At 41.7% G+C, this 108,457-nt stretch overlaps 3 protein-coding genes across 4 annotated transcripts; 2 read left to right on the forward strand and 1 right to left on the reverse strand.

Moving 5' to 3' along the window:
- Positions 1-10,510: 10,510 nt before the first annotated feature.
- NDUFAF7 (NADH:ubiquinone oxidoreductase complex assembly factor 7) lies at positions 10,511-34,425 on the reverse strand. The gene is made up of 10 exons (XM_075267797.1): positions 34,342-34,425; positions 28,801-28,958; positions 28,168-28,248; positions 23,682-23,792; positions 22,470-22,683; positions 19,690-19,748; positions 17,807-17,920; positions 16,080-16,223; positions 13,247-13,420; positions 10,511-10,992 (listed from the first exon to the last, which is right to left on the reverse strand). The coding sequence occupies exons 1-10, from the start codon at positions 34,397-34,399 to the stop codon at positions 10,900-10,902; spliced, it is 1,206 nt and encodes a 401-aa protein (XP_075123898.1). The 5' UTR covers positions 34,400-34,425; the 3' UTR covers positions 10,511-10,899.
- Positions 34,426-34,452: 27 nt separating this feature from the next.
- CEBPZ (CCAAT enhancer binding protein zeta) lies at positions 34,453-74,469 on the forward strand. Of its 2 annotated transcripts, XM_075267770.1 has the most exons (16): positions 34,453-34,540; positions 34,643-34,802; positions 39,472-40,976; positions 49,629-49,860; positions 50,739-50,901; positions 53,472-53,560; positions 57,016-57,069; positions 58,700-58,802; positions 59,013-59,078; positions 61,789-61,855; positions 68,810-68,910; positions 69,164-69,221; positions 69,445-69,638; positions 70,371-70,432; positions 71,678-71,759; positions 74,324-74,469. In XM_075267770.1, the coding sequence occupies exons 2-16, from the start codon at positions 34,689-34,691 to the stop codon at positions 74,455-74,457; spliced, it is 3,024 nt and encodes a 1,007-aa protein (XP_075123871.1). In that variant the 5' UTR covers positions 34,453-34,540; positions 34,643-34,688; the 3' UTR covers positions 74,458-74,469. The 2 variants fall into 2 exon arrangements, with proteins under 2 accessions (XP_075123871.1, XP_075123869.1); XM_075267768.1 differs by having other exon boundaries at positions 34,460-34,802.
- A 14,399-nt stretch (positions 74,470-88,868) lies between these two features.
- On the forward strand, positions 88,869-94,240 carry AGT (angiotensinogen). The gene is made up of 4 exons (XM_075267738.1): positions 88,869-89,646; positions 90,413-90,680; positions 90,765-90,915; positions 93,714-94,240. The coding sequence occupies exons 1-4, from the start codon at positions 88,875-88,877 to the stop codon at positions 93,903-93,905; spliced, it is 1,383 nt and encodes a 460-aa protein (XP_075123839.1). The 5' UTR covers positions 88,869-88,874; the 3' UTR covers positions 93,906-94,240.
- The last annotated feature ends 14,217 nt before the right edge of the window (positions 94,241-108,457 follow it).

A 108,457-nucleotide genomic window follows, 5' to 3' on the forward strand; every position in this document is an offset into this window, starting at 1 on the left:
ACATGAGCTTACAATCTATGAGGTACAGGGGGTGACACAAGAGGTAGCAGGGGCGGCATTGCTTACGCAGAGGTCAGACACTTTTGTAATAGAGGTGACTGTCATTACATAAACATAAGACTTTATGAGCCGTCGACAGTCGTGTCCTTTAACATGTGGATGGAGCTTGGACCTATAAAGTTAGCATGAGATGACATCATATCATGTGGGGAAATGTGGGAGCGGGGACAGAGGAAGGTTAAGGGTTTACGTTAGATATTGTGATAGGCTTGTCTGAAAAGATGCGTCTTTAGTTTGCGTTTGAAACTGTAGAAATTGGGAGTTAATCTGATTGTCCGGGGTAGAGCATTCCAGAGAAGTGGTGTAACTCGGGAGAAGTCTTGTATACGAGCGTGGGAGGTTCTGATAATAGAGGATGTAAGTGTTAGGTCATTGAGTGAACGGAGAACATGGGTTGGGCGGTAGACAGAGATGAGGGAGGAAATGTATGGAGGTGCGGCATTATGGAGAGCCTTGTGAATGAGGGTGATAACTTTATATTTTATTCTATAATGAATAGGCATCCAATGTAGCGACTGGCACAGACCCGAGGCTGCATAGACCAGCCTGCAAAAGAGAGAATTTGCAGACAAGCCTGGGAGCCTTTAACAAGGCTCCCGGCTGTCATGGCAACGTGACGTCGGCACTGGAGCATGCTCCAGGAGCCGGTGATCACCGGCAAAATGGCGGCGCCCATGCACCGCCGGGAAAATGGCGCCTCCTGCGCCTTTGACCGTGGCGTCGGAGGGGTTAATGCCCCGGACCGATCGGAGGCATTAGAGCCGGTTGTCTACTGCTTAAAGCAGTAGACACCCGGCGGCCGCCCGGCTCCCGGGCGATCGCCATAGTTACAGACCCGACATGCGCCGTAATAGTTGGGAAGGGGTTAACATGTTAATAATAATAATCTTAACGTCACACCTACCTCCTGATTCCAATATCCAGTCTGTAGTTGGTCACAAAAAGCAATCCATTCCCTCCATGTGGCTGAATAATCAGCCCATGTTCTTGGCGCAAACGATTTTTTAAATTATCACAAATCAATCCCAAATCAGCGTCCATAAGTGGGGTGGACATGGAATTCCTTGTGGCTCCGCTCCTGGCACTAAGTCTTTGAACCTCTGAAAATTGCGGCGAGACAAAGCATCCGCTATCACATTTTTCTTACCTTCCAAATAACTTGTTTTCAACCAAATGTTAAATTTTAAACAACACAAAGTCAGATGACTTAACAATTTCACCACAAGATCACACTTTGATGAAAGCGTATTAACTTCAAATACAACCGCTTTGCTGTCTGTGTATAATACAATCCTTTTATCCTTAAATACTCTCCCCCAGATTACTATAGCAACTACTACCAGGAACAATTCCAACAAAACAATGTTCCTAATCACCTTATTAACAATCCAGCTATGAGGCCATTCCTCCGCTGACCACTGACCTCTAAGATAACACACATAACCCACACTTCCTGCAGCATCAGTAAATAACTGTAAATGATGAGAGTCGATAATTGCACTTTGACATAGATTTTGCCCGTTAAATTTAGACAAGAATTCCAGCCAAAAAGCTAGATCCTCTTTTAACGGCTTAGTAATTCTGATATGTGCTCTGAGCGATTTTAAACCCCTAGTAGAAAAATATAAGCATTTTGCAAAAACTCTTCCCATCGGAATAATTCTAGTGGCGAAGTTAAGCAAACCCAATATAGATTGCATTTCTTTCAAAGTACATTTATCCCTTGACAATAAATTAATTACAAGACATTTTATTTTAATCAACTTCTCATCTGGCAAACTAAACTGCATCACACTAGAATCAATCATAATACCTAAATATTCTAAAGAAGTACAAGGTTGAACTGTCTTATCATTTGCTAACGGAACTCCAAAATTATCTGTAATCTCAAAAAAAACATTCAATAACCTGCTGCAAAAATTTGATTCAGCTGGACCGACAAACAAAAAATCATCTAAGTAATGAACTATACCCCCTTCAGGAACTAAACTCTGAACAACCCAATGTAAGAACGTTGAAAAAGCTTCAAAATAAAAACAGGAAAGCGAAAAACCCATAGGTAAACACTTGTCAAAGAAGTATTGATCATCAAATTGTAAGCCTAATGAACTAAAGCCTTCTGGATCAATTGGCAAGAGTCTAAAAGCTGACTTAATGTCTGCTTTTGCCAGTAAAGCGTTGGAACCGAAACGTTGAAGCAGCAAATTCGCACTTTCAAAAGATGCATAATGAACCGACACTTTTGACTCATCAAACTCATCATTAAGAGACCCATTAATTGGGAACGATAAGTGATGGATAAGTCTAAAAGCACTAGGTTCTTTTTTAGGTACAATTCCTAAAGAAGATAGTCTGAAGTTTTGAAAAGGAGGAGAAGGGAAAGTACCCTCCATCCTACCAGCCAAAACCTCTTTAACCCCTTCCCGACATCCGCCGTACTAGTACGGCGCATGTCGGGTGTGTAACTGTGGCGACTGCCTGGGAGCCGGGCGGCCACCATAGCCGCCGGGTGTCTACTGCTTTAAGCAGTAGACAACCGGCTCTAATGTCTCTGATCGGTCCCCGGACCGATCGGAGGCATTAACCCCTCCGGCGCCACGGTCAAAGGCGCCGGAGGCGCCATTTTCCCGGCGGTGCATGGGCGCCGCCATTTTGCCGGTGACCGCCGGCTGCTGGAGCATGCTCCAGGGCTGACGTCACGTTGCCATGACAGCCCGGAGCCTTGTTAAAGGCTCCCGGCCGGACTGCAAACTCTTTCTTTTGCAGGCTGGTCTATGGCTGCAAAAGAAAGTACGATTTTTTGCAATGCATTGGCATTGTAATGCATTGCATTAGTGATCAGACCCCCTGGGGTTCAAGACCCCTAGGGGGTCTAATAAATGCAAAAAAAAAAAATTAAAAAAAAAGGAAAAAATAATATAAAAAAATATAAAAAGTATTAAAAATTCAAATCACCCCCTTTCCCTAGAACACATATAAAAGTAGTTAAAAACTGTTAAACACATACATGTTAGGTATTCCCGTGTCCGAAATCGCCCGCTCTGTTCGGTAAACACCGTAGCGGGAAAAATAGTCAAAAGTGCCAAACCGCCGTTTTTTTTACTGTTTTTATTCTGATAAAAATTTGAATAAAAAGTGATCAAAGCAATAGCATTTCCTGAAAATGGTAGAACTAAAAAGTACACCCGGCCCGCAAAAAAGCTGCCCTAAGCATCCCCGTACACTGACGTATAAAAAAGTTACGGCTGTCAGAATATGGTGACTTTTAGAAAAAAAATTTTTTAACACAGTTTTGGATTTTTTTTAAGGGGTCAAAATGTAAATAAAACCATATAAATTTGGTATCCCTGGAATCGTACCGAAACACAGAACACAGGGGACATGTCATTTTGGCTGCACAGTGAACGCCATAAAACCAAAGCCCATAAGAAAGTCGCAGAAATGCATTTTTTCTTCAAATCCACCCCATTCAGAATTTTTTCCAGCTTCCCAGTACATTCTACAGAATAATTAATGGTGGCATCATGAAGAAAAATTTGTCCCACAAAAATTAAGACCTCATATGGCTCTGGGAACGGAGAAATAAAAAAGTTATGGGGTTTAGAAGGAGGGGAGTCAAAAATGAAAAACGAAAATCAAAAAATGCCATCGGCGGGAAAGGGTTAAACAATTTGCCTCTTACTACATCCTTAAAATTATCTACCGATTTTAAATTATTAACCCAAACACAACCAGAACCTTTAAAACTGGGGATCTCAAAACCAGGGTCAAAACCCTATAATTACAAACTAGCTTTCACTTTATCGGGATACCGCTTTAACCAAGGTAGTAGATTTTCCAGTTTCACTGGCGTCCAAGCTCTTGGATAATTGAATTGCGCTTTTGTGCTAGAGGTTTGCAACTTATTAGCTCTTTTATAACAGTGGCACATGGGATGCGTCCCACCACAAAATGAGCATTCATGTTTGTATCTACAATTAGACATCCATTTACACTGTGACTCGTTATACGCAAAGCATACTACTTTGCGCATTGAATTCAGGGACTGATTGGCATTAACATGATTAACATTAATTGGACGAAAAGACATAGACTTTTGAGGCAACATCAGAGTTAACCATAAACCAATATCCTTTGATCCCCATTTTAATGAGCGAAACACAGCCAATTTCTGCCTGAACATTTCATTATACTGAAACCACGCCATACCGCCAAACTGGCGGTAAGCTTCCAGCACAATGTCTAGATGTTGAAATAAACCGCAACACTTAGGGAGCGTTCACACTACCGTCATTGTCCGACAGGTAGTGTCCGCTGCTAATGTCCGTTCAAAATCTTGCACGGACATTAGCAGCGGAAACTAACTGTGCCCGTGACATTTTTCATTCATTTAAAAGGTCGATCGGGAGCGTTGTTTTACACTCCGTGCCTGTCCTTAACTGTCCGTTCCTAAAGATGTCCGACTTTTCAAGCGGACAGCAAAAACCTACATGCCCACCGCGGTCCTTCAATAACTGGCTCCAAGCTTTCTGTATTTATGCTTCTGTTTATGGCAAAAAAGATCTGTCTAAGGGGGCGTTCACACTACCATCAGTGTCCAACAGGTAGTGTCCACTGCTAATGTCCGTTCAAAATCTTGCACGGACATTAGCAGCGGACACTAGCTGTGTCCGTGACATTTTTCATTCATTTAAATGGCGATCGGGTGCGTTGTTTTACACTCCGTGCCTGTCCTTAAGCGTCCGTTCGTAAAGATGTCCGACTTTTCAAGTTGTCCAACTTTTAGTAACTAAATTCAAGACAACTTTCATAAAATCTGACATTAACCCTAAACTAGCACTATCAGCTACATTCTGCATGTCACATACATTACTAGGGATAGATTGTGTCTCACCCCTTAGGTCCGCTTCATCAGCTGCCGGGCTCCTATTGCTAGCAGATGATCCTTCCCTCTGGCATCTTCTGGCTTGGGATCGTTGTCTGCCCGTGGAACTTCTCCCTCTGGACGCGGTGACTGGTGGTGAATAGGCGATTCTGCTCCTCCTGGCCCTCTTCTCCCATCTCTGGCTCTCTTCAGGCGCCGCTTCTAATCCCAATGTAGACAGCGCCGCTAATGTCCGCTCCCTGCTGTGGTCTTGTAGCACAGCCCCTTCCCTCACATGAGGGGCCGCTGCAGCTACTGAAGTCGGCACCTCTCTCCAAGCGGCAGGCGTCGACAAAGTCCCGGAGCGCGCCAGCACCTCAGCTTGACGTGCCGGCGATGCAGCTGCTGAGGCCTCCTCCGCTTGTGAGGCCGCTGACGTCAGCGCCCCTCTCCAGTCCTCGGGCACTGATGAAGATCCTGCATATGCCGATGAAGACCTGGAGCGCGCTGGAACCTCTGCTTGACAGAGACCCGGAGCTGCTGAGGCCTCCTCCGCTTGTGAGGCCGCTGACGTCAGTGCCCCTCTCCAGTCCTCGGGCGCTGACGAAGATCCTGCATATGCCGACGAAGACCCGGAGTGCGCTGGCACCTACACTTGACGTACCGGCGCTGCAGCTGCTGAGGCCTCCTCCGCTTGTGAGGCCGCTGACGTCAGCGCCCCTCTCCAGTCCTCGGGCGCTGTTGAAGATCCTGCAGGAGGCGGTGCCGGTGCCAGCCTCTGACTTCTTCCAGCAGCCGACGCCCCTTCCTCTCTGGACGCCGATGCCCACCTCTTCCTGCTGCTGCCTTCCGGATCCACTGCTTGGCAGCTTTCTTCTCCTCTTCCTGCCGCTGCCGATGCTGACCACGATTGACAATGGCGTCTGATTTCCCTCTTTTTATATTCAAATTTCCCGCCTTTTAGCCAGCTTTGACCAATTAACAGCTGCCTTGAAATAACCTCTGCCCGGTGATAGAAGCTTCTGGATCTTCCGGAGAAACCATCAGTGACCAACTTCAGAGCGGACCTTTCAGTAAGTACCAATTTCATCCTCAGGAGAAAAGAGGGGGGGGGGGGGGCAGAAAACGCACGAAAAACAACCAAACTACCTCAAAATTTTGAAATAAAAATTTGAATACTACCTAACTAAATGTGTGCCATTACACCATGTGTCCCCCAGGCGAAAACCTGGGGGGCCCTTATTCAATCTATGAGGGAAGGGGGATAGAGACAGAAGGAGAGGGGGAGACAGTTTAGATGGCGGTGTGGTAATAGTGTTATTGGAGGTTGTAGGCCTTCCTGAATAGGTGAGTCTTCAGGGCCTTCTTGAAGCCTGTGATTGTGGGGGTCAGTCTTATGTGTCGTGGTAAGGAGTTCCAGAGTATGGGGGATGCACGGGAGAAATCTTGGAGACTGTTGTGTGAGGAGTGGATGAGAGCAGAGCGGAGCAGGAGGTCATTGGAGGATCTGAGGTTACGTGTGGGCCGGTAGCGGGAGATTAGTTCTGAGACATACTGAGAAAGGACCGCTGGGACCACCGAAGCATCCATTATGTGAAGACAGTGATGACCTTATTCTGAGTTCAATATTGAACATAATCAATGACCTTGTCATGTCTGAGCACCAGGTAATGTGATTGTGGACTTATCTGATGTACTGTAGATATTGGCCTGTATGGGCCACACACCTCTATTTCCATATAAAGCACCGGTTCCACATGGAGGCCATTGGAACGTCACAGCTGTATTACCACGGCAGAGAAGAAATGCAAGCTGTCTTGTTTTCTTTTATACTTTTGGCGCCCACGTTGATTGAGCCTGACCTTGCAGCTTTATAGGCCTGACTAGGAGGGGACTGCTAGTAGTATAGTTGTCTAGGATGGATTCTAGGAGTCCCTGCCTCGCAGCAACATAATGTCCCATATCGGTACAGGACAGTATGTTGCTGGGAGTATAGATAACTATGATGCTAAAAGTCTGGCTCCTGGCACAAAGGTCAGGCTGGTAAATCTAACAAACACCCAGACACAGCTTCACAGATGAAACTCGTTTGTGTGAATGTGGTCTTAATAATGCGAAACACAATGGTGGAAATTTATCAGGCTTTGTACAATAGTTTTCTGGAATATAAAGGCATGAAAATATCACAATTTCTTTTGCAAGTCGGGGTTTTACAAGTATACTTGTGACTTTTTCCTTTTACGCACTCTCAGCACCTTCCTGGCGTGCATTAAGACTAAGGCCCAGTTCAGACCTGCTTTCGGGTTTCCATTTGGGGAGTCTGCTTGGGGACCCCCAAATGGAAACCTATACGCATAAAAAAACGGTTACCTAAGGAAACCCGCGGACCCCATAGACCAGGGGTCAGCAACCTTCGGCTCTCCAGCTGATGTGAACTCCCAACATGCTCCATTCACTTACATGGGAGTTCCAAGAACAGCAGAGCAAGTATGCATTCTGGGAGTTGTAGTTTTACAACAGCTGGAGAGCCATAGACTATAATGGGGTCTGTAAGAGTTCTGCTCGGTTTCTGCACAAAACATGTGGAGTGCTGCTTGCAGGACTTTTCTCTCCGCATGTTTTGTGCGGAAACCACACGAAACCCATTATAGTCTATGAAGTCCGCGGGTTTCCCAGGTAACCGCCCAAGTGGACTACCTAAACGGAAACCCAAATGCAGATGTGAACTGGGCCTGAGGCAGAAAACACCAGCGTTGGTAATTCTCACCCATTGATCTCAATGTGACATCTTATTTCTGCTCTGGACGGAGCTTGTCTACCTGTTAACCCAACCAGTAAACTAGAAGCTTCACTAAAGGTAAGAAAACAGAAATCACTGCAGGTATACAAACAGTGATTTCAGTCTGACTGACCTAAACGGACACTTGAAGAAGGAGCTGATATAGCTCCGAAACGCGTTGTGTATATGGTTTTACTTTGATGGACTGAATAAATTACATTTGAGGGTAAGCGCGGATCCATTTGCTTATTTTTTCATCTATTGTATATATGGATGATCGGTCTTCTACTTGTCTACTGTTACGGTGATTCATTGCTGCTCACAAAGACCCTCCTAGAGGTGATATTTGTTTGGCATTTAACATTTATCATAAGGTGATTTTCCACTTGGCCTTGTATCTAAAAAAAAAAATTTTTGGTATAAAGGATAATGCGCTAGGTACGGTGCGGTGCTGTTTGTGTTCTTTTTCCAAAGTAGCTCAGACACGCTCCTATAAGCTACTGAGGGTTTGCATCCGACAAGTGCCATCTTCTCACTTGTCTGTATGACTTAGAAGATGTCTGGAGCTGGACTGGAAGGTTCCTATTGGGATTATTCATCATGGACTCTTCCAAACTCACTACATAAGGATTGGACATGACCATGTGCTCTGTGTCCCTTCTACATTCTCTACATAAATACATTGCAGTGTGTGCTGTGGCATACACTGGGATGTGATAGCTATAACAGTATCCACATATTTCCTGTCTGGTTTTATGTACTGACATGGTAAATGTCACCCAGTTGATATCCAGGCTGCGTGTATTAGAGATACGCGGCTGTGCAAACTTGTGGATAACACATATGCCGACTATCCAACTCATATTTATACATAGACAAATGGGGGTGAATAAAATAAATATTTACTGATTTTACCCATTGAGGTCTGTTTGGCAGAGAATAGAAAAGCTGCAGCACAGCCATCATAGATAGCTCCGTGTCATTCTACAAGTCTCATATGGCTGGGCTTCAATGAAATTTAACATTGGCAAAGTTGTATTATGGACCTGTAGATACTTTGTATGCACCGTATGGTGCCTAAATGATGAAAAGCTCCAAAAGGTTGGGGACACACACTGTATACTCACAGAAGATAGCCTGATACAAAAAATATATCCAAGGAAAAAGGCAGCACTCCGTTGTTTTCAAAAAGACAATGGTGAAGTTTATTCCATGTGTACAGGGTATGCGGAAAGTAAGTACACAACATGAAAGGGTGGACTTTAGCCGGTATATGGAGCGTTTTTTTTAAATTAATGTACATGTGACCTGAAATACACCGTTATGGCGCTGCAGGTAGACCGAGATGTCTGTTTCCTATCCCTCGCTGCGCCATGTGAAAGGAGAAACGAAGAAGAGAAAGCGCTTTAATGGGAAATCAGTTTAATCACTGTTACTTATTTACAAGAATTGCTCGAGGTGCTGGCCGTGTGAAATAAAATAAGAATAATATCAATAATCCAATTACTATACAACATGTACAACAAATCAATAAATAAAGGTTACCGCCTCCCACGTCTAAGGGCTAGTTCACACGTGAACAAAGGGGCGGATTTTGACAGCGGATTTCGCTTCAAAATCCACCCCTTTACAATGGTGGTCTATGTAGACCACCGAGCTTTTTTTTTCTGCTAGCGGCGGGCTGCCGCTAGCGGAGTAAAGAAAGGACATGCCCTTTCTTCAGGCGGAAGCCGCGCGGGCTCAGCCGCGCGGCTTCCGCCCCCGGCAGCTCCCTCCTATGTCGGCTCACCGCGTCTCTCTCGGTGTCAAAACCCGCGCGGGCAGTTCACGTGTGAACTGACCCTAAACAGACTTGTAACTCCATGTATCATAAACATGCTAAACTGCATGTGCTTCTGCTAGACTGGGCAATCCAGGAAGTATAGACTCGCACACGTGCAGTAAAGGCAGGAACCAAGTGCCACCATCTTGAAAGAGGGCGCTCAACATACTGAGCATGCCCAAGGAATGTAGGTCCATTAAAACTGCACCATATGGGAGTAGATGTATAAAAAACAAACAAAAAAACAACAACTTCATAATACTTGGGGGAGGACACCCCAATCATAAAGAAATATATATGTAAATCTACTATTACTTGGAGATACACCATAACCAATATGTGCCATTTAGGATAAAATAATCCAATGTTTACACAGTTAAAAAGTTATGTTTAAAGATGTGAGGGTAAATTATGCCTCAGCTTATGATAGGCGCCCTCCAAAGGTAAAACACCTTGTACAAGGCTAAGCGGTCACAACTTTGAGGGACACCCTTTAATGGTCATTGAAGGTACAGCGCCTTATATCATGTTCAAATACCACAGCTTATGAGGGGCGCCCTCTAGAGGTCAATAAAGGCAAAACACCTTATACCAGGCTCAGATACTTTATATATACACTCAGTGGCCAAAAGTCATGGGAAGGCATGTCCCAGTGCCACTTGTGTCAGATATGATGCTCAAACAGGATATCTGAGCAGTCTGATGCAGACAGGTGTCTCGTGAACATGGCAGCAAGTCGCGATTTAAGAGACTCTGACCGCCCCTATTGCTGCGAGAGAACTCATTTGCATACAGAAGAAAACTGGGCTTTCTACCGAACGGCGGCGCGGAGAAGACTTCTAAAGGTAGGAGAAGAATAGCCTTTCTTAAGGCTATTTCTACGTGTTAGTCAGAAAAAAAATTGCATTTTAATGATAGGATCCTTTTAATAAAGTAGAAAATTAGAAGCATGTTGAAGAGGAAATAAACTGAATCCCAACAATTTTATTCAAATATATAAACAATGTTCCTTCATACGGCTATATATGTACACTGAAATGTTGTTATTAAAAAATACAGCTCAGCCCGCGAAAGACAAGCCAAGCCCTCATATGGTTGTGTTAAAGGAAAAATAAATGCTACGACTCTCAGAAGGCATGAATTAAAAAAAAAAAAAAAAAAAAAGATTACGTCATAAAGACACTAACTGACTGTACTGGTATGTGGTTAAAAATGACAGTATTCAAACAGATCACAAATAAAGTTTCATGTAGTGAAGACACCAAGTCAGCGGAGTTGTAGTTGGGTAAATCCAGCCACCGGGTGATTATCTACTTTTGAACTTCCATTTATTCTTTCCATCCTACTATGTGGAAACATGGAGAAAAATTTAAATCAAGATCCCATTTTACTTGGATTCATTAGAAAGTCATAGCTTTGTAGTAAATGCTGTTGAGTAGATTCATCTTTGTTGTTATCCAGAAGTACCTGAAACAATATGTAATCAATTATAAACTTTGGTATCTACCATATAATCTAAACATTAAAACAAAAAGCATGAGAGGGTTTTGCATTGTAAATTTAGTTGCAAGGCAATCCTCGGTGAGCTATTCACCAGCAGCATAAATCTCTATGTATGCAATAACTGACAGCTTGTAGCAACATACGTTGTAACTAGAGATGAGCGAGTACTGTTCGGATCAGCCGATCCGAACAGCACACTCGCATAGAAATGAATGGACGTAGCCGGCACGCGGGGGGTTAAGAGGCCAGCTGCCGTCAAAGCGGAAGTACCAGGTGCATCCATTCATTTCTATGGAGCGTGCTGTTCGGATCGGCTGAACCGAACAGTACTCGCTCATCTCTAGTTGTAACCAACTCTTTGAATCCAACAACATTTTCCTTTCTCCGAAGGAGAATATACTCCTCCAGTTGGCGACTTTGGGCTGTCCTTCACATGCTCGAGATTGGGAAGACAACCTACAGACACACCTTTCCCATGCCAAAAAGGATGGGGCTTTTCTGTTTGCTCACAAGTTACCAATGCTTTGCAGAACATAGGAAAATAATATTAACCACTTAACGACCCCAGGTGTAATAATACATCCTGGTCTTCTGGGCCTAAATGTATATGGACATACTATTACGCTCCTGTCCGGCCACATCGGGAGCAGGTGTTGGCTGTAATTAATAGCTAACATCTGCTCCATTAACCTCCGGTTGGAGCTAAGCTCCGATTGGGGTTTTTAACCCCTTGGCTGATGTGGTCAAACATGATGTACTTCATGTTTACCACTAACATGAAGTATAATGTGTCACAAAATAATCTCAAAATCACTTGTGTAAGCTAAAGTGTCTCAAAGTTCTTACCATATAAACTGACATGCCAGTATTGAAAAATGAGACTTGGTCCTTAATGCACTTTTGAACTGCGTCTTTAAGGGGTTAAGATCCTGACTCATTAGTATCGTTGTCCAAACCTCCTTCACCGATTTTACCCTGGTGCCTTTGATCATTGTTGGTGCTGTAGCATGGAGAGAGGTACTCTGTTTCATATTTGGTAGGACTATGGTGCTCTTGAACCCTTCTGGGACTTTGCATTTGAAGTTTACACCATGGTTAGTGGCTCTTCATTAGCGCCCTCCCCACAACTAGACCTTTTTTCAGTTATTCCTGACCAGATCTGCTAATTTCCTTGCGGCCGCTAGATCTGTCATTCCCAGGCATTGGAGTAGCACTGTTGCCCATACACCTGTGGAACTTCTCCGTATTCCTAGTAGCAGAGGAATCCGCCGACTCCTCCAAATTTGAAACTGTCCACGATTCCACCATGTTCCTTCTTTTCTTTTTTACCTTTCATCTCTCTTTCCCCCACCCCCTTATTTTTCTGTTACGTCTTCATGTTGTCTGCTCCCCTGGTTTATTTTGTCTTATTTTTTGTCTTTCTCCTGGTGTTGCAGATGGCGTTTACTTCTGCAGGCCTGTGTCTGTGGGTACCTGTCCCTGTAGTGTTTTGGGAGTTTTCAGATTTTTTTGGCCATTATTGCTGCTTGGAAGATTGAGTGCCATTCGTTGCTGCATTTTTCTCCATACTCTTTGGTACTTGTGTATGGATTCTGTCTGTATGTATGGGCTATGCTAGGACAGTGCATCTATGTTTTTTCTTATAATCATGTTATTTTTATTATTTAAAAATTTCAATAAACTCAGATTACACAAAAATTCAATCAGACAATTTGAATTAGTGTAATAATTCTGTTTCAATTAACTCTCCAAAACCACGGTGGCCATGGTAATACTAAAAACACAGAAATTTAAAGGAAAACTACCTCTACCAGTTTTCAACCAGGGCTGCCACTATTAAAGATTGATATGTCTTTTGTGCATTCCTGTTTGTCCTTTTTCTTTTATTTTCTTGAAAATCAATAAACTTTGAATTGAAAAAAAAAAAGATTGACAGGTCTCAATGTGTTATGACTACAGGCAAAAACAGTGCTCCATCATAGTCAGCGATGTGCTGGGTGCACCAAATAGCTAATTTACATACAGATCAAAAGCCAATGTTCTCAACAGCATTATTGCACTGACACAAAAAGATATGTGTAGTATTAGGAGTAACGGTTTCTATAACAGAACTTAACTAGTTTATAAGGGATTTTGATAACGGTGATAGCCATTGATACTAACCCACAAAGCCAAAGCTGAACTTTTACTGGCGAACCCAGCATTAGATCACACTTACCTTCATTCTTAAATCAATTCCCATGTTCTTCAAAAATTCTTGTTGTGTAATAGGGCCTAGCGTGGCCACGTCATTTCCAACTATTCTTTTCAGAAAGCCGAAATCAACATCTGCCGTAAGATCCGCTGTTCCAGGATCTATTAACACATTATGTAGCTGATGAGCCCGAAATCCCTAAAACACATAATAAACCAATTTACTGTAGTAATTTATTATACAACTGCTTTATTTTTACGTCTTTAGTTTTACAAGACTTTTACTATAGAGATACATTTCAGGTAGTTTTAGCATTTTTTTTAGCTGAAGAAAGCTGTACAGTTTTTTTTTCATGCATTGTTTTTCCTTACTTCTTATAACATTTCATTTGCATGTGACATCTACATATACACCCCTGTGATTAAATAAAATTTATACTTACTTTGCACATTATAAAAATATGCAAATCATCCCACAGAGTGTATTCAGCTGAAGAGGCATTTCCCTTGTGATAACAAGGGCAGGGGTTAACTGACCACTGACTCTTCCAACAGACAACTTGCTTGACCGATCAGGTCATGATGTCATGCACAACCACCATCAGTCCAGGTATAAAGTTCCCTCTGATCAGCCCTAAGGAACCTCTGTTAACAGCACCATGTACAAATATTAGCTGGACTTATTTTAGCCTATATTCACACTATGCCTTGCCTTGTCTGTGTTTGTGGTCAGTCACCACCATAGTTCTGACCTGTCTATTCAAGGTTCACACCTGCGTTCGAATTTCCATTTCTGGGGTCCACTTGAGGACCTCACGAACGGAAACCTAGTCCACTTAAAGAAAGCTGTTACCCACAGAAACCCATGGACCTCATAGACTATAATGGTGTTCTTCGTTCCTGGACCTCATAGACTATAATGGGGTTCACCAGGTTTCTGCCTGAAATATGTAAAGAAAAAAGACCTGCTTGCTTAACCACTTCCGGACCGCCCATAGACTATATACGTCCGGGAAGTGGTTGCCTTGTTCTGACAGGACGTACCTGTACGTCCAGTCAGAACACAGCAGCTGCACGGAGATCGTGCTGCTGCTTTCACTAGGAGCCGGCTGTAACTTCAGCCGGAGCTCCCAGAGAGAAGACAGGGAAGATTTATTCCCTTCCCTGCCATCTCGATCGCTGTGTATACAGTGCTCAATGAGCGCTGTATACACGGCTATGGACGCTGCCATAATTCAGCTGCCCTCTGACCCGGCGGACACGTGATCCGCTGGGAGCAGAGTCTTGCAAAAGCTGCTGGGTCCTACAGGACTCAGTTCAGCTCAGTAAGCTGTATATACAGCATGCAGGAGGCTGGATTTCTCCTGCAACTGGGGTTAAATGTAGCAGCCCCAGTTATAGGGGAAATCAGCCTCAAGTACAAAAAAATAAGTGATCAGATGTCCCCAAAGGTCTCTTATCACCTTATGGGGAGACAATCTGGAAAAAAAATAAAATAAAAATATAATAAAAAAGTTCAAAAAAATGGTAAATAAAATAATAATAAAAAATAAATAAATAATACGCTAATAAAACGCTGTTATTAAAGGTTATAGCCCCACCCCCGACGACACCATACAAAATAAAAATTACCGTAACGGAGAGGAAAAACTATTTTAGAAAGTTTTTCAGTGACACTTTGTGTTACTAAATAAAAATAAATAAATAAATTGAAAACCAGACACAATTTCTCTCCTATTATGTTTATATTTTCCTGGATATAAAAAAAATTAAAACACATTCGAAAATAAAAATAACATAAAAATAAAGCTGTATGTGTCCCCGAAAAAAGACGCAAAAATTAGTTGACTGAGACATACGAAATTTTTTTTACAGACCTCAAAACCGCACATACAAAATAAACCTAAAATGTGTCTGGTCCTGGACCACAAATTGGCCCGGTACTGAAGTGGTTAAAGCGGAAAAGGAAACAATTCCTGAGTGGAGATCAGGCACAGGTGTAAACCTAGTCTTAGTTGTATCTTGAAGTAAAACAAAAATATGCTGCAGTAGTGTAAAAATCAAATATACTGCAGTAGTATAAAAAGTTAGGCAGTGATTTAATACTATTGGCAACAGACAGACTGTGTTTTGTTTTGTTTTTTTAACCCATAAATCTTAATGTCCTTTGTGGCGTCATGCATGGTAAAACATATATATAAATGTAATGAACCATACAGTTACTAGTGGAAACAGAGACAACCATGCTCAAGGACAATAAGAGTTAAAAAACAGAGGCGAAGGGCAAAGAGCATAATTACAGCAAGTGATGCAATGGGGGAGTTTCCCGGCATCTTTTGTAAAAGTACTTATCACCAGCAAATAATATACACCATTAAAGTTGATAGGAAATATCATCAAAAATGCCCCCAGGCCTAAGAAAAACCCTATAACCGGCGTCTACCACTTCTCCCAAGTATATTGAACTGTCACCACTACCATATATCTTTGTTATGTATACTACTTTATTCTAGAAAAAATATTTTAAAGTGTTATGCCAATGAGGCAGATGGTGTACTGGGGGCAGGCCATCAGCTCCCTGAAGCACTACTATTGCCCCTCAGATTGCTACCATCGCCTGCACCACCTGATGTTCTCATCGCTTTGTTATCACCAATCTTATTTGAGAAGAAACAACAGTGCTTCCAGGGTAAAAGGCCCGCCCCCAGTGCACAAACTGTTTAATTTGCATTTAAAGTTCTCCAAATCTACAAACATTTAACAAAGGTATGTTGTTTATCAGAGTAATGTGACCTATAACATGATTGAGGCAGCTGAATATGCTTTGGCGAGGCTGTAGACTCTCTTTGTTAACTTACCCTGAATGTGTCTGTCTTGTCTCCTGAATGTCCATAATCTGCTATCAGAGCAGCTCCTCCACAATGATTTATTTGCCTAGCAAGCTTTTGAATAATAACTGCAGATTGAGGTGATACCTCTATATGATCCCGCTTTTCATCTGCCTAAAATAAAACAAAGGGAAGGTAATACAGATATAATTATTTACTAGTCATATGAGATAGATGTGGTCCACAATCCCTAGTTCTGATAAAGCCACAACAAAATTTTAAAAATGAACAATATCTGCTTAGCTATTGGGATCGCTAGGGAGACAGGGAGGTGGTGTTAGAGAGGAATGGGAGAGGAGTGAGAGGGAGATAGTGTGAGAGCCTACAACTACCATAATGCATTAGCTAAGGCAGCCGAAGCACACTACTAGCCCTTCTCAACAAACTCAGCCCACCCCCCTATCCCATTAAACTTACAGGTCTTCTTCCTGTCTAGACTTCCGTCTGCGGGTAATGGCTCTTCCTCTTCTTTGATTCTGCCAGCAACTGCGCAGCAGTCCTGTCACTGTGCTATAGACTGCACTCCATCTCTACTGCCCAGGCGTGGGCGGCAAATTCAAGTTTCCACACTTGCGCAATAGAGATGGACTGTCGGCTACGGCAAAGCTGGGACTCCAACTCTTTTGCGCACGCAGGCAGACATCACAGAAGGAGGAGGAGCTACTCCCAAAAGGAGAAAGACTGGAAGGTAGAGAGGTAAGTATGATGGAGTGTGTGTGTGTGGGGGGGTGTAGTAGTAACATTTCATTTACAGAAATGGGGAAACGGATTGTTACCAGATAATCATAAAATGGCCCTGAGGCTTTCATATATGGGTAAATTATGTAATTATTTGATAAATTATGTAATTTAGAAAGTAGGTGGGGGGAGGGTGTTTAGATTAGTGTAGGAATTTCTAATTATCCTGGATAACCCTTCTAATGTTCATTTTACTTTTTTTCCGCAGGAAGCAATTTTAACATATATTCTTCTCTTTTTAAGAGCAGGCAGACAGTAATATGGTCACAGCAGCCGCACTGGAATTCCAGCCTTTTATGTTCCAAGCTACCGCCACCTTGTGTGACATAATACATTCAGGACCCAATCAACGTATGGGACATTGACACAATACACCCCCTGGCTGGTTCAACGCCTCTCTAGTATATCAACATAGGACCTATACCGCAATCACTTAAAGTGAATTAATGGGAAGGATTAAATACGGTTTAAACAGTCCAAATCTTTAAGAGGAATGTTATAACTTGAGCAAGTAAATCAGGAAAATGATAAGGCAAAACATTATGAGGTAAGATAGATCATGTCTATACAATCTGGGAATCTTATAATTCCAAAGGCTTGCATGATCCTATATATAACCAGAAAGAAATGCATAAGGGGACCTCCAAGCAGTGATCTCATTATTTGCAATTATCCCTTGATGAAACTAACAAAATGATGGTGATAGTGGAAACATGGATACAATATTTGACAGCTTCAGACTTTGATGTAGAAATGTAGCAACTTAGTAGTGGTTCTGGTTAAAAATACTTACTAGGGCCTGAGCTTGTACTTCTTAGGCTGGGTTCACACTAGAGTCGGTGTCCAACAGCTGGTGTCCTTAGCTAACGTCTGGTGAAGTCTAGTTCTGATGTATAGTGTCCAGCTGGTCTCAATATAGGTACCACATTTCATTTTTGCATTAAGACTGAAAAACTCACCTGAATAAATGTTTGTGCAAGTGGAGAAGTGCTAGAACCAAGAACAAATCTTAATTTGTGTGGGATGTCTGGATCAACATCAATTAGCATTTCTCGCCATCGGTCTGAAGTTTTCTATTTATAAAACACAAAACCTTAAAATTAGATCTAGACAATGGTACAGCCTACTAAACACGAGACAGAACAATGTTTATGTAAAAACTGAAAATGCCTCCCCAAACTATCCTATGCCTTTATAGCACTTCTTATCAGCACAGGCTCATAGAGAAAAGGTGCAGTCAGCGCATAATGGTTTTAGAATCGTGTATAATAATTTTGTTAGATTTAAAAAAAAAAAAACCCAATAATACCAACTGTAAAACCACTCCACAGATCAATACACCATATAACGTCTATTTATATAAAAAAAAAAAATGTGTGTGATTGAATGATGTAATACTCAGGCTAGTGAAGTCACAATTGTGCAACTGGAGTCAGCCTTGGTTTGAATCAGAACACACGTTCCTACTCCAACTTCAAATCAAAAACCTTTGTAAATACTGCAACCATTTGTAGTGCTACTGATTGATTTTAGCTATTGAGCTACAGCCGAAGTACAAGTGAATGTACTCTTGAGGACTGCAGCTGTCACATAATAGTTAAAAAGAAAATAGCGCTACAAAACATTGACCCTAGCCCAGGTCTTTTCTTGGAAGTTAAAAATTGGCAGTAGTGGTCTCAGAGTAAGTTAAGAATATAAAGTAACGCTCACCTACAGATCCTGCGCTGTTCCCATTCCAATGCTGTCTTGTACTCAGGAAAAGTGTACTATTCACCATTATAGTCAGTGTTTGGCTGAGCATTTCCAGCCAGTAACATGATGAAATGCTGTCACTGAACTCTGGACTGATCAATCACATTTCATCATACGGCAGTCTGATGAATGAATATTGTTGTGGAGCGTACAATGAGAGGACCACTTATTGGAGAGCAGAGTTCCTATGTCTAAAATTTGGTGAATGAGACAAAACGGTATAGGATTTTTTTTTTTTTTTTTTACTACTCAGACCTCTTTTCCAGTAATAGGTAATGTTAAAGAGGTTTTATGAGATAAAAATATCCTATGATCTATGATTCACAAAAAACATATCTCAGGTCAGACACCACCATCAATTAGCTGTTCTCAGAAGATGGTGAGAACGGAGCAGGAAGTGACAATTGTGTTCTCTGTGTATTGGCAGAATGGAGTCACGGCAGCTTTTCCCCCAATCAAATAAATGAGAGATGATCTATGGTGCATGGTCTGGCCACTACACAGGGAACAGAGCTGTCTGCTGATTATCTGTGAATCATCTACAAAGTAAAGCTAATTGGTGATGATGGTGAGGGGAGGTGTCTATCTGACTCTTCTCCCCCTCCACCATTTTTAGCCTAGAAAACTAATGTAACGCTACAGCAGACATACTATCTTACAGCTGTATGCTTTCAGTTTTTCAATACTTTTGGAAAGATAATTTCCTGTTCTAGCAGGATTGTACCCCATGCACATGGTGAAGTCCATAAAAAACACAAACTGAAGAGTTTGATATGGAGTAGCCTGCACAGAGCTGAACTGACTTCAACCCCATAAAACACCGTGGGACTGAATTGGAGCAAATACCTACTGTGTATAAAAATATATGAAATACATTAAAAAAATTTAATTTTTTTACGTAAATTGGATTTTACAACTCTTTCTGGTTTGAGTCAACTACACCACTTTCATGGACGAGAGAGTGGTGTGAGCAGTATACTAGATTTATCATCATATATTCCAGGTTATTGGCGTAAATTATGTCAAAAACTACACCTGCTACATGGCTTGGCGGGTGCACTAGCCATTAAGTATTATAATACATTATTACCTGTAGTTTATGTATCGGCAATGCATCAAAAAATTCATGCGCTATGAAGAATGTATAACCTAAAAGAAAAAAAAAAAAAAAACATTCATCAAACATCTGCTAGCTTCCTGGTTCTCAAAATTTTGCAGTAACAAAATGTTTGCTTCAAATGGGTATTGCAGGACTTATAAATTGATGATCTATCCTTAGTAATGACCACTACAAAGTTACTTAGTGAACATCTATTTATAGGCTTATGTAAAAAATGACTTTGTAATTTGCAGCTTGTAGAAGCTCATTCACTAGAAGTTCCATAGACTGGCTGGTCTACTGCTACAGAATTGAAACACACTTTTTAAGTGAGTAGTTAGAGAAGTATTATCCTTAAATGTGTCAAGCCTTTCATAGATTAGTATAGAATACAAAGGGATTTGTGAACTACTATGGGCTGGATAAATTGGGGTTTGGTGCCATATTTACCTGCTGGCTTAACAACCAATGGGTCAGTGTCAGGCTGGTTTTCAATGGCTAAGGGGATGCAGCATGGAGGCCGTCTTTCACCCTGCTGTTATCCCTAGCAGTGCAGACACTGGCCTGCATCATAAAACCTCATCTATGGATTAAGGGGTTTTGTTACAGAGAGTTAGATGAACTTAACACTCTGTGACGTTTTATTATTTTTAATGCAGTATCTGATTCCATGATTTCAGTGCTAATGTTCATTAATTAGAGAGCGTTCTGGTTGTTAGAACCAAAACTGACAGGCGATATATCTACATAACAATAAGTAAGGTCTCTGATCATATCTCTCTGAACTTATAACCCCTGTTGAGTAGAATTACAGTGAAGATTCAAATAAAAATCCCATAAAGAAAGTTACCATTGACGACGCTGAGTTGGACTAATTTATTTATACTGATGCCCAAATTCTGTATTTGGTACACAAAACACCTTTGTGGATTCCTAAATATCAGGAGAATCCATGCATTGTTTCGAGGTGTGTGGAAAAGGAGCATATAAAAAAATAATTTGGAAAAGCTACAATTGTTGAAAGAGGCTTAGCATTTATTACTTAAAGCGTAGCTATATGAACTGGCTGCGCAGTGGCAACACTTTGGAGGCTAGACAGTAACAGACAGGTGGAACTTGAGGGCTCATTTGTTTCACTTAGGGAGGGGAATGTCACCAATAGGGGCCCCTGCAGAGCAGTCTGTACAGATAGAGAGCAGGGTGGCTACTGGTACTACAACAGTACTGGAGATCTGCAGGGGTCCTGGGTATTGGACCCCACGCAGCTCTAATATTGATGGCTTATCCCAAACTTCAAAACTAGATAACTCCTATTGCCCATGCACAAGGTATGGTGGGGGTGCAAAAAATTAATCTTGAGTGAATGGTCTAAAGATACTTCTTTATGAAATAGACACTATCTTTTGGAACTATACCAGTTGGAGGGGATGGAGAGTAGGATGGGACAGTGACTTTATACCAGATGTATAATAGGAAATGATTCCAACAGTTGAGAGAAGAGTTTGAGCTTGATAATTGGGTGTTCCATCAATACTTTCAACTTTGGCATGCACTACAGGCACAGGCCCACACAGTTAACCTAGCTTTAGAGTCTTTGGGGATTCTAGAGAACGGTATTAGGCCTGATACAGCCAGGGGACTTGCATCCATGGCTGACAGTAACTTGTTACATAAAATGTGGGCAATCCTCTTGGATAAATTAGGTTAAAATAGGTCTATTACCTAAGGAAGATAAGAAGCCAGGTGAGGCATTCACCTTTCTCTATCTATAATATAATCTAGCACCACTATTTCTCCTACATAGGGTTAATAGGACCTCATTGATACTATGAAATATTTGGTTAGAGCGGACATTCAATGCCCCCCGATGTACAAGAAAGTGGCAGAGATTATGCAGATATTCTGGATATGTGGCTAACTATTAGATACATAATTTGTAGGATGAACATCCTGAAGACCCACAGGTGAAAAAACTTGTGATGTTGGAGGGTTGAAGAAAGACTGCATAGTGACGTTGAAGAAAAAAATGGAGCACTTAGCTTTTGGTACAATACTATTATCAGGTTCAGAAGGAAATAAAGTAGCGATTTCTTCCCCAAATTGGGGAGATTGAGGGAACAACACTGAGGTAACAGAAAATATATCTGATTAATAACGGGTTAAAACACTGAAAAACCCAGGTTTATAATGAGCTAAATTGCTCATAATAGCTAAAAACATTTTATTTGAAGAGTGACAAAATCCTTGGTTTCCAAAAGGGTGTATTTTCCTAGTATATTTTCAGTACCAATTTCTTAGTTTTCTAAATTTCCGCTTGCTGTCATTCATTCTGCTTACTACCAGTGCACAAAAATCAGTCCATGGTCATGTGATATACAGTTTATGGTCATGTGATGCACATAGGCGCATAGATCGTTACCAGGCAGATGTCTGATTACTGTGTTGTGACTATACATGTACATCACATGACCGCGGACTGTTTATCACATGACCATAGACTGATTTTTACCTACTGTGAGCACAATTAATGACAGTAAGGAAACAGCTAGAAAATCAAGAGAAATATACACAGTATTGTGGAAAACTGTATAACTTCTCATCATACAAAAATAACAGTTGTCTCTCTGTATTGGTCTGAAACTGCACAACCCCTTTAACAGGGACGTCACAAGCGGGAAGGAAGTCTTAAAACGAGAAAAAGTGATTTCAGAGATAACAGGTGTCATATGACTGTCCGTGACTTATTTTGTGAATAAAACAGTAACAATTACCTGCTGGTACATCATTGATATCACTGTACCAGTAAATCTTAAATCCAGATTTTGTTATGCCTTTCTTATAAGCTGAAGTATCTTCATCGTATTTTGTTTCAATATTGTTTCCAGTTAGTTTCATTGCTTGGATTTCGCTTAGTTTAGGGCTCACTTCTACCAAGTGTATAGAAATATCACAAGAATTCAGTAGATGCTGAAACTGGCTGAAAACCTGTCAATAAATCATGAAATACATTGTAGTAACTGTGTGAAAAATGTTAATCCTATGGATTTTGTTATTTGTCCATATCATAGTTGAATTATACTATTCTCTTTGTCCAATTCAAGAGCATAAAGGGTATCATTTTCACATACATCTCATGTTCCATAGTGACATATCTGTTGTGACATGTCAAAATGATATATCATAAGTTTTAATGAATAAGGGTCTCAGCATAGTGATAAAGCGAGGAGGCAAAACCACTCAATGTTGTCTTCCTTCTTTTTAGTTTGACTCTGTTTGGTTCTACTTTCAGAACAAGCAATGTGAAGATTCATATAAAATCTCCAATCTTTCCGTGAAAACATACTTCGATTGCACGGAAAGGACTTCGGGCCCCTGTTTCAGTAATTGTCGACTCCACCAATCAAAATATCTAACCTGTCACTTTGGCATTCAGAACAGTTTCCAACATATATGCAGGTCCTTGGGGCCAGATCGCAGTAAAGTATTGCCTTGGCTCTCTGTAATGTCACCAATTCTGCGCCAGGTTTATAAAGTACAGCACAGTAAGTCATTTGATCAAGAGTCAATGTGTCAGCAGGAAAGGCAGAGGAGTGGGACTTCTGGTCTCCAGGGCACCAGTTCTGCAAAGGTAATCATCTGGCCTCCAGGGGACCAGTAAATATATTAGGGTATAGCAATCCGCTCCTGATTAGGCTCAAATGAATGGGCCTAATCAGGAGTGAGTCCTGCGCCATGGACGCTGCGGCTGACTCAGCCACGGAATCCATGGGAAGATAGGGCATGTCGCTTCTTTTTCCCGCTAGCTGAAAAAAAACAGCAGGAAAAAAGCGAAGGACAAATGGGAGACATTTTTGCAGGTGGATTTTGAGGCGGATTCCGTGTCAAAATCCACCTGCAAAAAATTATGTGTGAACATACCCTTACTAACCACTTTAATGCAAATATTCATACAAATAATAAATCTGCTATACAGCTACACTTACCCTCAAAATGTCATCCATTAGACTCCCTTTTCCAGGACCTAGTTCCACTAATTTCAGAGATTTTGATTTTCCACCAGACATCCATTCACTAATACACCAAATTCCAATTAGCTATATAAAACACATAAATACATTAATGTAAAATACAGAAATCATAAATAGTGCCATTAAAATAGATTAATGGTTATTTTAAATATAGATATAGTTAATGATGGGTCAGATTACTAAACTGAATATGTCAGAACTGTGGCTCAATTTGCATGTAGGTGTATCTGCATTATGCCACATATATTTTGATTTTATTTATTTATTTTTTACTTATTCCAAGAGCCAATGATCCACCCTAAAATAGCGTATTCGCCGAGGAACTAGGCAGGGTTAATGCCCGCAATCTGTATTAAAACTGTGGATGTTGGGAGGGGGTATAGGGAACCTATGAAAACTGCAGGGAACATGTTACATAAGAGGAGCTGACGAGCAGATTGATGTATAATTTTGTGGGAAAGGATTCAGTATAACATGCCACTGGAAGTCGAGGAAGCAATCCTATCAGTGATCGATAGCCCTCCCACTGATAGGATCGCTACCTTGGCCTCTAAGCATAGAAGAGATGACAAAAAAAAATTCTACTTATCTAAAGTTATCAGAGCAAAATCTAATTGGACCACACTCTGGTCATATAGTTATTCACTGAAACTGAGGAACTACAGCTGAGATCCTGGGCAAGCACACAGAAGTCAATGTCTATTCCTCCAGCTTCAGCGTAGGCAATACAGAAGCCAAGATTAGTTTGTTTGTTTTTAATGCATTTTTATTTTATTATTTTTAAATTGAGGGCACTGGTAGAGTTAGGATTAGGATTTAAATAATCACATCCTTGCATAGCCTTTAGAAAGGCTATTCCACACCTACTTTTAGTATGTAAATTGCCTCAGTGGTTTTTGAATAAGTCCGTGTTTATTCATATGCTAATTAGACTATTGTTGATTAAAGAAGTATTCTTTAACCCCTTAAGGACCAGGCCATTTTTTGGTTTCGCATTTTCGTTTTTCCCTCCTCACATTTCAAGAGCCATAACTTTTTCATTTTTCAGTTCACAGAGTCACATGATGGCTTATTGTTTGCGAGACAAATTGTACTTTGTAATGGCATCATTCAATATGCTGTGCAATGTACTGGGAAGCTGGAAAAAAATTCAGAATGAGGTGCAATTGGAGAAAAAATGCATTTGCGCCATTTTCTTATGGGTTTAATTTTTACAGCGTTCACTGTTTGGTACAAATGACATGTTACCTGTGTTCTACGTGTCAGTACGAACGCGGTGATACCAAATTTATATAGTATTTGAAATGTTTTGATACTTTTAAAAAAATGATAAACTTTGCAAAATAGAAAAAATTTTTTGTGTCATCATGTTCTAACACCTGTAACTTTTTCATATTTCCATGTATGGAGCTGGTTGTGGTGTCTTTTTATGCGGGACAAGATGACGTTTCTATTGATACCATTTGGGGAAAGATCTGATGGTTTGATCACTTTTTATTCAATTTTTTATAGGAGGCAAAGTGTTGAAAAAAACGCTTTTTGGCTGTTTTTATTTTTTTTGCCGCTACGCCGTTCGCAGTACGGGATAAATGTTTTAATATTCTAATAGTTCGGGCATTTTGGAGCGCGGGGATACCTAATATGTTTATGTTTAATGTTCTTTAATTACTTTTATAGCTAATCTAGGGAAAGGGGAGTGATTTGAACTTTTATATTTTTTTTATTTTTTTAATACTTTTAAAAACTTTTTTTTTTCTTCTGTTACATTTATGATCAGACCCCTTAGGTACCTTGAAACCTAGGGGGTCTGATCGCTCATACTATTCACTGCAATACTACAGTACTGCAGTGAATAGCAGAATCCCAGCACTTCTATTAGACGATGCCTCTGGCATCGTCTAATAGATCTCGGGCAGAGACAAGCCTGGAAGCCTTCAATAGGCTTCCGGCTGTCATAGCAACCGATCACCGCCCTCATGTGACGTTCAGGAGGGCGGCGATCGGCGAAACATGGCGGCGCCCATGCCGCCTGCGCTGTTTACACGCTGTGGTCGCGTTTGACCGCAGTGTGTAAAGGGTTAACAGCAGCGATCGGCTCGGGCACCGACCGCTGCTGTTATTGGCAGGTCCTGGCTGTATTATACAGCCGGCATCTGCCGTGTATGGAGCGAGCTCAGCGTGTGAGCTCGCTCCATACATCCCCATGCGACCCATGACGTACAGTTACGTCAAGGGTCGCTAAGGGGTTAATGAAAAATTAAAGAATTGTTAAATGATATTTGATCTAGCAGGAAAGTGTATTTGTCCGACTTCCACTTATCTACTTTGGTAGAATTATTTAAAGGGGCTCTATCATTGGGAAAAGTCATTTGTAAAGGGGTTGTCCCATCACAAGGCTCCTCTCTATACTGCTTGTTAATGTGGATGTAAGACTTTTCCTAAATACATTGCTTCAGCAAAACTGCTTTGTTTGTCCACTATTTTACTTTATTCAATTATTGTTTACACATCCCTTGACTTATCTGGTCAAAAGTCCAGTGACGTAGCTGCCTGCTGTGAGGAGGGGGGGGAGGGAGGAGGGGCTAAGTTCTCGGGGAGCGTGCCTGTGTCTCTCTATTTTATTAGTCCCCCCCAGGGGGCTTGAACCTGCAGTCATTTGATTGCAGTTCCCATAGACGTCAATACAACTGTATTGTAGTCTATGGGACTTTCTGTATATTACTATTACGGCTGGTCATAGACCCAGCCGCAATACTAATATAGCCGTGACAGGCCTGGGAGCCTTCAGTAGGCTCCCGGCTGTCACCGGAACAGGTCGGCTCCTGCGATATCGCTGCAATTGTACAGGTATGCATGTGCATGAAGCCAGCAGGGGCAGGAGCGATGCTGCTATTCCGGGGGGGGGGGGCGGAGGAGCGGAATAGCAGCATCGCTCCTGCCGCTGCTGGCTTCATGCAGGGCAGGAGCGTAGCGATGTGCCGGCGTCTAACCCTCCCCGGCATCCGCCTTTCTATTACAGCGGATGTCAGGTCTGTATTGGCATTGTGAAGGCTGGGGAACTGACTGGTCTTCACAATGCTGCATCGGGAGCGCGCACGCAGAGCCAGCGGCATAGAAAGCCGCTGGCTTTGCATACGTAACCCCGCCCACCAATGACGCAACAAAGCAGGAAGAAAGAAGATTTTCCAGCAGCGAAGAGTGGTGAGTATACGACGTGGGAATACCCCTTTAACTAATCACATCCTTGCATAGGCTTTAGAAATGCTATTCCACACCTACCTTTGGTATGTAAATTGCCTGAGTGGTTTCTGAATAAATCAGTTTTTGTTTTTTCTTTTTTTTAAATGTAGATTGTGAGCCCCACATAGAGCTCACAATGTACATTTTTCCCTATCAGTATGTCTTTTTGGAATATGGGATGGAAATCCATGCAAACACGGGGAGAACATACAAACTCCTTGCAGATGGTTTAATGCCCTTGGTGGGATTTGAACACCAGGACTCCAGCGCTGCAAGGCTGCAGTGCTAACCACTGAGCCACCGTGTGGCCCCCCTGAATAAATCAGTTTTTATTAATTTGCTAATGAGCTTCCAGCCAGCACAGGAAGTTCCCAGCAGCACTCGTCCCTGCTATTATTTCCTATATGTGTGTGCAAACAGGAAGCTGAGTCATCATCAGCAGCAGCCAGTGCATATACTCCCATAGGAAACAATAGCAAACAGGGTGCATGATGCATCGTGCACCAGTCTAATTAGCATATGAATAAAAACTGACTTATTCAGACACCACTGACGCAATTTACACACTAAAGGTAGGTGTGAAGTAGCCTTTCTAAAGCCTATGCAAGGATGTAATTAGTTAAAAATGACTTTTCCCAGTGATAGAGCCCCTTTAACAAAACAGTAAGGCTATATTTACAAGAGGCAGTTCAATAACTTCTGTTTTCAGGTAGAGAAACTACTTTAGAAGTACTATACAACCATAGGTCTAGTTAATGGAACTTTTGTCTATTTGAGTATGTTTAAATTTTGCAGATTTTTGTCCTGTAATTTCTGCAACTGTCCCACTTATCCGCAATTGATGCACATAAATATAGAAACTCCATTCAGATGATTTTTCCATACAAACTGTAGGAGACCACACATATTGTGCCTGTGCGTATAAATATAAGACAGATCACATCCCATCTGGTCTCCATAATGACACTCAGTGCAGTACCATGGTTTGACTGTGAACTAAAGGAGTTAAACAACAGGATCTTATACAAGGTTCCCTGTCAGGAGGCCACAGTGGCACTGCCCACATGTTCACCTTGTTTGCAGTTTCTTGCTCTAGAAATATTTCATCCCCTTTATGTACTATTATGTTATGTTATGGTGAGGGTAGGGGTTACAGCATACATTGTAAATTGTTAAACATATCAACAAAAAATACAAATACCTCTCCAAATACTTGGCTTATTTCAGGTGATGTAACAAAATCTCCATGTTCACCCAGCATGTCATGATGCATGTAGTAGCCCTGGATAACATTAGGGAAAAAAAAATGAAGATATAATCACATACTGGGATTTTAGCTGGCATACATTTACCATGAATTTTATATGTATCATGCTTACAACTAGAGATGGCATACAGGAATTTCTCATAATGGATAAGTGTCCTTAAAGGCACAACCCCTTTAAACATCACTGAGTATGGGGGTACTGTGGAGGCCATTATATTATATATGTGGTAGTCATATATTACATATGGAGCTCTGTGGGGTCATTATATTATATGTAAAGGTACTGCAGATATCATGTGATATACAGTCCCTGGTCATGTGATGGACACAGGTGTCCAGCTTGTTCTAGTCACAGCACAGTAAGCAGACCTCTGTCTTATAAGTTTTGCAACATTTTTTATGCCACTAACATGTCGTAAATTGATAATACATATGCTCCTATATGCTTATTACACTGTTACGGAATTCTTGTTCTCCAGTAAACTAACCACCACCAAAATATGAAAAAAATTCTAGTATTCAACTAAACACCTGCCACATATAAAACCAGGTGACAAGCACATGTACCTTTATAGGATTTGTTAAAACCTCTTTCATGTATTCAGCTACAGTTATAGGACCTGTTGCCTTTATTTTCATAACAAGGTGTTTGAGCAGTTGGTTGTCATCCTTTGAGTCTCCAGGTTGGTTACTTCGGTACCTGCCAAGGCGACTTGCATCAAATGCTAAAATGAGTAAAAGAAATTTTAAAAAATAAATATATGAATTTAAAAGAGGAACAGTAAGTAAAAAATTTGACCATACATAAATAAATGTACAGTAAATATATCAGATACCATCTGTTTAACAGCTGCTGCGTTCATTTGTCAGTACCAGATTCTGAGTTACATATCCACAAAACGGCGGTTAGAATCTCTGAAACAGCAACGTGCAGGGTAGGGGGGAAGGGTCTTTAAAGAGGACTTTTCATGGGTTTGGGAACAAGCAGTTTCATATACTGCTGGAAAGCTGACAGTGCGCTGAATTCAGCGCACTGTCGGCTTTCATGATCTCTGCCCCGGGTAAAGAGCTATCGGTACTGGTACCGTAGCTCTTCAAAGTCAGAAGGGTGTTTCTGACAGTCTGTCAGGAACGTCCTTCTCCACAGCAGCGCCTACAGAGCTGTTCTCTCCTCCAGCCCCAGACCTGCCATATTCCATGAGTCATCCTATTAGTATCTGTAAATGTGAAATAGGTTAAAGGGGCTCTATCACTGGAAAAAGTCATTTTTAACTAATCACATCCTTATGTAGTCTTTAGAAAGGCTATTCCACACCAACCTTTTGTATGTAAATCGCCTTAGTAGTGTTTGAATAAGTCAGTTTTTATGAATGCTAATTAGGTTCTCGCGCACAGGAAGTTGTCAGCCAGCTCTCCTCTCCCTGCTGTGTGTGAGAGCAGGGAGGAGGAGTCAGCAGCAGCCTGTGCTGTATACACAGGAGACAGTGCACGAAGAGACTTCCGGGGTGCACTGAGAACTTAATTAGCATATGAATAAAAACAGACTTATTCAAAATCTACTGAGGCAATTTACATACAAAAGGTAGGTGTGGAATAGCCTTTCTAAAGGTTATGCAAAGATGTGATTAAAAATTACTTTTTCCAATGATAGAGCCTCTTTAAATGGCTTCTACAACAAATGCTCTAGGGACAGTTTGAGATGATGCTCTTAAAATGTGGATGCCTTTAAAAGCCTGATAAGATGGAAAAAGTTTTCAAACACTTAACCCAATTAGGTCCTAAACTAATTTTACTCCTTGAAACACAACATTGGGTAAAATATAAACACCCTTCCTTACAGAATCAATATTTCTATAGCTGCTATGAATCCTCATTTATACAAAAAAAAAAAAAAAAAGAAAAAAAAAAAGGGGCCACACGGTGGCTCAGTGGTTAGTCCTGCAGTGCTGGAGTCCTGGTGTTCAAATCCCGCCAAGGGCAAAAAAAACCCATCTGCAAGGAGTTTGTATGTTCTCCCTGTGTTCGCATGGATTTCCATCCCATATTCCAAGAAAAAGACATACTGATAGGGAAAAAATGTACATTGTGAGCTCTATGTGGTGCTCACAATCTACATTAAAAGAAAAACGGAGTCTATTCTCTTAAAATCTCATTAAAGGGGTTGTCCCATCACAAGGATCCTATCTATACTGCTTGTTAATGTGGTTGTAAGACTTTTCCTAAATACATTGCTTCAGCACAACTGCTTTGTTTGTCCACTATCATACTTTATTCAATTCTTTGTGGCCAGAGCCCTGACTTAGCTGCTCATGAGTCAAGTGATGTATCTGCTGCTCTCAGGGGGGAGGGAGGAGGGGCTAAGTGCAGGGAGCGAGCCTGTGTTTCTAGCTATTCCTGTGTCTACGCCACGTGACCTAGCTTCCTGTTAGCAGATAGGGGAGAGGAGCTGCTTTCATTTCTTCTGTTCTCCCAGTTATCAGGCTAGCTAATTCAATTGTGTTCATTATGGCAGAGACAGGTAGTCTCTGTATGTAACACAGAATGGAGTTGCTGCTGCATGTACTTCATAGTCCAATATGGGTGGGCGGAGCTACACACAAATTTGGGGGCGGAGCTAACCGGTAGGTTGCATGTGAAACCCCGCCCACCAAATGATGCAAGAAACCAGGAAGAAAGAAGATTTTACAGCAGTAAAGACTGATGAGTATGTGAGGTGGGAATACCCCTTTAAAATCACATTTTTTCTCTATCACATGTAGGAATAGTCTTAAGAAAGGCTATTCTTCTCCTCCCTTTAGATGTCTTCTCCGCGCCACCGTTTGGTAGAAATCACAGTTTTCGTCTGTGTGCAAATGAGTTCTCTTGCAGCACTGGGGGTGGTCCCCAGCACTCAAACAGCACTGGGGACATCCCCAATGCTGCAAGAGAAATCTCCAGCGACGCCTTCATCTTCTTCAGGAATGGCCTCTTTGCGCGTCTTCTTCTGGAGCTGGTTTTCAAACTTCTAGGCCTCGGGCAGAGCAGACTGTGAATGCCCGCGGCCACAAGAAAAATGGTTGCTAACAGAGTAAGCTACACAGTCTTAGGGAGAAAAAATTCAATTTTAATGGTAGAATCCCTTTAAAGGGGCTCTATCAGCAAAATCATGCTGCTAGAGCCCCACATATGCGTGCATAGCCTTTAAAAAGGCTATTCAGGCATCGGGCGGGCATTCTGGGTGTATCTTCATCTTCTTCCCCGCCTCTTCTTCCTCCGATGTCCTCCGGTCCCGTCTTCTTCCAGCGCTCGCGGACACTGATATGAAAAAACGGCCTGGGCGCATGCGCAGTAGCATGCGGCTTCTACTACGGCTACTGCGCATGCGCCCCGGCTATTACTGGCCGTTCGCGAGCGCTGGAGGAAGACAGGACCGGAGGACATCGGAGGAAGAAGAGGCGGGGAAGAAGATGAAGACACACCCTGAATGCCCGCCCAGGGTGCATGTTCGGTAAGTAGAGCACATTCTTTTTTAGGTTATCATTTTAAAACAGGGGGGGAGGTAGTTTAATATAACTTTTACGGTGCCTGAATTGCCTTTTTAAAGGCTATGCACGCATATGTGGGGCTCTAGCAGCATGATTTTGCTGATAGAGCCCCTTTAAATCGAGACCTGGTGCACTCCTCACTGATCAAGAAGGGATCCATGATTAAATTCCACATATTTTATATCGGGAAATTTGCCTATTCCCGTAAAATGTCAGCACATTCCCAAACTAATGAAAAAATTTTGCAGGCCATTAAAGGGGTATTCCCACCTCACATACTCAGCAGTCTTTACTGCTGTAAAATCTTCTTTCTTCCTGGTTTCTTGCATCATTTGGTGGGCGGGGTTTCACATGCAACCTCCCGTTTAGCTCCGCCCCCAAAATTGTGTGTAGCTCCGCCCACCCATATTGGACTATGACAGGGGTGCCCAATACGTCGATCGCGATCTACTGGTAGATCGCAAAGGACGTATGGGTCGATCGCGGGATGCAGGGATCCCCGGTGTCTGCTTTTTCACAGTGCAGGCTGAGAGTCATCTCCGGACACTGACAGGCGGGGCTGCCGCTGTCCCAGCCTGCCAGTGTCCAGAGATAACTCTCAGCCTGCGCTGTGAAGAAGCAGACAGCGGGGATCCCTGGGCAGCCACAGAACTCCGCTGTCTCCTGCTTGTCACGATCCGCCTGGCCCCGCCCACTTACCCTTTCACACCCACAGACACGCCCACAAGCCCACCCGGTCCCGCCAACAGGCCCGCCCCGGTCCCACCCGGTAGATCTTCTGCCTTGGTCAGCTAAAAAGTAGCTCACACGCTGAAAAGTGTGAGCACCCCTGGACTATGAAGTACAGGCAGCAGCAACTCCATTCTGTGTTACATACACAGACTGCCTGTCTCTGCCATAATGAACACAATTGAATTAGCTAGCCTGATAACTGGGAGAACAGAAGACATGAAAGCAGCTCCTCTCCCCTATCTGATAGCAGGAAGCTAGGTCACATGGTGTAGACACAGGAATAGCTAGATACACAGGCTCGCTCCTGTGCACTTAGCCCCTCCTCCCTCCCCCCTGAGAGCAGCAGATACATCACTTGACTCATGAACAGATAAGTCAAGGGCTGTGGCCACAAAGAATTGAATAAAGTAAGATAGTGGACAAAGCAGTTTTGCTGAAGCAATGTATTTAGGAAAAGTCTTACATCCACATTAACAAGCAGTATAGATAGGATCCTTGTGATGGGACAACCCCTTTAAAGCTTTAAAATAATCCAAATCCCCAAGGCCTGAGTGGTTTTCTAATAAATACTATAGGATATTTTTTTTTATTTCTTTTAATTTATTTCAAATCTGGGAAAAGGGAGTGATTTGATTTTTTTTTTTATATGCCTAAAAACTTTTTACTTGAATCTGCAATCTTACACAACTGTATTGTAGTTACAGCACTATTGCTACATAGCTATTGATCATAGCCTCAATAGCTATATTGCTATGGCAGGCCTAGGAGCTTTTGCTGAATGCAATGCCAGGGTCCTTGCGCCTGATCACATGCATTAGCTCTATGTCACAGCCCAAGTAGCTATGGCAGAGCTCTGGTTCATGTGCGAGATTTTAATTACGCTGTACATGATTAGCAGCTCTGAAGGAAGCAGTGAAGAACTGTAGGAGAGATCATCTGTAAATAAGGGGGTGGTGAGAACCGGGGAAGGCTCATGATGCAAGCGGGGCTCAGGGAACATTGAGCAGGCTTCCAGTACTGCATGTAGGGTAATTAGCATATCCAGAAATCCAGGCTAATTAAAAAATGGCGACGCCAATCAATGAATGAAAGGTCTGCTTAGAATAGCCTTTCTAAAGGCTATGCAAAGATACACTTATTTAAAAATCGGTATAGCCCAATGATAGACTCCCAATCCACTCCAGCCTCCATGAGTAACCTTTACAGAACCATTTGGGCTAGTTCACACGGGGTTGTGAAATGAATGGGCCTAGTCCGGAGGGTGGTGTCGCAAGGCGGACACTGCGGCTGAATCAACCGCGAAATCCACCTGAAGAAAGGGCAGCTCACTTCTTTTTTCCGTGAGCGGTTTGTTCCTGCTCACGGGAAAAAGAACGTTAGCGGTCTACATAGACCTCTATTGTGAGCGGGCGGAATCTGAGATGGATTCGACATCAAAATCCGCCCCCTCTTGCCCTATGTGAACTAGCACTTTGACAATGTATTTGGACAAATGTTACCATGTACTGGAAGCTGGGGGAAAAAAATTCAGAATTGTGTGGAAGCGGGAACAAAAAAACTGCGTTTGGGCAACCATTTTTATGGGTTGTTTTTACGGTTTTCACTGTGCAGCCAAAGGGACATGTTGTTTTGGGAAGTGAAAAGTGTAAACCAGGTCCTAAAATAGCCAAAAACAAGGGGATAGTATGATGGCGCCATCTAGAGGTGAAGGGTCTATAGGTGCGCGGGCTAAATGTACTGCCCAGGGCAATGCTCGCTTTCTTTCGTTTCTTTTTCTTCCTTATGAAGGTGCCAGGTTCTCTTCATACTCCAGGCACACACCATGTCGCCCCCCGGCCAATGAGAGGCTTACCAGCCCGTGCATGCAGCACTCTCCGCCCGCACCGCTGTAACGTGACGAGCGCACTCATGTCCCGCAGCTCCTGCGCCGCCTCCTCCTACCAACACAACCGGAAGTAGCGGAGACCCACGTGGCTGGAGCGCCTGTGAGTGGCAGCAGGTCCCGGCAGATCCGGTGGTAACGTGCGCTGCTTTCTGGTACCTTATCGCAGGTAGCTTGCTGCTATTTTCTCCTACTACGAGACGATACGTTACGTTCTCGTCTTGTCTAAACTTCGTGACTTGTTCTACCATCATTTCTATCTACAACTCAGACGGGACGCCAGGACTTCCGGTGTTGGGAACTGCTCGGTCCACGCTATGGCAGAGATGGAGGACGGCATGGACGTGGACGGTGATTGTGGGGCAGAGAATGCAGACTCTGGCGGCGATAGCTTCACACTGGAGGAGGTGCTGCGGTTAGGTGGCACTAAGGTAAGCCAAGAACGTGTCTGCTCCCTCAGAAACCACTAAGAAACCTCTAGTATCTCACTGCTGTCCATGGCGTTTATTTCACCTTGTTTTCCCTTTAAAGGGGTTCTACCATTAAAACTTTTTTTGTGGATAAGACATCGGAATAGCCTTTAGATAGGCTATTCGTCTCTTACCTTTGGACGTGGTCTCCACCGCGCCGTTCCTCAGAAATACCGTATTTTACCGGTATGCAAATGAGTTCTCTCGCAGCGGTGAGGGCGTCCCAACCGCTGCCAGAGAAGTGTCTCCAAGCGCTACCACCTTCTTCGTCCGCCACGTCATGTTCAATGTCTTCTTCCGGCGCAGGGGCTCGTAACCGAGCAGAGCAGGCGCACAGGCCACGGGAAAATGGCCGCTAACAATACTGTGCAAGCAGCCATTTTCCTGTGACCTGTGCACCTGCGCAGTCTGCTCTGCTAGAAGTTACGAGCCTGCACCGGAAGACATTGAAGATGACAAGGCGGACAAAGAAGGATGCGGCGCTTGGAGACACTTCTCTGACAGCAGTTGGAACGCCCTCATCACTGTTTGAGCGCTGGGGCCCGCCCCCATCGCTGCTGGCGAACTGATTTGCATACCGGTAAAAAACGGTATTTCTAAGGAACGGCGCGGCGGAGACCACGTCTAAAGGCTATTCCGAAGTCTTATCCACAAAAAAAAAATGTTTTAATGGTAGAATCCCTTTAACGTGGCTGAAGAGCCTCACACACGATGGAAACACAGAAGGATCAAAATTGTAGAAACTGCAGTGCAGATAGGAAACGGAATCCCGTCATAGCAGAATCCATTCCAACTGATAGATAGGTTAGGGTCACCTGAATCAAATGTTTTTCACTTGCGAAACGACACAACCTCTGCTACTGAGATATCGCTTCTATGGTCACTATACAAATACTTATATACATATAAGCTATGACAATATTGCCGTGTTACTAGGTTCACATTAGCGTTGTAGTCTCTGTTGTTGGGGTCTGCCAAGACTTGAATAACATAAGATAAGATAATACATTTAATAGTCCCACCAGGAATGACAGAGAACCGGACCACTAAAACAGTGGTCACACACACAGATACTTGTGGACCCCATTTAGTATAATGAACAGTGTGCACCATGTCAGAACTGAAAACGACAGTCAAAGAAAAATCCACCCAAGACCTTTATCTCCTATAATTTTCAGCAGCTTATGCAACAGAGATACGAACCCAGACTTTGGGGCAACAGCAGTATTCTAAGGCCTGGTTCAGATCTTCATTTGGTATTCCGTTTAGGGATTCCACTTGGGGACCTCCTCAACAGAATATCAAATGCGTTAAAGGGATTCAATCATTAAAATGGAATTTTTTCTCTCCCTAACACGTAGGAATAGTCTTAAGAAAGGCTATTCTTCTCCTACCTTAAGATGTCTTCTCCACGCCGCTGTTCCGTAGATATCCTGGTTTTCATCGGTATGCAAATAAGTTTTCTCGCAGCACTGGGCTTGGTCCCCAACGCTGAAACAGCACTGGGGGTGTCCAAAACTCTCCAGCAACGGCCTCTGTCTTCTTCTGGCACGCCCTCCCTGCAGCGTCTTCTTCCGGGTTTAAATGGCATGCATGCACAGTTGGCTCTGTCATCAGGCAGAGCCGACCGCGGATGTCTGCTGCCATTTTCTTGTGGCCACTTACGAGTGTACTGTGTAAGCGGCCACAAGAAAATTGCCTCAGATATCTGCAGTCGGCTCTCCCAGAAGAAGCCATTGGAAGAAGATGTTGCGGAGAGGGCATGCCGAAAGAAGCCGTCATTGGAGAGTTTTTTTCGCAGCACTGGGGACGCTCCCAGTGCTTTTTGAGCGGTGGGGTCCACCAACAGTGCTGTGAGAAAACTCATTAGCATACCGAAAAAAACTGGGATTTCTATGGAACGGGGTTGCAGAGACTTGTAAAGGTAGGCTATTCCTACATGTTAGGGAGAAAAAAAATTCCATTTTAATGATTGAATCCCTTTAAAAAGCAGTGAGCAATGAAAGCACATAGACTATAATGGGGTCCGTGTGTTTTCTGCACAGTGTTCACAAGAGGAAAGTAGTTCTTGAAGTACTTTTCTCTCCGCATGACTCATGCAGACACCACACGGCAAACTCACGGACCCCATTATAGTCTATGGGGTCTGTGTGTTTTCATTGCACACTGCTTTTTAATGCGTTCACCCAACAGAAAATCTCAACACTAGAATGACCACCACAACTGATACCACCGACAACAACATAAACCTATCTGGTATCAATGTAAAAATAAAGAAAATATATATCACACCATGATATTAAGTTAATCAGAAATTCATTTATTAAATACAACTTGAGCAGAAAAAGACATATAAAAACAATTAAAACTTCACATCTTACTAGAGTGGAGGTCACAGTGTGATGAGCAAGTCATAAGGATATATCATATAGCCTATACAATATAATATAGCATTTGTGCATAGGCCTAGTGCTTATCCAATATAGTCCTACACCACATTGGGGATGAATGGTGTATATATACACAGCCAGCATAGAGCAATATTTTCAACATGACATAATTTACAATAATTTTAAAACATGATAGTTCATCCCACAAAGAATTACTTGGTAATGTATAAATAGCCTATATTGAGGCATGCAGGAAATAGATTATATAAAAAAGGGATATATAGCCAGTGTGACCAGGGTAGCCCCCTGATGAGGCAAGGTGCGAAACACGCGTCGGGCTCAGAGTGGAGGTTGCAGTGGTGAGCTTTAGATAGGTTTATATTTTAATGGGTTCAGTATTCCATTCGGGGGGGTCTCCAAGTGGACTCGCTGAACGGAATACCGAACACAGATGTGAACCAGGCCTTACCAAATTACAGTGAGTTATGATGCTTTGAGATCTCAAACATCCACATCACTAATGTACCGAACTGTCAGCATTATGTCAGTTCAGGAACTCATATCATAACACGCTATGATTCAGGGAGTTCCATTCACATGTCTGAAGTCCGTCCTGGAAATACACCACACGGACTGTATGTCATGAATGGAACCTGGAAATGTGAGTAAGAGCTTAGATCATGCAGCCCAAATCTTGCACATCTGCAGTACCCACTACATGATTTGGAAGGCAGTTACTTGTAATATTGTATGATCATTGGCCGCTCGAGTTAAGCAAGTGACCGCACACGATAATCTGTTTGGTAATGGCCAAAAAGGATGTATATGATGCTGATTTTCTTAAGGAAAATGTTTGTTCTCGTACCGTGTTAGCCAGTGGGTAGGAAATATAAAAAAAAAAAAACAAAAAAAAAACTTGATAGTCTTCAGTAGTTGATACCTTTTTAATGGCTAACTAATAATGATGACAGATTACAATGACAGATTACTCTCAGCTCCTTTCTCAAGTAAATTTAAAAACCATTTCTGAAGGGTGCATATTTATGTACAAAAGGACACACAGGGATAGAATTCCAGGAGGAAGGGGTGGGGGAGTAGAGGGTTATTAGTTATTGGTAGAAACAATGTAAACAATTCCAGGTACTTATCAGTTCTCAGGGTCTCAGGTCAGTGATTTCTGTAAGATGCCATAAACCCATGTGACAGATTTAACCCCTTCTCCAGTGTTTGAAGCAGGGTCATAAGTTTATACTCATAAATCTGTCGCTCTTTCCTTGATTTAAAATTCCCTCTTAAAACCAAAATTTTCATGTGATTTGTGATATTATGATCCTCATTGCAGAAATGTTTTGACACAGAAAGGTCCATTCTTTGTTCTTTAATTGTATGGCGATGTGAGTTCATCTGCATTCTAAGCTGCTGTCCGGTCTCTTCAACATACAAATTTTCAGTGGGACATTTGGTGCACATTATTAAATACACTACATTAGGTGTGTTACAGGTGAACGTAACTGGGATTTTATATTCCCTGTTAGAGTTTGGTATCTCTATCCTGTCTGGTCAGTATGTGAGGGCAGCACCTTTTCTGTCCGCATGGAAATGTTCCTGTGGTAGTTGGAGGTGACAGTGAGCTGCTAACAACGATATTCCTGGGGTTTGGTGGCTGTCTGTAGCACAGGAGAGGGGGGTCAGTAACTCATTGCAACCACTACATAGAGAGCAGAGCTATCTACTTCTTGCTCAGTTCTCTGTATTCTGTTGCTGAGAAAAGCTTATCCTCTGGGCTCTTGGGTGTAGAATCCCTACCGATCCATTGTTGGCCTATCCTAAAGATAGGTAATGAATATTGTTCACCTGTAAAACCATTTTAAGGTATGCATTAGAGGTCATTCTACACTGCAAATTATTTTTTCACGTACCATGCATGAGAATTGTTTCATTCTTTTTCACTTGCAATTCAAAAGTGCAATATCACATATTACCATATTTGTTTCATTTTATGACATATCTTAAAGGTTATATTGTCACACTCCTCTATTAGTATGTTGGTGTAACCTTGGTGGTGTTAAGAACAAAATGTAGTCCTGTGCATAGACTATCTTCAGTTACCTTATAAATTTAAAGTACAAGTGTCTTCCATAAAATCTATCGCAAAACACATATTAATATTGCGTAAATTTTCATTTCTTGCTTATCCTAAACACTTCAAATGACTTCCCATTTTTTTCTCCCTATTTTAGCATGATTATATGATGCTTGCTGGCCTGGACGAGACAATTGAAGTATTGGACGGTGGCAAGAAAGGTGAAATTGATGATTTAGAGGATGGAGAATTGAAGAATTTCATAGAAAAGCTGGGCTTCGAAAAAATTAACAAAGAGATAATAGAGCAAGATGAAGGAGGTGTTTCTACGAAACAAGAAAAGACAGAAACTAAAATCTCTACTAAAGGTAAAACTGAGGAAGATAAAGTGAAAAAGAAAACAACTGAAACACAACCTGGAAAAACTAAAGAGAAAAAGGAGAAATCGAAATTCCCAGCAAAAGACAGCAACGTGACAAGCGGAGCATCAAAGAGCAAGGGAAAACCTATTTTTGAATTCACTGAACGATCGACTCTGCTTCTTAAACCAGGTGGAAAATGGTATGACCATGAGTATACTAAAGAATACACAATGCAACCACAAGATGAAGACAGTGTCAAAAAATACAAAGCCTTGGCTGAGAAACTTTATGAACATGAGATAAACCTTTATAAAAATAAGAAGGAGCTCCAGAAAGGGGCTAACACGGTATGGATGAAAACCGTTGTCTCTACAGGCACATTAGCAGACAGAATGGCTGCCATGACCGTTCTTATCCAGGATGCCGCTGTTCATACTTTACAGTTTGTAGAAAACCTTGTAAATTTGGTTAGGAAAAAGGGCAGCAAACGTCAAAACATCATGGCATTAGATACCTTCAAGGATCTGCTTCAGTCTGATCTTTTGCCTGACGATCGCAAACTGCACACATTTGTTCAGCACCCCTTCGATAAACTTGAGGAGCTTTCCAGTGGTAATAGAGATGCAAGAGACCGCCGACTGATATTGTGGTATTTTGAAGAACAACTAAAACTGCATGTGGCAGAGTTTGTCAAGGTGTTAGAATCCTTGACTCATGATACTTTGGTTGCTACAAAGGCAAAATCTCTCAATGTGATTTACGAGCTTCTCTGTAATAAACCTGAAGAGGAGAAGACCCTTCTGGTCTTGTTGGTCAATAAAATCGGAGACCCTCAGTATAAAGTTGCCACCAAAGCCTCCTACTTACTGGAGATGTTACTGAATAAGCATCCAAACATGAAAGTCGTCGTGTGTCTAGAAATGGAAAGACTCTTGTATCGGCCAAATATCAGTGAAAAGGCGCAGTACTATGGCATTTGTTTTTTGAATCAAATCATTTTCTCCCATGAGGAATCCGATTTAGCTAACCAACTCATTACAGTTTATTTTTGCTTTTTTCGGGCTTGTATAAAGAAAAAAGAAATTGACACCAAAATTTTAAGGGCTTTGTTGACCGGAGTGAACAGAGCGTATCCCTATGCTGAAATAGGAAGTGAAAAAGTCAAGGAACAACTGGACACCCTGTTCAGAATTCTGCATGTTGTGAACTTCAACACAGGGGTCCAGATCCTGATGCTTCTATTTCAGGTCATGGATTCACAACAGACTGTGTCTAATAGATACTTTGCAGCTTTGTATAGGTAAGAGTTATGCTTCCTGGTAGCAACTTTATTTTTAGTATTTCCTTAAAGAGGACCTATCGCCACCTCCTCTATCTCCAACCTTTTACATTGTTTTATAGGTTCTGCTCCACTGTTTCCGGAGCAGTTGATATTGCAAGTTTCAGCATCCGATATGGTAAACTGGCTCTCTTCTGTAAGGTAGGCGGTCCTGGTTCTGAAACAGAAAATCTGGGACTACCCACCTGGCAAGAGAGCCGGATTAATATACTCAATGCCGAAACTGACAGAAGTTATTTCTCAAGGAAAGTTGTGGCTAGAGAAAAAATTCCAACTGTGCCAGAAATGAGGGGAACAGAGTCTACTAAAATACAAAGTGTGTGGAGTGTGTATGTAGTATGTAATTGAAAGATAATGTAGAGTATGTAGTTTGTGAGAGTACTTTTAGATTCTCTTTAAAGGGATTTTGCCATCTTGGCTGACATGGGAATACGGGTACTAGTTCTCACAAGGACAGAAGTTATGATCACAGCTGTTTCCACAACTCCCATAGAGGTTAATAGGACTTAAGGGAGCAATATAGCAGAGCAAGCTTTGCTGTTTCCATTCCATTTGCTGGAGTAGCAGAAATAGCGTAGTTCACTGTGTTATGCAGTTTATAAAACTCTTGTTTACGTTTATGAGAGTTATGGAAACCACTTAGAACAGCTTTGTTTAGTGGTTTCTATTTCTTCAGACCACCTTAGGGACATGTTGACATAGTTATAGCTCAGCAAAGAAAGCCTCAAGCGTTTCTCTCCTGTTCAGTGACTGTTGCGTTTTGGATATCCACAAACAACTTTGAGGGGTGGGGTGCTCCCGAGTCTTGAGATTAGTGGCGGTCCAAGCAGTTGGACGTCGCCTGATCTAGCATTTATCACTTAGATGATAAATGCATTAGGCTTTTAAACATTTACTTGATGGCAAGCATCACTTCCTCAAATACGTAAATGTTCTTCAGCGGTTGAATTGTATACACAATATCTGGAAAAAAAAATCACATATTTATACACAAAAGGACAAAGGAGCACGGTAGTGATATAAGACAAGTGATATAACACAGAGCTATTGATATAAGTAGGGGAGTGAACAGGGATGAAGGTGTTTCATTGACTTGTCATTCTACAACACGGGCTATTACAACCAGTGACCAGATATTAATCAGGGGCAGTAGAACTTTTTATTCCTTTTCTAGGAACTGCTCCAATATTTACTGCGTTGGCTGTTTACTTTCCTCCTTATATTGATAGCTTTGTTTTACATCACTTGTCTCATTTACCGCTATGTTCCTATGTCCTTTTGTGTATAAATATGTGATTCTTCATATATTGTGTACTAGCAGTACCTGTGACTTCGTCCGCGAAAACCTGACCCCCTGCGCGACCCACCTGTAGCGCCGCACAGGCTTCTTCCTTTGCCTTGTGTCCACAGCGGCTCCTTTTTCCTCCTCTCCCCCCTGGTGCCCGCCAATCCCCTTTTTTCCTAGAATATAAGGAAAGATTTTAGCTCACCGCTTCTGTTGGTTTGTAAGTATAATCCACTGGGTGCACGGCCAAATGACTCCAGACTCCTGGAGCACAGTAAGTCCAATCACATGTAAAAAGATTAGGTCCGCACTTCTGTATTCCTTAAAATTTCATCTTTATTCCATTCCTTTAACCCCTTCCCGACCCATGTGGTACTATTACCACATGGATGTCTAGTGCTTCACGACCGATGTGGTAATAGTACCACATGGATGTAAACAATCCCCGCAGCGCAGTGCGGGTGTTCTTGGAGCAGGTGTTAGTTGTATCTGACACCTAACATCCTGCTCCATCCCCCTCCATCAGACATGAGTGCTGATTTTGGGTTTTAACCCGTTGATTGCCATGATCAAACATGATCACGGCAAACAACGGGTTGCCCGATCTTGTAGGGATCCCCGGCACCCCCCGCTGCGAGATCGGGGGGTGCTGGTATCCCTACCATGTAGCCAGGGGTCTGATTAGTCACCCCTGGCAGTCCTGAGTCCCACTTACCTTTGTATCCTGGCCGGCGTCTTCTGGAGCTGTACTGTCCCGTCCGTCTGCACGAGCCGAGCTTCACTTCCTGTTTACAGAGTGATAACGTGCAGGCTCTTACTGAAGCCTGTGACTCACTCTGTAAACAGGATCAGTGATGCAAGCTTCACTCATGCAAGTGTCCCATAGGGACACATGAAAAAGTTAAAAAAAAAAAAGTGGAAAAAAAAAAAAAGTGTTTTGAAACAATTAATAAAGTTATCAAGCCCCAAAAACCCTTTTTTTCTATAGAAAATGAATTATAAAAAAAAAAAACTAAAAATTAATAAAAACAATACATATTTGGTATCGCCGTGTCCGTAACAATCTGTACAATAAAACTGAAACAATATTTAATGTACACGGTGAATGACGGAAAAAAAAAACGGAAAAAACACGCCGGAAGTAGTGATTTTTCGCCATCTCACCTTACAGAATGTGCTATAAAAAGTGATCAAAAAGTCAAATGCACCTCACAACAGTACCAATAAAAAGCACACATTGTCCCGCAAAAAATAAGCCCCCAACCAACACTGTCAACCAAAAAATAAAAATGTTACGCCTCTCAGAAGATGGCGATGCAAAAAACATTGATTTATGTCTCCAAATGTGTTTTTGTTCTGCAGAATTAGTTACGCATAAAAAAATAATATAAATGAGGTATCGCCGTAACCGTACCGACCCACAGAATAAAGATAATATGTTACTTAAACTGTACGCTGCATGGCGAAAAATTTACAAGGTAAAACGAAATACCGGAATTGATTTTTTTTATTTAAATCCAGCAAAAAAAGAGTTAATAAAATGTATTCAGTAAGTTGTAGGCACCCAAAAATGGTGTCATTACAAAATACATCTCATCCCGCAAACAACAAGCCCTTATATGGCTGCGTCACCAGAAAAGTAAAGAAAATATATCATCTAGTAATGCAAGAATAAAAACCCGCAAAAATCGCCAAATCATTAGAATACAACTGGCGGCGTCAGGAAGGGAATATATAAGCTGTGCGAGCGAATATCAGGGGACACCCCAGATTTAGAGCTTACGAGGGAAAATATACCAGAAGTGACCCCAAAGTGACCCCCAGAGTGACTCCCCCAATTATAGGAGCTACTGGGACCTAGTAGGAAATTTGGTGTTTGCAATGTCCTCCGCACAGCTTATATATTCACTCTTCGCCATCCGCTGTGCAGTCACGTCTGGGATACTAATACTCACTACACTCCCTGATAAATTCTTTGAGGGGTGCAGTTTTCAAACTGGGGTCACACCTTTGGGGAATCCACTTTTCTGGTACCCTACAGGCTCTACAAACATGACATGGCGTCCAGATACCAAACATCTGAATCTGCGCTCCAAAAGCCGCATCGCGCTCCTTCCCTTCTGCGCCCTGCTGTGTGCCCAAACTGCATTTTATGCCACATATATGACACATGTATGATACTGGTGTACCCCGGATAATGCACGTAATGTCATATGTGGGTATAAATTGATATTAGGGCACAGCCAGACACAGAAGGGAAGAAGGGTTATTGGGTTTTTGTAGCACAGACTTAGACGGTTTGTTTGGTTTTTTTTGGATGCCATGACACTTTTGCAGAGACCCTAAAATTGCCCTTACAGAATGGGGTCACTTCTTGGGGAATTCCAGTTCACTGGCACCTCCAGGGCTCTGCAAAAACATCATGGCACCCAGAAAGTCCCTCTAAATCTGTACCCCAAAAGCTAAAAAGCGCAGTGCTCCTTCCCTTCTGAGCCCTGCTATGTGCCCAAGCAGCAGTTTATACCTACATATATAATTTTTTGCCCCTCAGGATGGCCCACTTAATAGTTTTAGGAGTGCAGGTCTCTGACAACACGAAGTGGGTGCAACGTATTGGGCACCGAAATGGCAGATTTCTTTAAAAATTAAAATTTTCATTTTGTACATTAATTTTTGGGAAGCATTTTTAGGCTCAAAATGATAATACCCCTTTATTCATTCCTTGACAGGTGTAGTTTCTAAAATGGGGTCACTTTTGAGGGGTTTCCATTGTATTGGTACTTTAGGGGCTCTGCAAATGCGACATGGCACCAGAAAACTGCCCTCAAAAGCCAAATAGCCCTCTTTCCATTCTGAGCCCCGCCATGTTCCCATACAGCAGATTATGGCCACATATGGGGTATTGCCGTGTTCAGGAGACATTGTGTGACAAACTGGGGGGCTTTTAATTCTCTAACTACTTGTAAAAATTAAAAATATGGCGCTAAATGGACGATTTATTGGAAAAAAGTAATTTTTCATTTTCACATCTCAATGGTAAAAAAAAATCTGTGAAACACCTGTAGGGTCCAAGTGCTCACTAAACCCCTTGATAAATTCCTTGAGGGGTCTAGTTTTCAAAATGGGGTCATTTGGGGAGGGGGGTTTCCACTGTTCTAGCACTTCAGGGGCTCTCCAAATGCAACATGGTGCCTGAAACAGATTTCAGCTAAATTTGCCCTCTAAAATCCCAATAGCGATCCTTCAGCTCTGGACCTTACAGTGTGCCCATACATCACTTTACATCCACATAAGGGGCATTTCTGTAGTTGGGAGAAAATGCTTGACAATTTTTGGGGTGCATTTTCTCTTTTAACCCCTTGTGGAAATGCAAAATTTGGGGTTAAAGCAACATTTTATAGCAAAAAATGTCACTTTTCCTTTTGTTGGGCCAATTCTGTTACACTCCTGTAGGGTCAAAGTGCTCACTATACCCCTTAGTAAATTCTTTGAGGGGTATAGTTTCCAAAATGGGGTCACATTTGGGGGTTTCCACTGTTTTGGCACCTTGGGAGCTCTGCAAACGGGACATGGTGCCTGAAAAGTATTGTTCCAAAATCTGGCCTACGAAATCCAATTAGCGCTCCATCCGCTCTGAGAGCGACCGTGTGCCCGTACATTAGGGTACCAGCACATATTGGGTATTGTCGTGTTCGGGAGAAATTTTGTAACAAAATGTGGGGTGCAATTTTTCCTTTAACCCCTTGTGAAGATGAAAAATTTGGGGCTACAGTGACATTTTATTATAAAAAAAAGTAATTTTTCATTTTCACATCTCAATGGTAAAAAAATCTGTGAAACACCTGTAGGGTCCAAGGGCTCACTATACCCCTTGATAAATTCCTTGAGGGGTCTAGTTTCCAAAATGGGGTGACATTTTGGGGGTTTCCACTGTTTTGGCACCTTGGGGGCTTTGCAAACGGGACATGGCGCCTGAAAAGTATTGTAGCAAAATCTGGCCTACAAAATCCAATTAGCGCTCCATCCGTTCTGAGAGCGATCGTGTGCCCGTACATTAGGGTACCAGCACATATGGGGTATTATCGTGTTCGGGAGAAATTGTGTAACAAAATGTGGGGTGCAGTTTCTCCTTTAACCCTTAGTAAATGTGTAAATTCTAGGGCTAAATTAATATATTAGTGACAGAAATTGAAAAATGTAAATTTGACCTCCATTTTGTTGTAATTGTTGTGAAATGCTGAAAGGGTTAAGAAACTTTCTAACTGCTGTTTTGGATTCTTTCAAGAGTGCAGTTTTTAGAATGGAGTGATTTTCGGGGGGTTTTATTAGAGAGGCCTTTCAAGTACCCTTCAGAACTGAACTGGTCCCTTGAAAAATGTGTTTTGGAAATTTTCTTGAAAATTTGGAAAATTACTGCTTGACTTGTAAGCCTTATAATATCTGAAAAAAATGAAAGGGTGATTAAAATTTGATTGCTACATAAATCAGAGACATGGTTAATTATATTTATGAAAAAATTTGGGTAGTATGGATTTCTATTTGAAAGGCTTGCAATTTCAAAGTTTGAAAACTGCATTTTTTTCAAAATTTTCACCAAATTTCCTATTTTTTCATAATGAAAGACAAAACATATTGACAAAAATTTACTACTGACATGAAGTGCAATGTGTTACGAAAAAACAATCTCAGAATCACTTGTGTAAGTTAAAGCGTCTCAAAGTTATTGCCATTTAAAGTGACACATGTCAGTTTTGAAAAAAGAGGCCTGGTCCTCAAGTCACTTTTGAGCTGTGTCTCTATAGGGTTAAAAGGTCATCTGCTTACAAATATAAAGTGTGCAAAAACTCCCCAAAGTGACTTAAAAAATCATCACTAGCTCTAGCTGACGCGTTTCTGGGCGTACTCGCTACGACTAAGGGGCAAGTACGCCCAGAAACGCGTCAGATAGAGCTAGTGATGATTTTTTTAAGTTACTTTGGGGAGTTTTTGCACACTTTATATTTGTAAGAAGATGAACTTTTAAAGGAATGAAATAAAGATGAAATTTTAAGGAATACAGGAGTGCGGACCTAATCCCCTTTTTTCCTACCCACTCCCTCATGTGCTCGCTTCTTTCTCCTACCCCGTGCCCCTTTTCCCCCCTAGCCCTGTGTCCCCTTCCCCCCCCCCAACCCCATGCCCCCTTCCCCATGCCCCCTTCCCCCATGTTACCTACCCCGTGTCCCCTTTTTCCCACCACCCCATGCCCCGTTCCCTGTCTTACCTACCCAGTGTCCCTTTCCTCCCCCCCCCGACCCTGTGTCACCTTTCCCCCCACCAACCTGTGCCCACGGCCTCACCAAACCCCGGGCTCCCTGTGCACCGATGTTACAGGGGTGCCTATGAGGGCCCCCCTCCCGCGGCAAGCCATCTGCCCCCATTCCATCTGTGGGCGCTGTGGCGACCCTGTCCCCGTCCCCCTTTCAGGGGCCCCCGGGTTTACCTGCCCAGGCCCCCCCATTCCCACGTCCCCCACTGGACCGGCAACCTCCTCACTCCCAACACCCCACCCCTCTTCCTTCTCAAAGTCCCCTAACTCGCCTGTCGTCACAACCCTTCTCCTGCGGCCGAATGACACTGTAGATAGCGCTGAGCAGACATCGGCGACATCCCTGACGGACATGCAGAGACCGCAGCCGCCACGGGACAGCAGGCCGAACCGGCATTCCAGACCGCGGTGCAGGCGACCCCCTGTCCGGCCACGGCAGAGCACTGCGGTCCTGTGGTAAGCCCACACAGGCGGGGAAGCGTACGCACTTCTCGCTGCCCCAGAGTACGGGCGCTGGTTTCTGGACCTCTGAGAAGCGCCATGTTCTTATGGATGCTGGCCGATGGCTCCGCCCACATAGAGAAGCGGCACCCATCCAGGTGAGCTGCTGACGGGGCTGGGATGACGTCATCCCAGGTCCTACAGCGAATTCAAAAGTGAAAAGCATCGGTCACGGGAGTGAATTTCGGTGGTGTACGGGAATTCCATGTAGCTTATCGTTCAATCCGGGACCCAAGGTATGTATGTGCGCAATTTCAGCCAAATCTGTTCGCCCGTCTAGGTATCATTGCGTCACCTTTCCAACCCCCTTCCCCCCGACCCCTTTGCACCCACCCCCGCAACCCCGGCCTCGGCCTCCTCCCCTGCCTGGGGTTAGGAGCTAGGCCCGAGAGGGCAATAGGGAGTTTGTGGCTTGCTATGCTAAAAAATTGAGGAACAAACATCCAAACACACAAGTAGGATACCATACGTGATTAAGATATCCATGTAGCTTGCTTTTTATCATCATATTTTCAGTTGGTCTTTAAAATAACTTGTGAAGACTTTCTTGATCTTTTTTATCTGCTGGCTAATACTATACAAAGATATTTTTTCCTTAAAGAGGACCTTTCACCATCACTATCAAGTCCAGTTCTTTACTCCATTTAATAGTCTCTGCTACACTGATTCTTGTACAGTTGGATTGTTTCTCTAGCCCCCACCATTCTCATGCAATCAGTGCTGTTAGTTTTGGTGTCTGACATGCTATTTGAACTCTGTACTATCAGGAGGGCGGTGTCAGGCAGGAAGGGGTGTGATTCTGAGCTCTGACACTGGCTGCCTCTGATCAAAGCTCTGAATCACATCGCCTCCATCTGATTCTGCCCTCTGACATTACAGAGTTTAACCAGCACATTAGACACCAAAAATAACTGCGTTGCTGCTTGGGAGTGGTGGGAGGTAGAAAGAAACTCCAACTGCACCAGAACTAGTGAAGCAAACTTATTAACAGTTGCTAAGAACTTGACTTGGTGGAGGTGGTGAATTGTCCTCTTTAAGCAGAAATGCTTGTAAGGCTGTGTTCACATCTGCGTTAGAAGTTCTGACAGGAGTCTCCTGCAAAGATTTTATCAAAAATGCCAGTCAAAAAAGTCCTTCACTCTTCACTTTTTGTTTCGGGAAAACTATGAACATCTTAACTGAATCCTCATGGAACCCATTATCATTAGTGGGATTTGTAATGGCCCCTTCACACGGCGTAAGCGCTCGGCTCATTCCGGCTTTACTAGCGCTCCCATTGAAGGGATTGGGAAATGTTTAGAAGCGCTCGCGAGTACAGCTCGGAATGAGCCCAGCGCTTACGCCGTGTGAAGGGGCCCTAAGGCTCCATTAGACTGTTCTGATCCATCTACAGTCCTTTTATTCTGTCTAGTCAGAAAATCTGACTTAATGCTGAAGTTGACGACAAGCTCATTTCTATATTTTCTGAGTAATAGCTGTACAATATGTATATATTTAACTGTATTTTCTCTACTAACAGAAAGCTTCTAGATCCTGGATTATCTCAAGGCTCCAAGCAAACAATGTTCCTCAATCTTCTCTTCAAATCCATGAAAGCGGATGTTGTGTTGAGACGGGTCAAAGCATTTGTGAAGAGATTGCTGCAGGTCACAAGTTGCCAAAAGCCATCATTTATCTGTGGAGCGTTATACCTCATATCAGAGATTTTTAGATTAAAACCTGGATTGAAAGTTTTATTAAATGAAAATGCGGTACGTATTGTAGGCATGAGAACAAGTATGTTTTTGTAATATTTATTTTTACTTAACTCCTTAGTGACCAGGCTATTTTAGGCCATTTCCAACTATTTTGGGGTACATATGCACTGATTTAAAGGGGTTTTTCTACAAAAGCAATTTATCTCCTATCCATAGCATGAGGGATAACGTGCAGATAAATGAGGTCTGATCGCTTAAACCCACTGATCAGGAAAACTTTTGTCATTCTGAAGGTCAGACTGATTTCCTTATCTGTGATCTGCAAGTTATTGTCTATCTTCTTGGAAAAATGACCTTATGGCCCCACATAGTGGACTGCGGGAAAACCCAGGGCGGGAACACATCACAGTTTTCCCACAGCGCTTTTCACAGAAAGTCTGCAGAGGTTTCTGCTTTCACTATACCTATAACTGCTGGCATTTTTGTATTGCTTTTGGATATTGCAGCATGTCTGCTGGGGATATTTTTCTGCAGAGTGTGGATGGGATTCGCTATGTCCATTTCCCAGAAGCACAGTGAACGATGAAAACTACAAGTGTTTTAGTCTAATATGAGCTAATACAAGTGGCAACCAATTGCTTTTCTCACCCTTGCAAAGTCCTGCTTCTTCAGTCTCGTGGCCCAATGTTAGTATTTCAGGTTAATGTGCAGTGACTGCACAATCCAGAATGGAAATCATAAGTGAAAATTCTGTGCAGACACTGAACAAGCGCATTATTTTAGATATGAAATTTATGTCCAAACTTCATAGGTGTTGAGATGTAACAGGTAATAAAATGTGCAGGATATGCCTTTGTTTCATGTACTTTGACAGTTTTTTCATGAATTCAGAAGTTAAAAAAAAAATTATTTCTATTGGAAATCTGTTGTAGGAAAATGATGAAGAGGAACATTTTCATGACTTGCCTGATGATGATGATGATAATGATGCTTCTGATGATGATGGCACCACTAACATGGATAAAGCTAATACTAATTTGCAAGCCTCAGAAAATCTTACACCTGGTTCATGGATACATCAGCAGTCTCTCCAAGGTTAGCTACTTCTATACCACTATTGGGGTGCTTTTACGTCATGTTTTGTTCCATCCATTTAGCAGATCCATGAAACAGATGCAAAATAAAAATAAGATACAAACAAATGGCCATTCTTTTACATAGAATTCGTTATTGAATGTAGTATACAGTACGCTTTGTGTCTGTCAAAAAAAAAACAAAAAAAAAACTTTTTTTTTTTTTTTAATACAATGACTGTATGTAAATGGATATACATCTTTCTGCATCCATTTTATTCATCTGCTCTTATCTTCCATTGTAAAAAAAAAACAACAAAAAGTGTTCTTACAAAATGTAGACTAACTGATGACGTTGTCCTTAAAGAGGTTGTCCTGGATAGATAGAACGATATATAGAGATATAATATGTGTGTGTGTTATGCCTGGGAAAGTGGAAAAAAAATTCAAACGAAAAAAAACAAACAAACCATACCTGCCCCGATGGTCTGGTGTCTCCCCGTGTGGTCCGGCCCTGCCCCTGCTGCACTGTGACATTTTGTGTCAGCTGAGGCTGCTGATTGGAATAAAACATTGGAGAGCAGGACTGGACCCTGCTGGGATGCCACCTAGAAAAATTATTCTGATATCACGAGAAAGCTGACATCCTCAGCTTTCATATGCTGCCAATAATGAAGTACTAGCTATAACAGAACATGAGAGATCTACCGTATTTTTCGGACTATGAGACGCACTTTTTTCCCAAAAAATTTGGAGGGAAAAGAAGGGTGCGTCTTATAATCCGAATGTGGCCGGCCGGCATCCGCTGTAATAGAGTGTCAGATGCTGCACAAGTGCCGGGGCCTGAGACATCACTACGCTCCTGCCCTGCAGCAAGCCAGCAGCGTCAGGAGCGATGCTGCTATTCCGCTCCTCCGTCCCTCCCCTCCGGTATAGCAGCATCGCTCCTGCCGCTGCTGGCTTCCTGCAGGGCAGGAGCATAGTGATGTCTCAGGCCCCGGCACTTGTGCCGGCATCTAACCCTCCCCAGCACCCGCCTCTCTATTACAGCAGATGCCGGGTCTGTATTGGTGGTCCCTTCCCCCCAAAGTGTAAACTACCGGCCTCATACATGTAAAGTTGCAGGTTGGCTCCTGCGTGGCGATATCGCAGGAGCCGACCTGTTCTGGTGACAGTCGGGAGCTTACTGAAGGCTCCCAGGCCTGTCGTTGCTATATTACTATTGCGGCTAGTCTATGACCAGCCGCAATAGTAATGTACAGCATGTCCCATAGACGGCAATACAGTTGTATTGCTGTCTATGGGACTTGCAATCAAATGACTGCAGGTTCAAGGAAGGGGGGGCAATAAAATATTTTAAAAAAAAAAAAAAAAAAAGCTTAAAAAATATGTAATAAAAAAAATGAAATAAATCAGTTCTAAATCACCTCCTTTCCCTAGAATGCATATAAAAGTAGAAAATCATATGTCAAACACATACACATTAGGCATCCCTGTGTCGGAAAATGCCCGGTCTACTAATAGTGTTCCTGTACGGTGAATGTCAAAATCAAAAGTGGTATAAATAAAAAGTACATCTGGCCCCGCAAAAAAAAAGCTCTATGCGTCCCCGTACAGCTGCAGGGTCACCTGTCAATGTGGCCTTGCAGCTGTTGCAAAACTACAACTCCCATATATCAAATATTTTACCATTTTTTGCTTCAAAATTTTTTTCCCCTATTTTCCTCCTCTAAAAAGTAGGTGCGTCTTATAGTCCGAAAAATACGGTAGTTAAATACAGAATCAGGAATTTAAATTTACTATGCAGCAGCTGCATATAAAATCTCATTCCCTACCGACTTTTTAACTAGTGATATTTCATGTTCTGTTATTCATAGCACTTTTAGCTAGTATCTTAAAATGAGATTGTACACTTTCTTGTGATACCAGAACCATTTTTCTAGGTGGTATAAAACCAGAGATACAGTTATCTGAATTGAGACTGCAACCCTTCCCCCCCATCTTGGTAAATGTTTTAGCTGTTTGTACTACATTGAGTACATGTGTATAGATTCTCGCTGGTCTGGTTGTTTGGAGCATTGCTAATGGAAATTTTACAGTTTGTTTTCTGTTAGGCTATGTTCACATGGCGGAAAATGGATTCCGCGTGTGAACATACCATGCAGTTAGCCGCGTTGGAATGCCGAATCAGTGCATCGGCATCCCATTTGCAGCATTCCGCTCCCGATTAGGCCTGAATGAATGGGCCTAATCGGGAGGGAGTGTCATGCCGCGGCTGAGTCAGCTGCGGAATCCGCGGCAAGATGGGTCATCTCGATTCTTTTTTCCCGCTACTAGCTAGCGGAAAAAAGAAGCGAGCAGCTCCCATTGAAGTCAATGGGATCCATTTTGTCAGGCGCATTTGGCGTCAAAATCCACTGCCAAAAGACTCAGTGTGAACTAGCCCTTAAAAAGGAAGTTTGATAGGTTAACAAAGTATAAATAATGATAATGTTCACCAAACACCCCCTGACACAATAGCAAATAAATTAAATAAACCCCTCTTAGGGTTTTTTTATGATTTATGGAATTCTTTCCTTTTTTTATTTAAAGGTTTAAAAAAATCAAGCCAATATGATCCAATGAGTAGAAACCCATTATTCTGTGGAGCTGATAATACAAGCCTTTGGGAAATTAAAAAGGTAAAGTCAATTAAAACTGTTTTATTTTCTAAAATGTCACGTTCAGTTTTATTATTTGCTATATACACGTTTTATTTTGTTATTGGCTGAAAATGTCATTTGTTGTATTCTCAGATTTTTTCTCGCAGAGAATATTAAAGGGGTTGGCCACTTTCAGACCAATATTGACAAACAAATGTACAATAGAAAGATATACAATTTTCCAATATACTTTCTGTATCAATTCCTCACAATTTTCGGTTTTCTAGATCTCTGCTTGCTGTCACTCACTCTGTTACTTCTAGTGGATAAAGGTCTGACCATGGTCATGTGATGAGCACACAGGTGCACAGCTGATTACCAGGCAGATGTCGGATTACTGGGCTGTGACTCTGACCGGCACCTGTGTACTCATCACATGACCATGGACCGTAAATCACATGACCATGGTCAGAGTTTTATCCACTAGAAGTAACAGAATGAATGACAGCAAGCTAGAAAACCGTGAGGAATTGATACAGAAAGTATATTGGAAAATCGTATAACTTTTTATTGTACGTTTGTTTGTCAATATTGGTCTGAAAGTGGCCAACCCCTTTAAGGTTTCTCACTTATTTCATTGGGGAAGACAGCACCATGGATATAGACCTGGCCACTAGGAGGCTAACTCTAGGAAAAGCAAAAGATGTCGGCTCTGCCTCTGGGCTGTACCCTCTCCACAAACACTACTAACCACTTTTAGCCTAGTTTCCATAGGTCGTATCCCCCTGCATGTGCAATGCTTTTCAACAGCACCTTACTGGTCACCCTCATTAGACCTTTCTCCTCCAAGGGAATCCCGTTATAGTCCAGACTGACAACTCCACCGTAATAATCTACTTGAACCACCAAGGTGGCACCAGAAGCTATGAGGCCTTTCAAGAAGCCTCTTGTCCCCTTCTTTGTGTGGAGCCTCACGGTCCTTCTCTGTGGCAGTCCACGTTCCAGACGTGGACAATTGGGGGTCAGACTTCCTACACTAAGTAACACCTGACCTGGGTGAATGGTTGCTTCAACAGAAGATCTTTCTACAGTTGTGCTCCTAGTGGGTCATGCCCAATGTCGTCCTCTTTGACTCTTATCTGAACTACAAGCGCCCCCTCCCACAAGACCAGATGCCAGGACTTGCCAACACTTTCGTGAGTCCCTGGTCGGACTTCCACCTTCTGTATGTATTTCCTCCTCTTCCTTTTATCCCTTGGGTTCTCAAAAAAACTCAAAACCAAGAAGATTCCAGCCATCCTGGTGGCTCCAGATTGAACCTGCCGGGCCTGGTACACGGGTCTCATGTTGGCGGATGCTCCTTGACCTCTTGCTCTGCAAGTCGACCTTCTATCTAAAGGTCTGCTGTTCCTCCCCACCTTACCTCTGCTGCGTTTAACGGTGTGGCTGCTAAAGCTGAGGTCCTGAGGCGTTGCAAATTTTCAGAACCTGGTTTCCAGACCATTCTCAAGGCCCTGAAACCGCAGTCAAAAAATATCTATCATCACACGTCCAATGGTGTGAGAGTAATGCCCTCTCCTTTTTTCTTCCCAGGATCCTGGCTTTTCCCATGGTCTGTCTGGACCAAGGACTTGGTCTTTCTTCTCTTAAGGGACAGATTTCTGTCCTTTCCATCCTTTTCCAGAAGTACCTAACCTTCTGGCCTCAGATGGAGACTTTCTTGCAGGGAGTGGCAGACTGTGCTCCTCCCATACTGTCCTCCTGTGGAACCTTGAGAACTTAATCTCGTCCTTAAGGTGCCTCAGAATCCCCCTTCTGCGTGAGACCTCTCCTCTCCTTCTGTCCTAAAAGGTTGCCTTCCTGGCAGCCATTTCTACAATCAACAGGGTTTCCGAATTGGCTGCCCTGTCCCGGAAGCTTCCTTTCCTTGTTTTCCGCCTTTTCTTTTTTCCTTCATCCACCACCACCTTTTCTACCTAAGTTGGTCTCTTCATTCCACATCAATGAGGATATTGTCTTACCCTCTTTCTTCAGCTCTCTTGGTCTCTCACTGACCCCTTCCATCGTATGTACACCTTGTTTATTCTCCCTGAGGGCCATTGTAAGGGCCTGGCTGCTTCCAAGGGTTCCATTTCCAGGTGGGTTTCTTTCGGTCTGCTATCAGGGAGGCTTATCTGCTCAAGGACCAGCAGCCATCTCTCTGTGTGACTTCTCATTCCATAAGAGCTGTCAGAGCCTCCTGAGCTGTTCCGCCCAGGTCTGGGAGGCTGCCACCTGGGCCTCTGTTAACACTTGCACCAGGTTCTACAAGATCCATTCGGGGGCCTCTGCCAATGCCAGCTTGGTTTGTAAGGTTCTGCGAGCGGCTGTGCACTATGTTGCTAGTATGGGCGGGTAATTCCCACCCCCTAGGACTGCTTTTTGACATCCCATGGTGCTGTGTCCCCCAATGAAATAAATGAGAAAATCCTTTTGTACTCACCGTAAAATCCTTTTCTTGTTCTACTCATTGGGGGACAGAGAGCCCACCTTTGTTTTCTTGTCCTGTCTGGGCTATTTTGGTTCTTTTTCAGGTTCAGGACATGTTGGTGCGGTTGGTTCCGTGTTTTTTTTTTTTTTTTGGTTTGTTTTTGTGTGTGTGTCTCTCTCTCAACTGGTTAGCATAGTGTTTGTGGAGAGGGTATGACACAGAAGTAGAGCCAACATCTGTTTTTTTTGGTCATACTCGTAGTGGTCAGGCCTATACTGGTGCTGCGTCCCCCAATGACTAAAAAGGAATTTACAGCGAGTACAACAATCCATTCTTTTGTGAATCATTATACATTGGGGGGACTTATTATTCTTTATCAGTTTTCTGGCACAAAAGTGCTTAGCACAAATGTTTCACTTTCTCTGTTTTACAACTTTCTTGCCACTGTAAAAAAAATGTGATCAGATCAGGACAAGGATCAAGGCAGGCTCAAATGAGTTTTACAGACTTTTTTCAGCCTGTCTGAAAAAGTGGTGTGAGTTAGAGCTGAAATTTACACAAGTTACTTACTCGTGTACATTTATTTTCTGCAATTCAGGACCTCTCATGGTCAGAATTATCAAGGGGCTAGAGCTTCTTAATTCTGGCACGTGTATGTCCAAAGGTCTCAATATTGAAACCAGTGTAAGAAGTTCCTTCAGTTTTTTCTTTACCCACACTTGCCACCTTTTACAAAAAAGAGTGGGATGGAGACCAAGGCACGATAGGGAAGGATTTGACTATAATACTGGCAGATTTCTATTCCTGTGTGCAGGAGTGCACTGAATTAATGAGTGAATCTTTGCAGTTTGTTCCAGCAGGTGAATAGATTCATTGGTGTTCAGAATGCCAGTCTTAATAAATCCTCCCACTATTCTTTACCTTTTTTGTTTTTTTACAATCCAGTTCTATTTACATCAAAATGAGTTGAAGCAGCCTCAATGTATATGCACATATGTTAATTTTACCTCTGTCTCTAACACAGCTTTCTGAACACTTTCATCCATCTGTTGCATTGTTTGCAAAGACCATACTGGAGGTATGTAATAATTTATAAAGTATTTTTAATTGTCAGAAACTCTCAAAGTACTATACATCAGTTGTCTTCCCTGGTGCAGTTTCTTGGGCCAATTGAATTAAATGTATACAGACAATGATTGGGATTTATGGCCACAGTCATGATCATGATTGTAGGGAGTGAGTATTTTTTCTGTAGGGGAAGTCAGCCTGTAATATACTGCTCCCTCTTCTTTCGATATTGAGAATTTATATACAGCTTACGGTGTGATACACCTTCATTTTAACGTTTTGGATGTTTTAACTGATAGCTAATAAAAGTGACGTTTTATGAATTCCTATGGGTTGATGGTGTCAATCTCCATTCTGTGAATTAATTAATGGTAGGAATTTATATTTATTGTTTTTGAGCAGTGAATTATTACCACATCACAATCCTGCTGGTGATAATCCTGTCCCTAGGAAGGAACAGCAGAGGGAAACTTAGAAAACCACACCTGGACCCAAATTATACAACAGAAAATGAATAGCATTATGTATATACACACACTGATTGCAAATAGCTTCCATCTCCTGGCATACAAAAGTTTGCATCACATGGTGTAAACAGAGTGCAGGGGATTACACCAAGAATAGTACCATAGAAGGAACTAGCATTACCCGCGACTTCTTCCACGATCCACCTCCAACGCACCCGCGAGCCCACCCTCCTCAACGCATTTGGCCCCTTTCCCCCCGCAGGCGCTCCCGCGCCCATGTCCTTCCCCGGCCGTGGCGCTCCTGCCACTGGCTGCTTGTGCGCCTCACCGGCCCTCCTCCGTGTCATGCGACAACGGCCCCTGTTGGTCCAACACACACAAACGCCCCCACCGGTGCCCCCCTACCACAGTTCCCTCATGGGCCCAACCCTGATTTTCCTCCCCTCCGGGGGGGGAGAACCGCCAGCCCCTCTCCTCCCCAACCCCACGCACTGTTAAAGCCCCCAACCTCTGTAGCAGACAACTCGTACCCGGAGCCCGCTTCAGGGCGTCTCGGCCAGGCCCGGGACAAACAGCCCGCTGTACTTACCGAACAGGTGGTGCCGAGGTACGTGTGTCGCGGCCTCTCCAGCGTGTTGACCTCCGGACAGCAAGTTCGCAGGCAGGTGCGCCTGTCTGCCGAATGTGTGGTTGCGCCCCTGTGGCCTGCCCCCAGACTACAGCCAACCAATAGGAGCTCTACTGAAAGACCTGCAATGATGTCAACTCAGGTCCTGCAGCGGAGCTGGCGACAACTTTCGCCGGCTGCGGCCGGGATTCCGGTGGAGTGTAGGACCTAACATGTAGCCTATGTTTCCTTCCTCATGAATATCTAGGTATGTGTGATATCTCTCCTAAATCCGTTCAGCCGTTTCGCTGTGATTGAGGAACAAACATCCAAACACACAAACTTTCACATTTATAATATTAGTAGGATTAGTAGGATAGGGTTTATAATATTAGTAGGCTTAGTAGAATAGGATTAAGCATGTTAAATAGCTAAAAAGTGCACATGAGAAAAAGTTTAATTTTACAAAGACCTAGTTACAAAGTTTGATGTTGACAAGGGCTAACACTCAGAACGTGATAGTTTTGTAAACTTTTTTTTTTTTTTTTTTTTTTAACCCCCTTCAGGGTAATTCAGTCCAGTACACAGGTGATCCTCTGCAAGATTTCACACTCATGAGGTTTTTGGACCGATTTGTATATCGTAATCCGAAACCACAGAAGCTAAAAGGTAAGACTAGGAATCTTCTTTTCGGATTCCTTCAAAGTTATCCAGCCAATGTAATATTGAGGGGGTTGCTGACTTGTTATACAAAGTGTGTTCAGGTTCTGCAGTGCTGCCCTGTGGAAGTCTATGGGTTAGAACTAAAGTACCTAAAACCACTACTACATTTTGTACAGTGAATGAGCAGTGCTCTTTTAATATTTGTATCTTTCACAGAAAACAACAGAGGCTATTTAATGCACCAGAAGAAGAAGATGTACATGAACCAAGAAAGGCAACCAGGTACACTTGCTGACTTTTCCTTTATTTGTTGGTATCGTCTCTTTCTCCCCACATATTGTTCTGGCTGGTAAATCCAGCCGGCATACAGACCTAGCTTCACAGCTGATGCTTTGTAGTATGAATAAGGCCTTCAGTATTTATTGAAGCATAGACAGAAGCACGTGCCATGAATGAGTAACATTCTTTTGGCTGATGGCTGTTTCACACACATTCAGCCTATAGAAAAGTTTCAGACATAGAATTTTGATTACAACATTGTTACCAAAGTAGAGTTGGTATCCTTGAACCATCATTTTTATATTCCCTATACTGTATGTTAAAGGAGTCTGTCACCAGAAAATTCCCTGTGTGACAGAAAGCTGGGGTTCATGTGCAGAAGAAGACTTTTTTTTCTGCTTCCAGTTGATGGCTCTGTATGTAAGATAATTAGGAACAAAAACCGAACAACATATACCAAAAACCAAGTAGAGGCTTAAGTGTAATACACAATTGCCTCTGGTAGCATTCAATAGCCCTATCCACATCTGTGTCCTTACCATATTAAATATTAAACTCAACAACAACACAAACAAGGTAAGTATGACACTTCACTATGATGTAAACCACAAGAGTATATAATCCTATTAATATTATAAATGTGAAAGTTTGTGGGTTTGTGTGTTTGGATGTTTGCATGTTCGGATGTTTGTTCCTCAATCACGGAAAAACCGCTCCACCGATTTGGCTGAAATTTTCCACAAACATAGTTAATACACCCGATTAAACAATAGGCTACTTTTTGTCACAATAGCGCACATACGTTTTTCCCAGGACCCCCACAAAACCCAAACTCACACCACCATCTCTGCAATCTCACACACTTTGGACCATAGCAAGCCACAAAATTCATATTGCCCCCTACAGCCTCGCCCCTAACCCCACACAATCACATTCACATATACTTTACCACTTTGCCCCTCACCTTAACGATACTCCAGGAGGTTCTCTTTAATGCTCCGCAGCCGCCATGTTTGCTGACCCCCACCGCTCTGACAATCCGCGACACCGCCCACCCATGTCAATACCCCTAGGCAGTCTAATAAATGCAAAAAAAAAAGTTTAAAAAAGTAAAAAAAAAATATAAAAAAATAAATAAAAAGGATTAAAAATTCAAATCACCCCCCCTTTCCCTAGAACACATATAAAAGTAGTTAAAAACTGTGAAACACATACATGTTAGGTATCCCCACGTCTGAAATCGCCCGCTCTACAAAGATATACAAATATTTTTCCTGTTCAGTAAACGCCGTAGCGGGAAAAATGGTCAAAAGTGCCAAACCGCCATTTTTTCACTGTTTTGAATCTGATAAAAATTTTAATAAAAAGTGATCAAAGCAATAACATTTCCCGAAAATGGTAGAAATACAAAGTACACCCGGTCACGCAAAAAAAGACGCCCTATACATCCCCGTACACGCACGTATAAAAAAGTTACGGCTGTCGGAATATGGCGACTTTTCAAAAAATAATTTTTTAACAGTTTTGGATTTTTTTTAAGGGGTCAAAATGTAAATAAAACCATATAAATTTGGTATCCCCGGAATCGTAACGAAACACAGAATACAGGGGACATGTCATTTTGGTTGCACAGTGAACGCCGTAAAACCAAAGCCCGTAAGAAAGTCGCAGAAATGCATTTTTTCTTCAAATCCACCCCATTCTGAATTTTTTCCCTGCTTCCCAGTACATTATATAGAATAATTAATGGCGGCATCATGAAGAAAAATTTGTCCCAGGAAAAATTAAGACCTCATATGGCTCTGGGAGCGGAGAAATAAAAAAGTTATGGGGTTTAGAAGGAGGGGAGTCAAAAACGAAAATCAAAAAATGCCATCGGCGGGAAAGGGTTAACTTCAAATACTTCTGTCCCAAAGTCACTATGTAAAGTTTCTCACAACACCGTATATATAGCAGCTCAAATACAAAGTAACTTCAACACAAAAGTCTCACATATTCTCTGAATTACAGAAACAACAAGATACAAAGTTACATTTCATATCCCGTACCTTATACACACTACGAAAACCTTACCCACACCTGTATATACCCACTTCTACAACCACCGCAGACGAAGTCGCGGGTACCAGCTAGTTCCATATAAAAGAGAATTTTATTAAATATCAAAGAAGTAAAAATTACATGGACATACATATAAAAAGAAAGAACTACAAGTACAAGGAAAACGAATTGAAGTATGGGGTACCAGGTGAAATTAGGCCCCCAAAGGTTGCTGCACAAAATATGGAGGTATAGTATAGTCATAAGTAGCAATGATACAACAGTAAAAGGTCAATACCTGTATATATAAACAGGGTAACTCCAATACATGAAATGACCTTAAATAGCTGAATAAAAATCAGGAAGTGTCTCCCACATAGAGTATGAACCATACTCCAAGATGGCCATATTAGTACGAGTAAATATCCATACTAGGATGTAAGTATTTAACGGAAAGAATGGTTAAGAGCTTACCCATGTGGTAGTGCAGACAGCCAGGGGACCGGACCCTATGCTTCAATGCCCAACGCGTTTCGGCGCAGAGGCCTTCGTCAGGGGAATATGTATTATTGCTGTGTCAGGGGGAAGAAGGGTTGTCTTTTTTTTCTTTTATGGGTTCTATGTAAACTTTTTATTTCATTGTTGTTGTTTTTTTGTGTTTTCTTGTTTTTAGTGAACAGTGCTACATTCCTTGCAAAAGAAGAGAGTGAAATCCCAGTAGATGAAATTTTCTTCCACAGGTAAATTATATTTAATGGACTACTAAACATAAGATGCAAACTAAGAGATAAGAACAAGAAAAATCTTTCCATTGTTGTTTCTGGTCACTCTTTGGGTTATAAAATATTTAAGACCCAGGAATGGATACTGTAATATAGTGCTATATAGCTATAGTGCCTGTTGCATCAGAATGATACACACACAGTGGCACCAGCTGTACCTTACTGACTCTCAGTGGCAGAAGCAATCTGACTGCTTGCTTATTGAGGGACTTCAGCGCATACATATACCATTGTCTCATCAGAGCAGCATTTACACAGTCAATAGAGAGACTCCATTACAACTAAAGTTACTAAAGCAATTTTTCTAAACTGCTAAATCCAGAATCTGCCTACTTTTGTGGTGATAGTTCCTCCTTTATGAGCTTTCAAAAGCTGGATAATAACCAAATTAAATATGTAGTATATACAGTATTCACAGATGTCTTGTGTTTATCAAGTACTAGCTTCAGCCCTCGACTTCTTCTGCGTGTTGTTGGCATTGATGATCTGCCTATATTCAAAAAATTGCTGCTGTCGATGGTTCGCCTGCTCCGGTGTTAAGACAGCTCTCAAGCTGGCCTGCCACTGAACTTGTTCCTCGCACCGTGCCTGTGATTGTTCCAACAGCTCGCTGGGATGCCATATAATGAACGTGTTATTGACGTCGATGATCTGCCTGCCTAGTTTGTTCAATCCTCCTCAGCTCCACTTGAGGAGAAGTCTGTTCGCTACTGGTTACCTTCATAGCTCTTGTTTGAGAATTTTGCGACAAATTGGATTTTCTTTTTTCCGGCATGTTTAAAATTGGCAAACTGCCAATTCGGATTAAAGGGGTTTTCCCATCTCATTGTGTCAGCACACTGCCTGTCAGCAATCAGAGTGCAACCATTCCAATCTCTCCACCACAGGCTGGTTAAACCTGGCAAGGTTGACTATAGCCTGGGTATGCAAATGAGTTCTTTTGCAGCACTGGGGGTGGGCCCCAGCGCTCAAACAGCACTGGGGGTGTCTCCAATGCTGTCAGAGAACTCTCCAGTGCCGCCTCCATCTTCTTCAGGAACATCCTCTTCCTGTGTCTTTTTCCGACGCAGGCTTTGAAACTTGTAGGCCTCAGGCAGAACCTACTGCGCAAGCCCATAGGCCACAAGAAAATGACCGCTTACTTACTGTGTAAGCAGCTATTTTTCTTGTGGTCGCAGGTATGCGTAGTAGATGCCCCCATTGCTGCGAGAGAACTCATTTGCATAGCGGCGAAAAACGGGATTTCGGGTGAATTGCAGCATGGAGAAGACAATGAAAGGTAGGAGACGAATAACCTTTCTTAAGGCTATTCCGATGTGTTAGGGACAAAAAATTACTTCTGAATGATAGGATCCCTTTAACAAACATTGCCAATGTGTCAAAAACCAAACAAACATGGCATATGTGGCCGGAGTGCCAGCGACCCCACTCTTATTTACGTGTGAGGTCCACCAAAGTGCTGACCCCACGGCACCTGAAGACTTCGGATCCTGGCGAATATTAAAGGTTTCCCCCATACCAAACCCAGGCTATAATCAACCTTACCAGACTTAACCAGCCTGTGGTGGAGAGATTGGAATGGTTGCCCTCTGATTGCTGCTCAGTCGGAGTCTCACCAGCCCCCTCTTGAGCAAGGGCTTTGCTCCCGTTTTAGCTCCAGGAGTCCTCCTGGTCGACATCCTACTCCCCTTCTGGGTATTGCCCGGACAGGGATGTGGTCCACTGCTCTACCCCAACAGGGGGAACCACGTCTCCCCCTGCTCGGTCAGCGTCTTGTGGAGACTCTAACTGTGAGTCTCAGCTAGGCACTTTATCAGCCACTATGCTGAATGGTTTGGGATAGTCTTCACCTATCCAAAGACCCGACCCTGTCGTCCTTTTCTCCTTCCCAGGCCAGTGTGTCTCCAGATGGTCCATACCACTTGCTGTGGATCCTGTCATAGCCTGCATGGTTGAGGCTACTACACTGCCATTAGCGGACTCTGCCTCCCTCAGTGACCCTTGGACTAAAGGGTGGACTCCCTCTCCAAGATGGCCAGCTCTGCTCTTTGGCCTTGTTTTGTAGTCTCCTGGGTTAGCAAGGCATGCTTTTCCTGGGCCAAGCAACTCCAAAGGGGCCTTATATCAGGAGATTTCTCCCATGGGAACCAGCTTCTGGTTTCCCAGATACTACGTGCTTGAAGTATCTCTGCTGGTCTTAAAGTGGGAAGAATATGCAAATAGGTCTCCCAAGATTTAAATTAATGGAAGAACAAAAGGACGGCGCTCTCAGGTCCAAAGGAATTTATTCAAAAAGAAGATTGCACAACGCAAAAACAGTTGCCGCGTTTCGGGTCGGAACCCTTTATCAAGTGCGTAACTAGTTAAAAACAATAAATATAGTATATGTATAAAAAACATGAATATACAAAGACATAATTTAAAAAACAGATTAGCTTGTCAAAGAAAAAAAACAACAGACCACGACATTATTAGGCAAGAAAATCATTTACCTATAAACCCAGAACCTATAAACAAATCCAAGGTATATTATATGAATTCTGAATTAAACTCAGGTGATGTATTACACATCATTAGTCATAGACAAACTATTATATATTGATCATATTATTCATACTCGAGATAACTATAGATCCTTAACATCCCATATGTTCAGTGACTATTATTATATTTCATTAGAACAAGATTCCAGCAATAATATTGTCTTACCTTCACTAATCGAGCTTCACTCAAGCTAGGAAGAAATAAACTCTATCCGGAGCGCTACTCGGCCTATTTAACCGTACCGCTCCATGTGCCACTTCCGGGTTAAATTCACACTTCCGGAGGAAAAAGATGCGGTCCAAGCTGGAACGCATGCTCATTAGCTAGATGTTACGCACCTCTGTGCAAATTTTTTCGGCGGAATATTCTATCACCACAAGAGCACGGGTACTCCGCCCGCACCAGAGAAACCAACAGTACGGGCTAAGAAAAAACGGTGGTACGACCTATAATTATCAAGAGTCGTATAGCTAAGTATGCAAATGTGAATAAAAAATAAAATAAAATGAAGTCATGCGGTTCAACCTGGAACGCATGAACTTCTGCGCATGCGTAAAAGGACAATCTGCTATACGAGTCATCTAAAAGAATTCATAGTGATGATATTTGCCTAGGACGTAACATAAAAGTTTAGAAAATGATTCTATAATTAGAAAACATAAAAATCTATATGATTACATTCCTAAAAATATATATATATATAAATATAGCCCACCATGTTCATGATATACTCGATATTGGTACATTAAATTTCTATCTGACTATTATACAAATTAAAAATGAAAAATAAATTGAATAATTTAAATAGTTTAAAACATGCATTTCAACCAATTATATAGGCCCTTCCCTAAAAATACACCTTTTAGTTAACAGTATACATTTAGAATGACCAAAAGGATTATACAAGGTAACTCATCTGTTTACATCCTCAGTTGCTATATTTAGGCCCGCTGGATGTAATGTATTAAATTTAAACATCCAGAACATCTCTTTTTTATTTAGCTTACTCAGTCTATCACTATTACCCGGGGGAACCCAGTCAATTGGTGTTACCAAAAACCCACTGAAGCTTTTGTTGTGATGTTCAGCTGCATGTCGTGACACACTATGTTTCATGTATCCGTTTGTGACATTCGAGCGATGCTTGTTGATACGCTCGCTTAATTGTCTAGATGTTCTGCCTATATATTGGAGGCCACACGGGCATTCCAATAAATATATTACAAATGACGAAGTACAATCAAGATGGTATTTTAATCTAAAAATTTCGTTGGTAGTGAAGCTACTAATCTCACATACTTTATTTCTAATTGATCTGCAGCACTTGCATCTATTACGGTTACAACGGAAACTCCCTCCGGAGGATGTATTAGTTGTTACGGAGGTTGTATTGGATGACCGTAATTTACTGGGCGCTAGAATACTTTTGAGCGTTCGTGCCCTTCTAAAGGTGAATTTGGGTCTTATAGGAAGAACCTTTTTAAGAAAAGGGTCATTCTGTAGGACTGGCCAATGTCTCATAATAATATCTTTGATCTGTTGATGAGATGAACTAAAGGCTGTTATGAAATTCAGTTCATACTCATTAGTTTTCACGGATTGTCTTGGAGCAAGACATTCCTGTTGGTTGAGTCCGCTTGCTCTATGGTATGCAGCTTCAATCATTTTAACAGGGTACCCTTTTTCTCGGAATCTCCCTGTGAGAATGTTGCTTTGAAGTTGGAAATCTGTATCCCTTGTACAGTTTCGCCGTATACGGCAAAACTGTCCATAGGGAACATTTTGCTTCCACTTTCTATAGTGAAGACTATGGAAGTCTAGCAGACTATTACAATCCACAGTCTTAAAAAATGTTTTTGTATAGATCTTACCCTCTTCACCTGTTAGTACTAGATCCAAAAATTCAATTGATTTTGAGTCCGATTTCCCTGATAGATGGATGCCATAGGTATTAGAATTCAAATGTTGGGTAAATAAATCGAAGGATACTGCCGGGCCATCCCAAATAAAGATAAGATCGTCAATATATCTTTTAAAATAAACTAGATTGTTAGACCAACGATGGCTACCATATATCCATTCTTTTTCAAAAATGCCCATGAAAAGGTTAGCGTAACTGGGGGCCATCCTTGTCCCCATCGCAGTACCTTTGTTTTGTATAAAGAGTTTTCCGTTGAATTCAAAAACATTCCGTTTCAAGATAAATTCAATGCTGTTTAGTATGAATTCTCTTTGTATAGGTGGGAGCAAATCATCAGATTTCAGAATGGTATCAAAATTCAAAGATTTAAATTGGGAGACAATGCGTCAGTTATGCTGTCCAATAGGGGAAGCTCCCTTTAACATCATGCCCGACCTTAAATCTTGAGAGACAGATTTGCATATTCTTCCCATGATCCCTCACAGTGGAGCAACAATGGCTTAGTAAGACACCACACACCTACATGGTGGTCTCTCCCCATAATCTGCTCTTAAAGTGGTCAGCAAAGGAAGCGGCCAGTGCTATGGCCATCTGCCATACTGTCTGGATTTGTTCATGGAATGCAGAATCTGCCTCTTAATAGGCTGAAGTCCTAGGCTGAGGGCCTTGAGAAGCTAATCTCAGAGGCTACCAAAGGAAAGAGTTCTGTCCTCCCTCAGCACCATTTGAAGCTCCAGACACCTTGTGGCCATTCTCTGCTATGTCGCTTTTTTCGTGGCTCCACTCTCTGCTGTGTTGGACAGTCCATCTATGATTTCCGCTCAGGCCAGAACTGCATGGCAGTCATGTGCTAAGTCTGGCTTTCCGGCATAGGTCTGGGAGGTGTCAACCAGCTACTACAACGAGTTCTCTTCCCTTCCTCCTAGAAGATTTTTTTCTTTTTCCGTCAGCTTTGCCTTCTTTCCCCGCTTGAGCGGCAGCATTCCTCTTGGCCGTCTCCTCCCTTCTAAACCACGACAATGTCATTCCTGTGCCCATTTCAGAGTGTTTCTATGGTTATGACTCCAGCTTCTTTACTGTCCCCAAGAGGGTTGGCTCCTTTCGTCCCATCCTGGACTTGAAGGGGTTCACCAGAAGAAAAGAAGTATTGAGTGCGCTGGTCCAAACCTATATTCTTTTATTGACACAACGTGTTTCGGGAACAGATCCCTTTTTCAAGTGTGTATATAAAAAGGACCTTTTCCCATCTTGTGTCAATAAAAGAATGCACATTTGGACCAGCGCGCTCATTGCCTCTTTTCTTCTACACATTGAGGTTTCTGACGTGTAAACTTTGTTTACGGCATTCCTGAGGCCAGCTGCTGCTTACTGGAGTCCGCTACAGGAGTTCTCTCTACATGCATGCATAGCGGTTGTGAGCTTTTGTCACAACCCTTAAATGTGAGCCTTCAATCATGTGTTTATAACATTGTAATCAAGTTTGTCATACAGTATCACGCTATTAGCGCTTTTTTGTTTTTTTTTCTGTTGTAATTGAAGGGGTTAACTTCATTTGTCCGCATCTGGTGGTTCCGCATGTAGCCCCTGCGGTTGGAGCTGGGCAAATTTCTATCCTCTATAGCAGGGGTAGGGAACGTATGGCTCTCCAGCTGTTGCAAAACTACAACTCCCAGCATGCTTACTGGCTCTGCTGTTCTGGGAACTCCCATGGAAGTGAATGGAGCATGATGGGAGTTGTAGTTTCACAGCAGCTGGAGAGCCGAAGGTTCCCTACCCCTGCTCTATAGTCTTTTGTGATGCCTAACTTCACATTGTCATTGCCGTATCACATGGGTCCTGTAGCTTGAAGAATACCTGGTGAAGTCTCCCTCCAAGATTTTCAGATCTCCTTCGTGTGCCCAGTTGGCTCATCAACAAGGGGAAGTTCTGGTTTAGGACTGCCAGATTCTTCTTCCTTCCCAGGTCCACCAGCAGGTTTTTTTGTTTTTTTTACACTCCTCCCCTCAGGGGAAATCCTGCTCACTCTCATTCCCTTGTTGGGTTTCCAACTTCTGTATCTGTTCCCTCCTCTTCCACTTCTCCCTTGTGTTCTCAAGAAATAATCTAGAAGTGTCCTGGGTACAAGGGAGACATTACAGTGCCTAATTTCAGATTTGGTTGTGTTGAGTGTAAGACCAGAGAGCTGCATATAGCGAGAGAGGGTGTTGAACAAATTTCAAGGTTTCAAAAGGGGTTTGGTAAGGGTTATTAACATGTCATCTGCAAAAAGGAATATAAATACAGGATTTCAGAGGATCCTACTTGAGCCAAAAAGACACCTTGTCACACACAGTTTTTTCCCTGGCTTACATAGGGTCATTTATTAGGGGTGCTTACACATAATTTGCCTTGTGTATTCTGTAGAATTTCCATGAACTCTATATATGTATTTTTCATTCAAACATTAGATACTTCAAGAAGTTGTCTTCTGACAAACAGAAGTATGAGCGCAATACAGATGAAGAATGTTTAGAAGATGTAGATGATGACGAGTTTGAACAGATTCTTGGTAAGTAAACAGTTTGTTAATGCAGAAAACTCCCATGAAAGATTGGTTATTCTTTGAGCACACCAACAAATGTTCCCTAAATCCATTTCTAGTCCATTTCCCATTTGTAGTCCATTTTAGTATTTCAGCATATTGGGGATCTCATTGTTTTTACCTTTATACCTCAGAAGCAGAGATTCTCTGTCCTGTGGAGAAGGCTACTTACATCTGTCAACTGGCTTTACATAAGATTGTATGTTTCCTTGTATTCTAGACTCATTTGAAGGCGACAGCTTTTACACTGGGGTGAACAACGATCTTGATTTTGCTGGGTAAGTTTGTGGACTGTTTTCTTAATGTAATATCAGCAAATCTGTAGTGGCAAAGACAAAGGTATAAATCTTTGCAATCACAGGACCTGCCTCTATCAGACACAAAAGGCATATCCCATAGATGTCCAAGATGGAAATACCCCTCAAAAATGAAATTTCAGCCTAAGACTTGCAGTTATCGCTGCCCTCTGTTTACAGTAACATGTTTTTCTGTACTTGTTAGGAACATAAAGCCAAATGATAAATCTTCAAAGAAGAAGTCAGACATTGATTCTGATTCTGATTCCGATTGGGGTGACGATGCTGCCGATGATGATGAAGAAGTTTCTTTGGGTAGTATGTGTGAAGAAGATTTTGAAGGGGATGAAACTGGGGGAGTTTTTATGGACTCTCCAGACGCTTCTGACGACGAAAAAGGTATGTGATATATTGTGAATTGGTTTATTATGACTTGCTGTCTAAATATCTCCTGCACCGGCGGAGGGTGCTTTTAACCCCTTCCCGCTGCAGGCATTTTTCGATTTTCATTTTCCATTTTTGAGTCCCCTACCAACCCCTCCCCCTTACAAAGCCCATAACTTTTAAATTTTTCCACACTCAGAGCCATATGAGGTCTTAATGTTTGCAGGACAAATTTTTCTTCATGATGCTACCATTAATTATTCTGTACAATGTACTGGAAAGCTGGAAAAAATTCAGAATGGGGTAGATTTGAAAAAAAAAAAAAAAAAAAAAGTGCATTTGTGCGACTTTCTTACAGACTTTGGTTTTATGGCATTCACTGTACTAGTACGGCGGATGTCGGGAAGGGGTTAGTTCATGATGAGGCTTTCCGTCAGCACCTCGAGCTTCCATTTTACTATTTACTGACATCTTGCGCCACTTTTTGCGGCAATATTTTAGTCACAAGTGGCATTAAAAAGTCTCAAACAACTATTCAAGTCCCATAGTAGCACTGAAATTATTTTTTTTCTATCTATCTTTCTATAATCTTGTACTATAAAAAGTTATTTATCATGAATAGTAAACAATCTCAAAGTCTTCATTCACTGTGAAAAATTTTTTCCCTGTAGAACATGATTCTTCCTTAAATGTTACCCTTAGAGGTAAAAAATTATATATTGTTTTTGTTTTTTGTTTTTTACACAGAAGTGAAAAAAGGAAAGAAGAGACATTTAAAAGAAGATACTTTGTTAGCAGCTGCAGAAGAGGTATAATTTATTTATTTTCTAAAATTTTGCCTCTATAGTACAGCAGTAAATGCAAACTGTACTAATGTTCCAGACAGGTTTGTAAAGTTGTTAGGTCCGACTCTGACTACTTCAAAAATGGGTGCGAGCCTTTCTCAGATAGTAGCCTTAGGCTTCTTTAATTCATCCCCACCCCTTCCGTAAAAAAAAAGTGATTTATTTATTTTCTCTGTGAAAATAAATTTGCAACCATTGATTGTTGTTATGGCCATAATTTACCAGCAATAAAACCACCCAATTACACTCATCTAGAAGTAACCTTAGTTATCACAGCACTGCAACTTGCTAATTTATATTTATTGATTTAGGATTAGACTTTGTATAGAGGAAGGTAAAACAATATACTTAAATAATCTGTAATACAAAAATCGGTGTAACATTGCTGGAAGTGCACATTACCTTTGTATCAGCTTGGAAAGTGAGAGGTGCTAAACACTTAATTACTACTTACTGCTCACAGATTCACAGAATCACTGTCCCTTCCTTACTTTGTGCCACTGCTGAGAAAAGAGATAAGGAAGTCCAGGGATCTGTGAGCCATTAAATAATGATGAAGTCTGCAGCACTGCTTAATCCTTAAAGGGGCTCTATCATTGGAAAAAGTCATTTTTATCTAAGAACATGCTTGAATAGCCTTTAGAAAGGCTATTCCACATGTACCTTTTGTATGCTAATTGCCTCAGTAGTTTTTGAATGAGCTCATTTTTATTCATATGCTAATTAGCCTCCAGAGTGCTCCCTTAAAGTCTCAGTGAGCACTCCTCTCTCTGCTATGTGTGTGAAAGGGAGATGAGTCAGCAGCCTGTGTTGTACATACAGAGAAAGTGCTCGCTGAGACTTCCTGTGCTCACTGGAGCCTAATTAGCATATGAATAAAAGCGGGCTTATTCAACTATTGAGGTAATTTACATACAAAAGGTAGGTGTGGAATAGCCTTTCTAAAAGCTATGCAAGTATATGCTTAGTTAAAAATGACTTTTCCCAATGTTAGAGCCCCTTTAAGCCCAGTCAACAAAGATGGCACATGAAACGGAGAACCATATACTGTGTAAAGGACAAAGCAGTTTTTAAAACTGGGAGGGGGTCTAGGTGCAAAAGATTACTATTCTACTGTTTTGTGGGGGAAAAAGAGGCATTTATGCTTGTAAAACATCAGTGAATAGCATTGTGGGACTTGATAAGAACTTAATTTGTATTTTGTTTCAGTTTGGAGACATTCTGGATGATAACACTGGTTCTAAATTTGACAACATTGGAATAAATGCTGTGTCGAATAAGGAAAATGCAAGTGAGTTTACCAAGATATATTTATACAAATGATAAAAATGTTCAAACATATGTAAGTTTGTTTTTAATAAGGATTTATACACTATAGAAAACAGTGCTATGCAGCCGATGGGCCAGACTTCCACTCCTGCTCCTAATCCTTCATAAATGGCTGACAACCATGGTCAGGCAGAAACTGTAACAATTCTTTAAATCATTAAAAAGCTAGTGATTGAATCACTATGCAACAAAGTATGTATACAATATTAAAAAGTTTATAATATAATTAAAAATAATCAGATTTTGTTTTGGAGTTGGAGTAATTTTTTGTTACTCTTACTCCACCCAAAATTACTCCCAATTCTACAGCTCTATTAACAAAAAAAATACACAAGTATAGATTGCAATGTACAATAAAGAATGTGCAAGGGATTAAGTCACAATTGGCCGTAATGGTGGTTTCTTATTGAGTTCAGATATATATATATATATATATATATATATATATATATATATATATATATATATATATATATACACACACTCACCGGCCACTTTATTAGGTACACCTGTCCAACTGCTCGTTAACACTTAATTTCTAATCAGCCAATCACATGGCGGCAACTCAGTGCATTTAGGCATGTAGACATGGTCAAGACGATCTCCTGCAGTTCAAACCGAGCATCAGTATGGGGAAGAAAGGTGATTTGAGTGCCTTTGAACGTGGCATGGTTGTTGGTGCCAGAAGGGCTGGTCTGAGTATTTCAGAAACTTCTGATCTACTGGGATTTTCACGCACAACCATCTCTAGGGTTTACAGAGAATGGTCCGAAAAAGAAAAAACATCCAGTGAGCGGCAGTTCTGTGGGCGGAAATGCGTTGTTGATGCCAGAGGTCAGAGGAGAATGGCCAGACTGGTTCGAGCTGATAGAAAGGCAACAGTGACTCAAAAAGCCACCCGTTACAACCAAGGTAGCCAGAAGAGCATCTCTGAACGCACAGTACGTCGAACTTTGAGGCAGATGGGCTACAGCAGCAGAAGACCACACCGGGTGCCACTCCTTTCAGCTAAGAACAGGAAACTGAGGCTACAATTTGCACAAGCTCATCGAAATTGGACAATTGAAGATTGGAAAAACGTTGCCTGGTCTGATGAGTCTCGATTTCTGCTGCGACATTCGGATGGTAGGGTCAGAATTTGGCGTCAACAACATGAAAGAATGGATCCATCCTGCCTTGTATCAACGGTTCAGGCTGGTGGTGGTGGTGTCATGGTGTGGGGAATATTTTCTTTGGCACTCTTTGGGCCCCTTGGTACCAATTGAGCATCGTTGCAACGCCAAAGCCTACCTGAGTATTGTTGCTGACCATGTCCATCCCTTTATGACCACAATGTACCCAACATCTGATGGCTACTTTCAGCAGGATAATGCGCCATGTCATAAAGCTGGAATCATCTCAGACTGGTTTCTTGAACATGACAATGAGTTCACTGTACTCCAATGGCCTCCACAGTCACCAGATCTCAATCCAATAGAGCATCTTTGGGATGTGGTGGAACGGGAGATTCGCATCATGGATGTGCAGCCGACAAATCTGCGGCAACTGTGTGATGCCATCATGTCAATATGGACCAAAATCTCTGAGGAATGCTTCCAGCACCTTGTTGAATCTATGCCACGAAGAATTGAGGCAGTTCTGAAGGCAAAAGGGGGTCCAACCCGTGACTAGCATGGTGTACCTAATAAAGTGGCCGGTGAGTGTGTGTGTGTATATATATATATATATATATATATATATATATATATATTATATATAATCTATAGAAACCTTGCTCTAGACAACTGATGGAAAGGTATCCCTCTATATATACTTTAGGCCAGGGGTCAGCAACCTTTGTCACTCCAGCTGCTGTGAAACTACAACTTCCAACGTGCTCCATTCACTTCTATGGGAGGTCCAAGAACAGCAGAGCAAGTATGCCTGCTGGGAGTTGTAGTTTTACAACTGCTGTAGAGCCGAAGGTTGCTGACCTCTGCTTTTAGGCAGTTGTGTGTATACTGCTAGCAGATATTTTATGCGTGAAAAGAGATGGGAATGCATTTTTAAGTACTAGCTAACAGACATCCATAGAAACTGAAAACGCTTAAAGCAAGTTTACAACTTGTAGTTGACTAGTAGATAGGCTTTATACACCCCACCAGTCATAAGATCAAAGGCTATGTGTACCTCATCTAAAAAGAGCAGTGGTCTTGTAATTGAACTTCCCGTCTATCCATGGAAATAAAGCAAAGTGCAGCACAAGACTGTTTCCAGCAGTCTCATAGACATAAATGGAGCCACAAGATGCTCCATTCATATAGGGGGGTACAAGCGAAGTCACCACAGTTGGACCCCTACAATTTTCAATTTATTCTTTACCCTGCGGATAAAGTTGTAAAGTTGGCACAAAATTGCCATTCATTAATAAAGTTTCCCTATTAGTTATTCCTCTGCAGGTAGGTACCGTCTGACGTAAAAGTATTTGTCTCTCTTTTAAAAGAAATGCACTGTTTATTTATTCATGAATTTCTTCTCTTTTCCTAGGTGTCAAGCAGCTCAAATGGGAAGAACATCGAGACAACTGGGTTCACAACAGAGATGCTAAAACTATCATCAAGAAAAAAAGAAAATTTATCAAAAAACCAAAAATTCATCAGAAAGGGAGAAATAAAAAATAATTTTTGTGTTCCCAGCGGTTTTTGTGTATTCCTATACCCTTTTCACTGTATTAAATTATTTATGAAAAGGATTATTATAACAGTCTTCTGTTCCATGTGAAATGTAAATCAGTGTAGTCGCTGCTTGTTTTTCATTTTCTACTTTTGATAAGGTAATTAATCTTGTATTGCAGTTAATGTTTCAGAATTGTTAAGGTATGTTCACACGGCAGAACTTGGAACATACCTTGACCAATCAGTGCAAAATTACACTCAGAATTTGTCTCCTATTGTTTTCAGAAATTGAAGAAGGATGCTGAAAAAAAAAAAGCGTTCTACTTGGTCTTGCTGTAGAACCCATGGCACAAGCTACTCCTCTGATTGGGTTCATTCATCTGTCTAATTAGGGGGGGATATGGTACCCAGCACTGTTGTAAATCACATTAGGCTCAAAACTGGGTTAAGCCATACACTCATCATGTACCATTTGTTGATAGATCTGTGGTTATACAGCAGGTATTCACGTGACAGATGCAGCTTAAGAAAAGTAACTTGCTTATCTGGGCTTACAAGTCCAGTGATTATCATTAATAAACTCCTAATCGAATAAGACCATTAAATATTCTGTTTCCAATGCAGAGGTGAATAAAACCCAAAGGGATCCTGTACATTTTTAAAGAGAATGTGTAATCAAAATTGAGATATTGTTTAAGTGAATAGGTCGACTGTAGTTTTCGGTCAATTTTCATTGTTGTGCAGTGTTATTAGAATCCTCACCTTATCCGTAAGGGAGAGGTTACAATGACAGAGGAAAGCTCTAATGTACTACTAAGGATTCTATTCATACCATGTCCAGGCTGTACAACTGGTGTAGACTTTAAGTACGCACAGTGAAAGAAAAAAAAAAGGCATTTTATGGACTCCGCTCTATTTTGTTCGTTTAGTTGACAAGTCCAAAATACAATGTTTCTACTGCTAGGCATAACCCCCATAAATGCAGCTCCCCCCTCCCATAATGGGCAGCATATTTTCATAGTTAATAGCTAGACAGTCCTCCCCAGCTCCACCACATAATAGCCAACTACAGCCTCTGCCATCTCACAGCTTCATTGTAGCTATGGTAAGTTGTGGATGGTGTACCTCACATATTTAAGAGGGGAATTAAAAACTGAAAAATGCAATGCAAGTACCATCTGTTATTGGAACACCGTAATTTTGTGTTTTAATATGCTAAGCAACGTACAATATGTCCTCTTTCGCAGTTGAGTTATCCAGCTTTCCTTGCAACAGAAGTAACAAAGGATATTCCATACCATCTACAGTATAAACCATACCACAACCACCATGTCAAAAGTTCGCCACAGGGCCCTGCCATTCCTAGTTACACCACTGAACCTATTGAATCTCTAGCAGAACCTTCTGTTCAATTCACTCCTTCCTGAGAGTCTCGCTAACTTTATATATGTAAATATTATATAGGTCAGTAGCTACCTGCCTTGGTTACCTGCTGCATTTGATGGTCTATTTATCACCTGTTGGTCTCTTGTTTTCTAGAGGCCTCCGGGTTCCTTGGTACTGTGGGCTGTTGACTACCAGCTACCTGTTAAGTTCAATGTTGCTACTTTTCAGGGAAAACAGGGAAACAGCGCGCAACAAAGAGGAGCCTTCTACCCGTGATGTGGTAGTCTGGGTTAAGGAGTTCTTGGTGAGTCCGGACTTCAATGTCCATTGGTGAGATGGCAGGCCGACTGGCTGCTTATCTGAGGTAAGTGTCCTCTCTCTTCTAGGAGGGTTTGTTAAAGGACATCCGTGACTCCAAAAAAAAATAAAAGCACTCTCGTTACCTTCCATTGAAGGCTGCAGGTATTGGATGAGACGATCTTATGGAGATGAAGACTATGGCCCTCTCCACAGCTGCCGGGAGGCCCTTGTGGCTTAACCCTGGTGGCAGGCAACACCTTCAAATTCACTTTTATCCTGGGAAGATGTTTGGCAGAGGCCTTGACATGCTTTTGGAGGGGCTAGCGGACAGAAGGGGTAAGTCCTTGCCCCAGTTATCTAGGGGCAGTGTAAACCCTTTGGTAGGGGACGTGGGTCCCTTCCTCAGTGAAGGCCCCAGCCCCAAAGGCGCTCAAGGTTCCACTCTAGAGGGTCTGGGCATTCACTCCCGAGTGGTGAGCTTAGAAAGAAGCCCGACTTTTGACAGGGGGGCGCTTTCTGTGACCAAAGTACCTGTGGGAGGTCATCTCTCCTACTTTTTTTTTCCATGTGGCAAGAATAAATCCAATATATGCAAGACCCAGGGGGGTCTTGCAACTTGTGGAACGCAGGTATGCCATAGTGTATCTCCATCCTCCCTGCAATCATTTTTGTTATGATGCGTTTCCTTCCTACTGCCCGGCAGTCCATACTAGAGGATTCCATTGGCGACTACATAAAAAAAAAAGGGGGACCCAGAAAGGGTTCTCCTTTGGGAACAAGATTTTGGGGTCTATGCTCTAGTCTTCCTGGTGCTGAATCCATCAGGAGACTGGAGGATGATTATAGACCTAAGGTACCTAAACCAGTTTATAAGAAAAAAGCATTTCAGAATGGAATCTGTAAGTTCTGTGACTCCTTTTCTCCAACAAGGGGACGTCAGGGTTACCCTGGATTTGAAGGACGCCTACCTGCATGTACCCATTTATCCGCCACATAGGAAATTCCTCAGAATCGCCATCCAAGCTTTCCGGTCACACGGAGCATTACCAGTTTGCTGTTCTGCTGTTCAGCATCTCTTCTGCCCCCCACACATCCACCTAAGGTGGTGGCTCCAGTTGCTGCTGCCTTCAAGCTTCAAGGCCTGCTTGTTGTTCCCTTTCCTCGACTGGCTCATAAAAGCCCAGTCCATACCAGTTCTTCTGCAAAATCTTCAGATGGCTGTATCCTTCCTTCAGAGGTTGGGGTGGCTAATAAATTGGGAAAAATTGTAGATTGTGCCATCCACCCAGAGAAAGGTCCTGGGGTTCCTCCTAGATTCAGAAAAGTTGCAGATCTCTTTGACCGTTTCAAGAAAGCTAAGGATAATAGCTGCCGTCCGGTTTCTATTCAGAACACGATGTGTATCCAGCAGAACTGCTATGAAAGTCCTCGGCCTGAAGTTTTTCTCGGCCATGGAGATCCCTTGGGCTGTATGGCATTTGCATCCTCTCCAGATGGAGGTATTGAGTGCCTGGAACCGGTCTCCGCGGGTATCGATAAGAAGATCTGCTTTTTTTCCCCAGTACCCGTCTTTCCCCAAGATGGTGGATACACCTGAAAGACAGAACCTCTTTGGACCCTGTTGACAACCGATGCATCCCACTCGGATTGGGAAGCCCATCAGCATGACAGGGCTGTTCATGGTCGATGGAGTAAACAAGAGGTGGGAACAACATCCAATTGGAAAGAACTCAAGGCTGTTTACCTGGCATTGCTTTAGCCCTTTACCCTTGCTCCCCTTTTCTCAAGGGGAGAGCTGTCAATATCCATTCAGACAGTATGACCACTGCAATGTATCTGAACAAGCAAGGAGGAACTAGGTCGCTATCTCTGCTCAGAGAGACGAGTTTTGATTTTCACATGGACAGAAAAGAGTCTGACCCATCTACCTGCGGTTCACATCAGGGGCTCTCTGAACTTAGTAGCAGATCAGTTGAGTCGAGGTTCTACTGTTTCAGGGAATGGTCCCTCAATCCAGAGGTGTTGCAACAGATCATCCTGTGCCGGGGTCTCCCAGAATACATTCTGCTCACTGTACCAGGAGGACAATCCCTTGGCTGTGGATGCCCTGTCCATCCCTTGGAGGTCCAGGCTGATTTATAGATCTCTCCACTTTCCATGATACTAAGGATATTGATGAAAGTCAAACAGGACCAAGTCTCTATGATAGCCATTATCCCATTCTGGCCAAAGAGGACTTGGTTTGCCCAGCTCATGTTCATGAGTCAAGGAACATACTGGAGGGCTTTCACCAACCCAGAACCTGGTTTCACAAGAAGTTCAGAAGTGCCAGGTTCTGAGGACATTCAACCTGACAAGCTTGTAGGTTGTCCAATCCCTATGGAAGGCTACTGGACTACCAGAGGCCATCCTGAGGACCCTTGCCTGCACCAGGGCAGAAACAATTAATAAGAACTATCGCAGGATTGGGAATATTTTCAGGGTGGTGTTTGGACCATGGCATGGATTCCTCTGATCCTGGATTTTCTTCAAAATGGTCTAGACAAAGGGCTGTCCCCTGCCATCTTGAAGGTGCATGAGGCCGCTTTGTCTGCCTATCTGGGGAGGCGTCTATCTCAACACTCTCTGGTGAGTAGTTTCCTTAAGGGAGCCATGAGACTTAGGCCCTCAGTCTCCACTCCAGTGCATCAGTGGGACCTGGGCACAGTCCTTTCAGCCCTCTGCGATCCCCCGTTTGAGCCTCTGGAGGAGGTAGATTTAAAGTACCTCTTCTTTAAAACCATGTTCCTTTTGGCTATTACGTCTGCCAAAAGAGTGGGTGAGCGCCAAGCTTCTTCCCCTGAGGAACTCTGCATTTCCTTTTTTGAAGACAGGTTCCTTCCAGGGTTCAGGCCCAAGGTGCCTTCCCTAACTAACATTAACCAGTTGGTTTCCCTTCCTGTTTTTTGTCCTGATCCGTCCTCTTCAGAGGAAGTGAGACTTCATACCTTGAACCTCGTAAGGTGTTAGCGCATTTACATTGACTGTACAAGGTCTTTCAGGACATCTGAAAATCTCCTTGAGAATTCAGTTGGTAGGCACAGGGGCCTTAGGGCTTCAAAGGCCTCCGTTTCTAGGTGGGTTAGGGAGGCTATTAACCCTTTCCCGACATCCGCCGTACTAGTATGGCGCATGCCGGGTGTGTAAATATGGCAACTGCCCGGGAGCCGGGCGGCTTTATGCAGTAGGCAACCGGTGCTAATGTCTCCGATCAGTCCCCGGACCGATCGGGGGCATGAACTCTTCCGGCACCTCGGTCAAAGCTGACCAAGCCGCCATTTTCCTCGTGATCGCTGGCACCCGGAGTAAGCCTGCAATAGAAGTGCCGGTACTTTGCAATGCTTTGCAATGCATTAGCATTGTAATGCATTGCATTAGTGATCAGACCCCCTGGGGTCTAGACCCCTAGGAGGTCTAATAAATGCAAAAAAAATTTAAAAAATTTAAAATGTAAAAAGTATTAAAAATTCAAATCACCCCACTTTCCCTAGAACACATACACTCACCGGCCACTTTATTAGGTACACCTGTCCAACTGCTCGTTAACACTTAATTTCTAATCAGCCAATCACATGGCGGCAACTCAGTGCATTTAGGCATGTAGACATGGTCAAGACAATCTCCTGCAGTTCAAACCGAGCATCAGTATGGGGAAGAAAGGTGATTTGAGTGCCTTTGAACGTGGCATGGTTGTTGGTGCCAGAAGGGCTGGTCTGAGTATTTCCGAAACTGCTGATCTACTGGGATTTTCACGCACAACCATCTCTAGGGTTTACAGAGAATGGTCCGAAAGAGAAAAAACATCCAGTGAGCGGCAGTTCTGTGGGCGGAAATGTGTTGTTGATGCCAGAGGTCAGAGGAGAATGGCCAGACTGGTTCAAGCTGATAGAAAGGCAGCAGTGACTCAAATAGCCACCCGTTACAACCAAGGTAGCCAGAAGAGCTTCTCTGAACGCACAGTACGTCGAACTTTGAGGCAGATGGGCTACAGCAGCAGAAGACCACACCGGGTGCCACTCCTTTCAGCTAAGAACAGGAAACTGAGGCTACAATTTGCACAAGCTCATCGAAATTGGACAATTGAAGATTGGAAAAACGTTGCCTGGTCTGATGAGTCTCGATTTCTGCTGCGACATTCGGATGGTAGGGTCAGAATTTGGCGTCAACAACATGAAAGCATGGATCCATCCTGCCTTGTATCAACGGTTCAGGCTGGTGGTGGTGGTGTCATGGTGTGGGGAATATTTTCTTGGCACTCTTTGGGCCCCTTGGTACCAATTGAGCATCGTTGCAACGCCAAAGCCTACCTGAGTATTGTTGCTGACCATGTCCATCCCTTTATGACCACAATGTACCCAACATCTGATGGCTACTTTCAGCAGGATAATGCGCCATGTCATAAAGCTGGAATCATCTCAGACTGGTTTCTTGAACATGACAATGAGTTCACTGTACTCCAATGGCCTCCACAGTCACCAGATCTCAATCCAATAGAGCATCTTTGGTATGTGGTGGAACGGGAGATTTGCATCATGGATGTGCAGCCGACAAATCTGCGGCAACTGTGTGATGCCATCATGTCAATATGGACCAAAATCTCTGAGGAATGCTTCCAGCACCTTGTTGAATCTATGCCACGAAGAATTGAGGCAGTTCTGAAGGCAAAAGGGGGTCCAACCCGTTACTAGCATGGTGTACCTAATAAAGTGGCCGGTGAGTGTATAAATGTAGTTAAATACTGTGAAACACGTACATGTTAGGTATCCGTGTGTCCAAAATCGCCCGCTCTACAAATCTATAAAAATATTTTTCCTGTACGGTAAACGCCGTAGCGGAAAAAGTAGTCAAAAGTGCCAAACCGACGGTTTTTTTACTGTTTTGATTCTGATAAAAATTTGAATAAAAAGTGATCAAAGCAATAGCAATTCCGAAAATGGTAGAACTAAAAAGTACACTCGGCCCCGCAAAAAAAGGCGCCCTATTCATCCCCGTACACTGACGTATAAAAAAGTTACAGCTGTCAGAATATTGCGACTTTTAGAAAAAAAATTTTTTAACATAGTTTTGGATTTTTTTTAAGGGGTTAAAATATAAATAAAACCATATAAATTTGGTATCCCAGGAATCGTAATGAAACACAATACAGGGGACGTCATTTTAGCTGCACAGTGAACGCTGTAAAACCGAAGCCCGTAAGAAAGGCTTCAAGAAGGCCCTGAAGACTCACCTATTCAGGAAGGCCTACAACCTCCAATAACACTATCACCTCACTGCCATCTGTACAGTCTCCCCCCTCTCCTTCTGTCTCTATCCCCCTTCCCTCATAGATTGTAAGCCCTCACGGGCAGGGTCCTCTACCCCACTGTGCCAGTCGGTCATTGTTAGTATTATATCTACCTGTATATTCTGTGTATTGTATGTAACCCCCAAATGTAAAGCACCATGGAATTAATGGTGCTATATAAATAAATAAATAATAATAATAATTAATAATAAAAAGTTGCAGAAATGCATTTTTTCTTTAAATCCACCCCATTCAGAATTTTTTTTCCAGCTTCCCAGTACATTATACAGAATAATTAATGGTGGCATCATGAAGAAAATTTGTCCTGCAAAGATTAAGACCTCATATGGCTCTGGGAGCGGAGAAATAAAAAAGTTATGGGTTTTAGAAGGAGGGGAGTCAAAACGAACAACGAAAATCAAAAAATGCCATCGGCGGGAAGGGGGTAAAATGTTTCTTTTCCGTTCAGGGGTTAACTCCCCTGACTTTCTTAGGGCCCATTCTACAAGAGCGATCTCTACTTCTGGGTGGAATAGGGTAGTTCCCTTAGACCAGATTTGCTCCGCAGCCTCCTGGTCTTCCCAACTCACTTTTGTTAAGCACTGTACATTGAGCTCCCGTGCTTCAGAAGCTACCACCTTTGGTCGGTCAGTATTAAGTTCTGTAAGGCGAGGAAACCCTCCGTAGGGAGAGTACTTGCTATATCCCCGTATTGTGCTGCCTTAGGACACAAGGAATTGTTGATTATGTATATAATCTGTTTTCCCTTAGTCCTAACAGCAGCTTCCCCTCCCTAAGCTATGTCTTTGTAGTAATTTAGTATTAACATGCGGGGGGAGGTCTCTGTGCCTTGTTATACGGTTGTAGTCATGCATATTTATTTATGTTGATTAAAAGTTCCGCCTGTCCTACAAGCACACAGGGGCAGAAATACCCCACATTATGCTGCTGTTAGGACTAAGGGAAAACAGATTATCTACATAATCAATGATATAAACATATACAAACATACACTCAAAAACATATATCCATAACGTAAAAAAAACACACCATAAAAAAACCACCATATCAATCATCTATATATATTATTATTATTTATACATACACATCTCCACATGACACAAAGTAACCTCCGCTTACTTGCATGAAACATCCCCACATATTGACCACTCAAAAGAAAAAAATATAAAAACACTGAGGAAGGGCACACAGAATCATCAAAATGACAGAAAACAACCAAAGCTTAATTTATCATTGAGACCGTTTGGTCTCATAGTTTGTAAAATAACAATCCACTTAGTTTCTTTCTGTAGCGACCTAGTCTTCAAGTTACCACCCCTAGTTCCTAGGTGGACTCAATCAATGGCTCTTACCTGCACATGTATGGTCTCAGTATTATGAAGTTGCTTGTAGTGACCGGCAACTGGTTTTAAATTTACTACAAGTGTTTGTATTTCTAAGGCTTTTCTTATGTCTCGTATGTGCTCAAGAATCCTCACTCTCAGCTCATGAGCTGTCATGCCAACATTAATAAGGCCTGAGGGACATTCCAAAAAATATACCATTCCTGTACTCCTACAGTTAAGGGCATGAAAAATTTTGAAACATTGCTTATGTTGAGAATCAAAGAAATCCTCTGTTTTAATTACAAATTTACATGCAGAACAATTGCGGCATGGTGAGCAACCCCACTTTGCTGAAAAAAAAAAAAAGATATTTGGAACGTGGTGGAATGTCATGACTTTTCAACAATATATCGGCAAGACTCTTGTTACGTTTAGAAGTGATGGTCGCTCTTGATGTCAAAATTTTGTCAACATTAGAGTTGAGCAAGTACTGTTCAGATCAGCGATCCGAACAGCACGCACGCATTGAAATGAATGGAAGCACCTGGTGCTTCCGTTTTGACTGCAGCCGGCCGCTTAACCCGCCGTGTGCCGGCTGCGTGCATTGATTTCAATGCGTGCGTGCTGTTCGGATCGGCTGATCCGAACAGTACTCGTTTAACTCTAGTCAACATCCTTATCCTGCTTCAAAATGGGCCAAAATCGGTCTATAACTTTGGTAAATTCTCTCTAGCGACTGTGATAATTGGTGGTCAATCTAATCCCAGAGGATTTCGTTGTCCATTTAAATTTTAAGACACCTGTATCCTAAATGCATCTCACCCTGATGAACTGGCCAGTTAGGATTGCCCGAAGCACATGTCTCGAATGAGCGGATATACCATGTAGTAGTGAATTAACGCTAGTATCTTTTTGATACATGATGGTGTGTAGTCCACTATCTACATCTACTTCAATTTTCAAATGTAAGAATTCCTGTTGTGTAATCTTGTAAGGCCGTTCAAAGCAAATTGTTATTCATATGAGCTAAAAAGGTTACAGTTGTCCCTGGGTACGCTGCCGATACATAATATCAATATAAAGCACCATGGAATTAATGGTGCTATATTAATAAACAATAATAATAATGTCGTTGATAAAACGCAGCCATACTACCACTTGTCCTCCAGTAACAGGCTGGTAATCGACCGCCTCTCTCTTCTAGTATCCCATAAATAGGATGGCATATAATGGCGCACAAGTCGCCCCCATAGCCACACCTCTGGTCTGGAGAAAGAAGTGGTAAAAATATTATGAGTTAATATGGACTGTAGGAGGAGTAAGATGAGCTGTATCAGTGAATTATCCATCCCATTGGTATGTAAAAAGAAGCGTACAGCTGGAAAAGTATGGATTCTCAGGCTCTAGGAATCCGACTTTCTGCAAGGTATTGCTCTAATGTACTCTTATTCCACCAGGCTTTGACCTATTTTAAACAAAAGTTCCTGCAAGTTCTTTTGAATTTCTCTTGATTCTTTAGATATATTTACTGTGATTGGAGCCCTATCAGGAAAAATAGTTGATAATCGACTTCATTGCACCACTCCAATAATAAATACAAGGACAATTATATATAATGTAAGTCCTAATAGCAAAAAGAAAGCTGAGAAAATTCAATAAATAGCCTAAAAATCTCAAAGCTATAGATTTTGTGCCTACATACACTAATACGTATAAATGAGACCTTGTACAGGGTTAGGCAGGGAGGTATGGATGATTTGAACGGGACGCCATGCAAGGTGGGGATAACCTTGGTGGATAAAGAGTGGGGGTATCTGCACGTCAGAAGCCGCCATTTGGAGACGTGGTCGATCGAGCATCGTGTGTTTGTGTAAACACCTTTATTGAAACGAGCTGTTCTGTCATTCAAACACAGAGACGTTTCCGGAATAATTTCAACGTTGGCCGTCATGGTTGTGTTCCGAAGTTTGACACAATAATGAAGTGGGTGAATCACTTTCAACGAACAGGCTCTTTAAGACTCGGAACTGCACGAGGAGGTGACCGAATGGTATTGCCCCCGAAAAACATCGAAAGGGTGCGTCAAGCAGTTGAAGCCAGCCCTTGACGTTTGGCCGTAATCAATGTTTTAATTTCTTTTTTCTTTTGTTTTTTCTTGATTTTTGTAACGGCAACATCCAAGCTACACATTAAAAAAATAAAATTTGAGTTTAATTGAAAAATGAGTGTGTAACTGTTATCTCAAATCATCCATACCTCCCTGCCTATACCTGTATATAGTGTTGCTAATTTTAACATCCGTTATTTTAAAAAATATATATTTTTAATGAATATTGAGTGAAAAATACCTTTTTCTGACCAGCATCGTTGTAAAGTTAATGAAAAAGTAATGGTTTTATTAGTAAAAAAAAATAATAATAATAATCACCCGTTACCTTTTTGAAGCCTCAGCTTATTGGAAAGCCATTTGTATGACTTGGAGCTAATAGTAGAACAACTGCTTTCAAACCTGAATTTTCAGGATATGGACAGAACAAGGTTCTTGATTTTGGCCATCACCTCTTAGTTAAATATTTGTAATTGATTCCACTTTTCACATGACAAAAGTTCATGTGACTTGGTAGAGCTTTGGCATGATATTTAGTTTATGTACAATAAGAGCAATTTAATACAGACTGAATGTAAACTTCTGAATTGGAAACAGATTTTAGCTCCACCACCTGCTTTTCCAGTAACACAACAATTGAAGCTTGTTTGTTTAGGTTTTGCGTCAAGCTGTGTTCATACCAGACAAACTGTTCAACGCATGATGAAATACTTTTGTCCTGCCTTCAGTACATGCACCCAGGTGGGCAATGTTGGTGGCCATACAAAAATAAATAAAGAACAGCAAGTGGTCACAGAACATTCTGATCAGAGAGGGGCCCACTGACATGAGTTAATGTGTAACAGCGGTTATGCAACTGCTGATATAATATCTGAAGCAACCTCTGTTTGCTCCTGATTTCGAGAGAGACAAGAACAAGTCTAAAGCAAAACAGTTTGACAAAAGGTACGTACAGATCGGTCTCTTAAGAGTCCCTTAAGGACATGGCCACATTTTTCAAGACTGACTTGTTACTTTATGTGGCAGTAACTTTGAGATGTTTTAACCGCACCCAAGTCATTTTGAGATTGTTTTTTGTTACACATTGTACTTCATGTTCTTGGAAAATTTTGATATTTTATGCATTTATATGTGAACTGAACCTCACAAAGAATTTATCAAGCGGCATAGTGAGCATTATTTCTCCAAATACGAAAGTACAGCGGGTGATAAATAATGACTATGTAAGCTGTGCAGAGTATATAAAATTCTGCCCTATGTTTGCAGCAGCTTCTATGACTGGGGACCCATTTTGGTGTCTTTTGATTTGTAATCTTTAAACCTAGGGTGTACCCCTGATGTGCACTTACATATTTCCATTACTGCCACAGCCATTGTTATCCTAAAAATTCCTTTTCAGGTTTTTTGCCCAATATAAGCTATGGGGCTTTCTTTTCCAGAATTATAGTTTTATTGTAAAGGTTGTTACAGACGCAGTGATACCAGATATGCATTGGGTGTCATATAGCTGACACCCATTCCCAATGACACTCGCCCAACTCCTTAAGTGGGTGCCATCACCATAAAATTAATCCATTCCATGATGTGCTATAATGTGATATTGTGGGAAGGAGTTAAAACAATAAGAGCGAATTCCTTTAGAAATATTAAGGATCTTTCATGATATATTTTATTCTACTTTTTCCTCAATAATAAATTATTTGAATGTATGTATATCACATGAATAAAAAATTGCTAACATATGCCATATTTGACATGATATATCCTTTAATAACTAAAATCTCCATAAGTTTGTATTTAAATTTATAGGCAATGTAAAATAAGTCCCCTTTAGAGAACAAACTTAAATAAACGTGCATTGCCACCATAGAGGACTTTGATCATAATACAATGACACATTTGCTTGGAGGTTCCTTTGTTTGCTTTTGGCTTTCTATGAAACTGGCCATAGTGTGTACTCACATTAAATAAACAGACTGTTAGCCCCACAGTGGGGGGAAAGCAAATGCTTGTTCTATGTATAAAGGCACAGACCATGTCCGTGCACCCTCCTTTATTATTATTGCGGAGTCTTAAACCTTTGGAGAATTATTTATTTTATGACAGTATTTGTGTCATTACTACTTTTGTATTATACTTTATTGATGGATTTGAGCTACTTTCCCTTAAATCAGATGCCTAAATCCACTTTCTAACCCCTAGTTCTCTACTGGAATGATATATCCTTACTACTTCTGGCTGTCAGAATGGGGGAGAACAGATTTTATAGTTGGTGGGGTTGAATAAAGACATATGTCCATAAAATCATGGAATGAGAAACAGCTCCTGGGTAGGCTATTCCATAGATTCACAGTCCTTACAGTGAAGAAACCTTGTCACCTCTGTAAATTTAACTTTTTTTCTCCAGACCAGGGATTTTACATGGAACAAATTTTCCCCATATTTCTGGTATGGGCAATACATATATATACACATCTATATATCTATATCTATATATATATATATACACACACACACATTTATCAAGTCTCCCCTTAAACACCTCTTCTTACTAATAATAATAATAATAATAATAATAAAAAAAAAAAAACCCTCCTTTAATCTCTCCTCATTACCAAGGTCCTTCGGTACTCTTTCCAACTCTAGGATATGCTTTATATAAACTGGTGCCCAGAACTGAACTACATATTCCATGTGGTTTATAAAATGATATATAAATGGTAATATTACATCCCTGTCCCAGGAGTCTGTAACCCTTTTAATACATGACAATATACTGCGGGCCTTAGAAGCAGCTGATTGACATTGTATGCTGTTACTTAATCTATGATCTATAAATACACCCACCAGGTCCTTCGCCCCCTAGGAGACATGTTACATGCAGATTATTATTACCCAGATGCGTAACTTTAAATTTATCTACATTGAACCTCATTTGCCGTGTGGATGCCCAAACATTTAATCTGTCTAAGTCTGCTTGTAATTTAGTCACATCCTCCATAGACTACACTGTATTTTTGTTGGGCCCTCCAAAAATAAAAACTGTGTTATTAACCCCTTCCTGTTGCAGGCATTTTTCAATTTTATTAATTGAATTTGTCTGTTCACAAAGCTATATGAGGGCTTAATGTTTGTGGGAAAAATTGTACTTCATAATGGCACCATTAATATTCCATACTGTGTACTGGGAAACTGGAAATTGGATAATAACTACGTTTGTGCGACTTTATGAGCTTTGTTTTTACGGCTTTCACTGTGCAGTCAAAATAACATGTCACCTGTATTCTATGGGTCGGTCTGATTCCAAGGATACCAAATTTATATATTGTTTGTACATTTTAACCCTTTTTTTTTTAAAAAAAAAAATTGGAGTTACCATATTCCGACAACTGTAATTTTTTTTTTTATATTTCTTCTGTTTTAGTCACAATAAACAAAGTAAAAAATGGTAAAGATTGTACTGATAAAGAGAACATCTCATGTTCAACTAACTCTGCCTGTGGAAAAATCAGCTGTGGCTTTTAGAAGATGAGGCTGCAATAAGAAATGGTTTATAAAGTGTTTTTATTGTACAAAACTAGCAAAACTATTTAAAAAAAAAACAAAACAAAAACTTAAAGATTATCTGGAATAATTGGAAGTCCCTACACTAATCTAAAGGAAAAAATGGGTCCGGTAAACAATGGCAGATTTTATGTCTCCAGAGATTTTTTTCATAAATTGAGACTGAGCTCCTCCTTGGTTGATTCTGTGACACAGTTTTGATCAATTAGATCATGGCTTTTCTGATATTACAATTCTACTGGATCCTCTTATTATAATCCATACTACTTAAGCAGCAATGTAACTGTGCACATAGCTGATATTATGTTATTGGTAGGCAAATGCACCATATATTTATAAAATTGTCTTAATAAACTTATGTAAACTTGTGGTTTTGTTTTCCAGCTTTCTTTTCACAATGCATTTCCAATATATAATGTTGTGCTTGACGGCATTCATTTGCTTATCGACATGCAATCGTGTATACGTCCATCCATTCAATCTACTGGCTTACAACAAGAGTGAGTGTGAACAAATCCAGTCTCAGGATCAAAGTGCTGAGAAGATTTTCTTCCCAATAAATATTGAATCAAAAACCACTGAAGAAAGAAACGTCAAACTGCCAGCATATCTGGAAGCAAGTCATCTCGAGACGTCTGAAAATTACCTGATGACACTTATTGAAGCCATTGGCATTCGGGCTGTAACTGAATGGTGGAAACTACATAAAACAGACACTATCCTAATACCCTATACTGAATTTTATAGGATAATGGTGTCATTTTATCTTGGAGCAGCTGGGAACACTTCTGTCAATCTACAAAAATTTTTAGGATTTCAAGACCCGTCGGGATCTACAGGCTGCACTTCTACAATAAATGGTTTAAAAGTGATCTCAAAGCTCCAAAAAATTCACAAGTTTCAATTTTCTAAAGATTCCAATATCGATATACTGAGAACCGTGTGCATGTTTGTCTCTCCAAATGTCCCATTGTCAGAGAAGGTTGTTCATGGACTGAACCCAATTTCTGACAACTTATATGTAAGGAGCATAGACTTCAAAGACTCTAAGGCTGTGAAATTAATCAATGAATTTTTGGATTCTAAATTGCCAGGAAATACTAAACCTGAATTAACGTCCATTGATGTGACTGCAAACTTCATGTACATTAGCCATGTTCAATTTAAAGGTAGGTGAATCCTCTGAAATATGTAAATCACAGTATAATGTGAATATTCCTATGGACTGTTGTATGGACTTCTACAAATGGGTCTTTAAGGTTTTGCACACAGGTGCTATGTATACTGAATATACAACTCCTCCAATGGGGATTGCACACTGCATTGAATAAATTGGCTCATTTTGTGGGACTCCATGTATATCTGCAAGATTCCTGCAAGTCCTTACAAGAGTTAGCTCACCTTTATAGATATTGATGCTGCTGGTTTGTGTCCTTCTCTGTTTCCTACCCAAGTGACCCGTCTACCTATTTGTAGACCTCTCTGGGCATAATTCTCATCTTTTCTCTGTACACAATAACCTGTATACTACTATTTCCTATACCTGCCTTGCAGCAAAACATTGGGACATTTTAGTGAACATTATTTGGAAAGCTGCTTAGTACTCTATTTATAAAGCAAATCTAGGAATAAAAACACTGTCTGGGTGTCCATCACCATTAAGAATGTTGTAAACTGCTCAGTACATGCACATCATCATTATTTGATCCTGGACAGCCTCCCTAAATTGAAAGCATATCATTATTTTCAATTAAGCTAGTAAGGAAGCGACAGCAGGATATTACACATGCTGGTATCTTCCAGCAGTAATCCAATATGGTGGACGAGTCAATGAAATCAATGTCCTTGTAGTTCTAGGTCCCTGGAATGGAGTGCAAGGATTATACTATATCAACTGTACAGTACTCTGGTTAATCACTTTTTGCTTCAATTTAGGTAAAGTGGCCAAGTCTTTGTTAATTCCAAGCCCCCAACCCTTCTGGATTGAGCCAAACAAGGTCGTCTTGGTTCCTATGATTTCAGTAACAGGAATATTTCAGTTTACTGAAGATAACATCACAAATAAGTTAATAATAAAGATTCCTCTAAGTGACAAAGATTTTCTGCTGTTGGTCCAACCAATAAATGGAAACACCCTTGAGAATATTGAGTCTTCAATGGAGAGGATCACATATGGAAACTGGCTGAACCAATTATTAGACAAGTAAGACATACCAGTATGTAATACACCTATATAATGGTGGAGAATATGGAGTCATTCCTACAAGTGATCCTTATTGTCTTTCAGATACCGGTACATCAAGTTATCTTTACCAAAACTGAAAATAGAACGTACGTACAATATTCAAGATCTTCTTTACACTTTGAATGTATCACAGCTGCTTGGAAAAACTGCGGACTTCAGTGAATTGAGCAAAACAAACATAAACGTGGGACAGGTAATGCTCGCAAAAGTTTATCATGTATCTCTTATCTCGCTTGACAATTAACCTGAGAGTTCAGATACTGCAGACATTTCATTATAAAATATTGCTACACTAACCCTTTATCTGCTCACTGCTCTGGTGGTCTGTGCTGGTCCTGCAGCATTGTCATATACATCAGGCATGTCAAACTCAGGGTAACCCGAGGGCCACATGAGTAACAAGAGGTTGTTGCGAGGGCCGCACACAGCAGCTAATGGCTAGGGCCTAGGGGACTGATCACTAATACCATGCATCGCAAAAATCCGGCATTTCTATTGCAGGCTACATAGAGTAGCCTACAATAGAAAGTATAGAATGACAGGCTGGAGACTCACAAGGCTCCCGGCTGCCATAAAAATGCACGCAGGCCCAGAATCTTGCTTGGGGTGCCTGCGATTGCCGGTAAAATGGCACCTCAGTTAAAGCTGGCAGACACCATTATTAGGTTGGAGTGCTGGGGAAGGGGGGGCTGAGGGAGGGGGGCTTCTGGATGTCTGGCCCTTCCTTGGGCCTGAGGACTGTTTTTTCCCACCCACTTGCAATTCTTGCATTTGGGGGTTAATAGGAGCACTACAGACTGTAATGCTCCAATTAACCCCCATGTGAAAGAATTACAAGATGGGTGGGAAAACCCCCCCAGTCCTCATGGCCAAGGAAGGGCCAGACAGACATCAAAAAGCCCCCCTCCCCCAGCACCCCAACCCCCCCATCATTATAAATCTAGTTTTTATCCCCTATCTGTAGGATAGGGGTTAATTACTTGAAAAATCACAAATTCTTCTGCAGAAGCTTACCTGCTTCTGCTCTTCAGCCTGCGCAGCGGTCTTTTGAGACCGCGTAGGACGCAGGCACACGTTGGGTGCAGGTCTGATTACGTGGCCACGTCACCTGGCGTGTGGGGAGAAGGGGGCGGAGTGGAGGGAGGAGGGGGCGGAGCGGAGCAGTCAGAGAGCAGGCAGGGAGACCTGCTCTCTGCAAAGGGTGAGGGGCGGCTGCTGGAGCAGCGCTGCGTCCAGCAGGGCCGCCCCAATCCACCGCTCACTTTCCTTGTACATCTGCGGCCCGCACAAAAGTCTCAAACTTTGTCTCTAAAGTTTAGAGACAAAGTTTGAGACTTTTGTGCAGGCCGCAGATATGCCTGATATACATCATTTTGCAGCCAATCACTGGCCTTAGTGCTTGTATCTGCGGCATGTGGAAAGAATTTCATGCAACTTTTTTTTTTTAAATCATGGTTATAGCGCTAACTTTGGCCCCTTTTTAATCTGCTATGGCGGGTTCTATCAATTACATGGACCGTTCCAGATTGAGAACCTGCACTATACATGCGAATAGTAGGCATTCATCTGCGAGAATGTCCCTCTACCTATGAGCTAGTGCGAAAATAGCGCAGGAAACCCATTCTTCACTATGTAAGATAAATCTATTGAGGACTTTAGATTCCAAAATGGGGTCATTGCCTGGGAGATTCCACTGTACTGACACTTCAGGTACTTTGCAAACCTGACAAGGTGTCCTAAAACCAAACCATCTAAATTTGCACACTAAAAGGCAAATAATGCACCTTGTCTTCTTTGGGCCCAAACAGCAGTTTATGCCTAAATATATGAAATTCTTGTACCCAGGATAACCCACTTAACAATATACCCTGTACAGTTACATTCATTTATTTCCATATCGATTGTGAAAAGTGAAAAATTGCAACTTTTCTAGAAATACGCCGTTTCAGTGCCAAAGACAAAAGCCCTTGTAACCAGAATAACTTGCTTAAAAGTTTTTGGAGTGTGCGTCTCTGCATATTGGGCATTTAAATGTCATATTTCTGGAAAAATTGCAATTTTCACTTTTCAATTGCACACAGCAGGAGAGACAGAGCAGTGAGCCAGCTACTCCAGTGCTCTGACTGCAGGAGGGAATGCAGATTTTATGACGGTATTAGACTCCCCCTAAGTGTTAAATAGAGTATTTAAAAAAAACAAAAACAACAATCAAAATTCAAATCACAGAATACAGGTAAAAGTAGAAAATTACTGTGAAAAACCTACACATTATGTATCCCTGTGTCCGGTCTACAAACTTATAAACACTTTTTCCCCATAAGGTGAATATCGTAGCATGGAAGAAAATCAGAAGTGCTGAACCATCATATTTTCACTGTTTTGGCTATGATAAAAAAAAAATTGAATAAAAAGTGACAAAGGCAATAGACATTCCCCAAAATGGTATACCTAAAAATACACTGGCCTACAAAAAAAGAAAAAAAGACACCCTATGCATCCCCGTACACAGAAATCTAAAAAAGTTACGGGTGTCAGAAAATGAAAATTCAATGTGTCAATGAAAATGAAAATTGGAAATTGCAGCATGTCAATTATACCTATGGAAATGCCAGTGGTTTCCCTATAAGTATAGTTGAAGCAGAAAAACCTCTGTGGATTTTCTGTGAAAAGCGTATGGGAAAAATCGCAATGTGTTTCCACTGTGACACTCTATGTATGGCCTTAGCTTTTTATGGGAAATGTTTAAAATAAAGAGGGAGGGTAAAGTGAATGAGGGTGCCCAGGGCAGAGGAACATCTAAAGATACATCTAGCTGATTATGGCACTTTACTATGGGACCTAACTGGGGGTCATATAAACACCGATGTAGATCCAATACAAGTGAAGACGTTGCAGTTCAGCCTAGTTGTTCAGACAGATCTTGTGCATGTAGAAACCATTACTTATCTGGAAGTCTTGATGCTCAGTTACAATTCTTTGTTGTTTTCATAGGTCATTAACATTGTTGATTTTGAGCTGAAGGAAAGTGGCGAAGATCCCAATGGCGATAACAAAATCCATGAGACTAAAGAAGAGCCAATGGAACTAAAGCTTAATAGACCTTTCATTTTGGCCATATGTGATGGCACGAAAAAGTCAATGCTTCTGCTTGGAAGAGTAGTACACCCAACAAACACCATCTAATATCAATCCCTTCTATCATTTTGTACACGCTTATGATTGTTAGCTGAAATATAATTAGTATGAATGATATGAATACATCATAATTCTAACTTTATAGTGATACAACATTGAATTATGGCATTATATTCTAAATTACAATACATACAATATACAACACTCCAAATGTGGCGTGTTCTTTAATAATAAAAAAAGAAAAAAAAAAAAAAGATTTTGACCCCAAATGTCATATGTACAGATATTGGAATTGTTCTGTTTTGTTTGTGGCAGATACTATGAATCAACTGCTGGATTTACTACCATATTTAGGTTTTTTTAAAACACATATTTAATTGATATTTACAAGTTCTATTCATTGGACAATAAAAAGTATTAAAAAAATAAACTTCTGCCCAACACACCGCCGCATTATCTACAGCTTGTAAACAGAAAATGTAGCATCATATCTTGTCCGTCTTCTTCTGCTCTGTAGATATAAAGTAGCCATTGTTTATGGAACCTTTCTACAGGTTTCCTTTGTGTCCTTTCCACGTTCAATGTTTCAAGGTACAGAAGCTGCATCGGTGCCGACATCTGGCGGTCAGATATAAGCCCGCTATCTTCATTTACATCTCTGTGCTACCAGCAATATAATATGGATTATATGTTAATAGATTGCCGAGGCTGAAGTCACGGAAAGTTTATCAAAGTCTGTGTTTTGTACTCCTGTCTTAATAGCCCAAGTACTAAAGGAGGAAGCACCTATGGTACTTTATGTAGAGGGGTAGGCCTCCATTCTGCAAGTTCTTTATAACCAAACTATTAAATAAAGAAGCGAGCTGCATATAAAATTGACATTCCACAAGGACAGAATCTTTGGTAATATCCTTGCCATAAACACTTTAATATAAATGTGATACAGACTACATTCCTTTTGAATATTATTCTTTGAAAAATCTCTTGAGGGACAAGATGCAATGGCGTAAATACCGGGGTGGCAGTGGTAGTGATTAGAGATGAGCGAACACTATTCGGATCAGCCGATCCGAACAGCACGCTCCCATAGAAATGAATGGAAGCACCTGGCAGGCAGACTTTGCCGGCGGCCGGCCGCTTAACCCCCCGCATGCCGGCCGCTTCCATTCATTTCTATGGGAGCGTGCTGTGAGCGTGCTGTTCGGAATGGCTGTTCCGAACAGTGTTCGCTCATCTCTAGTAGTGATCCTTTTTTAAAAAATAACTAAATAAATAAAATAGGGTCTGTTAACCTGCTGGGGTTACTCGAGCAGGTAATGGCCTATTTACTTCCCTATCCCCATTCTTGCTCACGCGTAACAAAAGCAGAGCCCGTAAACCCCAAGAAACACTGCTATCATTATACTCTGGGGTCTTTTCAGACCTCAGAGTATAATGATCAGAGGGCCAGGGGAGTCGAGGGAACATGAACACTTCCCTCCCCTGTGCTCAAGCAGTCTTCAGGCCTATTTGGTGATGTCCCAGACGTCATTTGGGGCAGGCCACTGTCATTATGTATCACAACGCTGGCCTGGCTCATCAGTATCAACATTGAAGAGATATGAAGGCAGCGGGGAGAGCGCCAGAACCTGGGAGAGGTAAGTAAAAGTGTTTTTTATATTTGTATCCTCCTTTGGGTCTTCGATTTTTATACTCTGGGTTCTGAAAGACCCCAGAGTATAATAATTGCTCATGGGTGGGCAACTATGGGACATAATACTGTGTGTAGTGGGCAACTATGGGGCATAATACTGTGTGCAGAGGCCACTTTGGGGCATAATAGTATGTGTGCAGAGGACACGGTAACATATTCTGCTGTTTGGAGGGCTGCTATAAGACATTACACCGTGTGGAGGAACTACTATGAGACATTACACCGTGGGGGGAGCGGGGGTTATGAGACATTATACTGTCTGGGGGCCACTTTGGGACATTATAGTGTGTGTACATGGAGCATTATACTGTTTGGAGGCTAGGAAAGTGTACACTATGCCATGGGGAGGGGGGCAACATTCCTGTGGTGCACTGTCTTCAGCAGGTGCCTTTGGAAAGAATATAGATTGCCATTGGTAGGTTAAATAACTATAAGACCCTACTGATTGAGATTTGGTGGCTACAGGGTAGAAGATTGCTGCATTCAGCTGGTGTTTTGGTCCTGATATCTGCCATCTTAGAGTCAAGGACAAGCCTTATACACCATAGAGCACATAAGGCACTTTATCTTGAAGGACAGGGGGGACGAACCCCTCCAGGTGGAACTTTCACCAGACACTAATGCTGTTTCACACTGTTGTTCATCTGCACATAACTGTACTACTGATTCTGGGAGTATTCCACGCTGATTGTCAACTTGGGGAAAACCTATCACCTACATCTTACCTCCTGGACTGAAGCTTAAATATACAGATTATGGGGCCACACGGTGGCTCAGTGGTTAGCACTGCAGCCTTGCAGCACTGGGTCCTGGTGTTCAAATCCTGCCAAGGGTAAAAAACCATCTGCAAGGTATGTATGTTCTGTATGTTCTACCTGTGTTTGCATGGATTTACATTCCATATTCCAAAAAGACATACTGATAGGGGGAAAAAATGTACATTGTGAGCCCTATGTGGGTCTCACAACCTATATTAAAAATAATTTAAAAAAAAATACAGTTCATACATTACTCTTCACGCATCATTGCTATAATAGGGCATTTGATCCATAATGTAGACCTACACTATAAGAGGAATCGTGTTACAGACCACCCTATCTTGTAGCTTATATCTCCTCCCTGGGATTGAATAAAAGCTTAAAATTCTGTGGTCATGGCTAAATACACCCCTGGCAAGAAATTATCCACCAAAGTTCAAAAAACACAAGATGCCATTAGAAGCAAATTATTAGAGAAAGCTTTTCCACAAACTTCCTCCCAAAAGCTTACCAAGATGGCAGCTTCACAAACCTGCCCATTGACTTCAGACAATTCTCCACTATCATCACAAAGTCTGGGTGTCTCCTTCTCCAGACCACACTCATGCCACAGTGGTGGCAGAAAAAGCTTTATACATAATGATGACCCTTCTGGCAGAAGGCTAGAGAAGGCTATCATTTGTTGAAATTCCCAAGGACATTAAAGGCGAAGACTTAATCAAATTTGACTTAACGATGACTCTCCACCTTAATACAGATCATAACCTCCCTCCTGTACATCTTGAGGATCACCATTTTCTCTCAAGTGGGCTAAATCTCATATAATATACTTGGGAGTGCTGATCTCTAGGTGCCCATCAGAATTATAGAAACTAAATATCGGCCCATGCATTGCATCTTTGAACTCCATGGACCTTCTGTGAAAAACGCTGTGGAAAAAACAGGGATGTGTTTCCACCACAGTTTTTTTTCCCACAGCAGTTTTCAGATGTGGTTTACTATGTGGTGCCTTAGCCTAACACATTGTATGATTCAAAAACACACCCTGGCCAGCTGGCTCCAACCTTAAAATAGTAATTCTCTATAAGGTCTGAACCCCACAGGACAGAAACACCGTGATTTGCCTGCGGCGGAAACGTACAGGCAAAGTGATTGGAATTCAAACCCATGCCCACTTGCTTTATTGCTGTGGGACATCCCGTGGGGCTTTAGCCACAACCATCTTATATAACTGAACAACATGCAAACAGTATATATACAGTCCTATGAAAAAGTTTGGGCACCCCTATTAATCTTAATCATTTTTTAGTTCTAAATATTTTGGTGTTTGCAACAGCCATTTCAGTTTGATATATCTAATAACTGATGGACACAGTAATATTTCAGGATTGAAATGAGGTTTATTGTACTAACAGAAAATGCGCAATATGCATTAAACCAAAATTTGACCGGTGCAAAAATATGGGCACCTCAACAGAAAAGTGACATTAATATTTAGTACATCCTCCTTTTGCAAAGATAACAGCCTCTAGTCGCTTCCTGTAGCTTTTAATCAGTTCCTGGATCCTGGATGAAGGTATTTTGGACCATTTCTTTCTACAAAACAATTCAAGTTCAGTTAAGTTTGATGGTCGCCGAACATGGACAGCCCGCTCTCAAATGATCTGAAAACAAAGATTGTTCAACATAGTTGTTCAGGGGAAGGATACAAAACGTTGTCTCAGAGATTTAACCTGTCAGTTTCCACTGTGAGGAACATAGTAAGGAAATGGAAGACCACAGGGACAGTTCTCGTTAAGCCCAGAAGTGGCAGGCCAAGAAAAATATCAGAAAGGCAGAGAAGAAGAATGGTGAGAACAGTCAAGGACAATCCACAGACCACCTCCAAAGAGCTGCAGCATCATCTTGCTGCAGATGGTGTCACTGTGCATCGGTCAACTATACAGCGCACTTTGCACAAATAGAAGCTGTATGGGAGAGTGATGAGAAAGAAGCCGTTTCTGCACGTACGCCACAAATAGAGTTGCCTGAGGTATGAAAAAGCACATTTGGACAAGGCAGCTTCATTTTGGAAACAAAAATTGAGTTGTTTGGTTATAAAAAAAGGCGTTATGCATGGCGTCCAAAAAGAAACAGCATTCCAAGAAAAACACATGCTACCCACTGTAAAATTTGGTGGAGGTTCCATCATGCTTTGGGGCTGTGTGGCCAATGCCGGCATCGGGAATCTTGTTAAAGTTGAGAGTCGCATGGATTCCACTCAGTATCAGCAGATTCTTGAGAATAATGTTCAAGAATCAGTGACGAAGTTGAAGTTACGCCGGGGATGGATATTTCAGCAAGACAATGATCCAAAACACCGCTCCAAATCGACTCAGGCATTCATGCAGAGGAACAATTACAATGTTCTGGAATGGCCATCCCAGTCCCCAGACCTGAATATCATTGAACATCTGTGGGATGATTTGAAGCGGGCTGACCTTGCTCGGCGACCATCTAACTTAACTGAACTTGAATTGTTTGTCCAAAATACCTTTATCCAGGATCCAGGAACTGATTAAAAGCTACAGGAAGCGACTAGAGGCTGTTATCTTTGCAAAAGGAGGATGTACTAAATATTAATGTCACTTTTCTGTTGAGGTGCCCATACTTTTGCACCGGTCAAATTTTGGTTTAATGCATATTGCGCATTTTCTGTTAGTACAATAAACCTCATTTCAATCCTGAAATATTACTGTGTCCATCAGTTATTAGATATATCAAACTGAAATGGCTGTTGCAAATACCAAAATATTTAGAACTAAAAATGATTAAGATTAATAGGGGTGCCCAAACTTTTTCATAGGACTGTATATGGTAGTGTTCAAAATAATAGCAGTCCAATATGACTAACCAGATTAATCAGTTTTTGGTATAAAATCTATTACCATGTCAAACAATTTACCATTTGCTGCAGTAGATTTTTAGAAAACCAACAGACTCAGCATTCATGATCTGCAGGTTTTTGAGTCTGTGTCAGAGGCGTAGCTAGGGGTGAGCACAGGGGGGCGAACATGTCCAAGTGGGCCCCAACTTAGGTATCCTTATATACTTAATATACTATCACTATATGGCGACAGTATAGTGATACATATCGGCTCTCCAAAGGGCTCTACAGGCGATGTAGGTGAATACAATGCGGTAACATTTAGTGACTTACAGGTGACATCTCTGACTAATTGTTCACATTCCCATTCCATTTCTCTTCCATCTGGACTGCCATGCCACTTCTTTCGATCTCTGTACAGTTTGCAGCACAGACATCTTTGGCTCCTCAGTTTTCTAGGCACCTGACCCACATTAGTGGAAAATATCAAAAGTAGAGATAGTCCGCACTACTCCAAGGGCTTCTTAAAATTTAACTTTTAATTTTCCATATTTAAAATGAAGTTCACCATACAAAAAAAAAAAAAAAAAAAGAGTTCAGAAAAGTTTAGGAAAAAAAACATACATCGTGATTTAAAACAACTGCTAACGTGTTTCAAGGTACTCTACCTCTTAGTCATAGCGTGTCTTATCTGTGAAACTGACCTCTTTATATATGAACACTCCCTTTTAATCATGTGTGGCACTTTAAATCATTAGTTTTGTTTATACATTTTGTCTCAAATTTTATTGAAAGAAACTTCTATACTTTTGTTTCTTATTCGTTTTATATGTTTTCTATATACACCTGCTAATCCAGACATTCCTCTAAATAACTACTACCACTTTGATCTATATCTTCTTTCTACAAATATATACACTGCTTGCACGTTGTTATTATATCATCTTTCTTTTGCACATTATACTAAGTCCTATTAGCTAATCACCCTATATCACATGTTCTCCTCCTTCCACCAATCATAAACTCTCCCACCAGTCTATTTATTCATTCATATATTTTTACCCAACCACATTTTCCTCCCCTGCACACCCATTCTAATGCCACCCCCAATTTTAAAATATATAAAATAACCCCCAATAATGAATAATATCCCCAAGTGCACATTTAAATTAATAACTTCCCTGTGTACCCGCTGTAAATAGTGCCCCTTATTATTAATGCCCCAGGTGTTTCCTAATTAAAAAGTAAAAAAACAAAAACAAAAAAAAAAACAACAAAAAACCCCCGTGTGTTTATAGACAGACAGCTATCTGTTTATAGTGACCGTGTGATGTAATTATAGTCTTGTCACATAGAAGTGTATAGGATGAGATTGTAGTTACATTACATGGCCACTATGAGATTAATTACACTATGTAAACAGAGAAGTGGTCACAGCACTTACACAGATACCACGGTTCATTCAAAACTGATCCTGGGGGTCTCGGGTATTTGAACATCACTTTTTTTTTAAATTAGGAAACACCTGTAATGAACAATAATTAATAATTAATAATAAGGGGCACTATTTACAAGGGATACACAGACAGCATTGGGGACCGCCCCTAGTACTGCGTGAGAACTCATTTGCATACCGAAGAAAATCCAGATTTCTCTGGTGGTGCGGAGAAGACATATAAAGGTAGGAGAAGAATAGCCTTTCTTAAGGCTATTCCTACATGTTATTGAGAAAAAATGTTTTAAATTATAGGATCCCTTTAATAAAGCCCAAGTGCCACTTTAATTAAATGCATTTCTCCCTTATATCATGCCCCTGATTCCGCCTGGCATAAATATTGCGCCCCTATTGATCCCATAAATAAATGACCTCCCCCACCTTGTAATGCCCTGTCATATACCTTATATAAATGAACTCCCTATCATCATATTTCCCCCTACTAACAACCCCTTATAATATTAAAACACCCACAACTGTGCAAAAAAAATAAAGTAAAAAAATTTGTGTCACCTACTTGCAATCCTTTGGTGAATAGAGCCACCGCCTTCTCTTCTTGGCCCTACAGTCGGCGGCGGCCATTTTTGGGAGGCCGCTCTTGTAGTTCAATACAGGACTGTACTGCACAGGCGTTGGAAGTTGGACCTCTTCTTTAGGTCTAAAACTGCCGACTGCGCCATTTTCCTGTGGCCGAAAGGGAGAACGCCCCCAGTGCTACAAGAAAACTCATTTGCATGAGGAAGAAAGAAGAAATTTCTCAGGAACGGCGGCACGGATGAGAATAATAAAGGTAAGAAAAGAATAGCCTTTCTTAAGGCTATTCCTTCGTGAATTTAGTTTTAAAAAGGGATTCTAGTGATAGAATCTAGAGATGAGCGAACAGTGTTCTATCGAACACATGTTCGATCGGATATCAGGCTGTTCGATGTGTTCGATTCGAATCGAACATCACGTGGCAAACTCCAAAAAAATTTGATTCCCCTCCCACCTTCCCTGGCGCTTTTTTTGCACCAATAACAGCGCAGGGGAGGTGGGACAGGAACTACGACACCGGAGGCATCGAAAAAAATCGGAAAAAGTCATTGGCTGCCGAAATCAGGTGACCTCCATTTTAGACGAATAGTGGATTTCAAATCCGGGTCATATGAGAATGTGAACTTTGTGACTAAGAGACAGGGATAGCTGTACAGGCAGGGATAGCTAGGGATAACCTTTATTTAGGGGGGAATGTTATTAAAAATAACTTTTTGGGGCTCTATCGGGTGTGTAATTGTGATTTTTGTGACATAAACTTTTCCCCATAGGAATGCATTGGACAGCGCTGATTGGCCAGAGTACGGAATTCGACCAATCAGCGCTGGCTCTGCTGGAGGAGGCGGAGTCTAAGATCGCTCCACACCAGTCTCCATTCAGGTCCAACCTTACACTCCGCCTCCTCCGGCAGAGCCAGCGCCGATTGGCCGAAGGCTGGCCAATGCATTCCTATGGGAATGCAGAGACTTAGCAGTGCTGAGCCAGTTCAGCTCAACTACACCGTGTGCCGGTCAGCCCATCTGATATAGCAGAGCCGAGTGTGCACACTCGGCTCTGCTACATCAGATGTAGCAGAGCCGAGGGTGCTCAACTACACCGTGTGCCGGTCAGCCCATCTGATATAGCAGAGCCGAGTGTGCACACTCAGCTCTGCTACATCAGATGTAGCAGAGCCGAGGGTGCTCAACTACACCGTGTGCCGGTCAGTCCATCTGATATAGCAGAGCTGAGTGTGCACACTCGGCTCTGCTACATCAGATGTAGCAGAGCCAAGGGTGCACTAGAACCCCTGTGCAAACTCAGCTCACGCTAATAGAATGCATTGGCCAGCGCTGATTGGCCAATGCATTCTATTAGCCCGATGAAGTAGAGCTGAATGTGTGTGCTAAACTTCATCAGGCTAATAGAATGCATTGGCCAGAGTACGGAATTCGACCAATCAGCGCTGGCTCTGCTGGAGGAGACGGAGTCTAAGATCGCTCCACACCAGTCTCCATTCAGGTCCGACCTTAGACTCCGCCTCCTCCGGCAGAGCCAGCGCTGATTGGCCGAAGGCTGGCCAATGTATTCCTATGGGAATGCAGAGATTAGCAGTGCTGAGCCAGTTCTGCTCAACTACACCGTGTGCCGATCAGCCCATCAGATGTAGCAGAGCCGAGTGTGCATAAGGGTTCTAGTGCACCCTCGGCTCTGCTACATCTGATGTAGCAGAGCCGAGTGTGCACACTCGGCTCTGCTATATCAGATGGGCTGACCGGCACACGGTGTAGTTGAGCAGAACTGGCTCAGCACTGCTAATCTCTGCATTCCCATAGGAATACATTGGCCAGCCTTCGGCCAATCAGCGCTGGCTCTGCCGGAGGAGGCGGAGTCTAAGGTCGGACCTGAATGGAGACTGGTGTGGAGCGATCTTAGACTCCACCTCCTCCAGCAGAGCCAGCGCTGATTGGTCGAATTCCGTACTCTGGCCAATCAGCGCTGTCCAATGCATTCCTATGGGGAAAAGTTAGCTTGCGAAAATCGCAAGCTGACAGTGATTTCCATGAAATAAAGTGACTTTTATGCCCCCAGACATGCTTCCCCTGCTGTCCCAGTGTCATTCCAGGGTGTTGGTATCATTTCCTGGGGTGTCATAGTGGACTTGGTGACCCTCCAGACACAGATTTGGGTTTCCCCCTTAACGAGTATATGTTCCCCATAGACTATAATGGGGTTCGAAACCCGTTCGAACACTCGAACAGTGAGCCGCTGTTCGAATCGAATTTCGAACCTCGAACATTTTAGTGTTTGCTCATCTCTAATAAAATCCCTTTAAGTTTATTTACTTTTATTTCATATCTAGGGATCGCAGGCATTTTACGGTTTATAGAGTTTATCCTGTAGAATAAATAAGGTGCAAATTTTATTTTAGTTGTTACGCATATGGTGATACCAATTGTGTGCTTTTATTTTCCAGTAACAAGGGTGGGGAGGGGAAAAAAAAGTATTTTTATTATTTTATTTTTTTTTGGAAAACATCTAGCTGGTCCAAAATTGTAAGGGTTAAGATGTTTTTAATTAAATAGCTTTTGATTTCAGTAAATGTGACCTCTTATTGCTGCAAATTCAACAAATCATCATTTCAGTTTTTTACAACCTATCAAATGTTTAGAAACTCTGTTGTGCATAATAATTTGGGACAGTGTATTTAGATTTTTTAATTTGTATTAAAAAAAAAAAAATGTTATCATTGATTCTAATGGCTGAAGATTTGCACATTATACTGTCATTTGCAATGAATGTTTAGGAAAATCAGAGAAAAATATAATTAGCATAATTTGGAACATGGTGTGTGAAAATTTGGTGAAGATTGATCTAGTTTGGCTGTGCATAAAAAACTCAAAACATACAGATATTCATATATATAATATATATATATATATATATATATATATATATATATATATATACACTAGCTTTTACCCGCGACTTCGTCTGCGGTGATTTGAGAATTGGGCGGACACAGACGTGTGAAACAGTTAAAAGTGCTTTAAAAAGTTTGGTGGGCTAGCAAATGTGATGTGTTATATTGTGTATGTAGTGTTACAGACAATGTGATGTGTTGTATTGTGTATGTCGTGGTACAGACAATGCGATGTGTTGTATTGTGTATGTCGTGATACCGACAATGTGATGTGTTGTATTGTGTATGTCGTGATACAGACAATGTGATGTGTGGTATTGTGTATGTAGTGATACAGACAATGTGATGTGTTGTATTGTGTATGTAAGAATACAGACAATGTGATGTGTTGTATTGTGTATGTATAGTGGAAAGCTATATGTAAATGTGACTGAGTAGAGTGAGGGCTACTCCTGAGGTGACAGTAAGGAGTGTGCAGGCAGGTTGAGGCAGGAAATGCCAGGCAGTGTGTGTGAGTCTATAGCTGGGGCTAGGAATCCTGCTTTTGTGAGTCTCCTGCTAGGAAGCCATGTTGTTTAGTGGCACCAAAAGTAGCCTGTGACTCAATCCTAAGGGAAAACTATGTTTGTGGAAAATTGCACGCAAATCCGTCCAGGCGTTTTAGCGTGATTGAGGAACAAACATCCAAACTCACAAACATCCAAACACACAAACTTTCACACTTATAATATTAGTAGGATATATATATATACAGTCCTATGAAAAAGTTTGGGCACCCCTATTAATCTTAATCATTTTTAGTTCTAAATATTTTGGTGTTTGCAGCAGCCATTTCAGTTTGATATATCTAATAACTGATGGACACAGTAATATTTCAGGATTGAAATGAGGTTTATTGTACTAACAGAAAATGTGCAATATGCATCAAACCAAAATTTGACCGGTGCAAAAGTATGGGCACCTCAACAGAAAAGTGACATTAATATTTAGTACATCCTCCTTTTGCAAAGATAACAGCCTCTAGTCGCTTCCTGTAGCTTTTAATCAGTTCCTGGATCCTGGATGAAGGTATTTTGGACCATTTCTTTCTACAAAACAATTCAAGTTCAGTTAAGTTAGATGGTCGCCGAGCATGGACAGCCCGCTTCAAATCATCCCACAGATGTTCAATGATATTCAGGTCTGGGGACTGGGATGGCCATTCCAGAACATTGTAATTGTTCCTCTGCATGAATGCCTGAGGATTTGGAGCGGTGTTTTAGATTATTGTCTTGCTGAAATATCCATCCCCGGCGTAACTTCAACTTCGTCACTGATTCTTGAACATTATTCTCAAGAATCTGCTGATACTGAGTGGAATCCATGCGACTCTCAACTTTAACAAGATTCCCGATGCCGGCATTGGCCACACAGCCCCAAAGCATGATGGAACCTCCACCAAATTTTACAGTGGGTAGCAAGTGTTTTTCGTGTAATGCTGTTTTTTTTTTGGACGCCATGCATAACGCCTTTTTGTATGACCAAACAACTCAGTCTTTGTTTCATCAGTCCACAGGACCTTCTTCCAAAATGAAGCTGGCTTGTCCAAATGTGCATTTGCATACCTCAGGTGACTCTGTTTGTGGCGTGCTTGCAGAAACGGCTTCTTTCTCATCACTCTCTAATACAGCTTCTGATTGTGCAAAGTGCGCTCTATTGTTGACTGATGCACAGTGACACCATCTGCAGCAAGATGATGCTGCAGCTCTTTGGAGGTGGTCTGTGGATTGTCCTTGACTGTTCTCACCATTCTTCTTCTCTGCCTTTCTGATATTTTTCTTGGCCTGCCACTTCTGGGCTTAACAAGAACTGTCCCTGTGGTCTTCCATTTCCTTACTATGTTCCTCACAGTGGAAACTGACAGATTAAATCTCTGAGACAACTTTTTGTATCCTTCCCCTGAACAACTATGTTGAACAATCTTTGTTTTCAGATCATTTGAGAGTTGTTTTGAGTAGCCCATGATGCCGCTCTTCAGAGGAGATTCAAATAGGAGAACAACTTTCAATTGGCCACCTTAAATATCTTTTCTCATGATTGGATACACCTGGTTATGAAGTTCAAAGCTCAGTGAGGTTACAAAACCAATTTTGTGCTTCAGTAAGTCAGTAAAAAGTAGTTAGGAGTATTCAAATCAATAAAATGATAAGGGTGCCCATACTTTTGCACTGGTCAAATTTTGGTTTAATGCATATTGCACATTTTCTGTTAGTACAATAAACCTCATTTCAATCCTGAAATATTACTGTGTCCATCAGTTATTAGATATATCAAACTGAAATGGCTGTTGCAAACACCAAAATTTTTAGAACTAAAAATGATTAAGATTAATAGGGGTGCCCAAACTTTTTCATAGGACTGTATATATATATATATATATATATATATATATATATACATACATACATATACACACACACACACTCACGTATACATACACTTATTTACACTTATTCAGACTGTAAAATGCACTGTTTAGTAAGTAAAAACCCATGGAGATCTGTGTTGTTTCACAGCTCCCTCCCTGCTCCACATGATCTATTAAATCAGGGCAGGAGATAGAAAGCGGTGTTCTCCATAGTGCAGCTGGTGGACAACTAATCATCCCTGTTATCTCCATAGGAGACGTTACAGGGGGGTTTATAAGAAGGAACTATTATAAAGAGTCCCCCTTCCCTTATAAATAATAGTATCTCTGGATTCATTCTTAATAGTTTTCTTTCTAAATAGCCCCAATCCCTTACCCCCCCAAAAAAAAAGAAAAAGAAGGAACTATTAATAATGAGGCTGGTGGAACTAGTATTTATAAAGGGGGATGACTTGTAAGGAGAAACTATTCTATATAGCACCCCTTATAACTAATTGTTCCCCCAGATTTATTGATAATGAGTTTTTGCTTCTAAATTCCTTCTAACCCCCCACTATAAATGATGATGAACTATTAATAGTGTTGTTATTATTATGAAGGCTGGGAGAACCATTCAGTAGACAGGGGGGGCTATGTATATCAAAGAACTATTATCAATAAGGCCGGCAGGGGAACTATTATTTATAGAGGGTGGGGGCCTATTGCTAAGGAGGCACCGCCACCGCTATTATTTAGAAGAGAGGGCTATTTATACTATTATTAATAGGGCACTATAATAACTAATAAGGTGGTCATTTATATTGTGTGTGGTTAAAAAGGCAGAAAGGGGGTATTATTAAATCATATTTTTGATTAATCTTATTATATTAGGCTAGAACTATGTGGCACGGCCAAGTTTCTTTCTTGATTTACCGGTCTGAGCAGTGTTTTCAGGAGAGGGACTCCTAGCACTGTAGTTCTCTATGTAGCTAGGAGTCCCCGCTGCCCAGCGATTTACTAATCTGTAGTGAATACAATACAAGAGTACTATAATCCCCAGCAGAAACTCAGTTGTGTGTATGTGTGGTTACTTTTTGGTGTAGATGGTGTACGTAGCACTTTTACTTTGTTGTGTTCTACTATTGTCTTTGTATATTGTGTATTATTGATACTAATGGTCTTTACCCCATGGGTTTTTGTTCAGTAGTTGTCTGCATGGTGGTAATAATACTCCCCCGTATAATGGTATTATATCATATATCCATATAGTGGTGTTCTTAATTAGAGATGAGCGAGTAGTGTTTCGATCGAATACTACAGTATTCGAAATACTCGTACTCGATCGAACACTACTAGCTGTTCGAAGTTTAAGGTTCGATGCAGAACCAGCGTTGATTGGCAGAATGCTATACATTCTGCCAATCAACGCTGGTTCTTCTCTTACCTTTCCGAAGTCTTCTCCGCGCTGCGTCCCCGCGTCTTCTTCCGGGTGGAATTCACTCTGCCTAGGCATCCGGCCTGGGCAAAGCCGACTGCGCATGCATGTGTATGCACGTGCATGCCCGCGCATGCTCAGTCGGCTCTACCTAGGCCGGATGCCTAGGCAGAGTGAATTCCACCTGGAAGAGGACGCGGGGACCCTGCGCCGGGAGAAGACTTCAAGCAGAATCCAGCCCAACCGTCACTCGTGGACTTGGTAAGTATGAGTTTATCGAATGTTGCCTACCCCTGAAACGAGCATTTCCCCCCATAGACTATAATGGAGTTCGAAATCCATTCGAACAGTCAAACAGTGTGCGGCTGTTCGAATCAGATTTTGAACCTCGGACATTTTAGTGTTCGCTCATCTCTATTCTTAATATGTTAGTATTTGGGGTCCTGCTTTTAATTTTGCACAGGGCCAAATTTTGTATAAAACCAGCCCTGATGACAGGTAGTGTTCCAAAATGCCTGCCCAGCCAATCAA

The sequence above is a fragment of the Leptodactylus fuscus genome, chromosome 3 (assembly GCF_031893055.1).
Source record: "Leptodactylus fuscus isolate aLepFus1 chromosome 3, aLepFus1.hap2, whole genome shotgun sequence".
NCBI lineage: Eukaryota > Metazoa > Chordata > Amphibia > Anura > Leptodactylidae > Leptodactylus > Leptodactylus fuscus.

Coding starts and splice junctions, on each gene's coding strand:
- CEBPZ (XM_075267770.1), top strand. CDS start 34,689: ATGGCAGAGATGGAGGACGGCATGGACGTGGACGGTGATTGTGGGGCA. Junction 50,902..53,471: donor ACATCAGCAGTCTCTCCAAG/GTTAGCTACTTC, acceptor TTTTATTTAAAG/GTTTAAAAAAATCAAGCCAA. Junction 53,561..57,015: donor GCCTTTGGGAAATTAAAAAG/GTAAAGTCAATT, acceptor TCTCTAACACAG/CTTTCTGAACACTTTCATCC.
- NDUFAF7 (XM_075267797.1), bottom strand. CDS start 34,399: ATGAGTGCGCTCGTCACGTTACAGCGGTGCGGGCGGAGAGTGCTGCAT. Junction 23,793..28,167: donor TAAGCCAAGTATTTGGAGAG/GTATTTGTATTT, acceptor TGTTTTATATAG/CTAATTGGAATTTGGTGTAT. Junction 22,684..23,681: donor TAATGGATGACATTTTGAGG/GTAAGTGTAGCT, acceptor ATTTATTGACAG/GTTTTCAGCCAGTTTCAGCA.
- AGT (XM_075267738.1), top strand. CDS start 88,875: ATGCATTTCCAATATATAATGTTGTGCTTGACGGCATTCATTTGCTTA. Junction 89,647..90,412: donor TAGCCATGTTCAATTTAAAG/GTAGGTGAATCC, acceptor GCTTCAATTTAG/GTAAAGTGGCCAAGTCTTTG. Junction 90,916..93,713: donor CAAACATAAACGTGGGACAG/GTAATGCTCGCA, acceptor TTGTTTTCATAG/GTCATTAACATTGTTGATTT.